The following is a 144179-nucleotide window of genomic DNA, read 5'->3' as shown; positions in this document are numbered from 1 at the left end:
CCCTTTGGCATGTATGTATTCAAGACTAGCTTTAAAAGGAACAATGAATAAAATGAACAATGAATAAAGTAACAATGGCTTGCTTTTGCAAAATGTATTTTAATTCCAAGCCATAGTTCAAAAATATGTAGATTGATGTTCAATAGCACTATTATTTTAAGAAAATGTCCTATATTCAAGAACATAAATCAAGTTAAAATACATTAAAATATTTATCAGGGTAAATAAGGTTATAAAAAGGTTTCATGAACATTTTGTTCCTAAAACAATTAAAATCTAATTTTAAACTTTCTGTGGCTAATAGTTAATATCAACAGGGGGAATGTTATTAACAATTAAGATAATGTAAAAATATTTTACCTATAATTAGAAGTTAAAATTAAGGATATAACCAATAATGATATGATTATAAAATATTACTATTTAAGAGTATAAAATAAAGAATTATTTTAGCATTCTCACTATGGATTTTATTTTATTTTATTTTATTTTATTTTGAGACTGAGTTTCTCTGTCACCCTCACCCAGACTGGAGTTCAGTGGCGTGGTTTTGTCTCACTGCAACCTCTGCCTCCTAGGTTCAAGCAATTCTCCTGCCTTAGCTTCCCAAGTAGTTGGGATTACAAGTGCATGCCACCACATCCAGTTAATTTTTGTATTTTTAGTTGAGCCTCACCATTTTGGCCAGGCTTGTCTCAAACTCCTGGCCTCAAGTGATCCACCGTCATAGCCTTCCAAACAGCTGTGATTACAGGCGTGAGCCACGGCACCTAGCCACTCACCATGATTCTTAATGTAATATGTTTAAATCCCTGAGCAAAATTTTCTGGTTTTTGTCCAAAGCATTAAAATACAAATATATCAGAACTTTGCTAAAACACTATACTCAGGGTTCATGCTGTGAGACTGCCTTTAGGTGAAACCATTTTAAGATCCTATTGGTATTTTCCTGAATAATCCTTCTCCAGATGGTGCCCAAATATAGTTGCTTCTCTTATAATATGCTTTATAGTAAAGAACATTGCAGTGAGGTTTCCACACACAACCCATTAAGATTAAATCCATCATGTTTAAAAGTAACTTTAAAGTGCATATTAATACAGAAAAAAATTTAAAATAAAAATAAACTTTTAACCTATTTTATATGAATATTTTTTCCTACACTCAACCCTCTTCCTTTCATTTTTTTAACTTGTCAAGTATGTTCCACAAATTTTACACACTGTCTTTTAACCTCCCCAAATGATTGACCACATTCCACTATGTCAAGGTTAGTGACTCTGGCTTGTCATTTTTCTGTTAAGTATGGCCTGTAGGTGAAAGTGATTGAATCTTCCTGGAATCCAGCGTGGGTTTTGTTTTGTTTTTCTTTTGTGACACTTTTATATACTAAAGAAGTTTTGACAGCACTGGTACTCTTGTTTTGGGGGAACACTTTTGAGTTTGCTAAGAATAACACAAGTCTTCAAAAATACTAACCCATGACCTGACATTCTAATGAATGTTATATGAAAGTCTGTCTGCAAGAAGAAATGTAGGTGACTATAAATCATTTGGTATAGTCTTGTTGGAGATATGAACTAACAGAGAACCTGAAGACAACCAACACACTGAATCAGTCACACTAGAGAATCTCATGGGCTGCTGTCCCCGAATTCTAACCACCTCCTACACCTGATGCTGAATCTTTTCTATTAATCAGTTTCTATTCTGCCTTTTCTCACAGCACCTACCTCAGTTCTCTTACTCTTCTGTTCTAAACTCAGCTAATGAAACTGATACCCGTCCAGTACACCTTGGCAGTTCCCCACATCTAAGACCATCCTGCTTAGGAAAGAACTACTGAACAGCTTACACAAATCTGATGACATTTAACCTTAACTACTCTTCTAGTCAGAGGCTCTGGAATGTGTACCTCACAGTCAAACTTATTATCTCTAGAGGATCCAGTTCCCAACAAGGGCTAATTAATAATTTAGTTCATGTTAGCCTGTCTCCTTTTCTGCCCCTTTCTAGTTGAACAAAAGTGTTGCTTCTAAACATTCATCTACTAATTGGGCCCTTATTTTCCACCTACAAACCAGTTTCTGAATAGAGACCATTTTTTTTCCTTCCGAAATTTCCTGAGCCATCAACCAGATTATAGCTGTGCCCTGCTTTCCTGCTGGGATCTAACACCTGCTCTTGCAAACCCCTGTTTGACTTTTGTCTGACTCCAAATTGAGTTTATCACATTCTTTGTACATTGTTCATGGCTCATACAACCTCCTACACCCCTTCCTCTTTCAACTGCACTTTGTAGTTAGTCTCACAATAAAGCTAACTATCGTACCCTAAACATAATCTCTACACCTGTTCTTCCCTGGTGGGTTTAGATTAAGGTCTGAGTGGCTTCAACTTTTCCACTCTTTGTTTGCCTGATCAGAACTTCACTTCTCACACTCCAGTCCCATCTGTGACATAAGCCAATACCTTACGATTCCTTCCTCCTTCAGTCAACACCACAGCACATTCTGTGTTATTCTAAGCTTCCTGACCTCTCTACTTCTGCTGCTAGCCTGCTCATCATTGCTAAACAAACAAACAACAAAAAAACAAAAGTCACAAGACTGCTAAGGTCATCAACTTCAAATTCATTGTTACTTTTCAGACAGACTTTGAGGGTGATTTTTGTATCACTTAGAGACCTTTTCACACTTGTTTATTCCCTTCTAGCTTTAAAGAACACTTCTGTTTCCATTTCCATCCCCTTCACTCTTCTCTCCCTATGCTACAACCTCTCTTTTTTTTTTTTTTTTTTTTGAGATGGAGTTTCGCTCCTGTTACCCAGGCTGGAGTGCAATGGCACGATGTCGGCTCACCGAACCTCCACCTCCTGGGTTCAAGCAATTCTCCTGCCTCAGCCTCCTGAGTAGGTGGGACTACAGGCCTGCGCCACCATGCCCAGCTAATTTTTTTTGTATTTTTAGTAGAGACAGGGTTATACCATGTTGACCAGGATGGTCTCGATCTCTTGACCTCATGATCCACCCTCCTCGGCCTCCCAAAGTGCTGGGATCATAGGCATGAGCCACCGCTCCCGGCTACCCTACAACCTCTTGACCTTATTCTCAGCAAATAATAAGCATACCTCTTATTTTTGCTAACAGAACCATGGACATCCAATCCAAAAGGAACTCCCTGAAATACATTTATCTTCTCCTAATATTTCTCAAAATTAGCTCATTTTCATGTTTTTTTTTTTTTCTGAAAAAATATGAAGCGTCTACCACCATTCCTAAGCACAATTTATTTATGATTCTCCAATTTTCCTTTTGTTACATCTGTATCCCTAGAACTACTATGGAAACTATTTTCTTCCCCTCACCACTGAGAGGGACTTTAATTTTTCACTCATTCTCCTTTTAACTTTTTACATCTCAGCTGCTTAACATTTTTCTTTATGTAATATAATCTGTAAACAAAAAGTTATATAACTACCTAAAAAATACAATAAGCATACATATGCCCTTCCAGTTCAAGAAATAGATGATTACCAATATCATTGAATGGGCTTCTGACAATTGCCTCCATTTCTTCTGTCCTAGAATAAACTGCTATCCTGAATTTTGTGAGAATAATATTTTTCTTTTCTTTATAGTTCTACTTTGTGTATGTGTGAGTATGTGTGTGTGTATATCCTTAGTCAGTTGTTTATATTAATGCAACACGTGTCACAATCTTTTTTTCCCCCAGCAGACACCCCTTTGCTATGGTTTTAGAGCCCTTGTGCTTCCTACCATAGCATTTATCACATTTTCTTATTGCCAATGCCTTAGACAATGAGCTCTTTGTACATTTTATTTCTTTATTCCCAGAACTTAATCAGTGCCCAGAACATAGTAGGAATTCCATAAATATTAGTTAAATGAATTCATAAAAGAACAAATTGGGGGCACAACCTCCTTACTGGTTCAGAGTTCCTATATTTTTATATTAAAATATTTAAGTAGATGAATACCTTTTGAGCAGAAAAATTTTCAGTCACAGGGATTGAAACAAAAAGCATGTTCTAGTTAAATTTTTCTTAGATAATCCCAGTTCTGTCACTAATTGACTGCCACCTTGGGCCATTTACTTAACCTCTTGGTCCTCTGTTACCTAGTCTATAAAATGAGGTTGGACTAAATGATCTCCAAGGTCTTTTTCCAGCTGTGAAATTCTATGATTGTCATCAATGATCGTACAAATAAAAAATTCAATTAACAAGAACATCTTAATCCCTAAGCATTATCATTAAATTGAGATTTTACTTTTTCAAAGAGCAATTATTTTATATACACAGTAGGATAAGAAAGTGTTCACATCTTTCTTTCTAGCTACAATTCAACTTCATCAGCAAATTCCTTTATACATAACGGGAACAATGTTTTTCCTAGTCTAATATGGGAACTTCTCTTCCTTTGAAGGTGTATCATTGAGAGGTATCTTCTTTATTTAATCAATTGATTCATTACCTAGCTCAGAATACATGTCATTTGTGTTACCCCGATCTAATGAAATCAGCTAGACTCTCCTCAAAAATCAAATGAGACACTGAAGATGACCTGCCTGGGAGAATTTCTGAGACCTTGGACTATAGACTTCAGCCTTCATGTGCCCCTGGACCATTCCAAACCTATTTTCTACAGCTAACCTATGCCATTACTTCCTTCTCCTCCTGATGTTACTGTCTTCCCTCCTATGCCTATAGTCTATGGGGAAATTTTGGGGTAATGTACACTGCCTTACTGACCCACTTAGGACTTTCCTCAGCAAACCTCTCCCTTGAGGGCAACTCTTCACATTACTGCTACAAGGTAAGAATCTGCACACATGTATAATATAATCACAGAATAAAGAAAACCACTTAAATATAAGAAGTTTTAGGTGGTCATTCCAAAATATTTAACAGCTTTATTGTAGTATAAATGACATAAGGTAAGCTTTACATATTTAAAATGTAATTTGCTTAATTTTCACTTAACTATATACTTAGGAACCCATCAACATAATTCAGATACTGAACATATCTTTCATTCCCTAAACTGATCTCATCACCATTTACAATTCCTATTTTCCACCTTTCCCCACACTCCTCTCACATTCTCCCCAAACCCCACAGTTCCATCTACTTGTTAAATACTATAGATTTTATTACATTTTCTAGAATTGTATATCATTTGAATAGTTTAATATTCATGGCTTCTTAATAATTGAATATCTAGCCTCTTTTGCTTAGCATAATTATTTTGAGAGTTATCCATTTTGTTGCATGTATTAGTAAATACTAAAGAGTTTGTTGTTGAGTAGTATTCTATTGTATGGAATTATCAAAATTTATTTGTCTGTTCCTCTGTTGATGGACATTTGGGTTATTTCCAGTTTTTGGCTATTACAAGTTAAGGTTCTATGAACATTCCTGTTCAAGTATTTGTGCAGATATATGCTTTTGTTTCTTTTGGATAAATACTAAGGGTGGTATGGCTGGAATACCTGGTAAATTTTTTTTTTTTTTTTTTTTTTTTAGTACCAAACTATTTTCCCAAGCAGTTGTACTATTTTGCCAGCAGCAGTATATGTGAGTTCCAGGTTCTCCACATGCTGCTAACAGTTTAGTCAGTCATTTTACTACAGCCATTCTAAAAGATGTGTAGTGGTACCTCACTATGTGCTTTTTATTTAGAATGCACAAACAAAATTAAAACTTCAGTAGTAAAAAGACAAGTGACTCAATAAAAATGAGAAAATGTTTAAATGGACACTTCATCAAACAATATATACTAATGGAAAATATGCATATAAAATGATGCTCACCATCATTAGTCATTAGGAAAGTGCAAATTGTTGTAGATATTTTGATTTATAAAATAATCAATGAACATGAACTGCCGAGCTGTACATAGTTCATATCATTATATGTAACTTAAGTGTGCTTTTTTATTCTAATGTAGCATGAAACAATTTAATGCATAAATATTTATGTTTTAGATTATGTCCCTGTTACGACAGATGACCAAGAATAAAATATGTATATTAATACATATTTTCAAATTACTTGCCATAAACAATTTCTATCAATGCATGAGATTTACTCATTTCACAAACATGTAAAAGTATTAGCTTCTAAAAATTTTTCTAAATCTGTTTATTGAAAATTTGATTTAATTAAAATATCTTTTATTACTCTGGATAATCAGCTTTTTAATGTATTTATTATATAAAATTCCTTTTTTATGAATTGTCTTTCATATTCTTTACTCATTTACCTATTGTAACAGTTTTTTTCCTTCAGTGATCATGTGAACTCTACGCATTAGTCATTACATCTTTTTCCATTGTTAACACTTCTCCAGTTTATCTTTTAATAATGTTTGTGATACTTTTGATATTCAGCTTTAACTTTTTATGTTCCCAACATATAAACTGTATCCTTTATGATTTATCACAATTACTTTAAACTTAAGAAATTTTTATTATCGTTGTTAGTTTTTATGGGTTTATCCTTTATATTTAAAAACTTAATTAATCTATAATGACTCTGGCATATGGCATAAAGGATCTTAATTCATGTTATTCTATTACTGACCATTTGTTCAAGAACATTGGTTGATTAATTTCTTATTCCTTCACTTTTTCTCCATATTTTTTATTACATATTTCTTTTTATGAACTAGTTTCTATTTGGGGGCTATTCATTCTATCTATTCAATTTATCTGTTTTATGGAAATTCCACACTGAATTATAATACCTTTTAGAAATATTTTAATCTCTTAAACACATCTTCTGTTATCACTCTAAAATTACTAAAAATTGTTTTATCTCTGGTTGTCTGTTCACAAACTTTATAATTATATTTGTTCAAATTAAGATATGATCTCTTTAAAGTTTTAATTAAAATTGTATTACAAACTCAAAGTAGTTTGAAAAGAATTTTGCATCATATATTGTATTCTTACACAAAAATATTACATGCCTTTTAATTTATTTAAATATTTCTTCATTGCTTTCAGGAAATATGCAGCTAATTTTATTTATATCCCATATATTTCTTATTCATTTTCTTACTAGTGCCTCATCTTTGAATATTAGTATATATTTGTGTGTGTATATAGTATGTGCATGTAGGTATGTGTGAGCATGGTGTTATATTTCAGTAGGCATTATAAGTAATCTAGAGATAATTTAAAGTATACAGGATAAGTTGTGTAGGTAATGTACAGATAGTATACCATTTTATATGAAGAAGTTAACCATCCATGGATTTCAAGATCTGAAGATTCTGGAACCAATCCCCCATGGCTACCGAGGAACCACTATACTTCCAATTATTTAAGAATGATATTCTGAGAAGCTATAACATTTTGTATATTTATTTTGTTTTCAGCCACCTTATTGAATTTTCTTATTAATTTTAGCAGTGTTTCTATCGATTATTTTGAATTTCCTAGCTGTACAAATATATTATTCAGAAAAATAATTTTTGTTTACATTGTCATAATTAAACTTTTACTTCATAAATCCTGTTTTTGATTAATTGTATTGATTAGAACTTCCAAAGGCATTTCAAATTATAACAGTTTTATCAGAAATTCTTGTGTTTTTTCCTAATTTTATTAGTTTCAAATTTAGTATGAAGTTCGTCAAATTTTAGATCTCCTTTTTAAATTTTTTATGAATATTAATATTTTAAAGCTAGTATTGAGTTTACTCCAAATAACCTAAAATATCAAAATTCTTCCTCACTTGATCGGAAAGTTATTCTCTAAACATAATGTGAAGGTAACAAAAAGAATTATAGTATTATAAAATGTCACTTATGGTCCAGGCATGGTGGCTCATGCCTGTAATTCCATCACTTTGGGAGGCTGAGGTGGGCAGATCATGAGGTCGAGAGATCTAGACCATCCTGGCCAACATGGCGAAACCCTGTCTCTACTAAAAGTACAAAAATTAGCTGGGCGTGGTGGTGTGCACCTGTAGTCCAAGCTACTGGGGGAGGCAGGAGAATCGTTTTGACGTGGGAGGTGGAGGTTGCAGTCAGCCGAGATTGTACCACTGCACTCCAGCTTGGGGACAGAGTGACACTCTGTCTAAAAAAAAAGTCAATTATGTTTCCTCAAATTACTATTACTTTCACAAATTAATTAATTATTTTAAATCACAACTATAATATGGTCAGATAAATAATTAATGGATACATTAAAGTAACAAAATTTTTATTTTCTCTTTGTATGCAGAGTTATGAGCATCTACTGCCCTACAATTCTTACAACAGATGCTTGGAAATGAAAAGAATTGTGGTCTTTACCTTTTAGAATGTCACTTTGGTAAGTCAATTCACCTCCCTGTGTAACTAGGTCATTGAATCCTATATATGTTTTTAATTAAAGTGTGAGGGATGCTTAGTTGGCAGTCAATATATTTGCAAATTTGAGCAAGTTACTTCATTTCCTAGTGTTCTTCCTTCATTTATTTATAAGGGAGTCAAGATTGCTTATTTCTATGTATTAGTTCGGTCTCAGACTGCTAACAAAGACCTGCTCAAGACTGGGTAATTTAGAAAAGAAAGTTGTTTAATGGACTAGCAGTTCCACATAGCTGGGGAGGCCTCACAATCATGGTGAAGGTAAAGGAGAAGCAAAGGCACATCTTATGTGGTGGCAGGCAAGAGAGCATGTACAGGGGAACTCCCCTTTATAAAACCATCAGATCTTGTAAAATTTATTCAGTATCATGAAAATGTCATGGGAAAGACCAGCCCCCAAGATTCAGTTACCTCCCACCAGGTTCCTTCCAGAACACATGGGAATTATGGGAGCTACAATTCAAGATGAGATTTGGATGGAGACACAGTCAAACCATATCACTCTACAATCTTTTTCACTCAAATATCTGTAATTTTATAAAAATCTTTGTAAAAATAAGGCATATATATCAGTAAACATATCAGTGGTTTTGGCTCAGACTACATCAAAATTCTGGGCATTACCTCTTACTATATGTATGACAGTATATTAATTGTTTAAACTCTGTAAGTCTGAGCTTTATTAATATAAAACAGGAAATATTAGTTCATAACTGTTATGGATGTGATGAGGACTAGGTAACAAAAAGTATTGTACTCTGTGGGTATCCTGTGGGGCTGTATCTGTTAAAATCCCAACAGGAAACAGATGGCACTTGAAACAGGTTAATTCTAGGATGATTTATTTACAGAGGTACTAATTATCAAGGTGTAGGTGTCTAGTGACCACAAAGGATATTTCAATAATCTAGGCCTTTGCAGCAGCCAAATTATTATCACACCTAGGCCTAGGGCAATAGGGAAGGAAGCAGTTTGGGAGCTTGGAGGGATGCAGTCATATATAATCCTGGTCTTGAGGGATGAGATGATCATTAGTGAAGGGACATAACCAGCCTAGAACAAACAGAAATAAATCTTATTCAGAATGCTATAGGGTGGGTTAACTAACTAATTTATCAAATTGGGTTTCAGAATTTTTACTCTAATAGGATCTTTGTTGTCTAGGTATCTTTATAAAAACATATCCAGAGAAGATTCATTACAATATAATTTAATGAATATAGCAGAAGATAGTAGATTTATGTGTTTAGAGTAATTGAGACCATAAATTAAAGAAAGATTATATATAATTTACAGAATAGTCAAATAAGTATAATGTTGGTTCCGATATCCCTTTCCAAATTCTCCTCACAGAAGACTTGTGATACTCATTTAGCAATGTGACATGGTCCAATTTGGATTCTGATCTTTCTATTTCAAGTTTGTCTTTCCCAAATCTGCTTGAGCAAGCTTTACGCCTTGTAACACGAGGCTCTCAGTCTTTTCCTGTGTGTGTGTATTTTTTTTCTTTTCCTTCAATATGTAATCTTTAAGTACTGAATCTTTATCAATTGATGTCTATAGAAAGCTGTGCTTCACTTCAATATGTTGTGGAAACTGCTGTCTGGGAGTGGATTCCAGCTGCTCTTTGCCCTTCTATTCTGAGAGCTCTGTGTCTACCGGCAGCTGCTTTCTCTTCGTAGAATTAGCATTCTCTTTTTCACTTTGATGATGCCTGAGGAGTTTTCAGCCCCTTGTGTTTAAAAGAGTCACTTCCTTCTTCAAATCAGAACCGGATCTGCTGTTGCAGGGAATCATGGATGCCATGATGCTTCTGTGGCAGCCGTAGCTCAAGGCACTGTTCCTTAATGATTCCTGTGCTACCTGTCAAGAAATTAACAGAGGTGGATGATACAATGAAAAGAATGCTGGGATAAAAATTTAAACACTGGGCTATAGTAGGTTTGTTCATTATCTAGCTCTGCAATTTGGAAAAATTATAATATGTAACTTTTTGATCCCCAGCTTTCTTTTTTTCTCGTTTGAAGGAATGAAAGAGTACACTGCTCTGCTTAACTCATATGATTGTGATGTGGTACAAATGAGGTAATATATGTGATGTGATTTTCATACTATAAAGTGGAAGGGATTATTACTATGTGGAAAAATGCATATTCTTGAGCCTTTGGAAACAGCACAGTATATTATGTAAATTAGTATTGACTTTGTGTTCATATTTTCCCACCTGACTAGCCAAATGAAAAAGACATTTATTTCTCATGGAAATCACAAGGGATATTAAACAACTTTGCTTTAGCATATTTAATATTTCTTAGAATTAATAAGCAATATTTAGAGCAATCACAGATACAAGACTGCACAAATCAAATTATAATCATGTTCATTTTACACTGATACAATTTCTAAGAGTAGAGTGTAACTTTGCTATTTATAACTTACTTGAACAGTTTTTAAGCCTCTCTCTAATTTTTCTTGAGCTGCAAAACTTCCAAAATTTTTATATTGATTTGAAGGGAATTGTGTAACCTTCATGAAAGACAATGATTATTATTAATATATTAATTCTGGGATTAGTCTTTACTGTTCAAATTAATCAGCCAACTGCATGTTTGTTTTGATCTTTAAAAGTTTATGTGAGTTAAAATTTTATTAAGGAGTATTATATTGCTTATATTTCTTATTTCATATACCAAATAATAGTTACATTATTATTGCTTAATGTCATATGTTTGTTATTAGCAGTTAGATTCTGTGGTATGTCTCAATGTGTAACAAAAAAAGATTTTAAAAAGAAAAATAAGAATACTAAATCAATTTGTAAAACACTGATTTCTTCAACAGTTTCAGAATTTTAAAATAATAGTCTTACTCTTTTCTCTATTTCAATTAGAATAGTTAAATATATTTATTAACATTGGAACATTTTCCCTTATTCACATTTTTTAAATTTTTGTCATCTTCTATTTTAAAGTCCTTAATGGTATTAATTGAGGACTTACTATGTGTCCAGCTAAGAGAAGTAAATAAAAATAATTTATTTCATGGGTATTACTTTAGAACAGAAAGAGCAGATATAAACCCATACCCAAATAAATAAATAAAATACTTTCGTATGGTAATAAGTTCTGAATAATAGCACTAGCATATAGACTCATAAGTGGCTGGAGTAGAAAGGAAGAGAGACCTGCCATAAGTGAGATGGCCAATCAAGGTCTCTTTCAGAAGGTGACATATGAGCTGAGGCCTGAATTATTACAAAGGGTCAGGCTTTTGAATAACTAGGGCAAGGAATATGTAGAATTTAAGAAAAATATGAAAATTTCTATCTGAGAAAATGAACTTGGCAAAGAAAGTCTGTTTAGTTGAAGTGTAGTGAATGGTTAAGTAGGCAGAGACTAAATCAAGCAGTAGATTGTAGGCTTAGACAACGAGGTTAGATTTTTGTTGTTGTTATCTGCTACTTTGAAGTACTTAATGGTATTTCTTGAGTGCTTTTCAATAGTTTCTGCAATGAGAAGCAATTGGAAAGATTTAATCCAAGAAGTGACATGGCTTGATTTACATTTTTGAAAGTTTACCCTGACCAGCATGTGGAAATTGAGTCATGTGAAATCCGATGATGGAAACTGGGCAACTGGTTAGGTGGCTATATTGTAGTATCTCAGGTGAGAGAAGATGATAGTGATCAAGATGGTCTGTGTTTATGGAAATGGTGTGATTTGAGAAGTATGTGAAAAGTATAACCCCTAGATTATTCAGGTTGATTTGACGTGGGATATTATTAAAGAGATTAATTAATTTTGGCTTTTATATTTTGGGGTGACCATCAAGGTACTATCAAGTGTGAGTGAGGACATCTAAAAGCAGAAGCTGTTTTAGAGTGGGGTAGATCTGGGGTTGATGGTGAGTCAAGATTTCTGTTTTGAACTTGTTAATTTTGAGATGCCTATTGGGAACCCAAATACAGGTGCTAAGAGTTTGGTTATATTTTTCTAGAACATGGATTATTCATCCTAGGGGATAGACTATTAAATTGGGCCCGTTAACCATTAGAAAGATAATTAACATCTTAAACAATTATCAAATATCTACTAAAATACTTAGGTATAATAATTTCAAAACTGCTTAAAAAAACTGTGAAGAGCTCATTATTTCCCAAAATTTTAAAGTGAGAGAAGACTATCTCTTATATTATTACATGGAAGACAAAATCAGCATTTGAAATACCTCCCAAATGACTTGAAGTACATAAATAAATTGATTCTTCTTTTTATTTTCTAGTGATGTATCTTAATTTCAATTTTTTTTAGTAAACAAAATTACTTTTGTGTTTTGCCTGCTGCTGCACAGGAGAAGCCTTTAAAGTCTAACTACTTTATTTATTCCCATGTTTTAAAGAAGGATTCATTCAAAAAAGGAGAGGACATATAAGTTTAACTCAATTTTTCTGCACTAAACCATGAACAGATTAAAACCTGCTCAGTCTGTTTTTTAAAAAAAATATGTTTTATATTGGCAGCATATAAACTTAATATTAAACTTGCTAAAATTTAAAAAGTTGAGAAAATATGATATCCATTTCTTTCTTGTTAGTTTTATGTAATGAACTTGTAAGTTTATTTCTCATTGTGGAAATACAACGTATTACAGGTAAATCATACTCTAAATGATTTACATGCACATTAACACATAGTTAGTATGATATATTTCACTTTCTTCCTACATTGCTTTCTTTATGGTTGTGAGAAAAAAAACCCAGAAGTTTGTTTGGCATTGAAGAGCAAAATGGCTAATTGGCATGCACAATGAAAGTTTTCATAGCTTTTCCCCTTAGTGTTTTTTTTTTCTTTTGAGTCTTTCTTTGTTGATAAAATGCCATTAATCTTTTGTTTAGGATCTCTTACCTTAAAGCAGGCTTAAAGAAAACCCTTTTCATTCCTATATATATTTATGTAAAATAAATATATATAATTTTTTTCACTAGATTCACTTCCCCTGTAAATATACTTGATGAAAGAGTTTCTGGCAATCCTTAAAAGCACAGGCTGTGGGGATCCTCATTAATCTTCTAATAGTTTCTGCTGTCTTCCCTCTCTAAAGTTCCTTGCCTTGTAAAGTATTTGTGGTAAAGCAAGAGCACTTTTGCTTTCCACCAAGCAATGTCATCCAGCCAGATCCCAACAAAAGCTGCAGCTTCCTTTCAAATAGTTTCAGCCTCAGCTGTATTATTGGCTGGGATTCTGAGCCGTGAAAGGGAGATGCTATTTGTTTAACTGTGCTTCACAATACAAACAAGCTGAGAAAATACAACTCTTCTGGTCTTCTTTTGTGTCTCTTGATAGTAATATGGTTTTACTCTCAGTGACTGCAAAGTTACTTTGCAAACAGATGTTAGGCTTTTTTGTTGTTGTTGTTTGTAAGCATTTTGTTAAATAGTGTACCTTGATAACATAGCTACCTTTAGAGTTATAAGACTAAAGAGAATATATTACTGGTTTCATTAACAATAACATGTCAACAGTCTATAAAATGAATTCCATATTAAACCATAAATATGAGTTGTTGTAAATAAAAATTTAATAAAGTATTTAAAGAGAAAAGAATTTCTATTCAGCTTTTAAGATATTTCCTGTTTATAGTGTTAGTCAATAAATAGCTTTAATTCCAAAGTTAAGTTTATAGGGTAATCTTCCTTGAGAAGGTAAAGCCTTTCTAAGTGTTAGCAAAAAGTTGATCTCAAAACCTAAGAGGAAATGTGCTATGGAAACCTTTACTGACAATGCTCTAAGAACACTGAAATAAATGACAATTTATAAAAAATAAAATAATGGTATCCTGTAGAAATATTTATCAGTTATTTTATATCGTTTCTATATAGCCGCGAAAGCTGCAAATGCTAATTCTTACCACTATTATTTCATTAGAAAGAAGAGCAACTTGAAACAGATTATCATTTTCTCAAAATTTATTCATTTGAGCAAAACAGCCACCTAAGAATGGTGGTAATGTAGAAAGGATGATGTATATATTGAGATGTATTCCTTCATAAAATTTTGCATTTCTTGTTTTTTTTTTTAAATTTGGGATTCAAGGGTGCAGTATAGAAGCATTTATAGGACAATCATCCTATATAAAGAAAGTGGTAAAATATGTGTGTGTGTATATATGTGTGTGTGTGTGTGTGTGTGTGTGTGTGTGTACATAACAGTCAGCTAATACATATTAGCATAAATTATTTCTAAGAACAATAAAAGACATTAGAACTTATATGCAAAATTCATTCAAATAATTGATACTTGGTTTTAAGATTCCTGTAGTACACTCTCAATTGTGGTTCTCAAAGTGTGGTTTTGCAACTGACAGTCTCAGTATCACCTGGGAGCTTAGAGCTGCAAATTCATCACCCTTATTTGAGGCCTACTGAATTAGAAACTCTGGGAGTAGATTCCCCAATAAGATTTTTTAGCAGCCATCCAAGCATTCTGATATACACTAACATTTGAGAACCACTGCTTTATGCAGTATACGAAATTAATAAGAAGTAATTCTGAGCCTGAATCAGTGCGATCTTTCTAAATTGAAAATCCACAGGAGGTATAAGCCAATCCTTGGTTATGTGATAAAATAAAGGTAAAGGTCTCTTGTTTTATTATCCATCTTGTATTTCTCAAGCAAGTGTGATATTTTATAAGTCACATCAAGAAAATATTTACTGTTCAAATACAAATGAGAAATATTTTTAAAATCTCTCTAAAGGATATATAACTCAGGAACACAGATGTACACTCCTTCAAGATCACTGTAGCAATGTCTATGTGGAATTTTAGTGCAGAATCAGACCTGAATTATAGTTTTTGCATATATGTCTAGCTACTCCCCCATCTTGCCAACCAAAATATTCATAGCCAAGCAAAGGGCTCATAGCAAGATATTACTACTATAAAGATGCACCAGCCTCGCCAAACCCCCGCACTCTGTTTGTTATTCTAGTAAAATAGCCATGATAAAAGAAGCAGAATGTCAAATTTGAAAGACAATTTTATGGTGATTTTTTCGTCAGAATCCAGTGGGAGTGCATACTCAGTAGCATACTTGGAGAAAATTTGCTTTTGTCCATCTATATCTCTGGATGGCAGCATATACTGTAATCTAGTAATAAATATGTTAGAAAATCAACCAATTTATTTTACTCTGTAGATGTACCTTTAGATATGTCTTATTCTAATAATGATTACATCTTAGTATTAATTGCCTTCTAACAGAGTGTTATGAACTTTAGGAACTAAGGCAAAATACTTAATTTCTTTGTGTTTCTGTTTTCCCTTATATGAGCCTGGAATAAATTTATACCTAAAAATGTATTTGTTAGAGTTGTGAATATCTTGATCAAATATGGTATTGAAAAATATATAGCACTTAAAATAGTGCTTGTCATATGACAACTACTCGTTTAATATTAGTGATTGCTATTGTAGGTTGAGTATCCTTTATCCTAAATGCTTGGGGCCAGAAGTGTTTTGGATATTGGATTTTTTCTGATTTTGGAATATTTGTATACATAATGAAATATCTTGGGGATGGGATCCAAGTCTAATCACAAAATTCATTTATGTTTCATATAAACTATTAAAACATAGCCTGATGGTAATTTTATACATTTTAAATAATTTTGTGTACCTGTTACATGAGGTAGAGTGTGAACATTTTTTATTTGTGGCATCCTATTACTGGTCATAAGGCTTTAGATTTTGTAGTATTCTGAATTTAAAATTGTCAGATTAGAGATACCCAACCTATATTATTTTTATTTTACCAGCTCAAAATTTTTGGAATAGGGAACTTTAGAAAGCATCTTATTGTGGTTGATATTGAGTGACGTAAAAACAATTTTTAAACATGAGGGAAGACACTTTTATTTCAAAAAAGTAGATTTTATATTAAAAATCATTTATAGATCATAAAATATTCTTGTTATTGGCATTTGCATCCCCAGATATTAATTTGTTTTGCTTTCTACCTGAAGTTGTCTCATACATACTGAAACAGAGCTAGGAATAGCAACAGTTAAAGGAATACTGCCCCAAATAGTCATTTCTCAAGAGATGCAATTCACACACCTACTGTACATTTTTGGAATGTGCTTTAGGTCACTCTTTGAAAGTAGTATAATAAAGTGCACATCAGAAATGGGAATGAGTCCATTCTCACCATCTGTTCCTAATTTTTTTGAGCTGAAGACTCTGTATTATTAAACCACTGTGTAAAATGTTAAAATGGCATTAGAAATCTGAGTTAAATCCAGACGAGTTCAGAGAACTTGAGGTTACCTGAAAAGATATTGATAGCTGCATTACAATGATGGATAAAATAAAGCCGGCCCTTATTCTCAGGTAACCATGAACTTCATTTTTTAAACTTTACACAAATTCAAAGTTCTTCCAAAGATATTGTTAGCCAAATTGGATATATATTTTATGTTTATATAAGCATTTAAAGTTTTGTACCTGCTTTCTTTAGCCTAATTTAAGCAAATAAGAATTTTAATATATCTTCTATCCTCCAAATTACAAAAGTTTAATAGTTTATGCAATCGCATGAGAGAATTTTGGTGACTCTTTCAAGACCTCACAATTTCAGACTATTTTCTCAACAAATGGAAGAGAGTTAACTTACTTTTCCCTGGGAGTGTAGACTACAGTGTCTGTATTACTTTTTGGTGGCATCCTTGGAAACTCCAAGAACCTCCTAAAAAATGGCCTGTGTTAAGATTGGGTCCTAGGCACACACAGGTTTCAATGGGATTTAAAAAGATGCAAAAGTCTTCTTGGCTCCAAAATATTTCCATCTTTACTCCTGCCAATGTACTAGAAATTCCCCCATCAATCACTGTTCTATATTGGGATTAAATATGGTTAGGATACATATGTACTCTGGCTTAGGTACAGTCAATGTTTATTCAGCATTTATACTGAGACAGGAACTTTAGTATTTTCACATGAACATAAATGTTTCAGTATATATGGGGCTTCACTATCTTAGCCTCAATCAAGTGAGTCAAATTGGCATACAGCTATGTGGAGGAGATGCTGCTCATTTTCTTAAGAGATAAAGGCCTAGGTAATTAATCGTAAGATGTTCCTGTTACTGTCTGATTGAGTGGCAACAGTTTGTCTTACAAAACTTTCCCTGGGAGCCTAAGCTAATTACTTGATTCCATCCCTTTAAGAGCACACATCACATTGGTTCCTAAAGAATATGGATGTCTTTGCTCTTTTTGACTGGGGTTATGCTTCTTTCCTGTTTTAGTTCAACTCATTTCACATGAACTAAACCCTGAATACCTATCCACTCATGATCTCTCTCAGTTTTACAATGTATCTCCATTCCTTCCGGAATGGCCGGAAGGTCACCGTTTCTGCTTTTCACTGATTTACTGCTCTACTACCATATTTTTGTCAGAAAAGAATAATTTGTTTGTATACCTTCTCCTCTTCAATCTTAGGTCCTTGGCTTGGAGGTGGCTTAATTATCTATGCTCTTTTCCAGCAATATCCTTCATGTGCTGTGACCTTTATTCTGTACCCTCTTGCTTTCCTACTTTTTCTGATTACACTTCCACTCTGCCTCAATCCCTTCTTTTGCCCTGTCACCTCATTACAGACAATGTACTTTTGACCCCAAGCTAAAATCAAACACAGTACATGTATATTCCTATACTAATGGATATGGGATCTTCCCTTTTCTCCTGGGAGAGTGTTTTTGTATTTTTTCATTTTCTCCATTTATTTGCAATCTCTTGCCTCAGTACAGGGTTGTCTTCTCTCTATCCCATCTCATACACATCACACAATTCACTCAGACTTTTATTCTGTCTTAGTATCCATCTAGGGTAAGGATAATTTAAAAAATTAAAGTAATGGTAGTAATAAAAACTAATATTGAGTGCTTACGTGTGCAATGAATTGTTTATAGTGTTTTACATTTATTATCATGTTTAATTTTCATAACAACCCTATGAAGTTGACAATATAGTTACTCTTATCACGAGGAAACTGAATCACAATTTGGCAAGATCAATATTTCTCTGAGCACGAGCAAAAAAATAGAAGAAGAAATTATTCTGAAGCTGATTTTCAGTAACCTTCTTCTACTACTTGTACAGCTGTTATATTCCCAACTTTACCTCCCTTCACTGACCCCTAGCCCTAGCAGAGAAGAAATGCTCAGATATTCTCAGAATGATTTTCTTCTCAAAAGAGAGCAAAATTTATTTCTATCATTTGTGTAACCAAATCCATTAGTCTTTATGGAGGAATTGTTGTTGTTGTTTTTTTTTTTTTTCCACAGAGTATGGTAAAAAGGTTATCTTTTTTCTTCATTAATAGCAATAGCATTGTAATAAAACATTCAAAATGTTGTATATTTGCCTTAGGAATACAGTGAAGGGAGAGTATAGGAAATTATTTTCTAACCCATTATGAATCAGAGGATATAGAAGCCTTGACTGGGAAAATTGTTACAGAAAGAGTGCTTGTCAGGTAATACATGGAATCCTTTAAAGAAACACGAAGATAGACACAGAGAGAAAGAGTATGGAAAGACGACATTTAAGTTTGAAAACTATTCCCGAGGAAGTACACTAATGAGAGATGTGACCACTCTGTCAGTCTCTCACTGCCCAAACTTGCTTGAAACAAATTGTGAGAACTGGGGCTAGTGACTTAGTCTGCTTTGGCTGCAAAGCTGTTTAGGGGAGACTTTTATTCCAAATTTCTTCACCTTATTTCTGCATACTTTTCCCACAGACAAAAAGTTACGCCAGTTGATTATTTCTCATTGTATCTCTCCATGGCTTACTAAAGTACATAACTATTTTCCAGGCAGGAGTAGCTAACATTTATTGAGCTCTTACTCTATATGCCCTTTATAAGCCTCTCCTCTTACTTAATGTATCGGTAGCTCTTCTTCTTCCTTTTTATTTTTTGTCAGCCTAGTTGGGAATACTGGAACTTTTGACAGCACACTTGAAGTGATTAAAAGACTCTAAAGAACACTAAACAGGTTAGCAACAATTACAATGTAATCACACCACAGCATAACAATGTCTCACAATGTCTATAAAAGGATTTACTGTTTTAGCACAGGCTTCTGTTGGACTTAGACTGCGTACTCCCCATCTAAACAAGTACTGCTATATACTCACCAGGGAGAGCTCTCACACATCACCCTTAACCTGAGCTTGCTCCCTGTCACCTGCTTAACACTAAACTCTAATTAACTCTTCCAAAGAGTATCTTGTACCCAGCTCTGTACTATAACGAAGGACTCTGTCAGCTCAATGTTCACTCAGTAGACATTGTTTAACATTATGTATACTCTGTCTTACCAAAAATTACACTGGATACATTGATCAAACCGTACCGGTGCATTAAAGCCTCAAAGTACATTGTGTACCAATGGCAGACACAGAGTCTGTACAAATTTGGAAAGGTAGAGAGGGAGTCATTGAAAACGACAGAAGCAGTGACCTTGGATCTGGCCATAATCAAAGAGTAGGATTTTACCACATGAGGGAAAGGAGGAAAGACATCCTACTAAAAGAAGCAGCTTTGACAAGGGCTGGAGGAGATAAGAGGCATGCATTATTTGGAGTTTCTGAGTGGATTGTTATTGGATGGAGGTGAGAGGGTAACAGCAGATGAGATTGATAAGTAACAAGTAGATCATAAATATGGTGACAATACAATTTTTTGAAACTGGAACACTTTGAGAGTCAAAGGGTGCACTGTAAATAATTACACTGAAACAGCACGTTTAAATTGGTACTTTCCTGAACAAAATAAGATATACAGTCGCCCTAGTCATAAAGGGCCCTTAATGCTATGCTGAGAAACTAAATGAGATACATAGTCATCGTCACACTTTAAAGAAAGGCTACTGTGGCAATAGAGTGGAAACATGGATCAGCAAAGCATTGGGAATGGCAGACTTCTTAAAAGTAATTTAGGCAATTCAACAAAATAGGTAAGTACTAGGGACTTTTCATTTTCCTCATCCCACATCCTTGTAGTACCATATCCTTCACCAAGCCTTCCTTTATCTCTTTGCTGGAATCTTTGCAGAGGCCACCACTCTTCTTCACTCAAGTTCTGAAGCAACAAAAACAAACAAACAGGAACATAAATAAGCAAATGAGAGCCCAAATATGACCTTTATCACTGATAAAGGGTAGGATATGACTATTAAAGAATATGACTTCATCTGCAAGCAAGTGTATTTCTTAACATCAAATTCCAAACTATAGGCAGCTCTGGGCTGGAATAAGATCTCTCTACACCTTGAGGCAGAGCCTTATCTTGGGAGTGCAGGCCCATTTATCCAAAGGGATGAAGGGAAATGAGCTCAAATTTTCTAATGAAAGAAAGGTCTTCCATGGAACCAACTTAAATTCTCATCAATAATAGACTAGATTAAAAAAATGGTACATATACACCATGGAATACTATACAGCCATAAAAAAGAATGAGATCAGGTCCTTTGCAGGAACATGGATAGAACTGGAGGCCATTATCCTTAGCAAACTAACACTGGGACAGAAAACCAAATACCACATGCCTCACCTATAACTGGAGCTAAATGATGAGAACACATAAATATACAGAGGGGAACAATACACATTGGGACTTATCAGGGTGGAGGGTGGGAGGAGTGAAAGGATCAGGAAAAATAACTAATGGATACTATACTTAATACCTGGATAATGAAATAATTTGTACAACAATCCTCCATGATGCAAGTTTAGCTATGTAACAAACCTGCACATATACCGATGAACTTAAAAGATGATGAAAAATAAGTCTTCCATTTTCCTTGAATGGTTGTAGTAAAGGGGCAGAGAGAGGATGGGATATTCCACTGATTTATTTACTGTTACATAGAAGGAAATGTTGGGAGTAGAGAAAAACTGTTACCTGTTAATAGTTTTATACTTGAAAAGTTTTTTTCTGAACTCTTTTATCATGCACTGTCAATTACATTACCAGACATTGTGATATAAGTATACACACACACAGACATATATATGTGTAAAACCACACATATATATGTACTCCACACCTGGTTCTATAGTGACTTCTACCATATTTTATACCCTTGTTTATATGTTAATGTGTTATCATTCCCCAAACAGAGTAGAAGCTATCTTACTCAAACTCTGCTGAACACAGCAGGCCCTCAGAGTTGCCTCCGCAAATGACACTAAATGCTGACCAAAAAATAGCACACATTCATTACAGGTAGTCTAGTGTACCTGTGCACTCTGTTCCCACTGAGGATTCACTTGCTTAATAAGAGTCAGATGAATTTTTTTACTAAACTTGCTTACAACAATTGTAATTATGAAATACAATTCCATAATACAAAGATAATAAAATATAAATGTGAAGAGAGTTGGGTCTATGAAAACTAAGTTAAATATTTTCAAAAGACTCAATAGCTAATCACCAAACATTTCCATAATTTTATGTATAAATGATAATAACAAATTTTTTAAAATGTAGAAAGATTTTGCACTCAAATATTTAGAGAAGCATTTTAAGTTTCACTCTACTTCAAAAAAATAAAGGGTAGAATTTATAAATAATATATTATTGTTCAGTCAGTAGAGCTAAATTTAAAATCATTACATCAAAAGGTTGGTAAATGAATGCTCATTTATATATTTTAAGTCAAAATAAAATATGTAATCTATATATTATTATTTAGAATCCGTAGTAGCAGTTGAGTAACAGAGTAGATTTGAAAAACCAGAAGGAATCTTAGAAAATGTATAATTTACTGTACTCATAGTATATGAGAAAGTAGACTCAGAGAAGTTGTTTAACTATTGTCACACATTTAATTAACAGTTAAGGTTTAAAAAAGAACAAATTATTGGATATTTTGTCTCCAGTTATTAAGTTCAAATATCCATGGAAACATTAAAAATAAAACTATTCTTCAGTTTTTTTTTTTTTTTTTTTTTTTTTTTTTTTTTAACATTCTCCTGAATTATCTGTTTCTGTTGTTTTGAAGGTCCGTAGCCCTTCATATAGAATGTGTGCACATTTTCTTCAGGATAACAATTCCTCAACTTTTCTTACTCAATTATCACCACAGGTTAATTTTTAAAAATAATATTATTGCAAAATAAAATTAAAAAAAAATTATTGGAAGAAAGAGATTTTTCTCAAACAGGAAGACACAAAGGTCTTAAATAGACCTTAAGGGCATGTGCATGTTGACATGGCATATTTTACATTTACTTACAATATTTATTTGGGGAAAAATTAAGGCACCATATGTATCACTCTGGAGAGGAGAACCATTACCTATAAAGATAATTTCTGATATATGTTCACGATATTGGTAGGAATACAGAGTCAAATCCATTCTGTCTTAAATCATTCACAGATGGAAACGTCTATGGAAGATACATACAGTCTTTCATCCCAAGTGAGTAAAGAATCTTCTCAAGTTAAATATGAGTATAGGTATATCTGAGCATTGTTATAATATGAAAAAATCACTATTGTATTCTCTAACTTCCTTTAAAAAACACTTCATTAAGATTTTAATTTCTTAAAGTTGTTCTTTGATAACTCTTTTAAAGAAGTAAGGAACTATTTAAGATGATTTGATCATACTTAGAAGAAAAGTGAAAATAAAGTTTTATGTATTTTTATATGAAGAGTGTATGCATGTGTATATGTTGTATGCACGTACATGTAAAAACACACATATTAGAAATGTGTTGAAATTAAATAAGCCAGAGTACCAATATAATTGTATTGAGTGGACTTCTTCCACTCAAATGGAAGCAGATTTCAGTAATTTTTCTTTCTTCTATTTCACACCTTTATTTCGGTATTGGCTTATATTAGTTTTATATTTTTAAAATTATGTAAAGATTTTTTATTATCTTTGGTAGAAAAAAAATGCCAACTTAAGCTATTTCCTCACATAAGAGCAGAGTGTTCTGGCAAACTTTATAGCTTGAGCCTGTCAGAATAACTTTTGACATTAAGGACTAAGATTAACCAGTGTTCCTGCTTGTGACCCATTATGTGCCTCTGCTCGTTATAGATATTACACTATGTTCCAGGTTTGTGGAGCTTCTGTTTCTGTTAGTGTTTCTGTTCTGGTTCTGTTACTAACCAACCCTGTGGCCACATAAGCTTATGGAGTTCCCATTGTTCATTTATAGAATTATGGAAGTAGACTAGATTATCTAAGACACAGTCCAATATCAACATTATATAATTATGTTATTTAACAATGCTTATTTTGGATTTCAACAAATACCAGTATGTTTCCCTAGAATATTCATCTAGATAATTGTTAATCTTCAATTTTAACATCTCTTTTAAGAGTAAAATTGAAATTTACTTATAATATTTATTGTGTGTTTAAATCCTCCTAAGATTATTAATGGAAAACTTTGTAATAAAAAAAAGTTTCTTCCTACTTTGGACTTCTGAAATATAATAACGCTTATTTTACATTATGATAGTCGTTTCCATTGACTGGAGCTATAAAAATTATCAGAGATTTTCTACCTCATAATAACTATAAGGAATTTAAAAAATGTTGATGTATATTTTCTTCCCTGCAACTCTTCTCTTATCTCGATAATTGTTTTTTAGATTCTACCTTAATTCAGCCACTCTTCTCTAGGTACTTAATAGCTAAGTTTTCATTGTCTGTTGTAAACTATATCACACAGAATGGAGTAAAAATTCAGAAATATTTATTTCGTTGTGGTAGCGCAGTCGATATTTACAGTGGATACTTGTAATAGGCATCAACTTGGGGTTCTCCAGCCTCTAGGTACATGGCTCTATTTCTAGTTTTATTAGACGTCTCAATCATATCTCCTCTTTTGGAATCTGAAACTTCACAGAATGTTAGTAGTCACTGCATCTGAATCACTTCGATAGCAGAAACCTAGAGGAAGGTTCCCAAATTTCTGTAGTCCTGAGGCCTTCTCAGTTCAGAACTCGTTTTGATTCTGGATACTACCCATATGTTCTTCCTTTAAATTCTCCTACTCCTTTTTTCTTTTGAGTAAGGATTGAGCCTTATAGTATGTGCCATTTATAGAACTACAAAAAGCAGACTGAGCAGGAAAATATCAGAGAAGTAAGAGGGGAAAGGTATAAATGTTATATCATGAAAGGAAGTTGAGAGCATTTTTAATAGAAAAGAAATACTCAACAATGGAGATATGGTCAAGGAGAATGTGAAAAACTGGGGAAGGTGTGCTGATTTTGGCAATTAGATCATTGTTGAACTATGAAAATGAAGTTTCAAGGTTTGAACAAAAGGGATATTGTAAAAATTTAAAGAGTAAATGGAATAGAGAGGAAATAGAGACATTTAAGTTATCTGATGTAAAATAAATACCATTTTAGTTCAATGTGTTAACAAGTCCAGGTAGAGCTTTTCTACTCACTAAGTTGCAGATAAGCAGCCAGGCTTAAGGAAGTTGAAGAGGAAAAATGTAATGAGATATTCAATAAGTAAAGATTTTTTAATAGCTTGAAGATCATGGAATTAATAACTCAACAATAAACTTTTGCTGGAAAGGAATAAGTGAATAAGAAGTAAGGGATGATGGAGCTTATCAGTTATTTTGAGTTGATGAAGGAGGTAGACATGGAAGCCACTACCATGAGTATATTAGCACCTTCATTAGAACTCAGATCTTGCTACATAATTTGGGTGATCAAGTGCAAAACAAAAATGAGGGGCCCATGGTTCAAAAATTAATATGGTTATAAATACTATCATGGTCAGGGAAACATTATTGACAATATAAGGCTAAGAACTGAACAATAATTAAACACCTTATATTTGCAAATTTACATTTTGTTTATAGTGTTTATAATAATAATTTCATCTTAATATCCTTTTATGATAATATGTATTTATGATAATGACTTTATCTTGATATTCTTTTCATAGTAATATATAGTTCAGGAAACATATCATGCTTTAATATTTTTATTTGCAAATCAGTGGTTTAAGACAATGGCAGCTGCCTAGGTTTACAAAATGGAACAGTACAATGAAAACAAAACCACACAAAACACTGCCCTTAGTATAACTTAAGGAGAAAATGCTAAATGTTAAAGTAAATGTAAGAAAAAAAAAAGACAAACCATCTAATCCCAGGAAGTGATTACTCCAGGATTTGTTCTGCTGCATATCTTTGTATGAGTAAGGGCAGGTGGAGAAAAACTGCAAGAAAGACAGAAGAGAGAATAGCAATAACCTGAGATTGAGATAAAAATATTACCAGATTGAGCAATTTTACTATTACTGTGAAAATATTCTAAAAGAAACTTCTTATCCTTCACCCACTATTTGATAGGGTTGTTTTTGTTTTTTTCTTGTAAATTTGCTTTAGTTCTTTGTAGAATCTAGATATTTGCAAAAAAAATTTTCCCATTCTGTTGGTTGCTGGTTCACTCTAATGACAATTTATTTGGCTGTGCAGAAGCTCTCTAGTTTAATTAGATCCCATTTGTCTATTTTGGTTTTTGTTGCCATTGCTTTTGGTATTTTAGTCATGAAGTCCTTGCCCACGCCTATGTCCTGAATGGTACCTATGTAACAAACCTGCACATTCTGCACATGTGCCCCAGAAATTAAAGTATAATAATAAAAAAAGAAACTTCGGACAGATAAGAGTGTGGACTACAAGAATATAACTTAAAATTATGCATAATTTGAAGTGGCAGATTTTGAAAGGCTTGGGTTCTGGGTCAGAAAAAGGCAAAAAGGAAGGAAGAAGAAAAGTTTGGAAATTCTGTGCTGAAGAGGGAAAATACACAAAAGAGAAAATTCAAGGCCATACAGGTATTAGAAAAAATACCAGAGGCACGCTACTCAACCTCTTGTCCTACCGAAAAGTAAAACCCACTGAAGAATCTAGACTTTGAAACACCGAGAGAAGCTTTCATTGTATTCAGAATTGTATTATTCATCCCAAACCACAGAAATGAGAACATAAAATTTCAATAAATATCTACAGAGATATTGTAAGGAATAATAGATTTAAAACACTGAAAGTCACTCTTTCACCTTCTCACTCTTTGTAAAAAATACACATAGAAGGAGACAAAGTTTGAAAGTAAAATATAATCAAATAAGCATTAGTGTTATTGAGAATTATTTTGAATCAGAAATTTAAAAACTAAGACCGGAAGTGGACAAATAATAGGATGAAATGAAAATAGAATTGATTGGACTCAGGAAAGAAATAGAAGAAAAGAGACAAAATTTTCTTAAAGAATAAAATATAAAGTACAAAATAAAACAAAAATTTAATAGAGGAACCAAAGAAAGGGGAAACAACCAAGAAGATAAGAAATGGAATAAGAACAGAAGTAAAAAGAGTAAGAAAAAATGACATTTATGTACTTGTCCCTGAAAGTGTTAACAATGAAATATAACTAATATTAAAACTATAATCTAAGACAAAAACTTTGCAAATAAAATAAGATTTGAATGTATATATTAAAGAGGCCCATGAGGTGCCTGTAAAAATTAACACAGAATGGTCAACTTTAAGAAATACGACAGTAAAGTCATTAGACTTCGAAGATAAAGAAAATATTCTCAAGATCTCCTGATAAAAAGATCATATAACTTGTAAGTCAATAGAATTTGACAAGCATCTGACCTTTTTAAAACAACACACAAAACAAGACAAAAAAATGAGCAGATTTTCAAACAATTCAGTGAAAATATTTTAATTAAGGATTATATCCAGTGGAGTGTTAAAATCTCTCACTATTATTGTGTGGGAGCCTAAGCCTCTTTGCAGGTCATTAAGAACTTGCTTTATGTATCTGGGTGCTCCTGCATTGGGTGTATATATATTTAGGATAGTTAGCCCTTCTTGTTGCACTGATCATTTTACCATTATGTAATGCCCTTCTGTGTCTCTTTTGATCTTTGTTGGAAAAAGTTATTATTTGTAAAAGATAATTGCACATGCATGTTTATAGCAACACAATTTACATTCACAAAATCGTGGAACCAACCCAAATGCCCATCAATCAATGAGTGGATAAAGAAACTGTGGTATATAAACATGATGGAATACTGCTCAGCCATAAAAAGGAATGAATTAACAGCATTTTCAGTGATCTGGATGGGATTGGAGACTACTATTCTAAGTGCAGTAACTCAGGAATGGAAAACCAAACATTGTATGTTCTCACTGGTACGTGGGATCTAAGGTATGAGGCTGCAAAGGCATAAGAATGATACAATGGACTTTGGGGAGTGGGGGGATGAATGTGAAGGGGGCAAGGGATAAAAGACTATGAATATAGTACATACTGCTCAAGTGATGGGTGCACCAGGATCTCAAAAATCACCAAGAAGAACTTATTCATGTAACCAAATACCACCTGTACCTAAATAATTTATGGAAAAATAAAATTTTTAAAACTGATGCAAAAAAAAAGGATTATATCCAGCCAAACTGCCCTTCAAGTATCAAGGCTATATAAAAATAGTTTTGAACCTACAATAACTTAGGGATTTTGTACCCATGATCTTTTTTTGAAGAATCTACTGCAGGATAATCTGCTGATGTATCACTGGCAATACTTCAGCAAAAAGACTGATGGTACTTTAATATATGTAATTCTAGATCTAAAACAAAAGTAGAAGAAGTAGAATACTTATTCACATTGATGGATGTTGTGATAAACTTAAAATAATGCTCTTAAAAAGGAAAAATAAGGAAAGAAGAAAGTAGATTAAGGTAGATTAAGAGGTTAAGGAAAGGGCATTTATAAAGGTCTAACTAAAAAGATAATCACTAGAATAAAAATATAGATCTTCTTACATACCAACATAAGGTTTAGAAAAAGCAAAACTAAACTTTTTAATAAAAACACTGCAAATAAAATAAAATATGCATTATTATTAAATATTACAGAGTTGAAACCAGCTGTCTCAGTCTTATCAATAAATGCGAATGGACTTATCTATTAAAAGAAAACAGTTTTAAATTTAGATCACAAAAGCATGATTCAGCGATATGGTGTGTAGAAGAGACACATCTAAAACAGGGAATTTAGAAATTATAAAAGTCTAGGAATGCACCACACAGTATATCAGTCAAGTGCAAATTATAGAATAAACTCCAAATGGAAGAGACAAAAATATAAAAATAAAACCATACAAGTAGTAGAGATAAATAAGTACTAGAAGAAAACTAGAATTCATTAGGTAAGTTTCTCTTTAACTTGATGTAGAGAAAGACTTTCTAATCATGAATCAAAATCCAGAGATGATTTTTGAAAGATTGATACACTTAACTACAGAAAAGTGAGGAAAGAAAAAAGCATGGTGAGAACACTATAAACAAAGTAAAAAAAAAAAAAATACCTGACAAACTGTAAGAAAATATTTGCAGAATAAATCACAGACAACAGGATATTCCTAATATATAATGATCTCTTAAAAATTAAGGTCATAGTTCTGTGCATTTACCCAGAAGCTTTGGAGTCAGTATGTCAGAGATGGAAAAGCTTTGGAGTCCGTATGTCAGAGAGATTTCTGCACTCCAGTGTTCATTGCAGCACTATTCACAGTCCCCAGGTTATGAGATCAACCTGTATCCATCTACGGACAAATAGATAAAGAAAATGTGGTACATATACACAGTGAAATACTATTCAGCTTTATAAAGAGAAGAAATTCCATCATTTGTGACAATATGGGTAAAATTGGAAAACATTATGCTAAGTGAAATAAACCATAGAAAAAGAAATACCACATATTTTTACTTGTATGTAGAATCTAAAACAGTTGAACTCATGAAAGGAAAGAGTAGAATGGTATTTATCAGAAGCTAGTGGGTGGGGTAAATGGGGAGATAATAGTCACAGGATATAAATTCTGTTAGGTGGAATAAGTTTGATTTTCTTTTCAAGATCCATAGTACAGAATGCTGAATATAGCTAATAATTGAGTAATTATATTTTAATATTGCAAAGGGAATAAAGCTTTATTTTTCCCATCACAAGAAATGTTAAACATTTGAGCTGATTGATGTAATTTATTTAATTTAATAATTCCACATTGTATTAAAAATTATAGCATTTCTTTATATTCCATAAACATATACAACTATGATTTGTCAATATACAATAAAAAATTTTTTAAAAATTGGCCAGTCACGGTGGCTCAAGCCTATAATCCCAGCACTTTGGGAGGCCGAGGTGGGTGGATCACGAGGTCAAGAGATTGAGACCATCCTGGTCAACAAGGTGAAACCCCGTCTCTACTGAAAATACAAAAATTAACTGAGCATGGTGGCGCGTGCCTGTAGTCCCAGCCACTTGGGAGGCTGAGGCAGGAGAATTGCTTGAACCCAGGAGGCGAAGGTTGCGGTGAGCTGAGATTGCGCCATTGCACTCGAGCCTGGGTAACAAGAGTGAAACTGTGTCTCAAATAAATAAATAAATTGAGGATTAAAGGGCCAAAACATAATACAAATATTGGGAAAAGATATGAAAGATACTTAACAAAGAAGAAAGGAATAATGGCATTTAAGCATATGAAAAGATGTTTAATCTCACCCATAGAGTAATGTAAATTAAAAGTACACCAATGGAGCCTATTGGATTTGGCAAAAACTTATAAGTATGACAATATAAGAGGCAAAGAGGTAATCTCTTTGCCAGTGTGAATGTTATCTGGTACAACCCTTTTGACTTACAAACAAAAATTAGTCCCTCACAATTCCAGAGGCCAGAATTCAAAAAATCAAAAGTATTAACAGAACTACACTCCTTCTGCAGGTTCTAGGGAAGAATCAGTTCTTTGCCTCTTCTAGCTTCTAGATAGACACTATTGGCATTTGTGATTTGTGGCCACGTCACTCCAGTCTTTGCTTCTGTGATCACATTGACTTCTCTGTCTTTTAATGTCAGTTTGAAGCCTTTCTCTGCACTTCTCTCAGTGAGGCACTGAGGAAGCTCATTGCTACTTGAGTTTCATTACCTCCAGGCCTCTTCAGAAGTCAGACCTAAGAAATGTATGTACATATTTACACTAGTATACTAACATCTACATTTATTTCTATAGATAGGGTATGGACATGTCTTTTTTTCCTTGTTGAATTAATATTAATTATCCATGGATTTCCTGGTTCTTCTAATGCGGTTACTTTTGACTTATAGTTCTTAAAATGTAGTTTTTCTCATACTTTGTGAAATATTTCACATGGCCTGAGCTTTATATTATTCACCCAGTTTCAGATTGTATTATTTCCTAAACACTGTGGAATTCAGAATTGATTTTCCCTAAGAAAACTTACCCAATTACCACTTAGGATTAAGAAAGCCTAATTTAATATGATGAAGCTATTGAACAGTTTTTAGCTCTAAGAAAAAAATTAGGAAGAAAATAACTATTTTTAAAAGTGTAGTTTTTCTGAAAAAACAAAACAATATCTGGAGTGAGTTTACTTAAATTAAAATATCAACTTCAGAATACAATACCTCTGTGACCTGGAACAAATTACCTAATCTGACTATGCCTCAGTTCCCTCACATGTAAAATGAAATGATAGTATGATCTATTATTTAGAGTAGTTATAGAAAATAGTAAATTATTGGAGATAAGTCACTTAGAATAGCCCCTGGAACATAGCACAGAATAACTGTGAACTATTTTTTTTAATATTGTATAAACTGAGTTTTTGATCCAAGGTGATCTCCAAATGATGAATTGATCCCTACATTAATAAGATTTTTTTTTTTGAACATTGTAACTAGTTTTCTAAAGTAGAATGATAATTAACTTTAACAGAATATCTTCCCTCTAAAAGCTATCTTGGCATAATTAACAGATCTTATATATAAAACTGAAATGGCTTATATTTATTTAAAACTTACCATGGGGAAATAGTTTTTTCATAAAATACCTGATTTCCGTTTAAACTTCACACTCTGTTCCACCCTAAATAATACAATCCCTAGCCTACAGTAGTGCTAATTACCTGAAAGAGTTCTGTGCATTCAAATTCCAAGTTACAGTTAATTAACTTAATTAATTTTTCATAATAATTTCATCCCTTGTAGTGTTCTGAGCTAACCAATGAAGCAAACACAAAAAATATTTCAGTTGTGACTCAACGTTCTTGTATAACAAGAGAAAGCCAAACAAAATTTATCACTAATGGATAAGTCACATGAAAAGCGAAAAAAAAATGGGGAGAAGTATACTGGCTACTGTTGGAGATAACTAAAGATGAAAAGGCACCCCAGGAAAGGGGAAAGATAAAAGAAATAAAAAAAATAAGAAAAAAAAGGATGGAATTAGAAAATATTTGGATGAGAATTTTAAGATAACTAGATGAGAGTAGAGAGAAACAATTTTTAGATCATGGAGGTAAAAACAATGAGAAGAGCATGGGCTATCAAGTGTCAGCTCATATGGAAGAGGGGAGAGGAGGAAATGCCTCTTTATATAAATTTAGAAATACTAGATTTAAAAAGTTGTATATCTGAACAGAAAACAATGAAAAATTAATCCACATTTACTTGTAATGAAGCACAAAACCAGTGCAAATGTAGTAGAGGCTGACACCAAGTTGGTTCAGGAAATAGAATTCTGGAGGGTCATTTCCAGGCCGGAAAAGGGGGTTCAATCCCATTACTCGGTATGTACCCAAAGAAGTATAAATTGTTCTATTATAAAGACACATGCACACATGTTCATTGTGGCACTGTTTACAATAGCAAAGACCTGAAACCAACCCAAATGTCCATCAACGATAGATTGCATAAAGAAAATGTGGCATGTATACACCATGGAATACTATGCAGCCACAAAAACGATGAGTTTGTGTCCTTCATGGGTGGGAGGGACATGGATGAATATGGAGACCATCATTCTCAGCAAACTGACACAAAAACAGAAAAGCAAACACTGCATGTTCTCATTCATAGGCTGGTGTTGAACACTTAGAACACATGGACACAGGGAGGGGAGCATCACACACTGCTGTCAGTTTGGGGGGGGGCTAAGGGAGGGGTATTAGGGGGTGGGGAGGGTGGGGAGGGATAACCAGGGGAAAAATACCAGATAGAGGAGATGGGGGGATGAAGGGAGCAAACCACCTTGCCATGTATGTACCTATGCAACAATCCTGCATGATTTGCACATGTACTCCAGGACCTAAAGTACAATAATAAATAAATAAATAAATAAAGACACACAAGGATGGGTGGCACAGCCTCAGGGCCTTAGGAGGCAAGAGCCTGAATAAAACTCAGCACTCCTTACTGCCCCCTTTCCTCTGAAAAGCAGTAAGGGTATATCTATTCAAAGATAGAGACTTTTTTTTCCCATTTATTTATTTTATTGCATTTTAGGTTTTGGGGTACATGTGAAGAACATGCAAAATTGTTGCATAGGTACACATGTGGCAGTGTGATTTGCTGCCTTCCTCCCCATCACCTACATCTGTCATCTCTCCCCTTGCTATCTCTCCCCAACTCCCCACCCCCCACCGTCCCTCCCCTATTTCCCCCCAACTGACCCCAGTGTGTAGTGCTCCCCTCCCTGTGTCCATGTGTTCTCATTGTTCAACAACCGCCTATGAGTGAGAACATGCGGTGTTTGATCTTCTGCTCTTCTGTCAGTTTGCTGAGAATGATGGTTTCCAGGTTCATCCATGTCCCTACAAAGGACCCAAACTCATCGTTTTTGATGGCTGAATAATATCCCATTGTGTATATGTGCCACATTTTCCCTATCCAGTGTATCGTTGATGGGCATTTGGGTTGGTTCCAGGTCTTTGCTATTGTAAACAGTGCTGCAATGAACATTCGTGTGCACGTGTCCTTATAGTAGAACGATTTGTAATCCTTTGGATATATACCCAGTAATGGGATTGCTGGGTCAAATGGAATTTCTATTTCTAGGTCCTCGAGGAATCGCCACACTGTCTTCCACAATGGTTGAACTAATTTACACTCCCACCGACAGTGCAAAAGTGTTCCTATTTCTCCACATCCTTTCCAGCATCTGTTGTCTCCAGATTTTTTAATGATCGCCATTCTAACTGGCGTGAGATGGTATCTCAATGTTGTTTTGATTTGGATCTTTGAAGGGGAAATGCCACTGAACAGAAATTGAAATTCCAAGTTTGTCTTAAATGTGAATGTGAGATGATGATGTAAATACACTGCAAGGTTTGAGAACAACATGCCAAGAATTCAGCGTAAAAATTGTGCCACAGTTATTAAACTTCTTTAAATGTCCCTGACAAAACAAGCCAAAGACATATCTGAAGCGACATTTCCACAACTCTGGGGTTTTCTGCATAATAAATTAATATAGACAGATAATAGGCAGATATACAGTAAATAAATAGAATTTCAACTAATCAAAAATTGCTGATGCATGGAGAGTAAACCAATGTAAGAATTGACAGATACGATGAAGAGAATGATCAAAGTAGAAATAATAGTATTTGAAATAAGAATGTTAAAAAAATGACGTAAAAGATAGAAGCAATAAAACCACTAAAAAATGGCAAATTGGAGGGGTCTGAATTTAGAGCCAGACAATCTTGAGATTGACTGAATTTACCAATAAGTAGTTGAATAACTGGTATTTCATTTCTCTGAGTTTTAGTTTTCTCAAGGTTTATCTATCTCATGGTGTCGATTGAATTCCAAAATGTATGTAAAGTACCTAGAAAATCAGAAGTCCTTAGTGTGTATTAGTGTTTGTCCTACTTCCTGTTTACAAAGGATTAACTTAGAAGTTGACACTTGGTGAAGATCTTCTTTTCACTTGCTATTCGAAGTACAAAGATACATTTATGGACATTATGTTTTGAAACACAGATTGCCTAATTAGTACAACTGCAAAAATTTAGTATGTAAACGTTGCCTATCAAGACATGCAGTTAACAACAGTCACATACTAGTTTTCTGTTCATGTATAGATGTGACATCTTCTTCAGTGAGGTATATAATATAGTCCAAATGCTTCCCTCAAACATGACAATTTTTAGGAGTGAAGGCAGAAATATAATACAATTTATTTTTCCTATAGCTTAAAATTATTTTTGTCATGTTTAAAATATATTCTTTTGATGTATTTATTAAAATGTCATTATGTTTACAGATATTTTAGGAAAATTAATACATTTATACCATCCCATCTTTTAATCCAGAAATCTGGCATGTCCCTCTCCTTTTACTTAAATTTTAAACTATTTTTTCTTCCTTAGCAAAATTTTGTGGTACTCTTTATATAAACATTTGTTTTGTTTCATTTACTTTTCTTCAGGTTGGAGTGCAGTGGTGCAATCTTGGTTTGCTACAGCTTTGACCTCCTGCGCTCACACAATCCTCCTGTCTCAGCCTCCTGAGTAGCTTGGACCATGGGCACGTGCCACAATGCCCAGATAAATTTTTTATTGTTTTTAAGAAGCAGGGGCTCATTATACTGCCCAGATTGTTTTCGAACTTCTGGGTTTAAGTAATCTTCCTACCTTGGCCTCCCAAAGTTCTGGGATTACATGTGTGAGCCACTTCTCATGGCCATAAATATTTCTTAAACAGTCATCCCTTATGATCTATGGGAGGTTGGTTCCAAGACCCCCATGGATATCAAAATCCATGGACACTCAATACCCTTATATAAAATGGAGAATATTTGCATATTAACTTAAGTACATAATCCCAATATAATTTTAATCAGTTCTAGATTATTTATAAATTATTGTTTGAATAATGATAAAGAAACATATGTACATATTCAGTATGATGCAATTTTTCTTTTTTTTTTTTAATACTTTGTCTCTGTAGTTGGTTGAATCCATGGATATGGACCCACAGAGGTCCAACTATACAATTTATTTTTATACATTTTAGACCTTGGTTTCTATAGTGACTGACATCTTGTACATCATTAAGTATCCAGGAAAGCTTTTGATTTCCTCATATTTGTTTTACAGCCTTCATACAAAATGATATTTTTAATTTTAAGTTGGATCATTTTTGCATTTTTAAGGTAGATAATAGCATGTTCTTTTTTTTCTTCTTTTTTTTTTTTTTTACAAATTATTTCTACTGTTATGCATAGAATTGACAAGAACTTTCAAAATAATGTGATATGATAAGTGGCTACCATAGGCCTTCTGGCCTTTACATGTTGATTAAATATTCTATATTTAATTTTCTAAGGATGACACTTTGTTTTTTCCTTTTTTTATCATTTTTCTAAGACACAGTTTGTTTATATTTCCTTTAATGTATTGAAGTATTTTTAAATTAATCCATGTGAAACCACCCTTTCCTTCCTGTATACACATTATTGGTTATGCAGTGTCATTCTTTTAAGAAAATTTTGAAAAGCATGACCTAGCATTTTGGATTACCTTAAAAGCATAATTGTATTACTGTTTACATGCATGTTACTTTGTTAGATCCGAGTTTTAAAGTTAAACTTACTGCTCCGAGAATAATGTTTGACACTTTGAAGTAATACAGCTATAACACTGTGCTAGAAACTCTGTGAAGGCAAGAGCATTTTCTATGATAAATGAAACTCAGAAGCTTTTGGGGATATGCATGAATTAGATAAAAGCCACAACATATACAAGACACAACATGGGTCGCATCTACCTGGGTGGCCTTTATGAATGCATAAATATCCTTCTCTCCATGATTGACTCTTTATAGACTGGTTGAGTGTTTTCATGCCCTGACACCTGACTATCTCCAGAAGGAGTGACCTAAGAAATCAAGATGGAAGCTACAGTGTCTTCCATGACTTAGAAGTAACACACTATCTCTTCTACAGTATCAAGTCCTAGTGTTACCTTCTCAGTGAGATGAGATCTTCTTTGACCACTCAGTCAAAAATTATAACCTCATCACCATGTTTGTTCCTTTTCCTTCATCTTTTTTATAGATTTTCATTGCACTTATCTTCTAATGCAGCAGATGTTTAATTGTTCATTTTGTTTATGGTGATAATCTCTTCAGTAGACATAAAAGAGGACTCCTTGATAAAAGGGACTTTGTTTTATTCATTGCTGTAACCGCAGTGTCTAGGAAGCTGCTGGCTCATAGTAGCAGTCAAATTGGTGTTGATCATTAGTACTTGCTCTTCTCTTGGTTGATCTCTGCTTCATTTAGGTTTTAAACTTATTGCTTATATTGTTTTTCTTTGTGTAATCTCTTTGGACTCAAATTTTCCCTTTGGCTATCTGTTTCATTAGTTACATTAGTACCTTGACTCCTATAAAATTATTAATTTTGCACTAAATTTGTAGGGTTTTATAAGAAAATCTAACATTTTTTTACTAATCATCTGAGTTACAGGTAGTGCTCGACTTACGACCATGATTGGTTCTGACAGACCGGTCGTAACACGATTTGGTCGTAAGGTGAGTAGGCTATATGTACAGTACTGTGAAATGATGTTATAAAAATCTTTAAATCATATTTTATCGTAATTTTCTTTTATTATTGTTATATATCATAATTTTCTTTGTTCATTTTATGCCATTTGTATCATCTCTACCCCATTTTGTTTCTTATTTTTACATTCGTCAGGTTTAAGTAAAGCACTGCATTACCAGTAAAACTGGTTTAATATATGCAAAACATACAAAATTACAAAATACAGGTCCATACAAAAATACAAAATACAGGTGTAAAAAATACCATAGGAAACATTTTCCCAATTGTAAAACATATCAAAATACGTAAACATGTACGAAACATTTTATTGGCCGCTGGTGCTTGGCTGCGGATTGTTGATGTCATCATCTGAGGCAGCAGTTGGGGTTACCGGAGTTGGTTTCTTCATAAACATGGTGAGCTTTGTCTGAATTATATGTTTCTTTTTCTCTTCATAAATTTCACGATACGGACGAAACACATCGTGCGCCATCCATTCAGTCCTTGCAAATTGTTCGATGTTTGGGTCCCTTGCTTCGAAATGTATAAGAAGTTTATTCAGTAAAGATAAACCGTCTGATAATCCGTTAGTGGTGAACTTGCTTTCTGGCTCCTCCTCTTCTTTCTCTGCTTCTCTTCTTTCTTCTTCTGCCACTCTTTCTTCTTCTAGTTTGATTAGCTCTTCATTTGCAAGTTCTCCGGATTCTTTGTCTAGCAACTCTTCGACATCTTCCATTTCACACTCCAAAGAAAGGTCTTGAGCGAGTTTTACTATTTTTTCACAAATCGTTTCAAGTTCATGTTCACTGTCAAATCTGTCAAAATCATTAACATAGCACTTAACACAATTTTTCCAGATGCCATTCATGCACTTTGTCGTCACAGCCTCCCAGGCGGTAGCGATATTCTTGATACACATCAAAATGTTGTAGTGTTTCCAAAAATCTACAGCAGAGCATTCGTGGCTAATGATTGTGGTAGTAAAGTCGAATGGTCCTAAGTTGCATAGGCCGTAAGTCGATCAATACCTGTACTCTCTTCTGAGCTTTCAAATAATTTCAGTTATTTTTCTAAGATTATTCTTTTTTTAATGTGAAATGGGACCTTTAAGAGGTTTCAAGACCAAGTCTTTCAAGCTTAAATGAAGGGAGAAGGATAAGGTTCTCATATACTGTATTTTTTACTTGCCAGTTAAGAGTTTCATTACCGGAGGTTTGTAGAGATAGCACCACTGCTATACAGGATTTTCAACAAGAAGCTTCCTTCTGCATCAAAGATTACCTTTTTGTGTTTAATATGGCGGGGATTATTTAGCAGGGGTCATTTCAAGGATACACTGTGAGCAAGTGCAATGGACTCTAGGCACATAAGGCAAACAATAATGGGGACCTAACAGGACTCTGGATCACACATTGCTGTCTTCGTGTTCTAATACTGAATTTGGTCTTCAACCCATTGCTGCTAGTGAATTCTTTTAAAATCTCTTTCCTTACTTTCCAGGCAAGGTGCTCCTTTACATGCAATGGTCAGTGCAAATCATTGTTAGGTAAGGTTCCTCCTTTTGTAGAAGATTGTCTTGAAGTTTCTGTATATGACTCCTTGACTCCTATAAACTTATTTATTTTCTACTAAATTTTTAGGGTTTTATAAGAAAATCTAACCTTTTTTACTAATCATCTGAGTTACTCTCTTTTGAGCTTTCAAATAATTTCAGTTATTTTTCTAAGATTATTCTTTTTTTAGTGTGAAATGGAACCTTTAAAAGGTTTGTTCTTAAGGATAATAAAACTGTTATTCTTTCATGTTTTCTAATATGAGCACAGAATATTCTCTATTTGCACATTTAGATATTCATTTTAATATGATTGTAAGATAAAAGTTGGATGTGTTTCTTCTACCCATCAGCGTTACATATTTAGCATTAGATACTTAGGTTATATATGAGTATCTTATTCAAAGAAATGTAGTTTTTTTTAAATTAATTAATTAATTTATTATTTTGTTACATTTTAGGTTTTGGGGTACATGTGAAGAATATGCAGGATTGTTGCATAGATACACACGTGGCAGTGTGATTTGCTGCCTTCTTCCCCATCACCTACATCTGGCATCTCTCCCCTTGCTATCTCTCCCCAACTCCCCACCCCCCACCGTCCCTCCCCTATTTCCCCCCAACTGACCCCAGTATGTAGTGCTCCCCTCCCTGTGTCCATGTGTTCTCATTGTTCAACACCCGCCTATGAGTGAGAACATGCGGTGTTTGATCTTCTGCTCTTCTGTCAGTTTGCTGAGAATGATGATTTCCAAGTTCATCCATGTCCCTACAAAGGACACAAACTCATCATTTTTGATGGCTGCATAATATCCCAAGGTGTATATGTGCCACATTTTCCCTGTCCAGTCTATCATCGATGGGCTTTGGGTTGTTTTCAGGTCTTTGCTATTGTAAACAGTGCTGCAATGAACATTCGTGTGTACGCATCCTTATAGTAGAATGATTCGTAATCCTTTGGATATATACCCAGTAATGGGATTGTTGGGTCAAATGGAATTTCTATTTCTAGGTCCTCGAGGAATCGCCACACTGTCTTCCACAATGGTTGCACTAATTTACACTCCCACCAACAGTGTAAAAGTGTTCCTATTTCTCTACATCCTCTCCAGCATCTGTTATCTCCAGATTTTTTAATGATTGCCATTCTAACTGGCCTGAGATGGTATCTCAATGTTGTTTTGATTTGCATTTCTCTGATGACCAGTGATGATGAGCTATCCCCATCAAGCTACCAATGACCTTCTTCACAGAACTGGAAAAAACCACCTTAAACTTCATATGGAACCAAAAGAGAGCTCACATAGCCAAGTCAATTCTAAGCAAAAAGAACAAAGTGGGAGGCATCACACTACTGGACTTCAAACTATACTACAAGGCTACAGTAATCAAAACAGCATGGTACTGGTACCAAAACAGAGATATAGACCAATGGAACAGAACAGAGGTCTCGGAGGCAACACAACATATCTACAACCATCCGATCTTTGACAAGCCTGAAAAAAACAAGCAATGGGGAAAGGATTCCCTGTTTAATAAATGTTTTTGGGAAAACTGGCTAGCCATTTGCAGAAAGCAGAAACTGGACTCCTTCCTGACACCTTACACTAAAATTAACTCCAGATGGATTAAAAACTTAAACATAAGACCTAACACCATGAAAACCCTAGAAGAAAATCTAGGCAAAACCATTCAGGACATATGTGTAGGCAAGGACTTCATGACGAAAACACCAAAAGCATTGGCAACAAAAGCCAAAATAGCAGCTACTCAGGAGGCTGAGGCAGGAGAATTGCGTGAACCCAGGAGGTGGAGGTTGTGGTGAGCCGAGATTGAGCCATTGCACTCCAGCCTGGGTAACAAGAGCGAAACTCGGACTCAAAAAAAAAAAAAAAAAAAAAAAAAAAAGCCAAAATAGACAAATGGGACCTAATCAAACTCCACAGCTTCTGCATGGCAAAAGAAACAGTCATTAGAGTGAATCAGCAACCAACAGAATGGGAAAAAAATCTTTGCAGTTTACCTATCTGACAAAGGGCTGATATCCAGAATTTACAGAGGACTAAAACAGATTTACAAGAAAAAAACAAACAAGCCCATTCAAAAGTAGGCAAAGGATATGAACAGACACTTTACAAAAGAAGACATACATGAGGAAAGGTAGTTTTTAATTTTTGGTCACAGCCACTGATGTATTTCTTTCCTTAGAGAACTTAAAATATTTTACAGTTTTAATTGTTGACTTATTCTTTTCTAATTTCTCTTTTATGTGTAGAGTTCTGTACAGTTAAGAAGGCTGTCTGTTTTGTTTGTCTTTGTATCTTCACTGCATAGGATAGTGCATGGAAATCAATAGGATTTAAATGTATATGTGAATAATGATAAATTTTAGATAGAATGCCAGGCTTATTATATGAATAAGGCAGACTGTCTCTTTAATCTATGCCAGATCAGGCCTCAAACCTTCACAATCTTCAGCTTTAAATGCATGAATTTTGTGGTATTCATTTCTTAAATTGGTAGAGAGAAATATGAAAATACAAGGAAATATATCGAACCCCAATCAGGAACAGCTAAAAGAGTAAAAACCTGGCAAAATAAAAATATTATATATATATATATAAACATATGTACATATATATGCTACTATAAAATATAACAATAAAACTGATTGTACTTTTTCCATATTTATTAAACATATAACAAGAAAATTGGCCTTTACTTACATGGAAAAATAAAAACTGAACTACAGCAAATAAAAATCTCACAGTAAGATCATTAATGACAGGAAAAATAGCCAAAGGGCATTACAGAATATTCTTTATTTTCAATATCTTCTGAAAAAAAGAAGTATCAGTTTGGCATTATGGATACAGACTTTGTAAAGGCAAATCATCTTTTAAAATTTGTTTCAGATGTACAAATAAACTACAGTAAAATATTTAAGACACATTTTGACATGAGCTAAATGTAAGCCTGGAATAATTTGCTAAATGTCAAGAGAGGGAAAAAATTAGACCAAATGGTTGCCCTTAAGCTTAACTATAGTATTTTCTTGTATCTGTGTTTAAAAAGTCACCACTGCTAGCTAACAGAAAACATTAAATCAAAGGGATTTAGCATTGTGGTTAATGTCTTGTTCTTTATGATCTCCACGGCCCTAGATATTGCAGCACATATTTTACACATGTAATTCTGCTTTGGGACTGCTCTAAAACCATCGTACAATGTGCTGAATTAATAATGCTTATAAGTGTAACATATACAGGGAGAGTTTGAACAACTCTTGATGAAAGGTGATATATATTTATGAGGTGCCAGATGTTTGCCTTTAAAAGTAATTTTTATTAACCCACACTATTGAGATTTGTATTGAAGTGGTCTCTTTGTGGTAGTATATTGTTTAAAATATGTTCTGTGAAATTTAGGCACAATGGGGTGAATAAAAGAATAAGTACCTGTCTAAATTTTATGTATTTTTAAAAATTGAACCATGGGGGTATACTTTTAATGCAGGTGCATTGTATTAGGCAGAAAACAATAAAAGGGGTTATATATTTCATATGCAACTGCAGGTTTTAAAAAAGTACATATGATTATTTTCAATATTTTATTTTCTTTTTATTATGGAGGTAATCATGATATCATATGCTCATGTATCGTGTTTCTTGCAAGGTGTTCAAAACATATTACAGTAATTCAGTATTTTACTTATAACTTTCGTTGAGGGAAGCAAGGACAGTATTATTGCCCCATTTTATGGACAAGGCAACTGGTTAACAAATGGCTGCTGTCTAAATGTCAGAGTTTTTTTTTTTTTTTTTTTTTTCCTCTGGCCTTGCACATCATGTGTCCACTAAGCTGATTCTGTTACTGCTGACCACCAGAGTCACCACTCCTTTGACTACTGCCCTGGCTATTGTGACTAGCACACTTCAGAGTGTTCATTTCTTTCCAAACACAAGGCAGAGTTCATGCTGCAAATTTTAATGATAGTTTACTGAACATTTCAGGAAGTAGAAGGTGTACATTACAAGGTGACTACATTCAACAACTGGCCAGGTGCAGACCAGTCAGATTCCCCTTACTGGCTTGCTTCCTGTCCTACTGCTGACTAGTTTCCTTGTGGCCAGAGCGATTAATCTCTTGTCATATTACAAAGCCTGATGTATATCTAATCTAAGCTCCAGAAAGAGTAGAACACATTTTCTTCCCTTAATCTAAAATCCACTTCCATAGGTCCCAGAATTTTCTTCATAGGATGGAAATTTTCATTTCTTTTAAAGATAGCATCCTTCTCATCTACACAAGTGTGTTCCATCTCATGGTCATAACACCAAATTTACATAATAGTCAAATCTACTATGTCTGCCTTATTTGGCCTTGAATAACACTATGTATTTGATAGAAACAGCCTGGACAGATGGGCTTACACCTAATTTTATTTCTACTCAATAAGGAGTTAGTATACACTGGCGTTCAGTCTTATTCAAGTTTTCTTGTTTTTGTCATATATGATCCTAGGATGCATAATAGACACGTCAGCAGAACCTGAAGTTCCAAGGCCTATCCACACACTGGGACATGTTTGTGTCTCACATACTTATTTACTCAATTACTGATTCATTAAACAATTATTTAAAAGTGCGTCTGAATGTGATGGTTACTGAGCCACACAATGTAACCGAATTAGGCAGGCTGCCTGCCCTCAGTCATCTTGTAGTATAGATAAAGTAAGCCACAAACAATCATCAAACATTTTTCTTTTTAAAAAAGTGTGCCAGTTTTCATCCATGTATTTGTTCTCCACTAGACACCATCTGGAGGGACTTTAAATCAGGTGCTCAAACAAGGAACGGATAACACTAATTCCCTTGATCTCCCTCTTTTACTCTCACAACCCGTCTTATCTCTGAAAAAGCTGAAGGCATAGTTTTAGAAGTCTCTTTACCAATGCAATGATTCCATGCATAATTAATAGAACCACTTGTTCTAACTTATCCAGTGAAGTAATGAAAACAAGAGAATGGGCAGCTGTTTTATCTGTAAATTTTTCTAAAGCAAGAAAAAGAGTTTTCTGAATATTGGCCTCATCAGTAAACTTAGAATGAACAGTGATGAAAGAGTATGTGAAAATAAAGACTGAGTTCCTTTTATATAATTTCTTAGGGACATACTTGGTTGGAAATGAGTTTTCAAATGGAACCATAACTCATCTTAAACAATTAAAACCTTACTTTTGTGCATATTGGTCACAAACATACTTATTTTCTAATTTGGAATGCGGGGTAGTTCTATAGTTTATTGTGATAATAATGAATCATAAATAGGGAAAATATTGAAGAAGGAAGATTCTTGAGTATATAAAATAATCACAGCTTAAAATATCAAATATAATTTATTTTTAAATTTTATGTAAATCATTTTTTCTTATCTTTGTAAGTTATAATAATGGTTTTGGTTTCTTATATAAAATCATGAATTCATGCAATCTTAACAGTTGGAAGGTGCCTTAGAAGTCTCTTCCTTCTAATTCATGCTCAAGACAGAAATCCCTTCATCCCCATCATGCTTAAATGATTTGTTTGAACACTTTAAATGAAAAACTCATATTTTGAGGCAATTTATTTCAATAATGGGCAGCCTTGATGGCTCTTAGGATTTCTCTTCATTGTGCCTTAATTCCTGCCCTTTTAGTCTTCCACACAGTGACTTTTTTGACCCTACCTTTTTAAGTATTTGAAGAGAGAAATAATATGCCCTCCACTACCCTTTCTCTTTCCCAGAAAAAAACCTTTTCTTTCTTGCTTTCTTGCTTTCTTTCTTTTTTTTTTTTTTTTTTTTTTTTTAACAGAGTCTTTCTCTGTCGCCAGGCTGGAGTACAGTGGTGCGATCTCAGCTCATTATAACCTTCAACTCCCTGGTTCAAGTGAGTCTCTAGCCTCAGCCTCCTCAGTAGCTGAGACGATAGGCACACGCCACTGAGCCCAGCTAAGTTTTGTATTTTTAATAGAAACAGGGTTTCGCCATGTTGGCCAGTATGCTCTTGATCTCCTGACCTCATGATCTGCCTACCTTAGCCTCCCAAAGTGCTGGGATTACAGGCGTGGTGGCCTGGCCAAAACCCTGTCTTTGTGTCCAGAGAAGGATATACTATTTCAGTCAGAGAGAACAACATGAACAAACATGCAAAGCAAGCACCTCATGAATTGAGCTAGCAACATGGGCTAGAAAATGAAATATATGAGAAGCAGTAAGAGAAACTAGAAAATAAATTGAAAATGAAGATTGGGGTCTGATTGTGGGTAGCTATAGGCAAAGGGATCTTTGATGATTATTTTTAAGTAAGGATAGTGATATGATCAAATGTCTGTTTCAGGAGGATTGATCAGACATAACTAATCATGTAGAGAATTAATTTCCAGTTGTATATGAATTTTTTGTCCGTTATTCTCTTCATGTCAACTTTTTGCATTCAGGCCCTTATGTAATCCCCTCTCTAAGCATGTAGGCTGAACCTAGAAACTTGCTTGTAACCTATAGACTATAGCAAAAGTGCTGGGATGTCAGTTCCATGATTATGTTACAAAAGATTCTAACTTTCCCCTTAATAGCAGACTCTCTCTATTACTTTTTCAGTTTGCATGCTTTCTTAAAGCAAGCTGGTACCTTGGAAAGGCCTATGTGCAAAAAACTGAATGTGGCCTCTGGCCAACCACCAGCGAGGAACTAAGGCCCTCAGTCCAGCAGTTTGTGAAGAACTGAATCCTGCCATCAACCATGTGAGCCTGGAAGTGGATTCTTCCCCAGGTAACCTTCAGATGACTACATCCCAGATGACAGGTTGATTACAACCTGTAATAGGGCTTAAAATAGAGGATCCAGTTAAACCATGACTGGACTTTTGACCTAAGATATTTAGATAATAAGTGTGTGTGGTTTAAGCTGCCAAGTTTTTTAAGTTTTTACACAGCAATAGGTAACTAATACAGGGCTACATGTGTGATATTTTGAAAATATGTGCTAGTTCAACTTGTGATGATATATCTCCTGGTGAGCTGAAGGAATTTCACCTGATACATAGGTTGTGATTATATAGGAAATAGACATATAAACATTGTGAACAAGAGTATTGTGATACCCAGAAATAATAGGGGAATGACAAATATTTGGATGATAGATTTGATTTTTTCGTTCTGGTATATATAAATTCATATTTACACATTAAAACATAGAACTGTATTCTCTGGACTGAGGTATTATTGACAGTAAAAGGGAATATTACTGTGTCCCTAAAGAGCATACCTTAAATTTTTTGTGTGAGAGTTTTATAATTGCAAAGCAGCTAGAGTGTACAAGGCTAAAATATTCAAGTAGTTTTTTAAGCTGACAGAAGACCAGCAAGATAAAGGCTCTAGTTAGGACCTCAAAAAAATAAAATAGAGGTTATCTCTTATATTTTGATGTGTGCTTGCTACCATTTTTTAAAAGTGAGAAATTCATTACAAATACTTGAATTTACAGAAGAGATCTTTGGCATTGCAGCCAAAAGCTTAAAAACTAAAACAACAACATATACAAAATGAAGTGTTGCTAAACCAAATCAGACTATTTTATCCTGCCTTGTCCAAAATATTATTCCATTTTCTTGTGAAAATAATTTATTAATAGCTCTTATGATTTTGCATTTAAAAATATTGACTAGGTAATGTGATCAGGTTTCCTTACTGGGAAAACAAGCTTAGGAAAAATGTATAAGAATGACTCCAGGACACTACAGACATAAAAAGGCTTTGAGAATTTGGGGGCCCAAATCCAGGAAGATATTGAAAGCCAAAAAGTATACCCAATATTTGCGCATACTTCTCTCATAAGTTTAGGTGCATCTGTAGATTCTTTTGGAGACAAATTGATCAGAACTTTGGATACATTTGCAATGCCAAAGAACAGAAACTCAAGTCTGTGCTAGATGAAGGCCCCTGGCAAATCCCTATCATTTGAATTAGGACCTCCAAAGGGCTGCACAGTGGAAGAAAAACCAATTCAGAAATAAGAAATAACCGTCCTGAGTGGTAACTGGATTCAGATGATCATTAATTTCTGGTGCTTCTGGCTGCTGGCCTAAATCAAATATAAATCCTCATTTTCACCTCTGGATAAGACATAGCCTTTCAAGGCAGACCAGAACAACTACAAAAACTGGACAAATTATAAAATCACTTATTTAAATGCATAAGAGACAAACAGAAGCCACAAGACCTATATAATGTAAAATTCTAGCAAAGGAAAAATTTATGGAGGTGAGATAAGGATATGCAGCCATTCTTGAAGGCATTTGTTTGTCCTAGGCTTGAGACAAACGCTGAGACAACTGAGCGAACCCATGCATAGGCAAACTGCTAGGGAACAGAGGGAAAAGCAGAGAATTTTGTGGGGTTGAGGGTCACATGGGACTGGATTGAAATAATTAGAGGTTTCAGGGAGCTCAGACACATAGCTCGTCTTATCCTCAGTGTATTCCCTGAACTCCAAAGCTGCACAGAGCTGGAGGCCAAAACACAAAGACTAAAAATTAAAATGTCTAAAAATCACAGGGATATCCTTTATATGTGATATTCTTGCCTTGGAAGACTAACTGTTGCAAATATGTCAATTTCTAGCAGCTGATTTAGAAAGTCAATGCAATCTCAACCAGAATTCTGAACAGTATTGTTTAAGAAAAATTGACAAATGGATTGAAGAATAAATATGGGAATGCAATTGACTAAATTTTGAAAAGAAATTACAAAATTGGAGAACCTAGACTGTTAGGTATCAAAACGCAAGCTCTATTATCAATCTTTATTTGAAATATAATTAATATATGATAAACCAAACATTTAATATATACAATTTGATGAATTTGCACATATGTGTGCACTCATAAAATGTCATAATAATCAAGGTAATAGACATGTCCATCATCTCCAGAAATTTCTTGTATCTCTGTTTTGTGTGTGTGTGTGATAAGAACACTCAACGTGGGATTTACTCTCAACAAATTTTTAAGTGCATAAAATGGTATTTTTGACTATAGACACTATACCTTGAAGCAGATCTCTAGAATGAATTCATCTTGCTATACTAATGAAGACAGGTTGTATTGGCACCAGGACAGAAATATAAGCCATTGAATTGGAATTAAGAGTCCAGAAACATACCTTGTACATATAGTCACATGATTTATGACACATTTAGTACCACAATGCTGCACCGCAAATGTTGTCTTTTCAATAAATTATCTTTTGTCAGCTGTATATCCATATTGTAAAAATGAAATCTGACCTGGTGGATAATAGATCTAAATATGAAAAGTAGAACAACAAAGTTTATAAAAGATAACATAGGGGCATATCATCTTTACTGCTGAAAAGGGAAACACTTCTTATATTAGTCACAAAAGTTCTAACACCAGCAAATAGGCAGAAAACAAATTAAAATAGAAACAACTCTATTATCAAAGATACCATGTGAGAAATATACAAGAAGTCTCCCAAAATGGTTGAAATAGTTTTAGACACATGTAACTAAAAGAAGGTCTATATCCAGAATTTATAAAAGACTACAACAAGGCCAGGCATGGTGGTTCATGCCTGTAATACCAGCACTTTGGGAAAATTACAAATATTTATTACATCAATTTCTGTGGGTCAAGAATCAGGCACAATTAATCTGGACACCTGTGACTCAAGGTCTTTCATGAGGTTGAAATTAGGTATTTGGATGGCAGTCATCTGGAGCATCAATGGAGCTAAAATATCTTCTTCCAAACTCACTGATGCAGTTTTGGCAGATCTCTAAAGAATCCACTTCTAAAGTCACTTATGAGTGTCTCTTTCCAAGGCTACCTTATAACATTGCAACTGGCTTTCCCCAGCCTGAATGACTTAAGGGAGAACCAGAGAGAACACCATAAGGGAAGTCATTGTCTTTTTTATTACCTAATCACACAAGGTCCATCTGATTATTTCTGCTTCATTTCATTTTTTAGAACAAGTTCCTAAACTCACAGTATGACTAACAGGGGGTAGGTGTTGTTGAGGTCTATCGTGGAGGTTTCCTACTATAGATGGCAGTGTCCAATTTTTTACCTTGGTGGAGATACCACAAATGATTGCTTTATGTTATTCACTGGGCTATATATTTTTCTTGTAAACTTTTCTTTATATCTTTTTTTTTAATTGCATTTTAGGTTTTGGGGTACATGTGAAGAAGGTGTAAGATTGTTGCATAGGTATACACATGGCAGTGTGATTTGCTGCCTTCCTCCCCATCACCTATTTATTGTTGTTAAAACATTTTACTTTTCTAAAACATTATTTTTATGTTTTATTTTTTTAAGACACAGGATCTTGCTCTGTCACCCAGGCTGGAGTGTGATGCTGTGATCATAGCTCTCTGTAATCTTATAAATTCCTGGCCTCAAACAATTCCCCTGCCTCATCCTTCCAAGCAGCTAGGACTATATAGTATGTGCCACATTGCTTTGCTGATTTTTAAAATTTTGGAGAGACACTGTTTTCCTATATTTTCTAGCCTGGTCCGGAACTCCCAGTATCAAGTTATCTTCCCACCTCTGCCTCCCAAAGTATTGGGATTACAGGGGTGAGTCATCATAACTGGCCTAAAGTTTTTTAAATTAAAAATATACTGTCATAGACATTTCTTCAAGTTTCAAGTGTTCACAGAATGGAATCAAGATAGTATACAATTGCAAAGGACTTCTTCTTACCCATTCCCTTAGATATATGGACTGCTTTAAAACTATTTAGAAATTTAATTTAGGATCCCACTTACAAACAACTAAACCCACCAACAATTAAAATTGAAATGGATAAATTAAATTGAGCTGATCTTTCCCTTAGGAAGCAATTTTTCTCAACACCCTTATTTAAACGTTTCTTACTTAGTATGCTTTTTAGTTGCTTGTGAACAAATTATACCTAAGAGAAAGTCTCAAATTTCAAGTTTTCCTCAAATGCCACTCTCAATATGAGCCTAATAACTTTCCTAATAACATACCATGAGTGCAGTTTTCTAAATTTCAAACGAAAAATATTTTTCTATATTTCATAGAAATTTTCACTAGTGATTTGAATAGGCATAACTATTTTTTTCTGACATATAAATAGTGACAAAGAAAGCATTTTCTTAGTACTTTAATTTGAATAACATGCTTCTAATTGAAATATAACCAATGCATATGGTATTAAAGTAAAAAGGAATCATTGCTTGAACTAGTCATCTGATAACAATACACATACATAAATAGATTCTTTCATGGATAAGAGAGGAGCAGCTTACATCTAAGCGTACTGCTCACTCATTTCTTGACAAACTTGACAAATGTCACAGCCCAGTCAGTCACCTTGGCCTTCACTATGGAGAAGTGCACAGATGTGGACATGGATATGAAACACTCCTGTCACTTTCCCTCAAGTGGACAATTCCAGAGGGAGCTTGAGAACAGGTTAAAAAGAGCTGAGAAAAATACAATGTTTCTTTTTTATGTAAGTGTTTAGTATAACTAAAAAGCATAAAATAGTAAGACTGATAGAAATATATACAAATAATGTGCATCAAAGTCAATTTTTAAAAGCATATGTTATTATATAATGAAATCAAAACTCTCAGATTTTAACGAGAATTTCATAATAGCAATGATAAAAAAGACAACTGTATCAGTTATTGTGCTATTCCTTTTCTTAATGCTAAAGCTATTCTTCTTTCTACAATGTGATGCTGGGGTGGGGACCTTTTGTTGGCTACTCCCTGATTGGCTCTATCAGTTGGGGGCACAGGAAGGAGCTTGGCAGGCTGGAGAGGGAGGAAATGTTTGCTGTGCCCTTTTTGCTTGTTGGTTCCATAGTATGGCCCTAGCAATGACCCTGCACCGTGGCAGTGGTAGTTGATTCCAGTGCTCACTTTCTGTACTTTTTCCCGGACCACTCAGTGGTACAAGAAGCTATGCCTCTGCTTCAGAGATTTGAGTCCCCAATTTGTAGGGTGTTCCATTTACCTTCTCTCATCATTTCCAAAGCCCCAGAGGTGCACTGCCTCTGTGTTGCCTCAGTTACTTTTAACTTTTCCAGTTCTCTAGTATATGATTAATTAATTCCTTATATTGGCTTTTCTGTATTGAAATATCAGATATGGTTTATGTATTTCCTGTTGGGCCTCCTTTGATATAATAGTCTCAACTATAACTAATTATAGGATTATTACAAAAATGTGTTATGGACATGTTCAAATCTGTATTTTGATTTGCTAAAGAGGAAGATCTTTTTCTTTTGCCTGTTTAATGAAAATGATTTCATTGGTTTAAGAAGAAAAATGATTCCATTTACATTTACTGAAGTGTACATATGAGCAGTTTGTACTCCAATTATGCGTGTAACTGCTTGGAAAAAAATCCCAAGTGGTCATGCTGTAAGATAATAAAAATAAAATTTAGCTAAGACATGTAATGTTCATCCTTTTAAGAAGGCACATTGTCATACCATGCATCATAAATTATAAATAATCTATAATCTAAATAAATCGAGAGAACTTACTTTCTTAATAATTACTGGAAAAATAAAAAGCATACTAATTTCTTTTGAGTGATGATCAAACAATTAGTAAAATTTATTCTGAAATTCCACCAATACCTAAAAATTGATAACCTAAATACTGCCTTGGGTTGGACATTATTTTTAAAAGTAACTAATAAAAATTTGTTTCTATTGCATAAATATGCATCTTTAATAAAAAATGATTTTAAATAGTTGCAATGACCGCTATATTGTTTATATAAATATTTAGGAAGATAAGGTAAATACTTGTGAAACATGTTTGTCATAGAATTTCAGAGATAATATTGAGTACACACTTAATTTTAAAAATGTAAGTTCCTTTCCCATATATTTTGAAACTCCATATTTATGATTTTTATGATTTATTTGTTTTGAGAAAGGGTACAATAGCAATATTGAAAATAAAAAAATGAAAATATATGTCAAGGAACTGGGGCATAGAACTCTAAATTTTAATAGGTAATTAGTCATCTTGCTAATATTAGGATACTTAAAATATTCTAAGTTTTTCAATTATATAAAGCTGCTTAATTGCAAACATACTGAAATGCAAAACTGACCATTTTAATAGATTTGTAACAGATATGAAATACAGTAAGATATGACAGCATTAAATCACTCAATAAATTATTTGAGAAAATGGTACAATAATTTTTCGTGTAGCATATGGAATACATTTTTCTGTTCCTGAAGATTCTAAATCTGTTGGACTTCTCCTATTATTAGAAAGAGTGCTCTTGAGCGAAAGCTTCTGCTTTGATTACCCACTTTACTGCAGCTGTTCTCTAAATTGTGTAGTAATTTGTAATTGCCAAATTCATTATTCTTTTTTGGTTCTCATCTTGGAGGAGAATTGGTAATGATTTTAAAACTATAAAGTCAGTGTTCTTGCTATCTATTGGACCGTGCAAAAATTTAAATGTCTATGTGGACACCATGAAATTCTTGCCAGAATACCTAATTCCATGGCTGGAGTAGGGAATATGTAATGTTTGGTATCTGGGGTTCCTATTGACACTGACACTAAAGAATTCTTACATTTAATACCTGGTAAAGAAGTAGGGGTTCATGGCTATCTGAATTAGGGTAAACCACCAGATAGCCTGTGATATCGAAGAGCGTCATCAGCCCACCAAAAGTTCCTCATGATATACCAAAAATCACCTATGGACAAATTGAATAGGTATGTTAGAAACTAAGGTCTTTATCAGAAAACCAGTCTTCCTAAGACTTTCAAAAGAAAACATGATGGCTGAGGTGGTGAAATAATAATAACTAGATGAGCCAAAGTTGCTCTTTTAATTCAAACAATGTGCATGTACACATTCACCACAATCACCCTCTGGAGATTTGATCACCATTTTTTCTTTTTTTAACAATCAACTAATTTTGTTCTAGGACTAACAAAAGATGTGATAAAGGAAAGAATGAGTTGGAAAGAACACTGGTTCATTTTCTCTTAGACTAACAAAAGCAATCTTTAGGTAAACAATGCTGAGAATTTGGCCCAGGATAAGTGGCCATTCCCATTCTGTCATCCCCAAGAAAAATAATAGAAGACTATAGATGAAGTAGTGATCCCGTGAAATAAAAGGAAGGGGTTAATTTATCCTTGTGTGGAGATGTGCTTTTGTGTATACCCGACACATGAATACATCTGTCAGGAAGGCTCGTCAAAATAATGCTTTTCTGCCATGAAATACATATGGAGCCAATGATTTTACTAGAGTATAGTTATTACACATGTCCAGTGGTTTTTGGGCCACCAATGTACCTAGGAAAAGGTAAAGACTTGAAGCCATAGAATAGGCTTCACACTGTATTCATTAAGCTCTTCATATTTGCAGACTAAAAAAGATTTATTCTTATTGTAATTGTTATTTCTGTCTTACGGTAAAAAGAAAACTGTTTCTTTTCAATCTCAAAACTGTGAATCATGTAGCAAATTATGGCTGTAGATTGTTTTCTCTTTTTGCAAATGAACATCTCCCTACATGGGTAAATTAGATTGAAGCCCACAGTTGCATTGGTGGTTACAACAGTTCTACAAAGATGTGAAATTTGATAAGAAACTGAATATTCTCTTACAATGACAGTCTATGAATGGCAGAGGTCCTGATTTAGACCCCTGGAAAGATAATCTGCAATGAATATGCTTCTCTGCCTTTCCTTCCTTATGAAATTTTGAAGGCACGGGTTGAAAACTACTGACTTATTGCCTCATGAATTCATTTGAGGTGGCATATTTTGAAATTGAAAGCACTATTACATGGATAGCCCATTGTACATGGTGATAAGGGAGCTATTACTTAACTCTGCTCAACACCTGTCAAGAATTGCTCTTGAAATCAGCCCTGTGCACATTTGAGCTCTACCACAGGGAAAGCAAACTTATTCTTTATAACAAGAAATACCAACCCGTGGTTCAGAAACCTGTGCCTTTCCTTTTCCATGTTCGTATGAGAGGTCAGGGCCATATACAAATTAAGAACTGGAAATTATGGACTATAAAATATAAATAGTTTATTTTTATTTTTTGATAAATTATTTCTAGAATTACTCAAGTTGATAGTTGTATCAGTCAGGCTACATTAAACAATTCTGTGTTGACAGATGACCTCCAAAACTTTAGGGACTTTAAAGAACAATGGTTTATTTTTTACCCATGTTGTGTGTCCATTAGAGGTCTGCTGTAGCTCTTCCCTATATTTTCCTCTCCTTTCTACCTTGGAACCTAGTGTAACAGAGAAGGTATTTATAAGAATAAATGGATGTATCTATTACCTAAAGCAAGCATCTGGTACCAGGCTTATATCCCCAAAATTTATAAATAGAATTTCTTTACATCTGGAATGCATGCATGTCAAAACCCTTTGTGCAACCCTTGCAGACATCAAGGTACCAAAATGTGAACATTTATCATGACCTACATGGCTAACACGGTCCAAATTACCTGTAACTTCCCACTTTAATTTCCATAAATACCTCTAAAGAAAAATCCACTCTAGAGCACTGAGTCCTCTCTTGCTGGGAGGCCCTGCTGCACTCTTTTACAACATCCTTTCCTTTTGTTTTTAACTTTAATTTTAAGGTGAAGGGCACATGTGCAGGACATGCAGCTTTGTAATATAGGTTAATGTGTGTCATGGGGGTTTGTGGTACACATTATTACATTATTTCATCACCCAGGTCTTAAGCCTACTATCCATTGGTTACTTTTCCTCATCCTCTCCTCCCTCCTACACCCTCCATGCTCTGATAGGCCCCAGTGTGTGTCGTTCCCCTGCATGTGTCCTGTATTCTCATCATTTAGCTCCCACTTATAAGTGAGAACTTGTGGTATTTTTTTGTTCCCATGTTAGTTTGCTGAAGATAATGGCTTCCAGCTCTATCCATGTTCCTGCAAAGGACATTAACTTGTTCTTTTTTATGGCTACATAGTATTCCATGGTGTATATGTACCACATTTTCTTTATCCAGTCTATCATTGATGGGTATTTGGGTTGATTCCATGTATTTGCTATTGTGAATAGTGCTGCAATGAACATATGCATGCATGTGTCTTTATAATAAAAAGACTTATATTCATTTGGTTATATACCCAGTAATGGGATTGCTGAGTCAAATGGTATCTGTCTTTAGGTCTTTGAGAAATTGCCACACTGTCTTCCACAATGGCTCAACTAATTCACACCCCCATCAACAGTGTATAAACACTCCATTTTCTCCATAACGTCACTATCATCTGTTATTTTTTTACCTTTTAATAATAGCCATTCTGACTGTTGTGAGATGGTATCTCATTGTGGTTTTGATTTGCATTTCTCTAATGATATTGAGATTTTGTTAAACACACATGCACACGTATGTTCATAGTGGCACTGTTTACTATAGCAAAGACCTGGAACCAGCCCAAATGCCCATCAACAATAGACTGGACAAGGAAAATGTGGCACATGTACACCATGGAATACTATGTGGCCGTAAAAAATTATGAGTTTGTGTCCTTTGTAGGATGGACAAAAATGATGAGTTTGTGTCCTTTATATGGATGAATCTGGAAACCATAATTCTCAGCAAACTGACACAAGAACAGAAAATCAAACACCACATGTTCTCACTCATAGGTGGGTGATGAACAATGAGAACACATGGACACATGGAGGGGAGCATCACACACTGGGGTCTGTTGAGGGGGCAAGGGAGGGACAGCAGGGAAGGGGAGTGGGGATGTTGGTGAGGGATAACATGGGGAGAAATCCCAGATGTAGGTGATGGGGGGAAGGAGGCAGCAAACCACATTGCCATGTGTGTACCTATGCAACAACCCTGCATGATCTGCACATGTACCCCAGAACCTAAAGTACAATTAAAAAGTATATATATACTTGTTGGCTTCATGTATATCTCTTCTTGAAAAGTGTCTGTGCATGTCCTTTGCCCAAAATTTTATGGAGCTGTTTGGTTTTTTCTTGTAAATTTGCCTAAGTTCCTTATAGATATTGGATATTGGACCTTTTTCTGATGCATAGTTTGCAAAATTTTTCACGCATTCTGTAAGTTATCTGTTTTTTTCTGTCTAATAAAACTTTCCTTTTCAAACCTATTCTGTTGTCAGTAAATTCTTCTTACTACCCCACTACCCATGAACTCACCTCTTACTAATGCCAGGGCTCTGACAGCTTCCTGGCAGGCACAGGCATTGGTGCATACACATAGAAGTTTACAACTATTTTCTTTTATCTCTTGAAGAAAGAGATACCCCCCTGCCCCACACACACACACTAAATATCAACAGGTCCAAAAGTTATTTTTTGTATTTGTTGGGTAGTTTTTAATCATGCTTTTATTAATGCTTTTGATCATGCTGTAATTTATTTCAGCCAATTTTATTATGGGTATGGATGAGAACGTACCCTGTGTTTGACAACTCTTCTAAAAGTTAAGTGCATAAGGGCAAGTTTTACCTAGTGTACTCATTAAGGCTATTATATCTTGATGAGACCTCACCTTCTGAAATTCTAAAATTCTGAGACAGTATGACATAGTGATTATCGTTTTGAATCAAAGTTAATTTTTACTCTAAACTTTCCCACTAAGCGTATGATCTTCATTAAGTTATGTAACTTATATGTTTCTTTGTTTTTCCATATAAACATTTTTTTTAAGTTATACTTTAAGTTCTGGGGTACATGTGCAGAGTGTGCAGGTTAGTTACAAACCACATGTGCCAAGGTGGTTTGCTGTTTCCATCCCCCCGTCATCTACATTAGGTATTTCTCCTAACGTTATCGTTCCCAATTCCCCTACCCCCAACAGGCCCCAGTGTGTGATGTTCCCCTCCCTGTGTCTGTGTGTTCTAATTGTTCAACACCCTTTTATGAGTGAGAATATGTGGTGTTCAGTTTCCTGTTCTTGTGTCAGTTTGTTGAGAATGATGGTGTCTGTTTGTTTCTTTATCAGTACAACATAGATCTTAATAGAACAAATGCTCAACAAATTATTACTATGTAAAATTTTTTTGTTTTAAATTGGAAAACTATAATTGTATGTATGTATGTATAGGGTACAATGTGAATGGTTTTATTAATAGATCTATTATCTCACATACCATTGTTGTGGTGAGATTATTCAGACTTTACTCCCAGCCATTTTAAAATGTACAGTACATTATTATTGATTTGGTACATATGCTGTGCAATAAATTTTAAGAACTTACTCATCTTATCCAATTAAAACTTTGTGTCTTCATATATCACTCCATGCCACCCTCTAGCATCTGGTATTCTCAAATTTTATGAGTTTGACTTATTTTAGATTCTACATATAGGTGAGATCACGTGGTATTTGTCTTTCTGTGCCTAACTTATTTCACATAATATAATGCTCTCTGTGTCACTCATATTGTTGTAAATGACAGGGTTTTTTTCTTTTTTAAGGCAGATTAGTATTTTGTTTGTTATATATACCATATTTTCTTTATCTATTCATCTACTGAGGGACACTTAGGTGATTCCATATCTTGGCTCTTATGAATAATGATGCAGTAGAAATGGAAGTGCAGATGTATCGTCAATGTACTGATTTCAAACCCTTTGGATCCATACCTAGACGTAAAATTGCTAGATCATATGATACTTTTATTTCCAGCTTTTTGAGGAACCTCCATATAGTTTTCAGCTGTGGCTATACTAATTTACATTCCTACCAACAGTGCCTAAGTGTTTCCTTTTCTTCATATCCTCACCAACATTTCTTTAGTTGTCTCTTTGATCATAGCCATTCTAACAGCTGTTAAATGATATCTCATTGTAGTCTTAATTTGCATTTTATTGGTGATTAGTGATGTTGAACAATGTTTCATCTACCTGTTGGCCTTTTGCATGTCTTTTGAGTAATGTCTATTTTCTGCCTATTTTAATGAATTTTTTAATTCGTTATTTAGTTGTTAGGGTTCCTTATATATTTTAGATATTAACCCCTTATCAGATAGGATTTGAAAATATTTTCTCCCAATTCATAGGTTGTGTCTTCACTCTGTTATTTATTCCCTTTCCTGTGCAGAAGCTTTTTAGTCATAAGATGTGGAACTGTAAAACTATTAGAAGAAAACATAGGTGAAAAGCTCCACGACATTGGGCTGGGAACTGTTTGTTGTTGTTTTTGTTTGTTTTTTAGATACAAGCCCAGAAAGCAGAGGCAGAAAAAGCAAAAGTGGACAAATAAGATCTCATTAAATTATAGCCATTATTATCATCATCATAATCTCCAACATCATCTTATGTAGCAATAGGTTGATTGAACTTCCTGCATATGTTTATTTCTCATGTATCAGCTTTTATTTACTTGTGTGTTTTGGGCTTATGTCAACTGGATGTTATATTAAGGAAAATTAAGGACCAAAATGTTTGCTCTCGAGTGATCTAAAATATATACACTTGAAGTATTATGAGTACATGACAATCACTCCACCCATTATAAAATCCCTATTAAGAATAAAAGGTCACATGGAGTATAGGAATCTGAAGTAGATATGTATTCATATGAATAATAGGTAGCTGAGTAACTCATTATCACTTAATTCCAAGCTGTATGTTTTAGCAGAAACACTTTCTGTCATTCTGTTCTATACCAGTGGCATTTTGACGTTAGTGGTGCTGACATTTTGGTGGCCTTACAAACTCTATACTAGTCATTTTCCTGAGGACTCATGCACTAGAGATTCTACAGTAAGGAATTGTGTTAGGCACACTTGCAACTGCTGCTTTTGGGAAATTTTTGAAGGAGTTCACCTCCAAGGAGTGGTCTTTCACAATTTCACTTTTATTATATTGCCTAAGAGGTATGGGAAAGAATTTTAAAAAAAAAATATTAAAGTACATCTTCACATGAAACATTAAATAAATTGCCAGCAAAAAGCAAGGGCAGAGAGCAGAAATAGGCATGGAGTAATCAGAGATAAGATACATTTTTCAAGAATAATAATCACTTAGAATATGAAACAGAATAGTTCGATAAAAATAGCACACATAGCTTCAAACTGAAGGGAAAGCTTCATAGGAATAATGTGTAGTAAAGTTATGGAAGTGCTTTCACAGCTTTCTCCACGTGGTATATAACACTGATTTATAATGGGTTGCAAGTGATAATGGCAGTCACTACATACATAAACTGACCAAATTTTAGCTCTTGTCTAAAAGACAATTAATACAAGTTTTTGACAACACTTAACTTTATGTGCCCAAACTTGAGAATAGAGTTTGCTCAGTTATGATGTTTGCTTATAATAGTCTGTCAAGATGGTAAGAATGTTCTGTTGATTTCCTCTTTACAGCAAATTTTGCGATCCATAATAATGCATTTTTTAGAAGTAGATAATACTTTGGCACAATCAGCAAAAAAATATGTAACAATCGTGACCATATATGCTTCTCTGTTACAGTCTCAAACTGTGTAAACTACCAAATGCTAGGACAATGACAGAATTAGTTAAAGCATCAATTCTAGTTGGAGATTTTAACACATCTTTTCTGAAACAACAGATATAGCAGAGCAAAAACAAGCAAATATATAGAATATTTAGAAAATGCAATTAATATAGTTGATTTAACTTTAGCCTTGGTATAGTTCCAATATTCTTGGTAAAGTCAGATATTCAATGCCCAGAACTCACTTGCATGTAATCAATATATAACAATATTGAGTAATATGATTAAGGCAAGTAGTTCAGATTTTTTGTTAATTTCTGAGTATTCACATTGAAGTATAGTTAAGCATTTCAGATGCAGCTTGGAGTGAAAAATCTCTTTATGTGCTTATATATTGAAATTCTACTAGTCCATTTAATTAATATGCATATATATTATTATAGGAGTAAAATGCTATATTAACACTTGACGCCTAAAAGGTGTTTATGATACATACAAAAGCAATTACTAAACATTTTCAAATATTTAAAAGAACAGAAAAATGGTTGGTTAAAAATAAATGTTGAGCGGGCCTTTGTTAAATAATTACAGAAAAAATTATCTTCTTTAACAAAAAAGACTGATGCAAGCATAAATGATACAAATCATATTAGTAGATAATACATTAAACCATAGTTCTAATATTTTATTCATAGTATTAAATAAAATATTATTTATTAGCTGTATTTAATTTGTTAGTATCAGTGGTTCAAGTGTCTCAGAAAATGTCTATTTAAAAATTTCTTGCTTTATGAGACTGAATTAAAAGCAGAACTTTCCAATTCAAATTTTATGAGGAAGACAATTTTTAAAAGTCTTGGAAAATAAATATTTATGACAAACCATCTTTAGTTCAGACACAGTCAGATTACAGAGGAAACACAGAAAGAAAAAGAATGAGTTACCCTAAACATACTTTGCTCTCACTAATCAGTTCAATAGATTTTATAAGAAAGCTTAAAAAAGATAATTTATTAAATCTCACACTCTCTGATACTCGACTCCAGTGACTTTGCTGTGGCTTCCAGTTCCATGATCCTATTAACATTTCGCTCTCTCATTTCATATATACATATATATCCTTACTTTTATTACACAGATGAAATTTTAATTCTATGATCTCTCAATATAATCACTCCCATATTTACACACTTGACTCCCTTGCTCCGCTCTTGCTTTTTCCTATGTTCTTGGCAAAACCAAAACACACAGTTGGTTGAATTTAGAGATGCATATATCTGGGCCATCTAAATATGACTAGATTAAAAACGTCCAACTCCATAAACATAAATTCATGATTATAACCTTGTAGGGGTCCTTCAATACTTCTGGACAATCACGTAATATGTCCCTGCTGTATTCACTAAACCACTTTCCTAGGTAAATATTTCACACCTCCTCTCTTTAATTTCACATCTCTGCTCTTTATTAGCTAATGATTTTGCTTCCTACTTGATTGAAAAAAACTGAAACAGTCACAAGGAATCTCCAGACCACTCATCTCCAGTGTCTACTCATCTTCCAGCATCTATATCCACATACTCTAGCATTCCATCTGTGACCAGAAATGAGCTATTCATATTCCTCTCAAAGCCAATTTCCACATCATCTCTTGTCCACTGAAGACATCACTCCAGTAATTCCACTTTGTCTCCTTTGTTTAATCACTATTTATTCTCTACTGGATCAGTACTTTACATCTAAAAACAAATTGCTATTTCTTTTTTCTTAAAAATAAAAAGTATTTTATTTATTGCTCAGCCTATCTTTAAAGCAAGAAAACTTCACTTACTACACAGCTTATAATGTATTTTTCTGTTAGCAACATTCTCTAATTCTTCAATACTTATTTTTTCTTTAACTGCTTAAATTAGAATTTGTGTACACGTTGGGTGTGGTAGCCCATGCTTATAATCCCAGCACCTTTAGAGGCCTAGGTGGAAGGAACGGTTGATGCTAGGAGTCCAGTTAAAGACTAGCCTAGGCAACATAACAAGACACTGTCTCTAAAAAAAATTTAAAACATTAGCTGAGCATGGTATCGCATATCTATAGTTATAGCTACTAGGGAGGCTGACAAAGGAGGATTGCTTGAGCCTAGGATTTTGAGGTTGCAGTAAGCTATGATTGTGCCAAAATATTCGAGCCTGGTGACAGAGCAAGACCTTGTCTCAAAAAAAAAAATTGCTTCCAACCTTCCACTGAATGATCTTGTCAAAGTTATCAGTGAACTTTTCAAAGGTTATTTCTCACCTGTAGTGTTTGGCCAATTGATTATTTCTTCCTCCTTGACAGTCTTTCTCAATTGGCTATCAGGACACCTTACTATTTGATGGTGTTCTTGAAAAATTCATATCCATCTGGAACCTGTGAATGTGAATTTATTTGGAAAGTCTTTGCATATATGATAAAATTATGATGTCATACTGAATTAGGGCAGTGATATGGTTTGGCTCCATGTCCCCACCCAAATCTCATCGTGAATTGTAATTCCCATAATTCTCACGTGTCAAAGGAAGGACCTCTGCAAAGTGATTGCATGGGGGCAGTTTCCTCCATGCTGTTCTATGATAGTGAGGGAGTTCTCAGGAGAACTCATGGTTTTAAAAGTGTTTGAAAGTTCCTCCTTCGCAGTACTCTCTCTCCTGCTGCTTTGTGAAGGAGGTCCCTGCTTCTTCTTCTGCCAGGATTGTAAGTTTCCCGAGACCTTTCTAGCCATGTGAAATTGAGTCAGTTAAACCTCCTTTGTTTATAATTTTTTGAATAAGTTACCCTGTCTTGGGTAGTATCTTTATAGCAATGTGAAAATGGACTAATACAGGCAGGCACTAAATCCAATATAAGAAAAGGGAAATTTGGATACAGAGATATGAACAGAGAAGACAATGCGAAAGCACAAACATACAGGGGAGAAGGCCATGTGGAGATAGTCAAAGATTGAACTGACACATCTACAAGCCAAGAAACATCAAGAATTGCCAGCAACCACAAGAAATTAGAGGAAGGAAGGATTCTTTCCTAAAGCATTTAGTGGAAGCAGGACCTACTGACACCTGGATTTTCAACTTCTACCATATAGAACTCTGAGAGAGAAAAACAATTCTGTTGATTTAAGGAACCTAGTTTACAGGACTTTTAAATAGTAGCACTAAGAAATAAATTAGTTTTATTTACTCTTAGTTTTACTCCTTCCTCACTGGTCACTCTTTCTCAGCCATCTTTATAGGTTCCTGCTTTTCTCTGACCTCTTAATATTAAATTACCCTTAGTCTCAGTCTTTGATTTTTGTTTCCTGTATGCATTGTGTAGAGGATGGTGTCAGTATTTTGCTGAGATCCTCTTAGCTCTCTTTTTACTAAATTAATATGTTGAGACACGTGGGGACAGGAAGTTTCAATGTACTTTTGCTTTCAGCAGCCAGCACCTGGAACCCTTTTTTTTTGGTGCTAGGGTGGTGGGGTCAGAATTGCTCTTGCATTTTTGGAGCCAATCTTGTCTTCACAAAGTAGGGCTCTGAGAAGAGTATCGATACTAACATACTTATATTTTAAATGAATTGCTATGGCTTCTCTATTGAGGGTAAAAGTTAATGAGGCAGGGATAGATTTCTAAAGATCTATTAGTAGTCCACTGCAGTAACACCACTCTCTCTCTCTCTCTACACACACACACACATAAAGTTTCACCTCACATACTACAGGAAAAAATGAGGAATAATACTCTCTTCTGCCTAATTTATTTTCCTGAGTAATACTTCGAGTCCCTAATGATTGCCTGGATGTCCCCCAAACCAATTTTGGTGGTGGTTTCACCTCCATTTACTATTCTTACTTTGAAATGAGCCTATGCCAGAATTCTAAAAGGAACTCTTTTTGTTTTGTAAGTGATTTATCCAGGTTTTTGTTGTTCTTTCCTCATTGTTTCTGCTTCAAGTGTGTTCAGCACCCACGTTCTTCACTCCATTGATTTTTTTCAAACATAGGACACCTAGGCAGATTTCATATCTTGCGATTGTGAAAAGTGCTGCAGTAAACATGGGAATAAAGACGTATCTTCAGCATGATGATTTGTAAAGATAAATTGCTAGCAGTGGAATTGCTAGATTATATGGCATCTCTACACTATTTCTACAGTGGCTGTAGTGGTTTACATTCCCACCAATGTGTACATGGAGAGCTCCCTCATCTCCACATCCTCACCAGCATTTGTTACTTTTTTTTGTTTTTTTGATAATAGCATTCTAACTGAGGTGAAATGTTACCTCATTGTGGTTTTGATTTGCATTTCTCTGATGATTAATGTTGTTGAGCAATAGCTAGAAATATGATATTGAACATTCCCAATACAAAGAAATGATAAATGTTTGAGATGATAGATAGGCTAATTACCTTAGTCTGATTGCTATACATTATGTTTATTAAAACATCACTATGAACCCCATGATTACATGTAATTATTACTTGTCAATTTTAAAAAATACGAAAAAGAGAACAATATTAAACTCACTATAAACCTTAATTCCAATGCTTTAGACAGCATTGATAGGATTTCTGTTTAAATTTTTATAAAAGTTAAATATATCTTTAAAGAGTACTGTCCTTTATGATCGAGGAAATACATCACTTTTACTCATGCTGTTTCTTAAATATAAGTGCATTGCCCCAGAAAATTATTATTTATCTTTGAGAAGCAAGTGAGACATTTTTTCAAGTATATGCATAGATTAATAAGATTCCACATAGTGCTGAAGACTAGAAAAAGAAGTGAACTGACTTGACACAAAATCATCTAGGCTGGTATATTGCTTCAATTTATTCATCTATAAACAATTGTGAATATATCCTTTTGGTCTTGTCAGTACAAATGGTAGGCAACTATCTTTACTTTCCTGTATCTTGCTTGCTTTATTCAACCCTGGATATTAGGTATCTTTTCATTCTGGGCCGTGGAGAGTATTATTCATTCCTGTTATTTGACTGTATGATGCTCCATATGTGTATATATATATATATATATATATATATATATATATATAAAACGTGTGTGTATATATATATATATATATAACATGTGTGTATATATATATATATAATTTATTTAACATGCTCCCTATGAATTGACACACACTATTTTTAATTATCTGCTATTTCTTGTACTTTTCTTCTCTTGAAGTCAACATTTTACTATTATAGCCTAGCCTTAGCTACAATAATTGCCAGTGTAAAAATTAAAACATCCTTATAATTTTAACTGTAATAACTTTACTATGGAAAAAAGTTTTTTTTTCATATCCCTATTGTGCATTTTCACTTATTCAATGTTCCTCCTCTTGCCCATCTTTCTCAGTTCATCTGGTCAGCTATAACAAAACACCACAGACACTTCTGTGGCTTGTAAGTCACAGAAATTTATTTCTTACAGTAAGTCCAAGATCAAGGTGATGGCAGATTTGGTGTGTGGTGAGGTCCTGTTTCCCGGTTCTTAGTTGGTGCCTTTTTGCTTTATCCTCACAGAGTGGAAGAAGCAAACAAACTCCATTGAGGCTCTTTTATAAAGGCACTAATCTCATGTAGGAGAATTTCACCTTCATGACCTAATCACCTCCCAAATGCCTCACTTCTTTACACCATCATATTGGGGATTAGGTTTCAACACAGGAATTTTTGGTGCAGGTCACTAACATTCAGACCATAGCACCATTTTTTTAAAATGTATATATTACTGTTTTCTTTTCACTGTTGAAAACTCTTTTTAAAAAAATCAAGAAGATGATATTGTTATAACTGTTGCAACATTTTTTTTTTCAGTTTATATTTGCTTTTTAATTTTGCTTTTTTTTTTTTTTACTTGGTTAGGCTTGCTTTACTATTTTCCTTTAACTCCCATAACCACAAGCTCCTTCCCCTCTCGCATCGGCCATCATTTAAACATGTTTGATGTGTATCTTTCTATTTGAGTGCATTGCAAAGTGTGTAATATTTAATATGCATCTAAATAACATTGTCATATGCTTTCTACCTTAAGAAATGCCATGCTGCTAGCAAGATCCATCTTTGTTGATATGTATGCATTTTGATGATATAATGTTGCATTATACTTCATGGTGGAAATTTGCCGTATTTTACCAGACCACTTTCCCAATTATGGGCACAAAAGTTGTTTCTGTGTTCTTAACACCACACACTCTGAAAACTGTCTTCATATATAACTCTATGAACCAGAGAAGAAATTTCTTATTTTATGGTTTGTGTTTTGGAAGTTTATTAAAAAATAATAACTTACCTGCACCCACTCTATAGTTTCATCTAGACTTTACCTTTATATGGGGATTAGGTGAGGATTCTATTTTACTTCCTGTCTATTTGATAATCTACCCTTCCTTTTTGATTTTGGTGCCATTTTAATTTTTCATTAAATGCATCTGTATATGGACCCACTTTTGTTACATTGGTGTATTTGTCCATTCCTGGGTTAATACTATATTATTTTTACAACTGTGATCTGGAGGTATGTCTTGACATATAACGCAGGAAGTATCTTACCTTTCTTTTTGCTTTTTCTTGTCTCCTTTTCTTTTCCTTTTCAAGTCTGAGGCTTGGAAAGTTACTGCGACCCATCTTTGTTCTCACAAAGAAAAAAAATTTTTGAAAAATATCAACAAAATGTATTGTCAAACCTTATATAAAAATTGTAAGAAAACATAAACATTAATCATGTAATATCTCAATAGTATAGAAAAATGCAATTAAACTTTTCCTACACAATATACACAAGAATTATAAATTTTTCAAAATAAAAGACATTAAATAAATTTCAAAGCCTGGCAATAATGTTATAAATCAGAACAGCTGAAGAATAAGATAACAAAAGTAAAAAGAAAAGTGTCAGAATTTAGGTATGAGTAAAAACTGGAAGAAAAATTTTTTTAAATTAGCCTAATTGAGAAGAAAGATAAAGGTTCATAGATACAACATAAAGCAGAGTAAAAGAAGTGAAATAAAATAGATACACATAATTAGAACTAAAGGGAAAAGGTTAACAGAGAAACTCACAGATCTAGAAGATAGGCAAAGGGTATATATGATATACCTATATTTGTACACTGAAAAAATAACCAAATCATAGATTAGAATGCTTGTTTTTAAACTGCAATTCCAATACATTTTTTTTTCTCAAACAAAATGGAAAAGCTACCTGGGAATTTGAACATGAATGACAAATTATGAGACATACACTTATAAAATGATTAAACATTAAATATTTAAAAAGCATCTTTTGGATATTCAGGAAAATGACTAATGAAGACAAACCATTGTGTGGCCAAGGCAGGCAGATCACCTGAGGTCAGGAGTTCAAGACCAGCCTGGACAACATGGTGAAAACCTGCCTCTACTAAGAATACAAAAATTAGCTGGACGTGGTGGCACAGGTCTGTAATCCCAGCTACTTGGGAGGCTGAGCCAGGAGAATCACTTGAACCTGGTAGACAGAGGTTGCAGTGAGTTAAGATCGCACCACTGCATTCCAGCCTGGGTGATAGAGTAAGACTCCATTTCCAAAATACAAACAAACAAAAACTAATATGGCCAAGGCACAACAACACAGAAAACAATGAGAAAGCACTATTAGTTGCCAAAGTTGAGACAATTTAGAGATTAAAATATAGCTATAGTTGCATAAAGCATTATGAGCATATAAAAACATAAATTAGCTGAATGTACAGAATAATTTTGAATAATGATAATGAAGATTGCTATGCTTTTCTTCCTCCTGGTTATACTGGGACTGCTTTCAGTGTTTCACCATTAAATATTTTTTTATTTTCATTTTGCTACTAAGATTTTATTCAAACAATTAGGAGTGGTTTTGGAGATTGCATAAAAGGATTTATTAGTTAATTAATTTGCGTATAACATTTTGTTTAATTTGAGCAAGAAATAAAATGTATTCTACTAATGAATTTATTAAATTAAGTCATTTACTTACTGTTGGAATAAATGATACTCATTACCTGTCCTTAAGAGTATGAAACATCTTAGTAGACTTAAACATCCCTACCCAGCAGCTCTAAAGGGAGAAACGGAACTCCCAGCACAGTGCTTGAGCTCTGATAAGGGACAGACTGCCTCAAGTGGCTCCCTGACCCCCATATATCCAAAAGGAGACCTCTTACAGGAGAGTTCTGGCTGACATCTGGCAAGTACCCTTCTGGGATGAAACTACCGGATGAAAGAACAGGCAGCAATCCTTGCTGTTCTGCAGCCCCCGCAGGTGATTCCCAGGCAAGCAGGATCTGGAGTCAACCTCCAGCAATCTTGCAGCAGAGAGGCCTGTTAGAAGGAAAACTAAAAAACAGAAACAAGTAGCTTCAACGTCAACAGAAAGGACGTCCACTCAGAGACCACAAACGAAAGTCACCAACTTCAAAGACCAAAGGTAGACAAATCCACAAAGATGGAAAGAAACCAGTGCAAAAAGGATGAAATCACCAAAAATCAGAACACCTCTCCTACTCCAAGGGCTCACAACTCCTCACCGACAAGGGAACAAAACTGCATGGAGAATGAGTTTGATGAGTTGACAGAAGTAGGCTTCAGAAGGTGGGTAATAACAAACTTCTCCGAGCTAAAGGAACGTGTACTAACCCAATCGAAGAAACTAAAAACCTTGAAAAAAATGATAGATGAAATGCTAACTAGAGTAACCAGCTTAGAGAAGAATATAAACGACTTGATGGAGCTGAAAAACACAGGACAAGAACTTCAAAAAGCATACACAATTTTCAATAGCTGAATCAATCAAGCAGAAGAAAGGATATCAGAGATTGAAGACCAACTCAATGAAATAAAACAAGAAGGCAAAATTAGAGAAAAAAGAGTGAAAAGAAATAAACAAAGCCTCCAAGAAATATGGGATTATGTGAAAAGACCTAATCTACTTTTCATCGGTGTACCTGAATGTGATAGGGGGACTGAATCCAAGCTAGATATTATCCAGGAGAACTTCCCCAACCTAGCAAGGAAGGCCAACATTCAAATCCAGGAAATACAGAGAACACCACAAAGATATTCCTCAAGAAGAACAACTCTAAGGCACATAATTGTCAGATTCACCAGGGTTGAAATGAAGGAAAAAATGCTAAGGGCAGCCAAAGAGAAAGGTCGAGTTACCCACAAAGGGAAGCCCATCAGACTCACAGCAGATCTCTCAGCAGAAACTCTGCAAGCCAGAAGAGAGTGGGGGCCAATATTCAACATCCTTAAAGAAAAGAACTTTCAGCCCAGAATTTCATATCCAGCCAAACTAAGCTTCATAAGCGAAGGAGAAATAAAATCCCTTATGGACAAGCAATTGTTCGGAGATTTTGTCAACACCAGGCCTGCATTACAAGAGCTCCTGAAGGAAGCACTAAACATGGAAAGGAACAACCAGTACCAGCCACTGCAAAAACATACCAAATAGTAAAGACCATCAATACAATGAAAAACCTGTGTCCACTAATGGACAAAACAACCAGCTAGTATAAAAAGGGCAGGATCAAATTCACACATAACAATATTAACCTTAAATGTAAACAGGCTAAATGCCCCAATCAAAAGACATATAGTAGCAAACTGGATAATTTGGATGAATTGGATAAAAGTCAAGACTCATCGGTGTGCTGTATTCAGGAGACTCATCTCACATGCAAAGACACACATAGACTCAAAATAAAGGGATGGAAGAAGATTTACCAAGCAAATGGAGAGCCAGAAAATCAAAAGTTGCAATCCTAGTCTCTGATAAAATGGACTTTAGACCAACAAAGATCAAAAGAGACAAAGAAGGGCATTACATAATAGTGAAAGGATCAATGCAACAAGAATAGCTATCCTAAATATCTATGCGCCCAATACAGGAGTACTCAGATACATAAAGCAAGTTCTTAATGACCTATAAAGAGACTTAGACTCCCACACAATAATAGTGGGAGACTTTAACATTCCACTGTCAGTATTAGATCAATGAGACAGAAAATTAACAAGGATATCCAGGACTTGAACATAGATCTGGACCAAGTAGACCTAATAGACATCTACAGAATTCTGCAACCCAAATCCACAGAATATAAATTCTTCTCAGCACTACATTACAGTTACTCTAAAACTGACCACATAATTAGAAGTAAATCACTCCTCAGCAAATGCAAAAAAGTGGAAATCATAACAACCACTCTCTCAGACCACAGTGCAATCAAATTAGAACTCAGGATTAAGAAACTCACTCAAAACTGCACAACTACGTGGAAACTGAACAGCCTGCTCCTGAATGACTACTGGATAAATAATGAAATGAAGGCAGAAATAAAGATGTTTTTCAAAACCAATGAGAACTAACACACTATATACCAGAATCACTGGGACACATTTAAAGCATTGTCTAGAGGGAAATTTATAGCACTAAATGCCCAGATGAGAAGCAAGGAAAGATCTAACATTGACACCCTATAGTCACAATTAAAAAAACTAGAGGAGCAAGATCAAACAAATTTCAAAAGCTAGCAGAAGACAAGAAATAACCAAGATCAGAACAGAACTGAAGGAGATAGAGACACAAAAAACCCTTCAAAAAATAAATACATCCAGGAGCTGGTTTTCTGAAAAGATCAACAAAACAGACCATTAGCCACACTAATAAAAAAGAAGAGAGAAGACTCAAATAGATGCAACAAAAAATGATAAAGGGGATAACACCACTGATTGCACAGAAATACAAACTACCAACAGAGATTACTACAAACAGCTCTGTGCACATAAACCAGTTAATCTAGAAGAAATCAATAAATTCCTGGATACTTACAACCTCTCAAGACTAAACCAGGAAGAAGTTGAATCCCTGACTAGATCAATAACAAGGTCTGAAGTTGAGGCAGCAATTAATAGCCTACCAATCAAAAAAGGCCCAGGTCAGGATGGGTTCACAGACAAATTCTACCAGATGTGCAAAGAGGAGCTAGTACCAATTATTCTGAAACTATTCTAAACAATACAGAAAGAGGGAATACCCCCTAACTCATTTTATGAGACCAACATCATCCTGATACCAAAACCTGGCAGAGACACAACTAAAAAAGAAAATTTGAGGCCAGTATCCATGATGAACTTGGATGCAAAAATCTTCAGTAAAGTGCTTGCAAATCAAATGCAACAGCACATCAAAAAGCTTATCCATCATGATCAAATAGGCTTCATCCTGGGGATTCAAGGCTGGTTCAACATACACAAATCTATAAATGTAATCCATCACATAAACAGAACCAAAGACAAACACCACATGATTGTCTTAATAGAAGCAGAAAAGGCCTTCGACAAAATTCAACACCCCTTTATGCCAAAAATTCAATAAACTAGGTATCGATGGAAAATATCTCAAAATAATAAAAGCTCTTTGTGACAAACTCACAGCCCATATCATAGTGAATGGGCAAAATCTGGAAGCATCCCCTTTGACAACTAGCACTAGACATGGGTGCCCTCTCTCACCATTCCTATTCAAAATAGTATTGGAAGTTTTAGCCAGAGCAATCAGGCAAGAAAAAGAAAGAAAGAGTATTCAATTAGGAAAAGAGGAAGTCAAATCGTCTCTATTTGCAGACAACATGATTGTATATTTAGAAGAACCCATCATCTCAGTCCAAACTTTCCTTAAGCTAATAAGCAACTTCAACAAAGTCTCAGGACACAAAATCAATGTGCAAAAATCATAAGCATTCCTATACACCAATAACAGACAAACAGAGAGCCAAATCAAGAGTGACCTCCCATTTACAATTGCCACAAAGAGAATAAAATACTTAGGAATACAACTAACAAAGACGTAAAGGACCTCTTCAAGGAGAACTACAAATCACTGCTCAACGAAATAAGAGAAGACACAAACACATGGAAAAACATTCCATGCTTACGGCTAGGAAGAATCAATATCATGAAAATGGCAATACTGCCTAAAGTAATTTGCAGATGCAATGCTATCCCCATCAAGCTACCATTGACCTTATTCATAGAACTGGAAAAAAACACCTTAAAATTCATATGAAATCAAAAAACAGCCCACATAGCCAAAACAATCCTAAGCAAAAAGAACAAAGCTGGAGGCATCAAGCTACCTGACTTCAAACTACACTAAAATGCTACAGTAATCAAAACAGCATGGTACTGGTACCAAAACTGATACAGAGCAATGGAACAGAATAGAGGCCTTAGAAGTAACGCCACACATCTACACAACATGACCTTTGACAAACCTGACAGAAACAAGCAATGGGGAAAGGATTCCCTGTTTAATAAATGGTGTTGGGAAAACTGACTAGCCATATGCAGAAAACTGAAACTGGACCACTTCCTTACACCTTATACAAAAATTAACTCAAGATGGATTAAAGATTTAAACATAATACCTAACACTATAAAAACCCTAGAAGAAAACCTAGGCAAAACCATTCAGGACATAGGCATAGGCAAGAACTTCATGACTAAAACAACAAAATCAATGGCAACAAAATAGACAAAATAGACAAATGGGATCTAATTCAATTAAGAGCTTCTGCGGACCAAAAGAAACAATCACTAGAGTGAACCAGCAACTAACAGAATGGGAAAAATTTTTTTCGACCTACCCATCTGACAAAGGGCTAATATCCAGAATCTACAAAGAACTAAAACAAATTTACAGGAAAAAACAAACCCCATCAAAAAGTGGGCAGAGGATATGAACAGACACTTTTCAAAAGAAGACATTTATGCAGACAACAAACATCAAAAACTGTTCATCATCACTGGTCATTAGAAAAATGCAAATCAAAACCACATTGAGATACCATCTCATGCCAGTTAGAATGGTGATCATTAAAAAATCTGGAGACAACAGATGCTGGAGAGGACGTGGAGAAATAGGAACACTTTTACACTGTTGATGGGAGTATTAATTTTCCAACATTATGGGGATTCCTCAAGGAACTAGAAATAGAAATAGCATTTGACCCAGCAATCCCATTACTGGGTATATACCCAAAGGATTATAAATAGTTCTATTATAAAGACACATGCACATGTATGTTCATTGCGGCACTGTTTACAATAGCAAAGATGTGGAACCAGCCCAAATGCCCATCAATGATAGACTGGATAAAGAAAATGTGGCACATACACCATGGAATATTGGGAAGCCATAAAAAAGGGTAAGTTCATGTCCTTTGTAGGGACATGGATGAATCCGGAAACCATCATTCTCAGCAAATTGACACAAGAACAGAAAATCAAACACCAAATGTTCTCACTCATATGTGGGTGTTGAACAGTGAGAACACATGGACACAGGGAGGGGAACATCACACACTGGGGCCTGTTGGGGTTTGGGGGTCTAGGGCCTAACAGGGGATAGGGAGAATGGGGAAGGATAACATTGGGAGAAATATCTAATGTAGGTGATGTGTGGATGGAGGCAGCAAACCACCATGGCATGTGTATACCTGTGTAACAATCCTGCAAGATCTGCACAAGTACCCCGGAACTTAAACTATAATAATATATATATATATATATATATATAACAAAATAGTATGAAACATCTCATCCATAAAAATATATACAGCAGTCCAACAGCCTTTTTGATACCTTTTTCTGTATTTTAGTATGATAATATTATTTCTTCTTATATATTTTACTTTTTAAATATTTGTGTATTTTTAAAATCAATAGTGTCATTACAATTGGGTGAAAATAGTAACAACTTTTAGTTTTTGCTTCATTTTATATATTTGCTATCCCAAAATAGGTCATAGAGATTTCAATTTTATTTTATCAGAAACTTCACAATTTCTTTGATATTATTTCACTATAGTCATAAGATACCAAAATACTGCTAATTTTATTAACATGATCTGCTTTGAACCTGATTATGTGTTGTACAATAGCAATGTAATGAAGTTGAGTTTTAGAAGTACTATAAAAATACAATTAATTATTGCTTCAAGGTGCTATAATTGAATAAGGGTGGCTATAAAGAGAAAATACATATGAATCTCCTATGAGATTGGAAGTTGAGCCATATTTTTCAGTTTCTCTTATGGTTTCTGATTCTTTAAAGCATGTAAGAAAAAGCAGGAAAAAACAAATTGAAGTAATCTGTTTATCATTATTCTTTTAATAAAGCAAAATATTTTGTGATCTAAGGATGTCAGAATGTATATTTGTGTGTTCTACTCCACTGATAAGTTATTTGTTTACAAATCATATTGACACAAGGAATTGAACCCTGTTACAAACACTCTGTAAGAGAAAGTTTTGCAATGGTAGTAGAATGTGAAATGAATTATGCGATCCTCATGAATGTTAACATGGTTATAGTTTGTTTTATTGTCACATTAGTAAGAAAGACTGAAACCATAGATTTGTCATTGGTCCTATATGGATTAAAACGTCATCATTACCGTTTTTTGTTTTCAAAATAACTACAGATACACTAGCTACTCACCAAATTTGGAGTGAGATAGTTGGCATTTAGATATGACATGTATGTATGAGATACTCGCTGGAATCCCTAGCCTGTCCTACAAATATAGCAGACATTTAACAATTTCTAATTGATTCATTTTATGATTATCAATTTTAAAATTTTTTACTGGAACAGTTTTGTCTTTTGATAGCTCAAATATAAATGAATATTTTCCATTTATTTTATTATCATATACTCTCACAGTCACCTCAGCATAAGATGCATCTCTTTCTTTAGTACTTCTTAGGGTACCATTAATATGAATGTATTCACAATTATGTTTACTCACCTCAATCTATTACTTTCTGACATTGTCTTTTGATCTCTTCAACCTTGGTAACTATTATCACATTAAGCAAGCTTTTACAATTATTAGTATTTAGCAAAGAATAACCCAAGGAGCAATTAAATGTGTTGTCCCTCTTGTAGTCTGTAATTTTCCCTTTTCCTATTAAGTAGTGGACTTACACTCTTCAGTGACATTCTTTTGATTCTCAGGCACTTACAGTAAGTGTTTCCTTATTTCTTTTTATAACCTCTGCTAATCGGGTTTCATTCTGTGACTCTGTCTCATGACTTTGCCCTAACACAGACCAAGTAATTACTACTCTTACATTTTTACCTTGTAACTACACTTTCTGTGACTTTTTAATGTAATTTCAATAGTGCCCTATACTCAAGTTAGGGCACTCTAGGTTTCTGAAGGTGATTTTTTGAGATGAGACATATAATCAAAGTCCTAACTCCTTCTGTTCATAGCACTTATTGGAATACATTGTACACTAATCTTTGTGCATTTAAAAACATTGGAAATTGGAAACATTTGTTTTGAACAACAAATAGATATTATGAATATTTGACTTATTTTTCCATGAATCGACTTCTGCCAAAAGACCACATTTGAATCTAAGAATAAATGGGCACAAAAAATTCCAAGTAATTAAATGATAATTTGTAAGTTTTTTTGGTTGGTTTTATTTATATCTAATTGATTTTTTAGAAAGAAAAAAAGGAAAGAAGAAAGAAAGAAAAAGAAAGATCAATAAATAAAGAAAACCTCAATATAAAATAAAATATTTTTCTATATCAATTATCGTATATGTTTCACACAATTCTAGGTGTAGTAAATTGTTCAAGTTTACTGAAAAATCTGTTTATGTAGAACTGTGGTAATGAAATTGAAGGTCGAATAGTTCATATACTGCAAGGGAACAATCTGGTCCCAATCTTACTATTCAGCATGGCCAACCACATATATGGCCAACTGGCTTTGGCAGTGGGGCAGGAACTTCATGAAAAAAATCTATTCTTTACACCCAAATTAGCTGCTCCTTCAACTCCAAGATTACTACTTCTATGGCTTACAGGGATGATCTCTTGGGTGGTAAACATCTCCTAGGTCATTTTGATTCATGAAGGAACACATGCACACATACAAACACACCTTAGAATTCAATTTTAGATCCACTAAAAGCCTATTTGTTGTGATTGTAATCTAGTGTTTGTTGTTTAGCTTTTCTTTAATTTTCAGATTCTTTGAAAATTCCATTTGAAACACTGAAAAACACACCATCTATTTTCTTTTGGGTAGTGGTAAGTGGAATTGATTACTCAGCCTAAAATAGATTGTGCAGAGGTATATATTTGCTTTGATTTATGGCAATGTGTGTATTTCAGCTTAATGAAGATTTTACTCTTGGGAACAGCTAGAGAATGGATTGTAGTACTTTGATGCAGAGGAGCAAAGGGGATCATGTTTTGTTCTGATTGATTTCCCTGTTTAATTTCAGACAGTCTCAGGAAGTTGTGAAGCCATAGTTAAATATTCTATAAAAATGACCTAAGTTTTTGAAATATATTTTGTGGAAACTAAAACAAGAAAACTTACTTTGACTGGATTATGGAACATTTGGTGTATTAAACATTCACTGAGTAACTCAAAGGGAAAGCAATGCAATTGTCCAGAAAAAACTTTGTCCCACTAGGCATCTTTTCATATTATGAATTTTTATCATTTTTCAAGAATATAAAATAATCATGACTGACAACTTAAAACCTAAATATGCTGCCGAGGCAGCACCAGGGCAGCAATGGTGGAGAAGAGATGGAAAGAGATCGAGTGACTGTCAATTGTGTGCATAGCAGCAGTAGCTCTGTACACAGCACAGTCTAAATGAAATGTCTCTCTCCCTGGGTCTTATAATCTGACGTGATCATACTGACAACCAAACAAGGGCTGCCTTATTTTTTTTCTTTGAAAAAGGAGATTCTCTTTATTTTTTTTTTTTTGGTCAATCACTTGTTTGGTATCTCTCTAACTAAAGAAAATGCATAAAAAATACCTGAATATACAGCATCCACATTAAAAGTAAGCTTTGACTTTTGATGCTACTTTTATTGTCTTTTTGCTACACAAAATTAATGTAGTTCATTTGAGAAAATTCAAATGAGCACAAAATAAAATTTAAAATTATGTATAACCACACTATCCAGAGATAACCTATGTTAAACTTTTATTTATATATTTCTATTTATCAATCGTACATCTAAATTTAATAATTTTAGACACAGTTGGGACTGTAGTCTGTTTATTTGGTTAAATTGACATTTCTTAATGCAATATATCTCTAACAATTTCCTATTTTTTTTAAAGATTCTTCTCTATGATCGTATTCATTTTTTGGCAACTCAATTTTAGTGATGTGCCAGAGCTTACTTGTAAATCAAACTTTTAAAGAAAACCACGTTACTTATCAGAGTCCAAAATAAGAATGTTTGAAATTGTAAACATTGGTGTGATAAGTAGAGAGATAATTTACTCATTTCTCTTTTTTTTTTTTTGTCATATTTGCTCAAATCACTCAGACTTTCTGTTTTTTGTGTTTCATAAAATTACACTTTACTGTGTGGTTTCATAGCCCTCATTTCAAAAGGAATCACATATATGTTCTTTTTTATCCACAGTTGACTCTCTACAATAGCCTTTTGCAGTTTTTTTCCTGTTAATTTTATCAGTGTATCATTTGGGACAAAACATTATAATAAATATATTTTAAAATAATATGCTTTAATATTTAATGATGGTAGCTAAAGAAATTTCTCAGTGTTCTTATTACTTATTAAAGGGATACATTATTTTTGTGGAAAGACTTCTTGGTATTGTGAAAGCATTCATTTTATATCTATATAGAGAAAGCTTCAAATCATCCCACTGTGTATGTGGTGTGATATTGAACAAATTACCTAACTTGAGACTATTTCCTTATCTAAAATATCTAAGTCTATTTTTCAGATTTTTTTAGCAAAATAGATAAGCTTATTTTGTATTATTTTAGCATGATTTTTAGGAAGCTTAGTGATACATTACTTTTTGTATATCTATATATAATTTTTCCCAAGTATATGGTGGGAACTGTTAACAAAAGATGAAAATGGAAACCACAATTTAGATATAACCCCAGTTTAGATATGGCCACTCATATCCATGTAGCCAAAACTTAAGTTGTCTGATTTTCCCAAAACTTTTGCTCTAATCATAAACAAAAGACAAAGTGTAAGCTTTACATCCTTTTGGCATGATTGAATAAAATTTTTAAAAAATCCTCTATAGACAAAATTAGTTTAAACAGTCATTTGTCTTATGGAGAATGTTAATGTATATTAGCCAATAATGGATAAGGTCAAAATACATCCTAATGCTTTATCAACTGTGCTGTAACTGCACTGAGACTTCTTACTACTCTCGGTTCGTGATCTCTGGGTTTGTGAACTGTTGTTTTGTATACACAATTAGTTTATAATGTTTTTCTAATTGATGTGATTTTATTTTTGATAGCATTCAATGAATTATAGATACATATATAGTATATTTTACATAGTATATTGAATATATTAGTATAGATACTAATATAATTAGCATTAGTATCTATAATACTTTAGATACTAACATAATTAATATCCATTTCTGTTAATTCTGTTCATGATAAGTATGTTTCAATAGCTAAGTTTCTTATCTTTATCTTTTTTCCTTCTCTCTTCCATTTTAATTCCCAGTAACTATAAGAGTAGGTTATAAGTCTTTAATACAAAGCTACTCAAAAGCCCTATAGAAGTTATCCAAGCATTATTCAGATTTTCCACTTCCATACAGCACATTCTTTTTTTTTTTTTTCCTGAAGCCTATACCTGGTTACTTACCTAATAATCTTTATGATAGCCTGATTTCCAAGTTCATGAATTGCTGCCATTAAATGTGAATTGTGCAAATAGTTATATTTCTTTATTTGATGTATTTTCTTTGTAGTTAATGAGCATGTAATATCCTCATACATATTATAAAAATGTAACATGCTGCCATTTACCCAAAAATATATTTTATATTATTGATAAGCACTTTTTTCTTTTGGTTTGAAAAATATACCAAATATTTCACTTTTAATGTTTTCTCTTGGCTAAACATCTGTCAAACGTGCCTATATAACTGTGACTGAAAATTATTATTTACAGAAATAGGCAGAGTTATTTCCGGGTTGCTAGAGGAGAGCAAAAAGAGGAAGCCAACTAGGGCAAAACATTATGTTTAACATGGAAATTGTAGTAGTGCATTAAAGAGAGGGAGAGGGAAAACTATGTGAAATAAAGCTCTGCCAGAGTGGAAGAGTAGAAAGGTCACTCAACTTGAAATTGGAAAACCTGGGTTCAATTCCCATAACTGCTACTTACTCATGGTACTACAGAAGGCACTTAACCTTGCTTAGCCTTTGTGGTATTGGAAAAGTCACTTAACCTTTTAACTTTAGTTTCCTCATTTATAGATTAAAGATAAATAATATCTATTTTGAATAACTGTTATGAGAATTAACTGAGGTAAAGTACGTTTAAGTCATTTGTTTACTGGCACTATTTTTTTAAAATAAGCATTTCTTTTTTTAAGAGTGAGGGCAACTAGATGCTTCAGAAATAGACACAGCATAAAGATGTGCACAGAAGCCAGATGTAAGAATTTAAAATTGGGTCCTCATAGATAATCTATCTTAAAGGCAACGCAGTGCTTGAATTTGCTTTATAATGGAGGTGGAGATATGAAGAAGAAAAAGAGACTTACTATTTAATGGAGATACTGGACAGTTTTCCTCATGTAACAATTTTAAATCCTTAAAACAACTTGAAAGTAGGTTTTACTATCCCCATTTCACAGAGGATTAAAGAGATGCAAACTAGGTTTTCTAAATAACTTGTTCAATATCACAGAGCAAGTGGAGAGGGGAAGCTGGGAATCAATCAAACTCAGACCATCATGCCCCAAACACATTCTTCTTATTATATTACCACTCCAATACAACTAGAAAAAAGCAGATGTGTAATGGCAAATTTTAAGTGATTTTATTGAGTCTTCTATTACCTAAAAATATAAATAAGGAGGTAAAACCTTTTTATTTGGTACAATATAACCTTATAACCTTTATTTGGTACAATTCCTAGGAGAACAGGTTCTCCTTAACACAGAAATTCAAATACTAACACTTTTGATATGCTGTTTTCATGACAATGTATGGAACCAATAACAAGAATACCATAGATGTTTCAAAAACAGTATTCATATTTTCTAATAAAGAGGATACTCTCTCAATAAAATTACCAATACAGTAAATATTTGAAGACAATGATAAAATAAAATCAGCTGTTAAGATATGACCAAGTCACCTAAAATATCTTGTTACCAAATAGTAGCCCATATCTTCATGCTTATTTGCAATCAGACTTTTAAAAAACATTACAGTGAGGAACCCAGGAGAGATGAGTATAAAGACAAACTGGAAAGACAAGAACACATACTAGGAATATGAAAACTTGCATCAACATCTCTGTAAGAGGATGACCTCACTTTACTTCCCCAGTTTAGAAAATTCCTTTGACTTTAAGTAGCTGAAACTTTACAAATTATATATATATCAGAAAAATTAAGTCACAGTCTGGGTTCAACTTATAAGCACAAAACTTTCTATTTGCCTTAAGTTATTGAAGCCAAGAATTCTAAAGGAATCACTGAACTAAATGGGTGGACCACTGCTGCATTTTAATTTCTCCAGCTGCTGGAGGCTTAACTATGTGGTGCCATGTCTGAGAATGTGAAATGGACATATGATATGAAAGCATTATGATGTGTGATGACTTTGCATGTGGTTATGTGATAAAGGTTAGCAGACTCCTCTTTCCATTTGGCTTTTCAGATTCGCACACACTTTCAGGTAAGATTGCCAAAAGGCTTTCTTCTTTTTTCTCTACTTTTTGATGTATTTCTGCTAAGAGGTGAATCTTTATATGCTCTACTCTAATGCAAAGATCATGACTTTAATACCTTTCCTAGAATCTGCAGGAAACATATGGAGAACAGATTATTCAGGTTGTAAAAATTACCACTTCAGATTTGGTTCACTTGACTTGTCATCCTTCTTGTCATCCAGTACTCTCTTTTCACCTACCATGTAAACATCACTTTGGCACAAGGTTTCTTTTTATAAGTAGATGAGATCTCATGGGCTCTTTGTGTGTGTAAGTGTGCACAAACATGCTGCAAAATGGGAATGTTTGTTTTGACATGAAAGGAAAAGAATAATTGGTCCGTTATTCTTTATTTAGTAGATAAATGCAAAGTCAACTTTCATTTATTTTGAACTGAATCTCAAGTATATTCAAAATGAAATGATTTAATGAGGAATTAAGCAGAGAAAAAATTGACATGATCACTGATACTGACGAGCATGAAACCAGCCAAGAAAACGTAGATGAATAAAAAAATTAAGTAGAAGGTAGAAAATAAATGTCAAAAGGAAAACAGATTTTCTGGAAAATTAAAGGATGGAAAGAAGTTCTAGCTTGGGAAACTAGAATATTTACTGGAAGAGAAAAACTTTAAAGAAAGTATAAAATATAAAGATGCATCCAAGGCAGTCTAGAGTCTGAGAAATATAAAATGGTGATCTCGATATAAGAAAATTGTGATTACACACATAGAGGCAAGAAAGCACTGAATAGTTTTGTTGAGTTGCAATTGGAATTGTAAAGCAAGGGTATATGAAGCTTAGTGGTAGGGAGAAGTGTGTTGTAGAATCCCTTCAGATGGTTTGCTTAGGAGGTAATTTATTCCTCAGTCAGTGGAAATCACCAAAATTTTATCAAAAAATAGATGAGGGTGATTTAGGAGAACTATTTTTGTGATAATATAAAATATAGATCAGAGATAGTGAAGTTAGGTTGCAAAGACCAATTCACAGGCTATGCCAATTAATCCATACAAAAAAAAAAAGGCAGAAATTTATGTGGTTGTAGAATAATGTAAAACAGAATTACAACAAAAGTATCACAGGGAAAATCTGCACAATACAATGTGTTGAATGCAAGTACAGTTGGAAAAGGATAGAAAATTTTTTTAAAATGACTCCTGCTCAAAACTTGAAGGGGTAGGCGATCTAGATAGCTAATAGGCAACTGGTATTTTAGGTCAAACCAGCTTACCTCATAGATTATATTCTATCTTTAGGATAAAGCAGGAAGTGGTAAATGTAGTTTTTAATACAAGAAAGATCATTATCTTACTGAGAGGAAGGAGCAAGTAGAGACAGAGAGAATTTGAAATACAATATCTATAGAGAATATTGATAACAGAAGGGGATCTGGATTGTCTAGATGACGATAGTGCAAATCACAATAGGTTGGTCAGCTTTGGAAAAGAGTAGAAATATTTGTCAAAGTCAGTAGAGAAAGTAGGGTAAAAATATACAGATGTTTTCAGATGATGTTTTCACATGGAATAGAAAAATTTGAGGGACATAGAGTTAAATAGTTGAGATCAGAATACAGTCCAGGTTGAGATGATTTTCTAACCGTGAGGCAGCTCTGATTGTGGCTGGAAACAGAAGAGTGCGGGTAGAATGCAGAAGACTCATTGGGGAGTGTGCAAGACTCTGCAGCATCACACACGATAGCTAACAGCTGCATACCCTTCACGAAGAAGTTCACATCAGCTGTGGGAAATTGGTCTCACTCAATCTGTCTATATCAACAATTTCACTACAGCTCAGCTGGAATTTGAATGCCGACTACACTAAATAAGTTGTAACAGGTTCAAAAAATTTGTGTTTCCCTATTCTTTAGGAGTGATTTTTCTTTCATTTTAATTTCTTAAAAAAATTGCTTAGATACACAATTCCTTCAAATCCCTTTTCAGGAATATGTAATATAAGAATATGTACTTCTCTCGGTTTAATTAAGATTTTTAATCCTATACTCTTTGATCAAGTGTTCTCAATCTAAAACTTTTATTCTTTCCAAAATAGAGACAATCAATCAGCAAAATTACTTATCCTAAGTTTTACTGAAGAATATATAGATGTAAAGCTGATTTGCCATTTGTGCTTTTTTTGTAAATTATATATTTTTATTTGTATAGTGCTTTTGGTTTACAGAGGGATGTCACATACGTCTGGTTAGAGTCTGACAACAACAATAAAGGTATTGCTTTATTTCCACTTTACTTTTGACAAAACTGGATTGTAGAAAGGATAGGTAACTTCCTCAGGGCCCAAGTTGACTTCATCTGGTAAGTGGATCAGCTTAAATACTGATCTTTGAAATTTTTCTTCTGTGTTATGTCCATTCAATAAAGTTGAGGTTTGGGAACCTATATGTAATTATTAGTCATTATTAGACTTTATTTTACTTTGGATTTGCCTAGCAGATTATTAAGCTATTATTTGGTGAAATTTGCTGATTTATGTCAGAATTCAACTACTTAAGTAGAAGGAATATCATTGTCTTCTTAAGGAAATGGTATTTTATTTAGGAAATAACATGTATAATAAATATTCTCAATGAAGAATATTAAGAAGATTTTCTATACTAGATTTTTTATTTTCCATTGTGTATTTACTATCTCTAAATTCTTCATTTCCTGTATCAAAAAAAATCCCCACCATGCTTAGATGAAAGAGAAGGCTAGCCTCAGAGACATTAGCTGACAAAGTAATTTTCTTGACTAAAATGATTTTTGTTGAATAAAATGATTTTATTCAACAAAATCATTAAACGATTTATTTGACCTTAGATAGGGGAAAATATATCAAGTATCTATTAAGATAATTCCATTACATTGAAAATGTTCATAAATAAAAATAATTTCTCATATTTGACATATGTCATTTGACCCCAAAATATACTTTTGTCTGTCATTATGTCTTTATGTGAAAACTTTATGTGTTCTTGGTAAAAAAGAGACAATTATCTAGCATGCAAAAAAAAACTAGTAAAGTTATGTTTGATATATAATATATTTGCTTTTAGATTTCTTTAACATAAGAACTATCAAGTTTTAAAAATTCATTAAGAAACAGTTACTTTACTCTTCCCAGATTCTCATGAAGTCCTATTGGTACTTTTTATTCTTTTGGGACAAAGCAAAAATAAATAAGTCACTACCTTCTAAAAATGGTTATTAACCACTTAGTAGCCACTGAAATAAGCAGTTAGTTTCAGTAAAATTTCATTATAGTGTGTTCAATTTTTCTCATTTACTGTTGCTTAAATTTCAGGACACTTAGTTTAGAGTAATGAAGACAAAAAAGGACATCCAAAATGATATTGATTGCTTAATGTTCCCAAATTTGAAGGGAAAGGCACATTCTCTCCTGAGCCAAAAATTGATTTGCTTTTCATGGATTCTACTTTGAGTGACTAGAGAAGAGAGAAATTTGCATGTCCTATATGTTGCATAAACCCAACCATCTTCGTACATCTTGGTTTGAATCTATGCAGTTTATTTCGACAATACCCAGGTCATCCACAAGATGTGATTTAGAAATAAAATAACTGTAATTCCAAACGTTTATGTAATTTTTTATATCTTCTGACATGTAAATCTTGTTTTATGTTCCTTTAGCATTGTTCAAGATGTCCTACAGCAATTGATCCTGACCAAAAAATATTTTATAGTAAATGGCCTTAAGCCAATAATATGACTTTTGCTTAATAAAATTGCTTTCTGAATAGTTTAAAAGGTGCTTGTATTTAATGGCAAATATAACGCTGGCTGCTCTTTTCTGTGCCAAGTTGCTGTCTAGTTCAAGGTGTTAAATAGCATAATGAGTTTGGTCTCCTCTAATACAGAAAATAAAGACCCAAGAGAACTTTCAGTGAGAGGGAGTTTTAGAATGTGAGATGACAGGTCGTTGTGAATATGGCTTTTCCAAAAGAGGAGAGTTTCTAACTTTTCAAGGCTATGTTCATTCTCTTAATTCATTAGGTGGTCAAAAAGCTCTGTCAGGCAGAATTGTCAATAGGCTAAGATGAATTTCAAACACAACGTCCAAAGATGTTAATCTTTCTCTTTGGATTCTGCCTGTGTGAACAGTGCTTTACTCAGAGTGATTTAGTAAAATAGCTCTTTTACTCTCACAAAATCAATTCTGCGTAAAAAGTATGAATTAAATCCTTCAGAAATTATAAATTGTAGTTTTAGTTTTTATGAAATATGTGTCATTTAGTCATTGTGAATTCCTTTTATTATTTCTTAAGGGGAGGTGGTAATGTATAGAGTCTGTCTTAAGGCTCTAAAATAATTTCCATGGATCATATGCATAGCAACATTAAAATAAAAGTTATCGTTTTGGTTTTGAAAGTTAATTATTAACTCCTTTGGGGGAATTACTAGTCTAGAGCAAATCCCATAGAGGGGAAAAAAAAAAAAAAAAAAAAAAAAAAAACTATTTACTGTTTTAAAGTTGTTCTTACATATTTTAGATATACACTAACCTGTTGGAATTTACTTTTCTATATAAATACTAACTAAGCTTACAAATTCTTTTTTTTAAATTTTTTAACATTTTACTTTAAGTTCTGGGATACATGTGTAGAATGTGCAGGTTTGTTACATAGGTATACATGTTCCATGATGGTTTGCTGCAACTATCAACCCGTCATCGGGGCTTTACATCCTGCATGCCTTAGGTATTTTTTCCCAATGCCCTCCCTCTCTTTGCCTCCCACCCCCTGACAGGCCCCAGTGTGTGATGTTCCCCTCCCTGTGTCTGCATGTTCTCATTGTTCAACTCCCACTTATGAGTGAGAACTCACAGTGTTTGGTTTTCTGTTCCTGTGTTAGTTTGCTGAGAATGATGGCTTCCAGCTTCATCTATGTCCCTGCAACAACTTATAAGGAATATGAAGGACATCTTCAAGGAGAACTACAAATCACTGCTCAAGGAAATAATTAAAAAAAAAAGAAACCACACACACACACACACACACACACAAAAATTCCATCCTCATGGATAGGAAGAATCAATATCGGGAAAATGGTCATAATGCCCAAAGTAATGTATAGATTAAATGCTATTCCCATCAAGCTACCATTGACTTTCTTCACAGAATTTGAAAAAAACTACTTTAAATTTCATATGGAGCCAAAAAAGAGCCCATATAGCCAAGACCATCCTAAGCAAAAAGAACGAAGTTGGAGGCATCACACTACCTGACTTCAAACCACACTACCTGACTTGAAACTGCACTACAAGGCTATAGTAATCAGAACATGATACTAGTAAAACAAATATATAGACCAATGGAACAGAACAGAGACCTCAGAAATAACATCACATATCTACAACCATCTGATCTTCGACAAACTTGACCAAAACAAGCTGTGAGGAATGGATTCCCTATTTAATAAATAATGCTGAGAAAACTGGCTAGCCATATGCAGAAAACTGAAACTGGACCTCTTCCTTACATCTTATACAAAAATTAACTCAAGATGGATTAAAGCTTACTAATTTTCTACATAAAAACTGAGCTTAGGCAAGCTTCTATATTACTAAGTCATGTAGCCAAGTGAGCTTCTACATCAAGAAGTGAGACTTATTGCAGGAAATTTCTAAAAATAAAAATGTCTGGCAAGCCATAAGAATGATGCATAAAGACTTTTACTGCTGTGTACATCAGACTGCATTGTATAATACATTGATATCATTTAAAAATAGTTTCTGAAGATGACTTAGAAGATTAAATATTATTTCTAAAACTGATTTCTAATACAATATATTTGGCTAAAGCTGGGTTACAGAAAGCTAAGCAGGTTTTTACCTTTTACTGCAGGACTTTTCAGAGCCTTTTAAAAATCTTTTTTTAAAAATTATTATTTTTAAATTATACTTTGAGTTCTGGGATACAAGTGCAGAATGTGTAGGTTTGTTACATAGGTGTATGTGTGTGATGGTGGTTTGCTGGACTTATCAATTTTTCATCTAGGTTTTAACCCTGCACTAGCTATTTGTCCTAATACTTCCCCTCCCTTTACCCTACATCCTCTGACTGGCCATGGTGTGTATTGTTCCCCTCCATCTGTCCATGTGTTCTCATTGTTCAACTCCCAGTTATGAGTGAGAACATGTAGTGTTTGGTTTTCTTTTCCTATGTTAGTTTGCTGAGCATGATGTCTTCTAGCTTCATCCATGTCCCTGCATAGGACATGTACTCATTCATTTTTATGGCTGCATAGTATTCCATGGTATATATGTTCCACATATTCTTTATTCAGTCTCTAATTGATGGGCATTTGGGTTGGTTCCATGTCTTTGTTATTGTAAATAGTGTTGCAATAAACATATGTTTATAGGTTTCTTTATAGTAGAATAATTTATTTTCCTTTGGATGTATACCCACTAATGGAATTGCTGGGTCAAATAGTATTTCTGGTTCTAGTTCCTTGAGGAATCACCACACTGTCTTCAACAGTGGTTGAACTAATTTACATTCCCAACAGTGTAAAAGCATTCCTATTTCTCCACGGCATCACTAGCATCTATTGTTTCTTTTTCAAAATTATTATACTTTAAGTTCTGAGGTACATTTATAGAACATGTTGGTTTGCTTTTTAATAATTGCCATTCTGACTGGTATGAGGTAGTATCTCATTGCAGTTTTGATTTGCATTTCCTTTTTTAAAACTTTTAAGTTCAGGGGTTCAAATCCATGTTTGTTACACAGGTAAACTTGTGTCATGGAGGTTTGTTGTACAGATTATTTCATCACACAGGTAATAAGCCTTGTACTCATTAGTTATTTTTGCTTATCCTCTTCTTCCTCCCACCTTCCACCCTTCAAAAGGCCTCAGTATGTGTTGTTCCCCTCAATGTGTCCATATGTTCTCATCATTTAGCTCCCACTTATAAGTGAAAACATGCAGTACTTGGTTCCTGTTTCTGAGTGAGTTTGCTAAGGATAATGGCTTCCAGCTTCATCCAAGTCCCTGCAAAACAATGTCTGTAAACTTAGAATGCATTTCTTAGATTGTTTTATCAAGAGAAGGCTTAATTCACAGAGCATGTCATGGAATATTCTGTCCAAAGCATAAACCTAATTTTATAATTTCCTCACCAAAAAAAAACCACTATGTTTCTTTTGCCTAGACAGTACATTTTAAACTCCAGCACTTCTTAAATTTTCTGTTGAAATTGACTCCAATCTATTTTAATTCTTCACTTATAGGCATCCCATTCTATATTCCTTCTTTTCACTAGAGGAAAACAAATTATTTTTATTTTCTGAATAATTCAGGTACTTATGCCTCTTTTTAATTAAATAATCAACTTTTGTATTTTTAGTGAAGAAATTGTTGTATATGGGAAACAATATAACATTTCTTTGGAGGTACATGGTCTGAAACTATCATCTGAATGATTATCTGAGGCTTTTTGGCTGAGGTCTGCAGTACATATGCCTAAATAAAAATCTTTGTGACAAAAATTATATTACAATAAAATTTTGGTCTTTATATGTGTGTATAACAGATATATTACAGCAAAACTTTAGTCTTTATGTGTATGTATAACAGATATATTTTACTGATTTAATTAAGATACACTGAAATTGAATTTAAAAACCTTTTATTTTTCCTTTGCTTGATGAATTCTGCAGAATAAGTACCAGAACAAAATTACTAGAATCTTAATGTCAAATTTTCATGAAAATAAAATAACTTAAATGTATTAATTTAAAAAGTGTGTAAATATATTTTATCTCTGAAGGAATTCAGTAACTATAATTAAGCCTAAATAAGTAAATGCAAGTTTCTGTAGAAAGAAGAACTTTGTTTGTTAAACAAAGCTATTAATTTGTGACCATTTTTTCAGCAAAGATTTCATTATATTTATGAATAAGCAGTTTGGAATATAAATGATTAAATAAATTTATCTAGTTACTTGCCAGTAACTCTTATAAAATTTTTGAAAATACATTGCAGTGTAATTCAAGTTATACAATTTGAGCTAAGTCCAAAAGTTATTAAACAGTTTATATTTGTGTCTATGAAATGAAAATAACTTGAAAAACTATTTTTTAGTTAACTTTTTAATTGACTGTAAATGTGAATTTTCTGATTATAATGTTAAAGGATACTGTGTTTCTTCTTGTTAGTTACCAATTTAGATTCCTTTTCTTTTTTAAAATTGATATATTCATGTTTTTCTTATATATTTATAATACATATGTTTTGAACACTGAAATATTCTGTATGTTGTAAACATTTTCCTAGTATGCCCCTTACTTTTTAACTTTATTTATGTGGCAGTTATAAGAAAGAAGTTTACATTTTCAACCTGAGCAGTAATTGATTTATGCCTATTTCTTCCAAGTATCAGGATTACTTTCCTGCCATTTCTGCTTTTATTTCTTTAGGTTTTTACTTCTAGATGTCTAATTAATTTACCAGTAATAAATCTCTTCAATTAAATCCTTGATAAATGAAGAATTTCAAAATTTGCATCCTCTTTCATCTCTATCTCTGACTCCAGTTAGTTTTGTAAAACAGGCTTTATTTTCTTTATTGCTTATTATTTGATCTTTAAAACCTCCTCTTAAACCTATGATGATAAATACTTGATTTTCTTGTAACTAATAAATAAACAACTCTGCCATCTCATTATCTTTCCCCACTTAGTTCCATATTTTGCATATCTTATTATTTCTTGCTTGATCTAGAAAGCTGGTTCTAAAATTGAAATTATTCTGTGAATAAGAATATATTTATATGTGATTAGCATTAGATAGTACAATTCATGACATAACCATATATTTTTCTACAAATACACTTCCTTCCCTAAATGTCACAACCCCAGTGCACACAAAGGATTCTTCTTTGTTAAAGCCCAACAGGTGCCGAAAATTATACTTTTTTTCTTTCTTTCATATTTGTATCAGGATTCTCTTGAATTGTATGTTTCCCTTGAAGTTGCTAATTGCCTTTCTTTTGTTTTTCTGGGAAAAAATAAATTGTTTTCTCTATAACTATAATAATATTCATGTTTATAACTATCCAATTCTATTTTATTTTACAATATCTACTTCATTCTATTTTTCTTCTTGAAATGCTTTTTCTTAGACTGGTTTCCTTCAAATTAGTCTGTGGCTTTCAATTACAGTTTTTTAATTTTTTTCTGAAGCTTCTGATTTCCTGTTTCACATACCTAGTATTTTGTGCCATTTTTATACTGTTTCTCCTCATGTATCTATCATAATAACTATTTTGTGAATCATCTTCCTCTCAAAGTCTGATCTTTTGGCATACATGGTGATCTAAAGGGTTCAATCAACTTAATCATGGATCTTGTAACTGCCTCATGTGTTATTGTATTTCTTTGTTTGAATATATCCTTAATATCTTCCTAAGAAAGGTACCAGGAAGGAATAGTGTTTTCATAAATGAAATGCCTTTATTCTTGCCTTCACATTGCAATATTTGAATAAATATTTCTAAAATTGTATTTTCTCAGCACACAATGCTTTAAATTTTGGTGTGCTAAGATAAACTTAGTCCCTTTATAATTCCTCCCTCTGCTCTCATATTTAGTAAATACTTCTTCATTGCCCTCAAACAGGTAAAAAGTTACCTCAATTTTCCATTATTTCATTTTCAGATGTAATCTCTTACTCCAAAATGTGGTATATTATGTAAGATTAGAACTAAAACCTTATGACTGATTGGAGTACCTGAAAGAAACAAGGTGAATGAGACCTAACTGGAAAAGATACTTGAGAATATCATGGAAGAAAACTTCCCTACCTAGCAAGACAGGCCAACATTCAAATTCAGGAAATCCAGAGAACCCCAGTAAAACACTCCATGAGAAGGTCAACCCCAAGACAAATAATCATCAGATTCTCCCTGGTTGAGATGAAGAATAAAATGTTAAGGCAAGCCAGAGAGAAAGGCCAAGTCACCTACAAAGGGAAGCCCATCAGAATAACAGTGGACCTCTCAACAGAAACTGTAAAAGCCAGAAGAGATTTGGGGCCAATATTTAATATACTTAGAGAAAAGAATTTCCAACTCAGGAATCTCATATCCAGCCAAACTAAGCTTCATAAATGAAGGAGAAATAAAAGCCTTTTCAGACAAGCAAAAACTGAGGGAGTTAGTTACCACCAGGCCTGTCTTGCAAAAGACCCTGAAGGAAACAGTAGATATAAAAAGAAAAAAACTGTTACCAGCCACTATAAAAACACACTGAAGTACACAGACCAATGACACTGTGAAGCAACTACTTCAACAAGTCTGCAAAATAACAGGCTAGGATCATGATGACAGGATCAAATTCACACATAAGAGTATCAACCTTAAATGTAAATGGGCTAAATGCCCCAATTAAAAGTTACAGAATGGAAAGCTGGATAAAAGGTCAAGACTCATTGCTGTGCTGTATTCAAGAGATCCATCTCTTGTGAAAAGACACAGAAAGGCTTAAAATAAAGGGATGGAGGAAAATCTACCAAGCAAATAGAAAGCAGAAAAAAGCAAGAGTTACAATCCTAGTTTCTGACAAAACAGATTTTAAACCAACAAAGATTTAAAAAAAAAAAAAAAAGGACAAAGAAGAGCATTACCCAATGGTAAAGGCTTCAATTCAAAAAGAAGAGCTAACAAAAAAAGAAAACTTCAGACAAATATCCCTGATGAACATCAGTGAAAAAATCCTCAATAAGATACTAGCAAGCCAAATCCAGCAGCACATCAAAAAGCTTGTTCACCACTATCAAGTAAGCTTCATCCCCAGGATGCAAGGCTGGTTCAAGATACACAAATCAATACATATAATTCATCACATAAACAAGAATAAAGACAAAAACCACATGATTATCTCAATAGACACAGAACAGGCCTTCAATAAAATTCAACATCCTTTGATGTTAAAACCTCTCAATAAACTAAGTATTGATGGAAGATACCACAAAATAATAAGAGGCATTTATGACAAATCCACATTTAATAGCGTACTGAATGGACAAAAGCTGGAAACATTCCCCCTTGAAAACTGGCACAAGACAAGGATGCCTTCTCTCACCACTTCTATTCAACACAGTATTGGAAATTCTGCTCAGGGCAATTAGACAAGAGAAAGAAACAAAAGGTATTCAAATAGGAAGAGAGGAAGTCAAACTGGCTTTGTTTGCAGATGACATGATCCTACATCTTGAAAATCCCATTGTCTCAGCCCAAATGCTTCTTAAGCTGATAAGCGACTTCAGTAAAGTCTCAGGATATAAAATCAATGTGCAAAAAGCAAAAGCATTCCTATATACCAACAATAGACAAGCGGAGTGCCAAATCATGAATGAACTCCCAGTCACAATTGTTACAAAGAGAATAAAATACCTAGGAATACATCTAACAAGGGAAGTCAAAGGCCTCTTCAAAGATAACTAGAAACCACTGCTCAAGTAAATTAGAGAGGAATCAAACAAATGGATAAACATTGCATGTTTATGGATAGGAAGAATCAATATCATGAAAATGGCTATACTTCCCAAAGCAATGTACAAATTCAATGCTATTCCCATTAAGCTACCATTGACATTCTTCACAGAATTAGTGAAAAAAAAAGAAGAAATTACTTTAAAATTAAAATGGAACTAAAAATAAAATATAAAAAAGGCCATATAGCCAGACAATTCTAAGCAAAAAGAACAAAGCTGGAGGCATCATACTACCCAACTTCAAACTATAGTATAAAGCTAAAGTAACCAAAAACAGCATGGTTCTGGCACCAAAACAGACACATAGACCAATGGAACAGAGTATAGAACGCAGAAGTAGAACTGCACATCTACAACCATCTTATCTTTGACAAACCTGACAAAAATGAATAATTATGAAAAAAATCCCTGTTTAATAAATGGTGCTGGGAGAACTGTCTAGCTGGCAGAAAATTAAAACCCTCTTTTATAACTTATACAAAAATTAACTCAAGATGGATTAAAGATTTAAATGCAAAACCCAAAACGGTGAAAACCCTAGAAGAAACCTATGCAATAACATTCATGACAAGGCATTGACAAAGATTTCAGGGCAATTAGGCAAGATAAAGAAACAACAAACAAAGAAACAAAGAAACAAAAATTTTCATCAGTATCAAATATTTCATCAATATCAAATTTCATCAATACCTCCTGAGCAGCAGGGGGGTGAAGGGAGTATCTGGCCCTGGTGACCCAGGGCTCCAGCCGCCCCAGCAGGGCACTGGGCCAGGAAGGTATGTGCGGGTCTTCTGGCCCTGGGCGGGGAGGTTGCCCTGCAGCCGGGCCTGGGGATCAGATGGCTGTGGGGCAGCTCACTGCCCTCCCTGAGGCTCAGGTGGCTCCGAGCACAAGCTCTGCTTCCTGGGCACTCAGGGGAGACCCAGCAGTGTTCCCCACACCTAGCTCCCTGTGCACCCAGACCAGCCCCCCTCCTGCCCTTGTGCACATGCACACACATGCTCTCACGTTCACGCACACATGCTTATGCACAGTCACTTGCACATGCTCATACACACACATGCTCACACATACACATGCTCCCACGTTCATGCACACATGCTCAGGCACATTTGAACACACACATGCTCCCACTCACATGCGTACGCATACACATACACATACACATACACATACACATATGCATATGCTCCCGTGTGTGTGCACTCGGCCCGGGCATCTCCCCACGCGCCTCTCCCCAACGCACCTCCCCACAACCCCACCTCTCCTCCTGCTCCGCCAAGGCCCCAGCCTCTGGCCGTCAGTCCTGGTGCCAGGGCTCTGCGTGAAGTTCGGGCTGCAGAATGGCCCACTGGGACTCATACGTGCTGCCATTTGATGTGGTCAGATGGGCCCGTTTGTTTTTACTGTATATTTATAGTAATAAAATCACGCAGCAATATATTTTAAAAAAATTGATATTGATGAAAATATCAAAAACCATTACAACATAAGCAAAAATTGACAAATCAAATTTAAACTACAGAGCTTCTGCACAGCAAAAGAAACTGTCATCAGAGTTTAACAGGCAACCTACAAAATGGGAGAAAATTTTTGCAATCTGTCCATCGGACAAAGATCTAACATTCACAATCTAGAGGGGACGTTATCAAATTTACAAGGAAAAACCACACCCATTAAAAAGTGAGCAAAACACATAAACAGACGCTTCTGAAAGAAGACATTTATGTGGCCAACAAACATGAATAAAAAGGGGAAATGCAAATCAAAACCACAATGACATACCATCTTACGCTAGTCAGAATGGTCATTATTAAGAAGTCAAGAAACAACAGATGCTAGCAAGGCTGTGGAGAAATAGGAACACTTTTAACTGTTGGTGAGAATGTAAATCAGTTCAACCATTGTGGAAGCCAACATGGCAATTCCTCAAAGACCTAGAATCAGAAAGAGCACTTGATTCAGCAGTCCCATTTCTGGGTATATAACCAAAAGAATATAAATCATTCTGTTATAAAAATACATTCACATATATGTTCATTGAAACACTGTTCACAATTAACATAGATATGGAATCAATCCAAATGCCCACCAATGATAGACTGGATAAAGAAAATGTACATGTACACAATGGAATACTATGCAGCCATAAAAAGGAACAAGATTGTGTCTTTTGCAGGCACATGGATGGAGCTGGAAGCCATTATCTTCAGCAAACTAATACAGGAACCAAAAACTAAACACCACTTTTTCTCACTTCTAAGTGGGAACTGAACAATGAGAACACATGGATACAGGGAGGGGAACAACACACACTGGAAATGTTAGTGAGAGGTATGGGGAAAGAGAGCATCAGGAAAAGTAACTAATGCATGCTCTGCTTAATACATAGGTAATGGATTGATAGGCACAGCAAACCACTATGGCACATGTTTACCTGTGTAACAAAGCTGCACATCCTGCATATGTATCCCAGAACTTAAAATAAACTGAAAGATTAGGATCAAAGCTGATTTTTCCTCTAAGGTATACATATTTCTCTATATCGTTTGGTGAATAATAAATTCCTTTTCCCTTTTATCTATGATGTATTCTTTAATGTATTTTAAATATAAATATCTATATATAAATAGTAACAATATCAATTTTTCTTCACCTGTTGATTCTTATACCAGTACCACATTCTATAAATTATCAAAACTTTGTACTATAATTTAATATCTTGAAGACAAATCTTTCATTATATATTTTATTACTAGTCTTATTTTATTTTTTTATGATTAAGGATATTTTATGTTTGTCTTTATATATAATTCAATACATAAAAGAAGAAAATGAAGATCAAAGCATTACTGAATATGAATGAAATGTTAATACTTTGTGTATAGTTTCCATTTTTTGTATGTATAGAGGCACATTGGAAAATGCATACATTAATATCTCTGTGTATCATACCTGCATAGAATCTCCTATAAAGATACACTGATATTTTTGTAAATGGTTCAATACTGATAGACATTTGAATAGAATCTCATTTGTTCTATTGAAAAATAGCATTGGTATGGATTGGCTTACACATGTGGCCATCCATGTATTACTATATTATTTAACTGAGACAAATCTCATAAATAGAATTTTAACATATGCCCATTTCATAAGTATGATATATTTTAAATGTCTACTTATGAATGTATGCAAAAACCACTAATTTATTTTAAATTTGATTTGATTTTAATTATTATTATATCATTATTATTAGAATTTAGAAAGTTGCTTCTGATGGGCAAAATGTTATATGTATTATAATTTGTGCCTATTTGATAATTAATAATTAATGACTATGATTGTTAATCATTTATTTTTAAATTACATGTTTATATTATTTTTCTGCTTTCCATTGGAAAGTAATATTTTTCATACTAATTTATAGAAGCAGCTTATATTAGACTGTCAAGCACTGCACACTTCCTTCAGTTTGTCATTTGTTAAACATGCTGCCACACTTTTATTACAAGTAGTGTTTGTTCTTTAAAATTAGTCTTGTGGAATTTTTCTTTCTGGCTTTAGATCAGAATTAGAAGACTCATACAATTTTGAGACTCATACAATTATTTTATTTCCATTTTATTTCCATTTTCATTTTTCCTCTAGAACTTTTAATAATGCAATTTTCATGTTTTATTTAGAAATGAATATGGAATTTATTCAGGTATAAGGAGTACAGATGTGATTTAACTATTTTTCACAAATGGCTAGTCATTTGTCCTAATGCCACATTTTCTCTGCTGATTTGAAATATTCTATTTATCATGTTATTTTAAAAGTTGGTCTGTTTCTGGACTCAATTCTGTCCCAGCAATTTATATTTCTATTTTTGTTCTAGCTTGAAGTTTTTAAACTATATTAGATTCTTAAAATATTATATCATTACCAATTGGCATATTTTGTCCCCATTATAAATTTTGAAATTTGGAGATTTAAAGCTTAAGTCCTCTGTCCCAGTAGGCATGGTTATTTTGGTTTCTTTTTCTTGTGTTTGCATGTAAAAATTATTGAACTCTTTTGGATGTCCTAGACCTTGTGCATGTTCACAGAGTTTGGGGCCTTCGTATTCCTTTAGGCCAGATTATACATTCCAGCCCAGCTTTCACAAAGCTTGTGTGGGTGTTATAGAGTATTAGTACAACTAATGATAACCTTTTCCATTGATTCCACTTAATATTTCCAGAACTCATGGCTACACCTGGAACCTCAAAAAAGAGGGCCAAACTGAATTAAATTAGAGTTCAACCTTTTCTGCTGGCTCACCTGGTCAATATCAGAAATTCCCAGGCCATGTCACCACCCATAATCTATTGGCATGTTCAATTGGGCTATAACAAAATATCACACAAGCCTCACTTCTGCTGATACGTTACTCAGTTACCTTCACAGAGTTTGGGGACTTTGTATTCCTTTAGGCCAGATTATACATTCCAGCCCAGCTGTAATCATCTATTCATCATGATCAGCTGTTTTACTGCATGTTCAAGTAGGAATAATTGCTTAATTTTATAAAATGTTTATAAAATATCTACCCCAATAATCATGTTTTCTTTTAAGATGTGTGTGTAAGTAATATAATTTATAAATTTCCTAAAATTGAACGAATCTTCGTACATTATACAGTAAGTTACAATCAGTTTATGACCTAGGATCTCTTGAAAACACTGTTGTACTTAAGTTATGGTCATATGAAGAATATGTGATTATTATACTTAAAATGAAATAATGTTTTAATATTTAAATTATAGCTACCTAGGATTTCGACATCTGTATTACTAAGTGACATAGAACAACGTTTACAAATATCTATTGAGTGCCTGCTATGCGGTAAGCAGTTTACAAAGCACTGAGGTTTCAGCTGTGCCTTCATGGAGCTAATCCTCCAGTGGTCAGAGACACATAATAAATATGTTTAAAAAGTGAAAGTAAAATCAGTTCACATTGTCATATGACAAATAAAATACAATTGATTGGATTGGATAGAGAGTGCCTGAGGTAGCATAACCATAGATTGTTTAAGGAAGGACTCTGAGGATTTGCAATTTGAATTAAAACCTGAGTGATGAGAAGCATTCAGCTTATAAACATCCTAAGAAAGAATGTTTTGGTAGAAGGTGTAAAACAGAAGTTACCAAACAGTAGGCTTTAGATTTCTATGTAATTATTTAGCTTTGCAAATTCTAGCATTATCATTATTAGGGGGAATTTTATAATTTTATATTTTCTGGGATATGTTTCAGTGCAATAAATATTATTTACTTGCTGAAGGTGTGATAGCACTTACCAGAAACATTGTAAGCACCTGGCTGCATTTGGTTTGTTGTTTCTTTGATAGTTTTTCTATTTCATAGTTGTTGGTTACTACTGGCTAACTTCCAGGTTTTCTACCTCTTTGACCATCCATTAAGTAGTCGTTTAAAACAAATTTGCATTTTCATTATTTTTGAATACATTTCCATCCTGTATGGGGTATTTTCTCATGATTTTTTTTAATGTACTCTCAGTAATTACTAACTGTTTGTAATTACTCTTGCCAAGTAATTATTTTTATATTCTCTGAAAGCATTTCGAAGGTTTTTCTTTTTTCCATTATTTTCTACTTGTCATCTTTTTGGAAAGTGCAAATAGATGCACATTTTTGCAGTAATGCAGATTATAAATTATTAGCTCTTCTTTCTTTTACTTCTTAATTTTTGTTTCTTTATTATCTTCTTTTTTAACATCTAACATTTAATAAATTGTCTTCCTCATCAAAAAATCTCTTTGACAGCATCTCCTGAGTTTTGATATATAATATAATGCAGTAATAAAAAGTTTTGTCTTACCCTTGATGTGATGTTATTTAATAAGATGATTAATTATTTTTAAGTACACATGGTTCTTCTTTTTGCATAATACATTAAAGCTACATTTAACTTTTTTTTTGTGTTTCTAGTTTGGCCTTGTAGTTTGTAGAAATTTCTCCGAAGTACTGGTAATAAGTGGATATTTTAAGGTACATTTTTGAAGTTTATGTAAATTTATATACTTTTATTTATAGCCTAATATGATTATGGATATAATTATGGCTATATATATTATAATATATGATATGACACTAATATAATTATGGCTATAAATAAAAATAGTTCATTCATTCATCTATTCATTAAACAGACATTTATTGAGCTCCTACCTTGCTTTGGTCATTATCCCTAGAAATGAGAATAAAGCTAAGAGTAAATGAAAGAAAATGTGCTGGCTTTATGTTGAAATATAAATGCAATGTGTCATGCAGAATAAATGAAAAGATGTACACATAACTAGAGAGAAAAAATCATCACAGTACTATTGCACAAAGATGGTCACTCATCAAGTTAATGCATTTATTTTCAGTTTTTCTTAATTCATGCTAAAAATACAGATTTAGAGAAGAGATTTCACTGCCCTTTAAAACATAACTAGCCAAATTTTAAAGACAAGCACATTACATTTTAAGAATCCTAAGGTGGGTCAAATAAGAAATCAAAACTATTTGAACCAATGTTTTCAACCTTTTTGAAAACTGGAAATAAGCTAGGCTTTCTTCGTTGCATGCTTTCCATTAGCTGCTGCTTAACAGAAAACAATTCAGATACCTCTCTTTGCATTGCTGTCTTGATTTTCTTTTTTTCAATTTCAGCAGAGTGGCTCATAAATAAACATGTTCACGGCTCAGGTTGGGAGTGACAGTTTATTCCTACTATTTTGATGGATTGTACAAGATATCTACAGTTCTCTTCTCTAACTAAACATCCATGCATGGACTGTAAAATTAATCATAACATGGCAAGATGCCTAAGAATTTGGAACAGCTTCGTTCTTGGTGACTCTTAGTATCAAAGTGAAACTTTCATTCTAGTAATGATAATTAACAAAATCTATTATTTGTTGATTTATCCTCCAAATTGTGTATCTCCTACCTTTCTGTGAACCCCAGCTTCACTCATAAACCATGCCACATGTGCTTAGCTGTCTGTAGATTCTATTTGATCAGAAAGCAAGTGTCTTCCTTTGGTCATTGAATCATTATTGATGCCCTTCATGGAAACTTGCTGTGATATTTTTCACATATTTGCTGATGGCCTTGAAGTCTGTGTACTTAGGCAGTGCTGCATCATTAAAGATTGGCACCCAAGTGTGGTAATGCCCTTCTGTTAACCCCAGCTGCTCTGTACCTTGAGAATAAACCTCACTCTAATTACAGGGCAAATAGGAGGTAAAGGGAAGATGGTACATGTATCACTTACCCCCCAATACAAGAGGATGTCACACTTGTTCAAGTGTTTACTCTCTTTTTACTCTTCTTCTAGCTGAGCCCTTTCAACTCACTTGGAAGAGGCTGGTGCTTGAGATCTGAGGTCATGAATTCTATTGCACTGGCAGGCTGCAAGGATGTGGTTAGCAGATGACTATGATGCCTGTATTCTTTGTATATGTGGTCACAGATCATTAAACATCACTTCCATTAACATCTGCTTCTGTCTTTCAACAATAATGTATGTGAGCCAATGGAATATCTTAAGGAAAGGCATATTTGCACACAAAAGGAATTATTGGTTGTATGTTATGTAATCATCACAAGAAAGATGTGATCTAAAAATATGACAAAATGAGTAATTTAAAATACTAGAACTTCCTTTCTCGAGAGCCTGCTAATGTTGCTTTTGTAGTGTCTCTTTTTTCTTCTGTCCTATTGCACACCCTTAACTGATAGGCCTGAACTATTGCATAACCTTTAAACTAATCTCCACATTTCCAATGTGGCCTAATGTGTATGTCATGTGGCTTTGATTTTAACACTCTGTTCTCAACAAACAAAACCAACCAATGTCCCCCTTATTTTTTTTCTGTTTTTTATTGCATTTTAGGTTTTGGGGTACATGTGAAGAACATGCAATATTGTTGCATAGGTACACACATGGCAGTGTGATTTGCTGCCTTCCTCCCCTTCACCTATATCTGGCATTTCTCCCCATGCTATCCCTCCCCACCTCCACACCCACCTGTCCCTCCCCCATTTCCCCCCAACAGACACCAGTGTGTAGTGCTCCCCTCCCTAGTGTCCCTGTGTTCTAATTGTTCAACACCTGCCTATGAGTGAGAACATGTGGTGTTTGATTTTCTGCTCTTCTGTCAGTTTGCTAAGAATGATGGTTTCCAGGTTCATCCATGTCCCTACAAGGGACGTGAACTCATCATTTTTGATGGCTGCATAATATTCCATGGTGTATATGTACCACATTTTCCCTGTCCAGTCTATCATCGATGGGCATTTGGGTTGGTTCCAGGTCTTTGCTATTGTAAACAGTGCTGCAATGAACATTTGTGTGCACGTGGCCTTATAGTAGAACGATTTATAATCCTTTGGCTATATACCCAGTAATGGGATTGCTGGGTCAAATGGAATTTCTATTTCTAGGTCCGTAAGGAATCGTCACACTGTCTTCCACAATGGTTGAACTAATTTACACTCCCACCAACAATGTAAAAGTGTTCCTATTTCTCCACATCCTCTCCAGCATCTGTTGTCTCCAGATTTTTTAATGATCGCCATTCTAACTGGCGTGAGATGGTATCTCAATGTTGTTTTGATTTGCATTTCTCTAATGACCAGTGATGATGAGCATTTTTTCATATGCTTGTTGACCTCATGTATGTCTTCTTTTGTAAAGTGTCTGTTCATATCCTTCACTCACTTTTGAATGGGCTTGTTTGTTTTTTTCTTGTAGATCTGTTTTAGTTCTTTGTAAATTCTGGATATCAGTCCTTTGTCAGATGGGTAGACTGCAAAAATTTTTTCTCATTCTGTTGGTTGCTGATTCACTCTAATGACTGTTTCTTTTTCTGTGCAGAAGCTGTGGAGTTTGATTAGGTCCCATTTGTATATTTTGGCTTTTGTTGCCAATGCTTTTGGTGTTTTGGTCATGAAGTCCTTATCTATACCTATGTCCTGAATGGTTTTGCCTAGATTTTCTTCTAGGGTTTTTATGGTGTTAGGTCTTATGTTTAAGCATTTAATTTTAGTGTAAGGTGTCAGGAAGGGGTCCAGTTTCTGCTTTCTGCACATGGCTAGCCAATTTTCCCAACACAATTTATTAAACAGGGAATCCTTTCCCCATTGCTTGTTTTTTTCAGGATTGTCAAAGATCGGATGGCTGTAGATGTGTTGTGTTGCCTCCGAGGCCTCTGTTCTGTTCCATTGGTCTATATCTCTGTTTTGGTACCAGTACCATGGTGTTTTGATTACTGTAGCCTTGTAGTATAGTTTGAAGTCCGGTAGTGTGATGCCTCCTGCTTTGTTCTTTTTGTTTAGAATTGACTTGGCTATGTGGGCTCTCTTTTGGTTCCATATGAAGTTTAAGGTGTTTTTTTCCAGTTCCATGAAGAAGGTCATTGGTAGCTTGATGGGAATAGTGTTGAATCTGTAAATTACTTTGGGCAGTATGGCCATTTTCACGATATTGATTCTTCCTAACCATGAACATGTAATGTTTCTCCATCTGTTTGTGTCCTCTCTTATTTTGTTGAGCAGTGGCTTGTAGTTCTCCTTGAAGAGGTCCTTTACTTTCCCTGTTAGTTGTATTCCTCGGTATTTTATTCTCTTTGTAGCAATTGTGAATGGCAGTTTGTTCTTGATTTGGCTCTCTTTAAGTCTGTTTGGTGTATAGGAATGCTTGTGATTTTTGCACATTGATTTTGTATCCTGAGACTTTGCTGAAGTTGCTTATCAGTTTCAGGAGATTTGGGGCTGAGATGATGGGGTCTTCTAGACATACAATCATGTCGTCTGCAAATAGAGACAATTTGACTTCCTCCTTTCCTCTTTGAATACCTTTTATTTCTTTTTCTTGCCTGATTGCTCTGGCTAGAATTTCCAGTACTATGTTGAATAGGAGTGGTGAGAGAGGGCATCCTTGTCTAGTGCCAGATTTCACAGGGAATGCTTCCAGTTTTTGCCCATTCAGTATGATATTGGCTGTTGGTTTGTCGTAAATAGCTTTTATTATTTTGAGTTATGTTCCGTCAATACCTAGTTTATTGAGGGTTTTTATCATAAAGGGCTATTGAATTTTGTCAAGGGCCTTCTCTGCATCAATTGAGATAATCATGTGGTTTTTGTCTTTGGTTCTGTTTATGTGGTGAATTATGTTTATAGACTTGCATATGTTGAACCAGCCCTGCATCCCTGGGAAGAAGCCTACGTGATCATGGTGGATAAGCTTTTTGATGTGCTGTTGCAATCGACTTGCCAGTATTTTAATGAAGATTTTTGCATCTATGTTCATCATGGATATTGGTCCGCAGTTTTCTTTTCTTGTTGAGTCTCTGCCGGGTTTTGGTATCAGGATGATTTTGGTCTCATAAAATGATTTGGGAAGGATTCCCTCTTTTTGGATTATTTGGAATAGTTTCAGAAGGAATGGTACCAGCTCCTCTTTGTATGTCTGGTAGAATTCGGCTGTGAACCCATCTGGACCTGGGCTTTTTTTAGGTGGTAGGCTCTTAATTGCTGACTCAACTTCAGACCTTGTTATTGGTCTATTCAGGGTTTCAACTTCTTCCTGGCTTAGGCTTGGGATGGTATAAGTGTCCAGGAATTTATCCATTTCTTCCAGGTTTATTAGTTTATGTGCATAGAGTTGTTTGTAATAATCTCTGATGATGGTTTGAATTTCTGTGAGATCTGTGGTGATATTCCCTTTATCGTATTTTTATTGCATCAATTTGGTTATTCTTTCTCTTCTTTTTTATTAATCTGGGTAGTGGTCTGTCTATTTTGTTGATCTTTTCGAAAAACCAGCTCCTGGATTTATTGATTTTTTGAAGAGTTTTTTGTGTCTCTATCTCCTTCAGTTCTGCTCTGATCTTAGTTATTTCTTGTCTTCTGCTAGGTTTTGAGTTTTTTTGATCTTGCTCCTCTAGCTCTTTCACTTTTGATGCCAGGGTTTCAATTTTAGATCTCTGCTTGCTTCTCATGTGGGCACTTATTGCTATATAGTTTCCTCTAGAGACTGCTTTTAATGTGTCCCAGAGATTCTGGTATGTTGTGTCTCCGTTATCGTTGGTTTCGAAGAACATCTTTATTTCTGCCTTCATTTCATTGTTTATCCAGTCAACATTCAAAAGCCAGTTGTTCAGTTTCCATGAAGCTGTGCGGTTCTGAGTTAGTTTCTGCATTCTGAATTCTAAGTCAATTGCACTGTGGTCTGAGAGACTGTTTGTTATGATGTCCGCTCTTTTGAATTTGCTGAGGAGTGATTTATTTCCAATTATGTGGTCAACTTTAGACTGGTGTGATGTGGTGCTGAGAAGAATGTGTATTCTGTGGATTTGGGGTGGAGAGTTCTGTAAATGTCTATTAGGTTTGCTTGGTACAGGTCTGAGTTCAGGTCCTGGATATCCTTGTTAATTTTCTGTCTGGTTGATCTGTCTAATATTGACAATGGGGTGTTAAGGTCTCCCACTATTATTGTGTGGGAATCTAAATCTCTTTGTAAGTCATTAAGAACTTGCCTTATGTATCTGGGTGCTCCTGTATTGGGTGCGTATATATTTAGGATCGTTAGCACTTCTTGTTGCATTGATCCTTTTACCATTATGTAATGTCCTTCTTTGTCTCTTTTGATCTTTGTTGCTTTAAAGTCTATTTTATCAGAGATGAGAATTGCAACTGCAGCTTTTTTTTTGCTCTCCATTTGCTTGGTAAATCTTCCTCCATCCCTTTATTTTAAGCCTTTGTGTATCCTTGCATGTGAGATGGGTTTCCTGGATACGGCACGCTGATGGGTTTTGGCTTTTTATCCATTTTGCCAGTCTGTGTCTTTTGATTGGGGCATTTAGTCCATTTACATTTAGGGATAATATTGTTATGTGTGTATTTGATACTGCCATTTTGATGCTAGCTGGCTGTTTTGTTCATTAGTTGATGCAGATTCTTGATTGTGTTCATGCTCTTTACCATTTGGTATGCTTTTGGAGTGGCTGGTACTGGTTCTTCCTTTATATGTGTAGAGCCTCTTTCAGGAGCTCTTGTAAAGCAGGTCTGGTGGTGATGAAATCTCTCAGTACTTGCTTGTTCGCAAAGGATTTTATTTTTTCTTCACTTATGAAGCTTAGTTTGGCTGGATAGGAGATTCTGGGTTTAAAGTTCTTTTCTAATGATGTTGAATATTGGTCCCCACTCTCTTCTGGCTTGTAGGATTTCTGCTGAGAGATCTGCTCTGAGTCTGATGGGCTTCCTTTTGTGGGTAACCCGACCTTTATCTCTGGCTGTCCTTAGCATTTTCTGCTTCATTTCAACACTGGTGAATCTGACGATTATGTGCCTTGGTGTTGCTCTTCTTGAGGAATATCTTTGTGGTGTTCTCTGTATTTCCTGGACTTGAATATTGGCCTGCCTTGCTAGGTTGAGGAAGTTTTCCTGGATTATATCCTGAAGAGTATTTTCCAGCTTGGATTCATTCTCTTCGTCACATTCAGGTACACCTATTAAACGTAGATTAGGTCTTTTCACATAGTCCCACATTTCTTGGAGACTTTGTTCATTCCTTTTTACCCTTTTTTCTCCATTCTTGCCTTCCTGTTTTATTTCATTGAGTTGATCTTCGACTTCTGATATCCTTTCTTCTGCTTGGTCAATTCGGCTGGTGAAACTTGTGCATGCTTCACGAAGTTCTCACGTTGTGTTTTTCAGCTCCATCAATTCACTTATATTCCTCTCTATGTTGTCCGTTCTCATTAGCATTTCATCAAATCTTTTTTCAGCATTCTTAGTTTCTTTGCATTGGGTTAGAACATGTTCTTTTAGCTCACTGTAGTTTCTTATTAGCCACCTTCTGAAGTCTGATTCTGTCATTTCATCACACTCCTTCTCCATCCAGCCTTGTTCCCTTGCTGGTGAGGAGTTGTGATCCCTTTTAGGAGGAGAGGTGTTCTGGTTTCAGGTGTTTTCATCCTTTTTGTGCTGGTTTCTTCCCATCTTTGTGGATTTATCCACCTGTTGTCTTTGTAGTTACTGACTTTCAAATTGGGTCTCTGAGTGAACTTCTAATTTGTGGATGCTGAAGTTGCTTTTTTTTTCTTAGCTTTCCTTCTAACAGTCTGGTCCCTCTGCTGTAGGACTGCTGGAATCCACTCCAGGCCCTCCTTGCTGAGGGACCACCTGCAGCAGCTACAGAACAGTAAGGATTGCTACCAGTTTCCTCTTCCGCTATCTTTGTCCCAGAAGGATGCCTGCCAAATGTCAGTCTGTTCTCTCCTTTATGATGTGACTCTTTGGATATATGGGGGTCAGGGAGCTGCTTGAGGAGACAGTCTGTCCTTTATTGGAGCTCAAGTCCTGAGCTGTGAGCTCTGTTGTTCATTCAGAGTTGCTGGACAGGTACGCCTAGGTCTGCTGCAGCAGAACTCATGAACTCCCCCCGCCCTTTTTTCTCCCCCAGACGCTCTGCCCCAGGGAGTTAGGGCTTTATGAGTTTCTGTTGTGCTGCTGCCTTTTTTTTTTCTTTCAGGGCTGCCCTGCCCAGCGAGGATGCAGCATAGTCAGTGTCTGCCTGCAGAGGCTTTGCTGAGCTAATGTGACTCCGCCCAGCTGCCATGTGATCTTCCCTACAGTTCTGTTTATATGGGTGTAGTTAGAACTGCCTCGGCAATAGTGGCTCGCCTCTGTTATGGTGGACTCTCTCTGTAGTGGCAGGTTGCCTCAGCAACGGCGGGCTGCTTCTGTAGTGGTGGAGTGTCTCAGTAATGGTGGACGCCCCTCCCCCACAGAGCCGGACCATCCCAGGTTCAGCTGTGCTTGCTGTGAAACTCTCAACCCAGAGCATTTTCAATTACTGTTTTTTTTTTTTTTTGGTGGTAGTGGGGGACCAGCTGAGCCTGATCACCTGGCTCCCTGACTCAGAGTCTTTTTCTTTTTGTTGTTGTTGAATGGTCGACTATCCCAGTGTTCCAGTTGCCTGTTGAAAAGGCACTGGGATCTCCTGTGCCACGACTCACTGAGCCGGCTGAAACAGCAGCGCTGAGATTCCTGGTGGTTTTTTGCCTAGGAATCTCCTGGCCTGGCTCCATATTCTGGATGACTGGGCGACTCTGCCATCTTAGGGCTCTAATCGCCAGCTAAGAGGGCACCCTGACCAGTGTCTTTTGTACGGAGAACCACCGTGCCAGGGCACGGGCAAAGCAGCCGTGTGGGATGAAACAGCCGTGCCAGCCAAAACAGCCTCGCTGGTGACCCGTGGGGCTCCTCTGCCTGGGAATCTCCTGGACTGTGGGCAATAAAAATCTGTCTGGAAATGTGGCATCCACTCACCCTCTGCGCTTTCACTGGGAGCTGCAATCCCGAGCTGTTCCTAGTTGGCCATCTTCCGAAACCCCTGTCCCCCTATTGACACAAAACATTCAAATTCCTTAGTCTGTTTCAAAGTTCTTTATAATATGAGCCAATCTTGCCTTTTAATTATTATTTTTTTACTGCTATGCTACATATACTCTCTTCTTTTGCCAAGCAAGAAGAAGAGACCCATGTGAGAGAGTGTTACATAGTCAATACATAGGGTATGGAATTTAACAGGCTTGTAGTTGTAAGACTAATCTTACTTATTCCATGACAATTTTTAAGAATGATTAAATTATGAATGTCTTCTTCACTGGGACAACCACCAGCTTTGCTATATAACGAACTAGTGAAGATAAAGTTCTATCATGGAGCTTGAGACAACCGTAGATGCTCTATAAATGAAGCCAGTGGTAATAGTAGTAGCAGTGGCAAACTCTCCCAGCTAGTAGTTTCCAATTATTTTATTTACTCAAGTCCAGTCCTTCAATTGTTACATCATTTCTTCTTCCTTTATGAGGTTCTTCATAATTATTATTAAGATACTGCGGTTTGCCCTCCCTAATCCTACAACTGAATTGTCCATTTCATTAATTTGTGTTTTAAATTCCCATATAAAAATTTGAAACTGCTAGAAGGAAATTTCCTTACGTCTGTTGTAAGTTTTCTGCAGCAACGGCAACTTCACAATTTAATAGAGTCCTTAATGTCAATTTGTTGGTTAATTTATCTACTGATATGTCACTGAGTAAATTCCATACATCTAAGGAATATTGCTTTGTAATAGTACTAAATGGAATTAATATTTTTATATAAATTTTTACTAACATCCTGATGTCAACTTTATTTTTAACAGTTTAAATGAAATTTACCAATTTGTGACAGCAACTTTAAAATATCCAAGATTTTATTTCTTTCAATTTGAGCTAAATCTGTTCTATCCTACAGATGCATATTGAACAAAACTACACCACCAGATTATCCAGTCAATTTTGTGTCAGGAACATGGTAATCTTCATATAGTTCTGAACATATTTTATTATTATATCCAGTTTATAGATAATGATATCATCGGAACTCAAAGACAACATGGAAAGTACCCAAATGTGGATAGCTACTGTGAAAGATTAGAATATTATTCAGCAAATATTCATTTACCTCCTTACTTCCCTCTTGGGATGTAGTACATTCTATGCCACATTTGAATTTGGCCACATGAGTCTGGCAACAGAAATTAAGTGGATACTATGTCAGCAAGGCCTCAAAATGTGTATTAAATTTGTTATATTGTTTAGGTTACTTTTTCCTTTCTGCTACTTACGAGGATAATAATATATTTTTGGTGCCCACTTATCCATGGAGCATAGACCTAACCCTGGCCTGCAGTGAGGTGTTGAGGCCAGCTTGACCACAGCTTGAAGTAGAGCTTCCCAGACCATCACAGTCTGTAGAGCCAAATTGTCTCGACCTGTAGACCAATGAACTAAACAATTAAATGTTTGTTGTTGCTGGTTTGGGATGGTTTATTAGGCAGCATTGGTATGGCAAGAGCTGAATAATCTAATAATGGGATGAGCTAAGGTTTGACCTCAAATCTGTAAACATCTGTGTACTTTCCACCACACCACGCTTCATAAACCAAAACGCACAAAGAAGGACTGCATTTGGATGGTTATTCACAAACCACAGCTCATATGATTCTATATTGATCAAAATAACAGTGTGTTTTCTTTATGTTGCTATGAGAACATACTTTTATGAAAAGCACTCTGATTATCAAAAGGAACATTATTAGAAATTCTTTCTTAATGTCTGAAAATCCAATTTCAGCATACTGTTTGTACAGTTAGGACATCCAAACTGCAAAAACGTTGTTTGAAAATGTCTGCTCTCACATACGTACACGACTCTAAACAAATCCTGCTTGAGGTGAATTCATTATTATAAGACAGTTCTAAATCAAATATAAATTTTAGGAACTGATTATGTATTCGCTAATGATAAACAGTAATTTTTCAGAGTTAGAGAGTAAGCTACTCACTTTAGAAAGTCACATCAAACTGGAGAGTGGATGATTAACAAAATGTTAATTGCCAAATGTGATAGGTAATTGAAAATGTGATAATTGACATATAATTTTGGCTATTAGCACATCATTCACTGCTTCTAACATTTGTGTGTCCTTCTTATGGGAATATTCAGTGCCCAGAATAGATCACTAACACAATTGAACTGGCTAACATCAGAAGTATTTTATGATCTCATGCTACCTAGTAGTTTCTGGTTGACAATCAACTTTACCAACATCTCAGTAAGTTTGTTGTTACTTTACATTTTTCGGTACATTAACAACTTAAATAGCAGAAGCCTTATAAAAATGTTGGGTTTTTATTTGCTCTCTGAAGTGTCACCTATTGAAAATTCTTGTCAGTCATCATGTCTCTCTACTTAAGTGTTAACATTGATAGTGGTTGTAGGACATGGCTACAGGGATGGCTGTCAATTATTCAGCCCATGCTCCTACATGTATGTTGTCCCTCCCATCATTGAGGTGAAATCTGCTTCCCCTTTTCTTGCATCTGTGTTGACTTTTTGACTTACTTTGACCAACGGAATATGGAAGAAATAACACTGTGCTAGTTCCAGGTCTAGATCTTAAGAAACCTGGTTGCCTTAGTTTTTGCTTTCTTGGTATCATGCTTCCTTCTAGAGGTTTAGTAAGACTTCTGAATAATGGAAAAAACTTGTCAGAGAGAGTCTTAGACACTCCTAAAGCTCTTCCAGCTACTCTATCTGAAGTGCCAGATATATGAGTGAAGACATCTCAAATCCTCAAACCCCAGTTAAGCCACCCAAGACAATAGCAGGCAGAGCAGAGATAAGCTGTTCCCCCAAAGCCCTGCCCAAATTGCAAAAATATGAACAATAATAAATGCTGGTTGTTGATTTAAGCCACTAAGTTTTGGAGTGGTTTTTCATGCAAAAATAGATAACTGTCAGTGATATAAGACATAATACAAAAAAGAGCCTTCACAATATATTTTAATATTTTCTATAGATGACCTCAGTTCTAATAAAAGCATTTCACTAATATCTCTTTTTACAGTTTATTAAAGTCATTAAAAATTCATGCTTTATTGCATTTTTTTCCAATTGTTAGTTTGTGCATTTGAATAGCTCAACTATCTTTTAATCATAATTATTTGTAAATGTATACATACACATTTAGCAGAAAAAAATTGAAGACTGTATTGTATAAAATAATTCAAATTATTTTCATGAATTTTACTTTGGTTTTGCAATGATATATGCATATAAAATGAGTCATTTTATGAAGTTTTCAATGATAGAGGATAATTACCCGCACTTTGGAAAATGTTTATATTAACAATATTTTGATGTTCTTTGAATACATTATTTTATACCCAATCTGCCATTATGTGAAATAATTAACTATTCTTTTATAATGACTATGTTTAAAAGTGAATAATAATTAAGCACAATTAATTAGCAAGCAACAGCAGAAAGAATTATGTTTTAAACTTGGCTTTAAACTTGTAATAACCTTTTTCTTCACAGTGTGGGCATATATATAATTGAGAAAGCATTTATTAAAAAATCTATACAGATAATTATGATGATATTAATCTTAGAATGTCAATTTTAAATTCATGTTCTTCAGACCACCATGTTCAATGAAAGAAATGAAACTTTCCAGGAAGACAATGAGTGTGTTGCTATATGTACCAATTCAACTGAGAATCATTTTACCAATATTTTTAGTATTAAATAAGTCCCTGTTAAGTATAAATGTAAATGACAAAAAAGGCAATATTAAAGCTAATTTAGTCAATGTTTGGATATTACTTTGGATCAAAATTCAGTGTTACTCATATAAAGACAGTACGGAAAGATTAGAAACTTATACTATGGTATAACCCTCCTGATTTGACATATACTGAATACAAATTATGATGTTGGAATTCTTGACTCAGATTGCCTAGATGAACATTGAATATTTGGAACCTCGAGAGGCATAAGAGCACTAAAGGAAATGATCAACCTTAGGTTCAGAATTTGAAATATTTGACTCTGACTCTAACAGAGACAAGCTCAAAGATTAAATGGCTTTAAATGTTTCAGTATCTCAAATGATTTGCCATTTTTTAATGGTCATGAGAGAAGGAAAGGGCTGAGTAACTGCACCCTCACACTGAATGATGAGAAGTGGAACCATAATATGTTTACCATCATCATTTCAGGGACTAAAATATTCAGAAGACTGTAAGAATACTGGACTGCTTTCAAACAATCTGAGTCTTTGTCACAATTTGTATAGAGTGCCTTTTACCAGATAGAAACATTAGGGGTATGTGAGAGAGTGAAGAGAAGGAAGGATTACTGGGCAGCCTATTAGGACGATAAAAACCAAACCAAATAAATGGCTGTAAGGCATTAAGAGAAGGTTATTTCAAACGTGGTGTTTTAAGTTGTGGGTGTTGCTATGCACGCCTATCTCCTTGACCTTTAATAATTCGTTGTACATAAAATACACTGAATTCCTCATCAGTGTTTGCATTTAAAAACAGGATACGACGATCAAGACACTTAGCCTATCCCTAAACTTAATTTAGAGAACAGTTAAGAGTCAAAAAGATCTTTAGAAATCCATAAACAATTGTGAAGACAACATTTCATTCTCCATAATCTAACCTATAGAAATAGAAACAATTTCATTAATATCCTAAGGAATGAGTTTAGCTGACATCTGAATTAAACATATCACATAATATTTTTAATGCATCTGTTGGTAAACTAAAGTAATAGGCTTCAATCTGTTTGCGCTAGGAGAAGCCATTGTAAGATTAAGTAAACTGCAGTCTCTTTGTGAATTCAATGAAAAGACACTGAGATTGCCATTTCTTGAGACTCTAGCAGTTTATGATTGACATAAACTGGTTAATCAAATCTTAAGTGGGTAAGGATTGAAGTGATGCTTTTGCTATTCATAAAAAGATGACAATTTTTGACACATAACGTTTTCTTTTTAGGTGGAGAGGACTCTTTCAAGTAATAGGAAGGGAATTTCAGAGTACTGATCTCTCTAGAAACATTACTGAAAAATAAAACAAAACACCAAAAACAAAATCCTCAAAGATGGTTGTTGTTGTTCTTGTTCAAAGGATACATTTTTTTCAGAAACAAAGATAATGATTCAAACCACATATAATTAAAACAAATAATAGAATAAGCCACATTTTGAGGGAAGAAGAGAATCTTTGATCCAACAGCCTTGGGAGTGTAGACTGAGTGGAAATGTTAGCAGAGAGTAAGTCACTTCATGTTGAAGTTGGAAAAGTGGTGTGAGAAGAGAGAAAAAACAGAGACAGCAAAGACAGCAATAAGAGAGAAACAACAAGGGCCCTGTTAGGTCTGAGTAGATCGCTGCATGCATTCTGTCGCATATAAAAATAAAAGGGTCAGAAATACAAGACAAGGGGGGAAAACAGAGAAGCAGTAAATTTTATATATATATATATATATATATATATAATTTTTATATATACATACACAGCAATAAGAACAACGAATTAGAACAATAGTACTAACTGAAGGATTGTGCAGTAGACATGATTAAATCAACAAATGGCAGTATAGGTAGTGGTTAAGAGCACAGAGTATAGAATCAGTACATTGGGTTCAAATTCTGATATCCTTCTTGGCTGCATCAATTTAGGCAAGTTACTTTACTACCCCGTGCCTCAGTTTCCTCATCTGTAATATGAAACTTTAAATAACATTCCTTCTTCATTAATTCATAAAAACTCAATTTGTTAATCCACATAAATCATTTAGAATGGTGTTAGCATATAGTGAGCCTTTAATATTATCTGCTTATGTCTAATAATGATAACAATGGAACATAATAACTACTTGCATCAGGAAACTCACTACAATATAAAGTAACTTGAAAAGATACAATGCAATATAATGGCTAGTTGAACAAAGAGGTTCACTAGGACCACTTATGATGTATAAGAAATTAGCTCAAGAGCAAAAGGTAAAAAAGAAGGCTGATTCCTGGAGCTGAATTTCCTGCTCCAGTCCTTAGCAAGGAGCCACATCCAGATAGCCTCAATTCAACTTAAGTATATGTATTTTATAGAGAGAAGTCTTATACTTGTTGTATAAGATTAAGAAAATGGCTTAGTAAACTGGCATATATCTTTTAGCCATACTGTGCTCACTGAACAAGTCTCAATTCTGGTTTCATTTGCATATTATTTCAACTTTAAAATCCTATATAGAAAATTCTATATAGGATGCCTGAATCAGCCTGAATTCCCCTCACTTGGAAAATGGGTAGATCTTCCAGGGCTAACAAGTCATGCTGACCATGTAGATATTAATGAGTACTCTGATACCTCAATAGTACCAAAGGGAATTGAGACTTTCAGATCTACTTACAATTGTCATAGGAAGGGTATTGTCCATATTAACTATTTACTGATGGGCTTTCTCTGTGAATAAAGTTTTCAAAATTATGATCAGTTTGTGATAATAAATGTGAGATATGACTAATTATAAATTTTCATAGCATAATTAGAATTTTTGAATGAGAGAAATTATAAACAATATGTAGTTATCTCACTTTGAATAATGGGAAACTATATGGGTAAAGGGAGACTAGATGGATTTTCTAAGATTCTACACAAACCAAGACGAGAAACGATAGCTTCATTCCTATTCCTGCCCACATTTGACAAACCTCCCTTGCTTGAAGGGTACTCTGTCTACTCACAGAATGACAATAGTTTTCAGAAGCCAGGATAAAAATTACAATACAAAGTCATCAAAAGGAGTAGGGACAAGACAATGGCTACTTAAGTTGTATGAATTCTGTCATGCTTATAACAGAAATGCCCAATCATGGAAATGAATTCATAATCAGTATTCACCTAAAGTGTGTGTGTGTGTGTGTGTGTGTGTGTGTGTGTGTGTGAATGTGAATGTTCATACTATTATTTTATTTTAGTTCAAGTAAAGTAACGTTCAGCTGAAATGTCTTTTGATCTCTATTTAGTAACCATTATATTTTACACTTCATGAGTGGTAGCATTTCATTTATATTATATGAGTGGTTAAAACCAAAAAAAAGCACCCTCTTCTATTCCAGTCTTATTTTGTCATCTGTATGTTGAATATGTATGTGTGAATATATATAACATTTATATAATGCCTTTATATACTTTTCTGTAATTTGTTATTTGTGTGTATTTGTATGTGAATGTCTTGTGTCTGTACCTAATTTGTGTGTGTTTGTGTTGCTCAATCTCTCCCTCTGTCTGTGTACGTTCAAGTTTCATGCATCTGTGCAACCAAATATATTCTAGGGAAAATAATGAGTCTGTGGTCGCATGGACTAGGACTAGGCAAAATTATAACTTCATATACCCAAGCACACTAACAGAAACCTGGGGTTTTGTGGAGACAATGCTTGAGAAAGCCGAAGAAGAGGTCAGGGGAATAGAAGTCTGCAATCTGGGCCTGAAGTGGAATCCTGAGATTAAGAAACAAGTGTGAAGATTCCATGGCAGAATTGCTGAAGAATATTTAAGAAAAAAGAATGTAGTTTCTTTTTTTAGCTTTTAAGTTGCAGGGTAGATGTGCAAGTCTGTTACACAGGCAAACTTGTGTCATGGGGATTTGTTGTACAGATTATTTCATCAACCAAGTGTTAAGCCTAGTACCCATTAGTTATTTTTTCTGATCCTCTCCCTCCTTCCACCCTCCACCCTCCCATAGGCCCCAGTGCATGTCGTTCCCTTCTCTGTGTCCATGTACTCATCATTTAGCTCTCATGGATAAGTGAGAATATGTGGTATTTGGTCTTCTGTTCCTATGTTAATTTGCTAAGGATAATGGCCTCCAGCTTCAACCATGTCCTTGCAATGTCCATGATCTCATTCTTAGAAAAAAGAATTTCTTACAGTTTATTTAAGAATCTTCCTGGGCTGTAATGCTCATCTTATATTCACACACAATGTTTTCTACATATGCATCTTTAAATTGGTGGTGCTTTAGAGAATGAAATGATCCAGGTTGTACCTGGAGGTGCAGATAATGTAGAAAATGAATGCCATGCCCAGGAGGGAGATGGGAGTAAAGAAGCAACTAGCAGATGTGTGGTTGAGAAGTAGAGATTAGACACACCCATTTTGCTCAAATGTATTAGACAAAGGTGACCCTGGAAGGGGGATGGTGGACTTGGACTGACACTCGGGTTACATAACAAGTGTCCATTAAGTGTCCCTGCAAAGCCAAGTGCTAAAACTAAAATTATGCCTATAATCTGTTATCCCACTTTATTTTGTAAGTATAGACACAGGCTGCAAGACATGTAATTATTCTTTCACTACTTTTCTACTAGATGTAACTTCATGAGAATTCCATTGTGAGAGAAGTTAGTTTATATTTCATGATATTTCATATAATAATAATGTAGTTCCTGTGTAACTGTACCACTAAAAATAGTACCATATCTCTGTAATTGCTAGAGGAGTTGATAGTCTTTGTGCATTAAGCAAGAATGTGTCTCATTCCATAAATCATTTATAACTACTGCAGTGATTGAATAGTTTATACTCTTAAACAAATAAAAATGAACATCTGTCTATTCCCTGGACAACTGAATTGTGTAACTGACCCTCAACTTTTCTAAAATTTAATTATTTTTTTGTTAAAACCAGTAAAATAAAAGTTTATTTTGGTAGCTTTTAGTACTCATCTGGTGTTCCATTAGATCTTTCTATATACATATTATTGCACTTTTGGTTCTGGGGTGCATGAGCAGAACATGCAGGATTGTTGCATAGGTACATACATGGCAATGTGGTTTGCTGCCTCCATCCCTCCGTCACCTGTATCTGGCATTTCTCCCCATGTTATCCCTCCCCAATCTACCTACCTGCTTCTGTCCCTCCACTATTGACCTTCAGCAGACCCCAGTGTGTGATGCTCCCCTCCCTGTGTCCACGGTTCGACACCTATATATGAGTGGGAACATGTTGTGTTTGATTTTCTGTTCTTGTGTCAGTTTGCTGAGGATAGATCTTTATTTCCCAAACAAAGTGTTAGGGAACTCTAGTGAGTATTGTGAATGTCCTGAAGTATACTGCTTAAAGACTTGATCTTTTAATCTTTTACATAAGTTAATATATTATTCTTGACAAAACTGGATTCAGTAAATTGTAAGATTTACCTCAGAACCACATTCTGGAGTAAAAAAAAAAAATCACTGTAATATTTGGCATCACTATAATCTTTGACCATTGCAATACTTTTAAGCTTAATCTGGCCTCATTGTGGTTCCTGTGAAAAAAAGATACTAAAGAGAGAAAAAGACAAATGAGTGTTGAAGGAGTGACTTTCTTCTTTCTATGACTATGTAGCCAGAGAGACAGGAGATGGGAAATTTATACCTTTATGATGCCAACAGTGCAGCATATCGGTTTTTACCTTTAAATATTGCTTCAAAAATAATTTCTTTTGACTATAAGTGATTTAATTATTTTAATATAACTGATTGTTTAAAACCATACAAAGTTATAGAAGTATCTATAATGTAAAATATTTATTTCTACTGATGTTTTCTCTTCAGAGCTAAGTGAAGCGATTCAGCATACCCCATTACCACTTTAACAGCTCTGTCTTAGTACCACTGTCCCATAAGTTGAAAAAGTCTACTGATATGATTTAGCTGTGTCACCACCCAAATCTCATCTTGAATTGCAGTTTCCATAATCCACATGTGTCATGGGAGGAACCCCGTGGGAGGCAATTGAATCAGGGGAGTGATTACCTCCATGCTGTTCTTGTGATAGTGAGTGTGTTTTCAGGAGAGCTGATGGTTTTATAAGGGGCTTTTCTCCCTCTTCACTCTGCACATCTCCTTGGCCATGTTCACAAGGACATGTTTGTTCTCCCTTCCACCATGATTGCAAGTTTCTTGTCTTCCCCAGCCATGCTGAACTGTGTGTGAAATACATTTCTTTTCTTTATATATTACCCAATCTTTGGTATGTCTTTATTAGCAGCATGTGAATGAACTAATATACCTACACAATTGGGTGCAGATTGAACATTCCTAATCCAAAAATCTAAAATAGGAAATATTCCAAATATGAAATTTTTTGAACATTGAACATGAAATAGTTACAGCTTTGCTTTCTAATGGTTCAATGTACAGAAACTTTGTTTCATGCATGAAATTATTAAAAATATTACATAAAATTACCTTCTGGGTGCCATCCCCAAAATATACATACATACATATATAATTTATTATATATATTATTTTATATATGTACATATATATGGTTTATTATTATATATGTGTGTGTGTGTGTGTGTATATATATATATTTCAATATAAAAAAATCTACAATCTGAAACACTTCTGATCCAAATCATGTCAAAAATGGAATACTCAATCTGTAGTAGAATTGTACCTAATATCAACATTTGTCTGGTATATTGTAATCATTGAATAAATATTTCTAGTAGATAGCATAGTTTTTGCTGAACCAGTTTTATAACTTTTATCACCTAGTTTTTTTAGGATTAATTTCTTGTTAACACTCAGTACATGTCCTTTGAGTGAAACTATTTCTACGTCTCAACCTATAGGATAGACATATTACCCAGGCCTGGCCCTTTGCATATTCTTTACATGCCCTTTCCTTAGTTAAAATAAGTATGTAATTTAGGCAATGACAATAATAAAGACAATTCTAGGATGTCAGTTGGAATTTTTGAAATTAAAAAAATAACTTGCTGTCTAATAAAAATGTTGGCTGTAAATGTGAATCTAGAAATGTCAGGACTCTCTACTCACACAGTATTTGTTTGAGAAAGAATTCAAAATGGAAAAAAAAAAAAACACAGAAAACAGAGAAGGAATGAGAGAGAGAGGGTAAAAGTGGCTGAATTCCTACGTCCTGCCATACCTAAAGGTAAACACAGCTCTGTACTTTTTAGGCATTCAATTTGTTTTATTTTTATTTATATGTATAGGGTTATCATCACTTGCAAATAAAAGAATTCCGATTAACACATTTTAAACTTTTCTCCATATTTCTCACAATGTGAAGAGTATAGTTCATTCATGAAACAAAAAATGTGTCAAACAGAGCATGTCATATTCCTTGAATTAGATGGGAGAACTGCAGATACATTTCTTTGGACTGATTAAGTCAAATGCATTAGAAAATGTTGGCAGAAGATTAAAATAGAAGAAGTTACTTATGTTTTTCTTACACATGTTTTCTTTTAAGTGGAAGGGTATAATGAGCAGCTTTTAGGATGGCCTCCAGTGATTCCATCCACTGGTATTTATGCCTTTGAGGAACCTTTCCATTTGAGTGTGGATTTAGTGACTCACTTCTAATAAATAGAAAACTACAGAACTGGTGTTATGTCACTTCTGAGATTAGATTATAGAAAGATACTGGCTTCCCTTGGAGGACTGCTGTTGCTCTGTCTTAGACTGCTTGTATGTCATGAAACAGTCCCCTGGTGAGGTTCACATGAGTAAGATTAGAATCAGATCATTCCCCAGCCAGGTCTTCATGTTAACTTGCAGCTCTGGTTTATAGGTTGACTGCAAACTCATGAAAGAGTTTGAGGCATGGCACTTAGAGAAGCTACACCACGATCCTTGAACATGTGAGGTAATAAATGGATGGTGTTTTAAGTGCTAAGTTTTTGAGTAGTTTGTTACACAGCAATAAGTAACTAATACATAAGAGTAGAATCAGGATCAGTGATTATAAAATGGAATCAGAGGCTCTGTTTTAAAACCGTTGTCACCTTCTACCACCAATTAGCAACAAGAAGAGAAATTTAGCTTACTTCAATTTCTTCTGTATTTACCATCAGCTACTATCACCAGGAAGGCCTTGAATAAAGTTATAACTGATAATCAAACTCAACATAGTGTTTCAGGCCTTTCCCGTTTTATCGTTAGTCTTTCTCTATGCCTTTCTATGTGGTGTTTTGGAGCTTGAACAGCTGAACTCACCATTGTATCACCTGCAATTATTGCCTTTAAAACACAAACAGATTCTCAAGTAATTTCAAAGAAACCTCACTTCCGTAAATACAAATAAATAAAACGAGGACTGAAGAATTGAAGCCTATCTAGGTAGAGTTGCTAAAAGCTTTCCTACAGGACTTCAGTGCTCAACTACGGTCACTTACATATGTTCGCTTTTAGAGTTAAGTATTTTTAATGGTTTGGAGAATTGTCTTAAAGTCCAGGTGTATTAGGCTTCTAAACTTTGATTATGTACCTGAGAATCTAAATTTGATTATATATTTTTGGAATTCAGAGCCCTAAGATCTAAACTTGTTAAAATAAACCATCTTGGGAGCAAGTAAGAAAGCAGCAGCAGTAAAAATAAAATCATGATTCCTTATTGGCATTATTGCAATACCTCTTTATTGACTGGACTTTTTCCTAAATTGGTGAATTTAAATTATTTAGTATAATTTTAATATGGTGAAGTTGATAATATATCCCATTTTCTAATTATTTATCTTTCCTTTAAATCTCAAATCACAGGGTTGCCATTATGAGAGAGTAATCTAGTTGCACATTCCCATATATTTGAAATGGAGAATTGGAATTTTTCAAGAATTTTCCAAAATAATCCACCTTGCCAGATAACCACTTTGTTAGCTGCTCAGAAACAGTCTTAATGTGGAAAGTTCAAATAGGAACCAATGACAGAATTAAAGGCAGAACATTATAATAGCTATGACAGCTTTTGAGTTTTCCGAGTGATGTTAATCCATATGCCAGTTTTGCTTCTTTGACTTATGTTACACTGATAGAATTATTTGGCCATTCACTAGCAATATGCAACAATACACAAATCAGAGTTCAGAGAAAAGAGAAATAGAGGAGAGAGAGAGAGCAAGTGAGAGGAATTTACAGATCTGTATTTCCATACTTATCTTTTATATGGTGTGTTTTCTGGTAAAATCGATCCAGCAAGCTACATGGCTCTTCTATACATTATCAGTGAGACAAGTAACCCTTTTCCCAAACGAAAGAAAAATTGGGAAGGATTGAATTGAAATTGAAAAGAGGGATAAAACGTCTTAATCTGATACTTCCCTCTTGTCTAGAAAAGCAGCAAACACCATTAGTGTTTGATGGAATAATACATAATTCCCCTAACAGACAAATTTCCCACCTAATGGTATCTTTTGTTTTAGAGGCTATTCATTTATCGTTTAATGGTGCTTTGCAAACTTGAATGTGTATATAGATTACATGCAGATCTTGTGAAAAGTGGATTTGATTCAGTTGGTCTAGGGTGCTGTTTGAGATTTTACATTTCTAATAAATTCCCAGGTGAAATCAGTACATGGACTATATCTTAGTAGCAAGAGTTTAGAATTTCTGACATTTTTATAAGACTGTCTTTGCTACTGCGGAATATATACAGACACTGTTCTCAAGGAGACAACACTATATTCAAAGAGAAAAGTCAACCCATGTGTAAAAATAGCTCATGCATTAATAAGATTAACAGCAATTAGTATATTGAGGAGGTGTAGACAGGGCTGGCTTCATGAGCATATGATGTATGCAGTTTCACAGGGCCCTATGCTTAGAAGGGCCTACATATGGTTTAATGCCCTGCTGTTGCTGTCTGGAGATTCTTCTTCCTATTATTATTTAAGTTCTGGAATACATGTGCAGAAGCTGCAGGTTTGTTACATGGGTATGCATGTGCCATGGTGGTTTGCTGCACCCATCAACCTGTCATCTACATTAGGTATTTCTCCTAATGCTATCCCTCCCCTAGCTTAACCCCCATGCCCCATAAGGCCCTGGTTTGTGATGTTCCCCTTCCTGTGTCCATGTGTTCTCATTGTTCAACTCCCACTTATGAGTGAGAACATGCAGTATTTGGTTTTCTGTTCCTGTGTTAGTTTGCTGAGAATGATGGTTTCCAGCTTCATCCATGTCCCTGCAAAGGACATGAACTCATCCTTTTATATGGCTGCTTAGTACTCCATTTGTATATGTGCCACATTTTCTTTATCCAGTCTATCATTGATGGTTATTTGGGTTGGTTCCAGGTCTTTGCTTTTGTGAACAGTGCATCAATAAACATACGTGTGTATGTGTTTTTATAGTAGAATGATTTATAATCCTTTGGGTATATACCCAGTAATGGGATTGCTGGGTGAAATGGTATTTCTGGTTCTGGATCCTTGAGGAATCACCACGCTGTCTTCCACAATGGCTGAATTAATTTACACTCCCACAACAGTGTAAAAACGTTTTTATTCCTCCACATCCTCTCCAGCATCTGTTGTTTCCTGACTTTTTAATGATTGCCATTCTACCTGGCATGAGATGGAAATTCTTACTACATTTTGAACAAGGGGCATTTCATCTTCATTTTGTAATGGAAACCACAAATTACATAACTGTTCCTGGGTACCAATAAGGTTGTATGGAACATTAAAAAGGGTGAAGTCATTGTTCACTGAAAGGAATAGGAAATCATTTCCAGAGGAGGAAGCATTTGAACCGTGCCTTGAAGGATAGGTAAAATTTTAACAGAGATACAAGTAGTTAAGTAATGGGGGGAGAATAATGTGGGCAGAGAGATTGTTATGATCAAAGAAATGAAGACTAAAAGTGTTGCATGTGGGAGGAATAGGGCAGAGTTCGGTGTGGAACATAAAGTGCTGAGCACGTAAGTGTTCAATACATTTTTGTTGAATTAATTTCTGCTGAATGAGTTTCCCAGAGATTAACATACTGTCTGTATTGCTAACCTAGATGAAAGAATTATACCATCTCAACTGTAGCAAGTACCATGGCCTGTGCTTTTAGAGGTTCAAAATTGATGCATGAGAGTAAAGGTGAAAATAAGATTTGTTAACAGATGTTAACAGTCCTACAAAATGGTAGGCTCTTTAACTTGTTACCTAATCTACTTAAGTGATTGGAAATAGGGTGGTGATTTTCATTTCACTAAAACATTATGGTCTAGTTTCCATTCATCTAGAAAAATTTTGTTTTATGGTTTGAACATTTTCAGGAATCTCATTGAAACAAACAAAACAACATGTTGCCTTTGGACAGAATTAGAAACTAAGGTTACAACTTTACTACAACATGTAACTTGTAAAACAGACCAATGGCCATGATCCATATAAAATGAGCATTTGTATTACATGTGGAGAAACTCATTCATGGGAGTATGAGAGGATCAAAATAACCATATTTGTTTTGTCAATTTTTCTCCTTATTAGATAGAAGTGAATAACGAACATAAGTGTTTTTTGTCTCTTTTTGTACAAATGAGGCTAGAACTTTGAAATAAATTTATTTGGGGAAGGCACATAACTTGCCAAGGCTTATCTTTCTGCTTTAAAATTAGAGTGTGGTGTCCAAGCAGACAGCTGGGGAAGTTTTCCTCCCTGGGCTGCAGTGCTGCTTGGCCCCGCTGCTCTTTAAGCCTCTCTGAACTTTTTCCATGAACTCATCCTCAATGTCCTTCTCCTCCAACCCTACAGGGACAGATTAACTGGTCAGGAAAAAAGAATGCCATGGGCATAGTCACCCAGTTAGATCCCACTTGAGTTATTGAACCTACGAGCCACGGTGTTTATTATGTCGCCACCACAATACCATCTCTAGGGCCAGCTCTGTGCCAAGGTTCCCCTTGAAACCAGTAACAGAAGTGACAGGCATAACTCATGGTGGATCTCCTAGCAAAGAAATATGCCCCTGGTCCCTATATACCCTCTACTGGCTACCCTCTAGGTACTTTTGCCTGGCATGGTTGGCATTGCAGGAATATTTCATAAAAATCCTACTTACGTAAACTGGGACTTGTACTTTGCTTACGAGGTATTAACACAGTCTTTTTTTTTCTTCTATTTCCTTCTGTTTCTTTCCATTTACAATTGCCATGATCATAATCATTTTCTCTATCCCTAAAATGGACTATGAAAATGAGACCTTGAAAGGAAATAGAGGCATTAAAAGCTTTTAAGAAACCTGAAATGTTTAACCTTATGGTTTCATGCTTTCTTACTGAGGAAAATGAAGCAAAACAAAATTATATGAAATGAAGCAAACTTCTTTTTTAAATTTCAGAAACAAGAGTTTGTCCAAAAATTATGTCACATATGGATACTTATAATTGAAGATGAAGTACTCTTGAATTATAAAAAAGGTGAAAAAAGACATATTTAAAATGTTTTTTAAAATATTGAGTCTTCAATACAAAAGCGAATACTGTTTTTGTTTTCTATTGGTTAGTGCATTATCTATTCTGTCAACCAGACTTTGCTTATAAAGTATAAATGCAGATATAGGGTAAGTTTCAGAATAAACTACAAACTTGGTCATGTGGGTAAGCTTTTCCCTATATAATATATATTGGGGATCTTCATTGCTTCCATTGAGATACTTTCTAAATATTATTTTTCTTTTGTGTCACAGAGACTAAGTGAAATTTCCCAGTTAAGGAAACAGGTTAGCTTCTTGTTGCTGAGACTCTCTGGCTTTTAAATTGAAATAAAACAGACCCACTTGCAGTGCAGTTGTTTGGATTGTCTTTTGTATGTTCTAATGTACCTGGGATAGTCATTCTTCAGAAAGCACATTCCTCGATGTGGAGATATTTGAATGCACAGAGGACAGACTAACATCATTGTACTGGCAAGTCTCCTCAGCCAGGCTGAAGTGTGAAGTGTTGTAACTAATTGGGATGCTTCAGACAGAAAACCTATTAGCTAAGTAGTTAAAGGAATTGTGGGAGAGGAAATTCTTAGGTTATTCAATAATGACTTTCAATTTCATTTTGGCTATGAAAATGTGCCAGTGGACACCAGACTCGTGTCACTTTGGCCTGAGTGAAGCAGCCAGCACTGTTGCTATAGTGAAAGATGTAGGAAATGTGCACCCAACTGGTGTGTGAGGACAGAGATTTTTATTTATGCCTAAATCTCTGCACACATGTAGGTACTTTTTCCTGTTACAATTAAGCCTTTTATATTTCAGGGAACATAACTGAAAGAAATGTGTCTAAATGAAATAATTGATAGGCTTAAAATAAAGATGTTAGTAAGCTAATAAAAATGTTAGACAAAGATGACATCATAAAAGGTAGCGTTGCTAGTGGCTAACATATTTATTTCTTTCAATAATAATCTCACACTTTCTAAAAACACTTATAAAGGTATACAGAGATCAGAAAATTTTGATGCTATAAGGTGCTACACATGCAATTTGAAGGAATGACCAGATTCATATCTGAAAGCCTGAGGTTCCCACTCATAAAAAATATACCAGTATGGAGGGACTTAAAAAAATTAACTTAGAAAAAAGAAACAAAAACTCAACATTCTGCTAATAAGCCACTTACAAAATACCACATGTTATGTGATTCCACTTGTATAAAATGTCCAGAATAGATAAATCTATGGAGACAGAAAGTAGATTGGGGTTGAATAGGCCTGGGGAAAAGATGGGGAAAGAAGCTGAAGGGCAATGGCTAGAGGGAACAGGGTTTCTCTTGGTGGTGATAAAAATTGTTTAAAATTGCTTGTGATGATAGTTGCACATGTCTGTGCATATACTAAATATCATTAAACTGTACATTTTAAATGGGTAGACTATATGTATGCAGAATATTTCTCCATAAGACTGATTCATAAAAAATTAACTCGTACACTTTCCTTTTAATCATCTACCATACATCTCATCTAAAGTAAGAAAGTTCTTATAATTCTAAATGTTTAAATAGCCAATTTGCCTGGGTATTTACCCAATTCTCCACTCCCAGGTGGGACTGGCAAAAGTAGGTGGGAGAAATGGGAGTGGTTCTTTCTCTGCAGGGCTCCGATTTTAGCCCAAACAGTTATGTAGACATCAAAGAGCACACCAGGACAACCAGAATGGAACAGCTGCAGACCTCCTTTGATCTCTGCCCAATGACCTCTTCATCACATTTAGTATCCCTTCTAGTCTGGAGTTATTGAATTCTTATTCCTTCTAGGAAAGCTATTGCCCATAGACTAATGTTGGTGACCAAGATATTTTCTGCAAGCTGGAAACCTGTATTCAAAATTTTTTTTTTTGTGGACAGTGTGTGTTCTTTATATCTATTTAGTGTTGAGATATCTGGGTTACAAGTCTCTTTTTGACATAGCAACATCCCAGTCTGTTATAATTGGGCCGCAATTAGAAAGATAATCTTGAAAATTCATCTATGTGCTCTCTAGGTCTTTTGTTTCTTCAGTATTTAATCATTCCACTGATGTTGTTCCCTGTATAACATAAATTAGTTAGAGGAAAGAAATTCTCAAATCAAACAATTAGCTACTAGTTCTAATTAAGAGGTTGGTTGGAAAAAGCAGCCAAAATTAATAATTTAGATAGTTTGATTTTTCATGTACTAGAGAAAAATAATCAGAATCGTGGTTAGAAAGTTTATACAATTGTGGACCTTCTGTTCAGTATTCAGGCATCTTTTCTGAAATTTATTACTTCAAAAGTGTTTGAAGTGTATGATTGATTTGATAGACATTTTACTTAAACCCATTACATTCCACTTAACCCACCAAAAATATATTAAGTACTGATGACAGAACAGACATTGAGCTAGGGTTCATGTGGGAAACTTAAAGGAAGAATAAACAAACATACAGTAGCAGGTGATCTCGAAGGAAGCAGATTTATCTGCAACAACAACTACAAAAAATCTGATACAGAGAGAACATGTGATGTGCAATATAACTTAACAAACAGAAGATACATGTATCCAAGTTTATATGTAGAGTGCTGGTTTAATGAATACATAAAATTTGAGCAATTCGGTACTTTGCTGCAAAAATACATTATTGTGATAGCATCATGGGGACCTGAATAAATGTGTAGATCTACTTATTCCCAAGTATAGCTACAGAAAATTTAAGTAGTATGTGTGGATTTCTCGTGTTGTAATGTCAAATTATTTACCACTTCATTGCTTTGGAGAACATGTGGAAAGAACTGAATGCCCTCATGTCCATTAACTTTTTGGTTCATTTGTTTTTTGTTGTCATAGCATTTATGGTAATAGAGATAATCAGCAAGAGAAATGTGTTATTACACATTGTAATCAATAAAATTAAACAGTAAATACATTTAGTTCTTGATAATATAATCTCTTGTCCTAAAAGATAATTAAAATGTGAATCGTGTTGATCATTTTCTCTCCAGCAAATTACAGGTAGCCTTATAAATATGGGTTATGGCGCTCAAGAAACTGGCATGTTACTATGTGAAGTCACTGTTCGTTCCCCTCTTATTTCTAGAAGTCTAGCAAAATGAAGACTATCTATTATGTTCCAATGACTCACCTTTTCCCCTCTATAACATGCAGTACCCTTGAAACTCCTGGTCAAAGTTTATTTTCACTGCTAAACTGAAAACTGCATGAGCACAGGGCCTTCTTCACTATTGCATAGTAACAGTAAGTAATTAAATATTTCCATAGAAAATGAATCAAGAAGAACCATGGTAGGAGATACAGAAAATTTAAAAGTATGACAAAATTACCTTAGTTTATATGTTTATTTAAACAGTTGATGTATTTCTTCTCTTTGTGCCATAAATGTTCTTTGCAGACTCCTACTAAATATCATACACATTGCACAATCTCACTCTCTGTTTACATGTCTGTTTCTTCCAGATCTTGCTCAAGCATCTGAAGAAAGAGTATTTTGGAGAAGTGCAGCATTTCGAAGGGCATTCTCAGGGATAGGATCTGGTAAATAAATTTGTGTTTGAATTTCTAGCAATTTGCACATTGAATGTGTAGTAAATACCAGTAAACAGTTATTGAATTAATGAATGAATCAATGAATCTTTAAAATTCCAGACAGTTTTGTCCTTTTGTGTCTACTAATTTTTTTTATCTTACAATGAGCATGTTTCCAAAACAATTTGACATTGTGAGAATCATAAGGATTATTGCCAAAGCAATTGACAATTGCAATTCAAATGTTTTGTATGAATAGAAAATAATCACATTAAGTTCTTATTCAATATATAGATTTGTTTAAGAATAAACTAGTAACATAAAATTGATTTTATTTCCTAAATTAACATTCTAGGCTTAAATTTTATGGTGTCAGCAATATGATCATTTACTATTTGATGAACTGTAATATTAAATATATTCACTTTCTCATAATGCATTGTTGTGTCCCAAAAGACAAGTGAAATGTAGATTATACCACATAATTTGCAGAATCTTCCCACACAATATTTTTCATTTTGCTTTGCTCTTTCCAGATACTCTGTCTTTCCAGCTAATGTCTCATCAATAAATACCTGGATCAATCAACAATAATATAATACTTAAATATTAAATTTACTTCAAAAGGTAATTACTTTAGCATTTGCAAAGGGGATATGGAACGTTGCAGACTAGGAGAGATAGATATTTCAGGACACCCACACAGAATGGGCATTGGTATGGCAGAGGAGTATTACAGAGAATCTCATTGTACCCATGTCCATGCATGGAATAACCTGCCTCCTGGCTGGCTTGAGGAAGCTAATCAGACTAGGCAACAGCCACAGGAAAGTCACTATCTCTTTCTATATCAACAACTCTCCTCCTCCTCCTGCCAAACACTATCAAAATCCTGAACGGTCATATAAATTACTAAATATTAAGTTGGAAACCAAAAGCAAACAAAATGAATATAATGATGTGACCTCATTGTTGGGAGAAGGCAATGCAGAGCACTTTTGGATATGCAATTTTCCTGACCCACGGAGGTTTCCTAGGAACAAAGTCTAAAAGAGTGGGAGGAAATAATCCAGGCAGATGCAAAATCTAGTGAGTGGGAGTCGTGGCACTCACCAGAGAGAACATGTGATATGCAGCAAATAAGCTAGGATCAGGCAATCACAGGACTTCACATGTCAACCTATTCACTTTTCTTACTCTCTATCCTGATATTGAAACAATAAAACAACAAAAGGACAGAATAAACAACAAATAATGGAATGAAGAAATGTTAACTACAAAAACAGAAGAGCTAGATATAGTAAACACATTTTTAAAAGGTGATAGAATAAATATATTTTAGGCTCATTTGCTGTAGTTTATTACAAAATTCTATTCTATGGCTAAAATTTAAATACATGTTATGTAGACAGGTTCCATTTGTTCCGATTTTTAGGTTTCACATTGTAAGTTTAGTACTAAAATCACTAACTTTGGGTATGTTGAGAGCAGTGTTTCACTGAGCATACTGAAATGTTTGAGACACCAAAGTTTCCTAAAGACACACTTATTGGACAATGAATCATTTATTGGGGGTAGGAGGCATTATAACAGTTTGCTTTAAAAGTTAAACATAACTGTGAAAATGTAGTTCTTGGTCTTGAAAAAGATTTGTCTTTTTAATATACTTTATCCAATATCTATATACAACTTTACAATTTTTTTTATAAATTTTGACTCCAATCTTTAATTGTCATTAAAGACCAATTCTCCTACTAGTAGTTTACACTCTGTTTTGAGTAGATGGCTCTTTCAACCGTCGTGAATATTGTAAATTAAAGTTGAAATATTTTCAAAGTGCATGCACTGCTCCAGGGCTTTAGGCCAATATCCATCAATTGCTTTGCTCTTTCGGTTGAGTGCGAGTCTCATCCATGACAGCTTTCTGTAAATTAGAGATAAAGCCTTGTTCTGCCTTTCTAACATTTTCCATGCAGTTTGATCACTTCTGCATCTTTTCTTTTCCAGGGTCAAAAAAGAAGAGAATTTGTGTTAGATTTAGTCCTTTCTCTCATCAATAATTGGCCTTATGTTTACATAGCTTTTTTTTTTCTTATTAGGAATCAGATTAAAGTCACAAATTGTACTGAGATGCATACTGCTTTCCATTAAAGAGAACATGTGTCTTTTTATAAGACAAATGATTTTTAAAGCCGCTTTTAAACATAACAAGATTTAGAAACTGAGATATACATTGATTTTACCATATGGCCTTTGTCCTAGCTTTGTGAAGCTATCACAATATCTTATCAAACCCTATCTCATGCATTAGCTTATACCACTTACTCTTCATAAGAAAAATATCCTGGAATAATTTAAGGTTACAATTATATTTGTAATTCAAATTATCACCACTGTAAAAGGACTTTAAAATATAATTTCTGTTCCTTTCATTTCAGTTTTTATTTTTCTTTATTAAAAGTAGTTACTAAATATAAAAATATAATTTTCACACTAATAGTTTAAATACTAATAGTTTCAATATAACAGAAAAGTTTTATTCTGTAATGTGATGATAAATTTCTATTTCATTTTATATATAACATATTTCTATGATTTTTATTTTTATATTAACTGTAGTTTCCCTTTATATTAAAGAAATAGAAGTTTCCAGTTGCTGTTATTAGCTCTTGCTGTTTTGTCAAGATAGAGTAACAGAAATAAGCCTTTTATTCAGTATGAACTTTGACGCTTTGGACTAAGTGATTGCTGGATTCCAACAGTGAACCAGGTACTGCTAAGAACACAGGAAGAATTACAATTCCTACTTCTCATGACCTCTGGACTCTGAAGTATATATCCCTTAGGTCCTCAGGTCCTGTTGTGGGATTTATATGTGCACATATTGCTTTCCCACTCAACATCATCCATGAATTATGTACAAACCTCCTACAGTCCCCGTTTCTAGTCACTGGAGTGGGTGATACAGGCCCTACGGAACTTTACAGAGAATGCTCAGAGTCCTCCCAAGTACCTTGATGCCAACCATATCTGGCTATGATGCTATTTCCTTTATGTGTAGTTTCTCACGTGTGTCACATCTGTTTGGATAGTTACATGTACTAGAAGTATTTTAAAGTGCAATTTCACCAGACACTGTGTTAAATGCTTTTCTATAGTGCTTGTATTCCATCTACTATATCCTTTCATCTTCTATTCTTGTCTAAAATAAAATATAGACCCTCCCTGCTGCCAGATGCTTCTTCTAGATCCCTCTCATTAGGCAAAAAGAAGTATGCAATTCCCCACAGCTGTGGCAGTCTCCCCACTCCAGCCCCCATTCTGCTTTCCAAACTCTCATATTTACACCATCTCCCTGTGAGGAGAAGCCCACTAATATATTCCCTGTCTCAGCTGCACACAACTTCCTGGAACAGCTCCCGATAAAAAGCCTAAAGCTTCCTCCCTACAGTCATACAATTTTAAATCTTTCCCCACCACAGGCAGACCAGGCCACATATCTTATACTCTAAAGAGGAATTCTTTCTTTCTATGCAATTCGTAGTTAACAATATGGTGATTCTGGCTAAAAGAAATATGATCACTACCCTCATCTTATAAGGAGCCCACAATTCCTTATAAAAATATCACCCACTATTTCTTCAATGGAATTTCACAAAAACTTAAAATTGTGAGTATGGGGAACAGGGGAGATACAAATCTTGGGGCGTTTGTATCAAATAATGCATGCTCAGGGGAATATTATCTGGAATGCCAGTCACATAAGCAGAGAGAAGAAAATTGATTTAATGGAATAACATGAACACTGAGTTCAGAAAAATGCTGTATTTACATAATTCTAAAAATCTTTGTGAAGAACAAGTCTTCTGTTAGTAATGTACATGTTTTTAAATAGCTGAGTATTTGATATTTGCTGGATATTTGATATTAGGTGGGTATGTGTGAACAGTTACATTTATAGTTATCCCTAGACTTTATAAGTGTTTACCGAAAATAAACATAATAAAATCAGATTTTAAAACGGGAGATGAGAAATACTAGCCAAATTCAATACTACCACATCTCAGTACAGATTCCTTTTATCCCTTGAGGATCTGTGAAATCTGACACTGCTCTGTAGGCAAACTAAAGCAGTGTTCAGAATACCATCCAACATTAGAGGACACACGGATTTAGTTTCAACAACCTTGACAGATGTGCACATCTCCATTATAGAACTAGGACACATATATAAGTAGATGCCCTTGCCCTCGGTTACTTCTGTTTTATAAATGCAAATACCAGTTTAATTAAATCATAGAATCAAATGGGCTTTCCAGAATACAGAAATGAGCCTCCACTGAAAGTATCTTGATTTGAAAACATTCAGAGGAAAATACATTTATTTAGTTTAAGAAGTATTTAGAAGGTCATGTTGTCAGAAAAATCAGTGACCTGCTGCAAGTCTTTTTCTAATTTTAAGCTGTGATGGATTATCCATGCACAAGTAGCTTGCACTTATAAACCAAAGCACAGATAGGTTTGATATGATACAGTGGTTTTAAACTGTGCTTTAATTTGCAGCTATTTGAACTACTTCCATTTTTTACAGATATTGAAAATTGGAAATGAGTCAAGCAGTAGCATGTTCCAACATATTGCTCCAAGAAACAGCACATCAGTTCATCATGTACAGTGAGAGTCTAAAAATTAATAACTAAGTAAAAGATACTTAGCTTTAAAAAATCACATAATAGGAAACTAGAACAGGCTTTTATTAAAATCTGGCTGTTGCAGGGAAAAGTGCTAAATAGATAGAGTCCAGAAGTCCTGGCAGTGACAATTGCTAACTCTGCAACATTGGTCAAATCCATATCTTCTCTAAACCTCAATTGCTACTTTTATTAGGTGGCGGCGGGGGGGAACCCCAGCCACTTGTATGCATGACTAATGTGAGAATCAAATGAGATAACATATTTTTAAAATGGAAGAGAGCTCTACAATGTTTAGTTTTATTATTTTTGTAACCATTACTATTGGACACAGTAACCTAGTTATATTAAAATATTTATATACTGCTTTTCGTGTCTATTTTTCAAATATTTATTTTGCTTTGTTCATTGATTCACTTATCAACAAGCATTGAATTTGCCATATATTTGTCACCTGTGATTTCTTTCCTCATTGATCTCATATCTGGTAAGAGAGATTGACATAAATAAGTGTAAAAAATATTATAAATGAAATAAAGGCATAGATAGTAGATGTGTTTGTGGCATAATAGTAAACTAACTCTTTCTGAAGGAGTGAAGAATTATTTCATAGAGAATATGATAATTGTTATGTGTCAATTGGGATGCACCATGGGGTTCCGATATAGTTGGTCAAACATTATTCTGGGTGTTTCTGTGAGAGTGTTTTTAGATGATATTAACCTTTAAATCAGTGGACATGAGTAAAGCAAATTGCTCTACATATTGTGGACGAGACCCTTCCAGTCAGTTGAAGGCCTTAATAGAACAAAAAGACTGATATTCTCAGGATTAAGAGAGAATTCCTCAGCTGGTTGTCTTTGGATTTCGTCATCTGTAACATTGACTCTGCCTAGTTAATGGCTTTCAGACTGGCATATTGGCTCTCCTTCACCCTCCCATACCACCAGGCTACTCTGCAGATTTTGAATTCATAGCCTCTATAATCAAATGAGCCAATTCTCATTAAATCTCTTCTCTCACTCTGTCTCCTATTGGTTCTGTTTCTCTGGAAAACAGACTACTACAGATAGTATTTCACTTAGGCTAAATACAAAAGATGGGTGAAAATTTGAGATGTGGATGATGAGGTAAAAGACCTTATAAGTAGAGAAAGCATAATGTGGGGAATTATATTTGGGCTGTTCAAAAACTCGAAATTCAATGTGGGTTATCAAGATTGGAGGTTCCTGTGGAGTACAGAGGCAAGAGCTGAGTTTGGGTGTGAGATCATGAAAGTGACTTGTATGCCACAAAAAAGCATTTGGATTTTAACCTATAGGAAATGAAAAGCCATTTGAAGGATTTAAACAAAGAAATAAGATGATTAAATTTGCATTTTAAAGGATTACTACAGCTGCAGTGTCATATGGATTAGAGAGGGTCAAGTCTGCTGGCAGAGAGATTATTGAACTAGTATAAGCCAGGATAATGAGGTCCTGCACTAATTCAGTAGTGGTGGAAATGGAAACGAGATGGATATAAAAGATACAAAAGAGATAGAATCAGCAAAATTCAATAAGTCATTTGGCATGGGGATAAAGAGGGGCCAGATGAGTTAAGCAGGATGCGCAATATTCAGGTTTGGGGAATTGGATGAAACTGATATTGTAATACAGATAAAGGTGGTTTGTGAAAAATGAGAATTGGTTAGAATTTGAGCATGTTACATATATGACACATGTGGTAGCCCCAGAAAATGGTGCCTAACAGGAAATTACATATATGAATCAAGAGAGGAAAAGATAAGGCTAGAATTGTAAAGGTAGAGATTTGGTACACTAGATGTAAAACTTATGGATATTGATAAGATCATTCAGGAAATCTGTGAAAAGAAAAAAAAAATAAAGGAATATAACTGAGAAAGAAGGCCAAGTCTCACAAAAAATAAATCACCAGTTTGCTGGTTAAGGACGTTTATGGAGTAAGGATCAAGGTAAAAGTCCTTTGCAAGATGGGCCTTGGAAAATAACAGGTATTTAAATTCAAACACAACTTATAATTTCTGTTTAAATTAAATATCTGTTATGTAAACATGCAGTTTGAACTTACTTTGCACATCATTGTCGATTTTTAACCTTGTTAGAAATGGTATCTACAGAGTCAGTAGTTTAGTGAGATGCAAACACTTTAGAAATCTTGGACAATGATAATCAGCATTGATTTAAAATCGATGCTCTTAAGCCTACCAGGTATTTTAGGAAAGAATTATAGAAGGAAAAGTCAACCTATAGTTACACTTTTTCTCAGAGCATGTTTCCTCATCTGGAAAATAAACAACTTATAAAACAAAAAACAAATCAATGTTTAATAGACTGATCTTTAAGGTCATTTCTTGTAATAATGGTCCACGGCCCTATGGTTAGTGTCCTCCTAATATTATGTTCTGAAGTAAGTGGCTCCTCAGTGCTGAATTACTTTATAATTAATGTATATTTTCTGTCTTTTTTTTTTTTTTTTTTTTTTTTTGAGACGGAGTTTCGCTTTTGTTACCCAGGCTGGAGTGCAGTGGCGCGATCTCGGCTCACCGCAACCTCCACCTCCCGGGTTCAGGCAATTCTTCTGCCCCAGCCTCCTGAGTCGCTGGGATTACAGGCACGCGCCACCATGCCTAGCTAATTTTTTGTATTTTTAGTAGAGACGGGGTTTCACCATGTTGACCAGGATGGTCTCGATCTCTTGACCTCATGATCTACCTGCCTCGGCCTCCCACAGTGCTGGGATTACAGGCTTGAGCCACTGCGCCCGGCCCTGTCTTTTTTTTTTTTTTTTTTTTTTGAGATGGAGTCTCAATCTGTCGCCAGGGTGGAGTGCAGTAATGTGATCTTGGCTGCAACCTCGGCCTTGGCCTCCCAGATGCAGGCAATTATCTTGCCTCAGCTTCCAGAGTAGCTGGGACTACAGGCACACTCCATCACACCTAGCTAATTTTTTTAATTTTTAGTAGAGATGGCGTTTCACCATGTGGGTCAGGATGGTCTCAATCTCTGGACCTTGCAAGCCACCTGCCTCAGCCTCCCAAAGTGCTGGGATTGCAGGTGTGAGCCAACACACTCAGCCTACTTTATATTTTCTTAATTTTTTTTATTTCAGTAGCTTTAGGGGTACAAGTAGTTTTTGATTATATGAATGAATTGTATAGTGGTGAAGTCTGGGATTTTAGTGTACCTAGTGTACCTGTCACCTGAATAGTATACAATGCACCCAGTAGGTAGATTTTCATTCTTTACTACCCTTCCACCCTCCTCCCGTCTGAGTGCTCAATGCTCTTTATACCATTCTGTGTGCCTTTGTGTACCCATAGCTTAGTTGCCACTTATAAATGAGAGCATATAGTATTTGGCTTTTTGTTTCTGACTTATTTCACTTAGAATAATGACCTCCAGTTCCATCCAAGTTGCTGCTAAATACATTATTTCATTACTTTTTATGGATAAGCCGTATTTCATGGTGTGTGTGTATATAAATATATGTTATATATATGTCATAGTATATATATACATATATAGGTATACATATTTGTGTGTGTGTGTGTGTGTGTATATATATATATACAAATATACACTCAATGGCTGATGCACACTTATGTTGATTCCGTATCTTTGCAATAGTGAATTATACTGCAATAAACATATATATACACACACACACACAAACACACACACACATATACAGTTTTTTTTTTTTTTTTAGTGACTAATTTTCCTTTGAGTGGATACTCAGTAGTGGGACTGATGGGTTGAATGGTAGATCTACTTTTAGTTCTTTGAGAAATCTTCCTATTGTTTTCCATAGAGGCTGTACTAATTTACATTCCCACCAGCAGTGTATAACATTCCCTCTTCAGCACATCCGTGCCTGTATTGATTGCATTTTGACTTTTTAATAATGTCTGTGCTTTCTGGGGTAAGGTGGTATCTCATTCTGGTTTTAATTAATGCTTCCTTATTTTGTTGTATGGGAGGAATAATTTGGACATTTTAGGCAGAACCAATAACTTCTGGTTTTAAAAACAAAGATCTCACAGCATTGTTTATTCATCCTCATCGGTGGTCAGAAGGTCTTCCTGACACAGCTTATAGAACTGCAAGGCAAGGTTTGACAAACTATGACCCACTGCACAAATCTGATTCATGGCTTGAATTGACACAGCACAGTAGCTATGAATAATTTTGACATTTTTGAAGGGTGACAGTAGTCTAATAGATGGAGGAAGAAGAGGAGAAGATGAGGGAAAAGAAGTGGGAGGAGAAGCAGCAGTGACAGAGGCCATATGTGGCCAATAAAGCTAAAGCTAAATTCTATCAATCATTTATCAGTCTCACTATAGAGAAAAAAATTGTTGACCTCTGCACAGAGAATATATGCATAAGCAATGTCCAACTATGAGAACAAACAATTTCATTAACATAGCCATCCAAACAAAAACCAAAACAAAAATCCACCACCACCACAAAAACTCTATTTTTAAAATTTGACGTAAATTACTAGCAATTTATATCTGTTGGCATGTGCCTGAAATGTCTTCTTTATTTGTAGAAGCAGTCTTTTGGAGAGCCCTGTTTTTCATCTCCAGCAGAAGGCCAAACTGTTCCAGATATTCTTGACGAGTTACCTCAAGTTGGAGCAAGTAAGTAATAAACGCGCCTGTTAGTCACAGGTCTATCACTGGCCTGTGGAACTGTCCTAACGCCTACTTTAGCTCTCTGCTATAAAAACACAATGCTGATTTGTTATTAACCAAAGTACTAGTACAAAAATCCAGGACAACCAACATATCAACCAAATCTTAAAAAAGAAATACGTTTTATGCTTTTAATAGTTTTTGAAAATTTAAAGAGAAATCAATTGCTATTCTTATAGATAGGAAGACAAAGCTTCTTTGAAGTGGTAGCCTGTGGGTTTTGTTTGGTTTGGTTTTTAACAGCTGTTTGATTTTTCTTTTAATAGTTCCCTACCAACTTACACATAACTCTGTTTTTCTTCATTTACTCCTTGGAAAAGTTCCTCACCCAAACCTCTCACCTGCTCCCTTTGTTTTCTCCCTCCTGAGGAACGGGTGGGAATACCAGCAATTGCAATAAAATGCACAGACAAATATGCACACACACACCCACACCCAACACATGCACATTCCTGCTGCTCCTGTTCCTCTCTGTTTCCCTCTCAGCTGATCCAAAATATCTATTTTTTTGGTTTGTTTTCTTCTCTATCATAAAGACTGTATATTCTTCTTCTCTGAGCACTACTATTTCTATGAAAAATTTTAAAAAATATTTCATTTTTAAATGAAATATTTTAAACAGAATTAGGTGTTTATTCTTATTGGGAAAACACATTTAAGAATCTGTAAACGAACAAAGCATATGGGAATGTCACTCTAGCAAATGTCATATTCATTCAAAGAAAAACAATGTACCAATGTCCAGAGACACTGAGCAAACCGACAATTAAAAATCTAGCATTGCTGGATTCCTGAACAATCATATTTGGATCTATACATTGTTGTACTTTCCTGTTTCCCTGATTTCTAATTATTTAAAATTCAAGAAAAATTTAGATTAGCAGTACTCTTCTGCATTCTCCTAATTTTCCTATTAAAGTTTATAATCATTTAAAGATAGCCGGCACCTAGGGAGACACACTCACGCTACAATAGAGAATATGAGGAAGTGATAATTTTATTTTTCTTAGCCTAATAGGCTACTAACCCAATTTGTTGATACAATTTTGTAAGGTATACACAGGCCACTTGAACAAAGAAAATGAAATTAATCACTAAAATATCACTCAGGAGAAATGACCTTGAGTCAATGTTTCTTTTGAAAAAGAAAAATTTCAAAGTTCTAGAGAATTATAAGAAGCTCTGGGGTGCAGGCAGTGTTTTGCTTTTCTGAACCCCCAGTGAAGCCTGTGAATGTTACTCAATTCCACTATGGTGAGGTGGATTGTCTTACTGTTTCTACAGCTGCCAGGGTATTAAATTCTGACTGCATCCAATGCTGTGATCATCGTGCTGTGTCTAACCACACACCGGTCAAGTGTTGGATCTAGTGCTGGCAAAGGACCTTTCCTTCCTGGAGGCTGTTGGGCTCTGATAAGTACAAGTTTTCTTGTTCTCCAATTATCTGTCCGTCAGCCATGAGGGCTCCTCACTCACCACTTTTAAACTTCCTGGCTTGTTGTATAGATTCTGTATGATTTTTTGTTAGAAACTATTTTTTAAAAGAGCTATTAATCCTTCCATTTAAAAAACCAAAGCTTTACTTAACAGAAAAGAGACGCTTTCTTTTTCCTTTTAAGTGGGGGATGGCACTCACCACCACCCTCAAACTTTAAATAGGTATTAACCAATAGAAGATAGAGAAAATGAAGATAAATGGCTTGCACCTGTTCTTTACCATGCACTGTCTCTTGACCATAATTTCAGATATTGCTACTTGAGAATACCAGATTTTACCATTTACTTTGCATTGCCACAGAAAAGCAAATATATAACAATGATTTACAATAAATAATACCATAGATAATATCATACATATTTTTTAAATGCAATTCATCTATTACTCATTTTATATTTTTAAAAGGTGCCAAAATTTGTGTTAAATCATTATGGAAGTTCTGTGTATTGTACCTTTTATGTGTATATAAAACTGGTTTTGTTATTAGTTTTAAAAAAATTTATAAAATATTTTTGAAAGAAATTGATTTTCTCTCTATTGTGTATAAATTAACCTCATTCAATGTACTAAAAATATTCCAAAAATAAAACATACATATACATAATATTTATATCAATGTATATAAAAATTTTACAGAGTATCTCATTTTTCACAAAAATGTATTTTCACTAATTCTTAGTTTCCAAGAACTATGGGAATTTGGATGTGAGTTCTTGTAAATTATAAAAATATTTTTGATTCTTTCCTCAGTAATAATTATTTGTGTAGATTTTGAAAGTACAATTATAAGGAATGCATTTTCAAACAGAAAGTACAAAAGAATAAAGAGAACAATCACTCACGAATGTCTTTCTTTTACAGTTCCAAAATCTTAAGGAATAAAACCTGCCAGATAAAACTTTAAACTTCCAGCAATAAGTTGCAAATACAGAAAGATAAACTCTATAAAATAATTTTAAATAATATCAAAATTAACATATAAATATTTTAAATATAAATTATGCTGAATTTTCTAGCAAAAATATTAGTATAACACTTGGAAATAAGATGAAGATTCACATTGCAATTAAGATTTTATATTGCAATTAATGATGTATAATTTTCTATAGTAACTTCCCTTATTTTTCACAAATTTTAAATCTGTAACACAAATTTAAATCAACTGATTCTTTCTTAAAATAATGAAGTAAGCAAACATATGATGATGTTTGCTGAAAAGCAGGAGTGATTATTGATGTCAGTAGGAGCCAGAATTCATAACTCTGTAGATTGTAGCTCTATTTACATTTATATATAATTAAAACCTTCTCTTGTTTTTGAGCATATGTTTAAAGAACAAAGAGAGGATTATGAAGAAATTATACAGAATTGAATTTCAAATGTATGATAGAAGATAGCACCTGGCCATTTGGATCTTCCTTATAGACAATTAGAAATAGCAGCAATAAACCTATGGACATTTTTGAGTACTTATTGTGCCAGGCAATGTTTTAACAGCGTTATGTGAATTGCCTGTTTTAGTTCTCACAACAATATGGGAGCAATATTACTATCATTTCTATTTTACATAAAACAAAGTGAAGTCTTAGAGAAGTAAAGCAATTTTCCTAAGGGCATGTAGCTATTCAGTGATGGTCTTTCTCATGCCAATATCCATTATTCTAACCACAACTTAAATAAAAACGAAAATAAATACTCAGGTGTACGGAACAATGTTTATAATCAAACTGCAAAACAATCCAAAAAATAATGTTTTCAACACTTTCCCTAGAATAAAATTTTAGCTTTACTGCCATTCTTCCTTTTATTTCAGACTTTTTCCTCACCTAATTTAACTTGGCTTTCATAGGCATAGGCTATATATGTTAACTATGCTGTAAGTTTTACTAATTAGAACTTTTGAGAAATATTATTAAATTCATTATGCATATAGCTAAAATGCATTTATGTTACAAATACCACCCATGCAGAAAATCACTGTAGAGCAGGGGAATGGAGTGTGGAAAACTGAGCCCTAATATTAAGAGATTGCCTGATGCTTCTCAAAGCCTCAGCTCCCATCCTGTATCCCAGGTGTTAGGGTTTTAAAGTGTTTGTTCTCTCAAAAACTCATGTTGAAACTTAGTCCCCAGTGCAAAAGGATTGGGAGGTGGCACCAACGGGAGGCGTTTAGGTCATGAGGGCGCCACTCTCATGAATAGATTAATGTTGCTATAAAAAAGAGCTTGTGTTACTGGGTTTGTTCACTTCTGCTGTGAAAGGAAGAATGATCCTGCCCTTCAGAGGATGCAGTGATCAAGGCACCATCTTGGAAACAGAGATTTGTCCCTTAGCAGACACCAAACCTATTGATGCTTTCATCCTGGTCATTCCAGTCTGTAGAACTGTGAGAAACAAATTTATGTTCTTCAAGTATTCTGTTATAGCAACACAAAATGGACTAAGACATTAGGCTACCTTCATTCTCACATGTTTAGGCTTTGCCTTTTGCCTGGATTCTTCTAGCAGAACATCTGCAACAAATCATTCCATATATATATATATATATATATATATATACACACACACACACACACACACACACCCCACACACACACTCACACACACACAATATAAATTCCCACAGTAAATAGGCACAAATTTAGTCACTTCTGTATCTCCCACAGACAACTTGGTGCTTATCAAAGAGAAATCTTTTATAATTTTTCTTTTATTTTTAATGGCTAACTGAATTAATGATAACTGGAATATCAGTAGTGGATTCTTATTTGAGAGAAGTTTGAAATAAGTCTGTAAGCCCCTTCTGTAACCATGAATCTAATGTTATAAGTCAGTTGAAAGACTACAGTGTGTGTGTGTGTGTGTGTGTGTGTGTGTGTGTGTGTTTACAGACTTGAAGCCTTAAATTGAGGATATTATCTGCTTTTTGAATATAACAAGCATAAATTATATAAAAAATAATGCACTCACTACTCAGCTCAAGAAATAAAGCATTTCGAATATATTTGGAACCCCTTTCCCCCTACTTCTGCCCAGAACTAACTCCTAATTCTAAATTATAGGTTTAACTCTTCCGTAAATTTCTTTACATTTTTATTACATCTTAATATAGCTCTAAAATTGTAATACTGTTTTCTGTATTAAAAATTTTTAGAAAAATGCCAGACTATGAATTCTGCCTTTTTAAAACCCATTTTATGAGCCTCATTGATACTTTATGTGTAGCTATAATTAATAAGATCTAATTGTAATGATTAAAAAAACCTTTGACTTAGTACTTGAGCAATTAAAAGAGGCTGATGAAAAAAAAATATAGACTTAATACTTGAGCAATTAAAAGAGGCCAAATAAAGATATGATCACAAAAAGCTAGGGTTCTTCAGCTATATTCGCACCTGGTTCTTATATAGATGGTGGTTATGGACTAGCAAATAGAAGGAAGAGTTAACTCCATGAAGCATGAAGGGAAAGCGGGGAGCCATTCTCATTTCAGTGACTTGAAAACAGGGAAATGGAGGGTAATATATTTTGTGACTTAAAACTTTTGAACCCTGTACTGAAAATGAAGCACACTGCATGGTAATGAAAAATTAGTTGTGAGCCTTTGAGGTAAGCAAGAAGAGTTTAAGTAGATATGTTTGGTAATGAGCAGTAAGTAATTATGCAGGGATTTGATGGAAAATATTATAATGGTTGTGAATGGAACATATTGGAGAGGATAGAGAATTGTGTCAGGAAGATTAGTCGTTTAAGAGTGTTTATTAAGTTAGATATCAACCATGGTGATCATTGCTACAGTAGAAGCTGAATCAAGGTAGGGAGGGATAAAACCAAGAGATAATTGTAGAGGAAAATCAAGCATATTGATTAATCTCCCTTACAAGAAGGGTGAAAAACAAAAAGATTAGGGTTAACACCCACATTAATGTTCCAAACCTGAAAATGAAGGTTTCTTCTTTTAAACTACAAATTATGTAAACTGAGGAAACTATCCCAATTGATAGAAAACCTTACTGCTTGATGATGGAGGACTTAAATAATTGGGAATTAAAGGAAGCTGAAAGACTGAATTGTTTAATCTTATATCTTAACTCTCTTTGGACTCTGTGAGGGCTTTGGTGATGGGTAAGAAGAGAAAAACAAAAGTATATAAAAAGAAGGAAAAAGCCTCAGAGTGCAATAAGCTCTCTGGAATAGATTCATTTATTCAATGGAAAAACCAAAAGTATGAGATAAATGAGCTACCATCCCCACCCCATCAGCACTGGTTCAAGAATCTAGCTAATCTACAACTTATATTTCTTTAAAGAGCTTAATTTGTCTGTGGCCAAGTTAGTCTGACTGCTTCAAGCATGAAATTCTTAAGGTCAAAGTCTTGGATTTGAAGCTGCTACAGAATGATTAACTTTGCTCTAACCTGTGGTCACAGCTCATATCCCAAACTTTGACGAATGGTCTTTGTTCCTAAAGAGGAGACCAGATGAAAGACGAGCACTATGAGAACAGCAACCCAAAAGCACACTCAATGGACAGATCAGTATTGCCATATTTATTTATAAGAGATACAATTTAGACACCAAATTTTATTATGTATTTTTAAATGAAAATACGAAATGATGTAAAACCACGTTGTCACATTGGATGCTTCTAACTTAGTGAACTGAAAAATAAACTGAAATATGAAAAAATATTAGAACAATCTAAAAATCTTATTTACCATAATCATACATGGTTAGAACAACAATAGTTAAATAATATAATAGTATACAAAATAAACTGCAGGTTATATGTTTTTTTCAGAAGGTTAGTATAAAGTTTGACATTGAAAGTTATAGAATTTTACCTCAATTTTTGTTATAGTTCACTTATTTTTGCTTTATTTATATTCATAAAGTTATTAGTGTTGCTTAAAGAGACTGGAAAATCTATTATTCATTCCAGAGTAAACTGGGATTATTTAAAGATTATTTTCATGCTTGAAAGTCAGATAAAATGAGTTTTAAGACAATATTTCCATTTAGAAATAAGTATTTGTGTGTATGTGTATGTAAGTCCTTGCCCTCATAGAATTCTTTTTTCTTTCTAGCAATATTTTGGTATTTTATCTGACAAATCTCCAATTTTAGAATATTTTTTACATAGCTCTTCATTCTAACCAATTATTTTGTCATTTAAAAAAATCAGGCATCTTTCTATTTAATCTATTTGTTTGCTTTAAAAATAAAGTAGAAAGGCTAATGTGTGGCACAAATTTGTATTTTCTCTTTTGTAACCAACTTGCTTATGCATATCACTTTTATCATGAAATTGACCTATAAAACTATTCTCTGGCTTTCACAATAAAATATGTATATACTGAATATATTCTTCTTCCATATTATCTTACCTCTTTATCCTGGCATCTCTTAGATTGTATATCTATCAGATTTAAAATGAAAATGTTTCTTTTTCAAAACAAAACAAATTGCCATTATGAAACAACTTTTATTCATCTACCTTTTCTCAAGTCTACAGAGTAAGTGAAAATGAAGATAGCCTTCACCATGCTTGTGAACTCATTATCTTGTCAACATCATTGTAGACTAAGCTGATGAAAAAATCTGTATGTGTTAACACTAACTGTGGAGAAGGTCTGGCTAAGATGCCGGAAGCATGGCAGAATCAGAAAAGATCTAGGTCTGGACAATTTAATGTAGAGATCATAAAATGTATCCACAGATGATTGAATAAAGAAAATGTGACATATATAGTATATATACACTATGGAATTCTACACAGCTATCAGGAGAAAGAAATGTCTTTTGCAGCAACACAGATGGTGTTAGAGGTCATTATTCTAAGTGAAATAACTTAGAAACAGAAAATCAAATGCCATGTGTTCTCACTTTTTGTGTGTTCTCACTTTTAAGTGGGAGCTAAATAATGGGTGTATATGGACATTCAGAGGGAAATAATAGACATTAGGGACTACAAAAGAGGGAAGGGTAGAACAGGAGTAAGGGCTGAAAAGTAACTTATTGAGTAAAATGTTCACTATCCATATGATGGGCACAGTAGAAGCATGAATCCCACCACTACCACAACATATATGGTTTTAACAAACCTGCACTTACACCTTCAGAATCTGCAAATTAAAATAATAAAAAACATATTTCCATGAATTTTTAAAAATACACGTTATTCCTAAAACAGATTTAGCTTCTATAAAATTGCAAAGGTAATACAGAATTCCTGTATTCCTCATATCCAATTTCCCCTACCACTACTTATATTAGCATGGTATATCAGTTACAATTAATGAAGCAATTTTGATAGATTATTATTAACTGAAGTCTATACTTTATTCGCATTTTCTCAGCCTTTACCTAAGGTATTTCCCTGCCCCTGCCAGGATCCAATCCACAATACTGCATTACATTTAATTATTATGTCTACTTAGGTGCCTCTAGGCTATGACAGTTTCTTAGATTTTTTTCCTTATTTTTGTTATCTTAATAGCTGTGAGAAGTACTTGTCAAATATATTATAGAATGTTCCACAACTGAGGTTTGTCTGATGTTTTTGTCATGATTTGACCGGAGCTATATGCATTTGGGAGAAAAATCACAGAGATAAGGTGTCACTTTCATTATATCATATCAAGAATACATACTGTTAATACGACTTATTTCTGTTGCTCTTGACCTTCATTACTTGGCTAAGGTGGAGAGTATTAGTTAGCTAATTGCCATAACAAAGTCCAACATACTGGATGGCTTAAGCACATAAATGTATTGTCTCTCCCTTACGGAGGATTGGAGTCTGAGATCAAGGGGTATATAGGTTATTGTCTTTCAGTTATGGGAATTAGAAGTCCAAGATCAATATCTCAGCAGGTTTAATTCCCTCTAAGGGCTGTGAGGGAGAATTTGTTTCATGGCCCCTGTCTAGGCATCTAATGGTTTGCTGATAATCTTTGGCATTCCTTAAGTTGCAGATGCATTACCTTTATCTCTACTTTCATGTTCACATATGATAGAGAAAGAAGAGCTTGGAAGTGAACAATAGATATTAATAATATTTATATATTCAGTTAGAAACAACAGCAACAACAGTATTTCAGGAGGATTTCACAAATTCTTAATATCACACAGTTCCACCTTCTTATTTCTGTATGAACAGTTTAGGCTCCTATTAAAAGCAATGTTATTGCTTCTCTCTCCTATTCAGTGATTTAATTCTGGCAAGTTTCTTCATTTTTCCTACATCACCAGCTTTTCCCTCAGCACTGTCGTTCCTGGCTACTATCCTAGCCTAGATAATAATCATCTTTCTCCTGGAAGACTACAATAAGTTTCCAACTGGTTTTCCTACTTCCACCTTTGTCTTCCTTTTTTTTTTTTTTTTTAATTGTACTTTAGGTTCTAGGGTACATGTGCAGATCATGCAGGATTGTTGCCTAGGTACATACATGGCAATGTGGTTTGCTGTCTCCATTCCCCCGTCACTTCTACCTGGCATTTCTCCCCATGTTATCCCTCCCCGACCTTCCCACCCCCTGCTGTCCCTCCCGTACTCCCCCAACAGACCCCAATGTGTGATGCTCCCCTCCCTGTGCCCATGTGTTACCATTGTTCAACACTCACCTATGAATGAGAACATGTGGTGTTTGATTTTCTGTTCT

The 144179-nt window shown here is 34.4% G+C and overlaps 1 long non-coding RNA gene across 1 annotated transcript; it reads left to right on the top strand.

The window, feature by feature from the left end:
* Positions 1-38003: 38003 nt before the first annotated feature.
* Positions 38004-126891, top strand: LOC116549577. Its single transcript, XR_004267945.1, has 6 exons — positions 38004-38435; positions 45081-45251; positions 120627-120754; positions 125227-125316; positions 125536-125613; positions 126141-126891. It is a non-coding gene; the product is annotated as an uncharacterized LOC116549577 (long non-coding RNA).
* The last annotated feature ends 17288 nt before the right edge of the window (positions 126892-144179 follow it).

Source organism: Sapajus apella, unplaced genomic scaffold (genome assembly GCF_009761245.1).
Source record: "Sapajus apella isolate SASKATOON/1434 unplaced genomic scaffold, GSC_monkey_1.0 scaffold6, whole genome shotgun sequence".
Classification (NCBI taxonomy): Eukaryota; Metazoa; Chordata; class Mammalia; order Primates; family Cebidae; genus Sapajus; species Sapajus apella.
The sequence above is the reverse complement of the archived record's forward strand: the minus strand, read 5'-3'. Positions and strand labels throughout refer to the sequence as shown.